This window comes from Cervus elaphus, unplaced genomic scaffold, assembly GCF_910594005.1.
Source record: "Cervus elaphus unplaced genomic scaffold, mCerEla1.1, whole genome shotgun sequence".
NCBI lineage: Eukaryota > Metazoa > Chordata > Mammalia > Artiodactyla > Cervidae > Cervus > Cervus elaphus.
Genome location: NW_025316779.1, coordinates 3,255,323 through 3,395,281, shown reverse-complemented (window position 1 = coordinate 3,395,281; position 139,959 = coordinate 3,255,323). Strand labels below are relative to the sequence as shown.

The following is a 139,959-nucleotide window of genomic DNA, read 5'->3' as shown; positions in this document are numbered from 1 at the left end:
AATGCGAGGAGCAAAAAAAAAAAAAAAAAGACCAGGAGCATGAAAAGGTGTGAAAAATGCGAGGAGAAAAAAAAAAAAAAGAATAGGAGCATGAAAAGGTGAGAAAAATGCGAGGAGCAAAAAAAAAAAAAAAAAAAAAAAAAAAGACCAGGAACATGAAAAGGTGTGAAAAATGCGAGGAGCAAAAAAAAAAAAAGAAAGACCAGGAGCATGAAAAGGTGTGAAAAATGCAAGGAGCATGAAAAGGTGTGAAAAATGCGAGGAGCATGAAAAGTTGTGAAAAATGCAAGGAGCATGAAAAGGTGTGAAAAATGTGAGGAGCATGAAAAGTTGTGAAAAATGCAAGGAGCATGAAAAGGTGTGAAAAATGCGAGGAGCAAAAAAAAAAAAAAAAGAAAAAAAGAAAGATCAGGAGCATGAAAAGGTGTGAAAAATGCGAGGAGCAAAAAAAAAAAAAAAAGAAAGAAAGAAAGACCAGGAGCATGAAAAGGTGTGAAAAATTCGAGGAGCAAAAAAAAAAAAAAAAAGACCAGGAGCATGAAAAGGTGTGAAAAATGCGAGGAGAAAAAAAAAAAAAAGACCAGGAGCATGAAAAGGTGTGAAAAATGCGAGGAAAAAAAAAAAAAAAAAGACCAGGAACATGAAAATGTGTGAAAAATGCGAGGAGCAAAAAAAAAAAAAAAAAAGACCAGGAGCATGAAAAGGTGTGAAAAATGCGAGGAGAAAAAAAAAAAAAAGACCAGGAGCATGAAAAGGTGTGAAAAATGCGAAAAAAAAAAAAAAAAAAAGACCAGGAACATGAAAATGTGTGAAAAATGCGAGGAGCAAAAAAAAAAAAAGAAAGACCAGGAGCATGAATAGGTGTGAAAAATGCAAGGAGCATGAAAAGGTGTGAAAAATGCGAGGAGCATGAAAAGTTGTGAAAAATGTGAGGAGCATGAAGAGGTGTGAAAAATGCGAGAAGCATGAAAAGGTGTAAAAAATTCGAGGAGCAAAAAAAAAAAAAATAAAGAAAGACCAGGAGCATGAAAAGGTGTGAAAAATGCGAGGAGCAAAAAAAAAAAAAAAAAAAAAGAAAGACCAGGAGCATGAAAAGGTGTGAAAAATGCGAGGAGCAAAAAAAAAAAAAAAAAAAAAAAAAGACCAGGAACATGAAAAGGTGTGAAAAATGCGAGGAGCAAAAAAAATAAAAAAAAGAAAGAAAGAAAGACCAGGAGCATGAAAAGGTGTGAAAAATGCGAGGAGCAAAAAAAAAAAAAAAAAAAGAAAGACCAGGAGCATGAAAAGGTGTGAAAAATGCGAGGAGCAAAAAAAAAGAAAAAGACCGGGAGCATGAAAGGGTGTGAAAAATGCGAAGAGCAAAAAAAAAAAAAAAAGACCGGGAGCATGAAAGGTGTGAAAAATGCGAGGAGCAAAAAAAAAAAAAAAAGACCAGGAGCATGAAAAGGTGTGAAAAATGCGGGGAGCAAAAAAAAAAAAAAAGAAAGACCAGGAGCATGAAAAGGTGTGAAAAATGCCAGGAGCAAAAAAAAAAAAAAAAGAAAGAAAGTAAGACCAGGAGCATGAAAAGGTGTGAAAAATGCGAGGAGCATGAAAAGGTGTGAAAAATGCGAGGAAAAAAAAAAAAAAAAAAGACCAGGAACATGAAAAGGTGTAAAAAATGCGAGGAGCAAAAAAAAAAAAAAGATAGACCAGGAGCATGAAAAGGTGTGAAAAATGCGAGGAGCAAAAAAAAAAAAAAAAAGACCAGGAACATGAAAAGGTGTGAAAAATGCGAGGAGCAAAAAAAAATAAAGAAAGACCAGGAGCATGAAAAGGTGTGAAAAATGCAAGGAGCATGAAAAGGTGTGAAAAATGCGAGGAGCATGAAATGTTGTGAAAAATGTGAGGAGCATGAAGAGGTGTGAAAAATGCGAGGAGCATGAAAAGTTGTGAAAAATTCGAGGAGCAAAAAAAAAAAAAAAAAAGACCAGGAGCATGAAAAGGTGTGAAATATGCGAGGAGCAAAAAAAAAAAAAAAAAAAGAAAGAAAGAAAGACCAGGAGCATGAAAAGGTGTGAAAAATGCGAGGAGCAAAAAAAAAAAAAAAAGAAAGAAAGAAAGACCAGGAGCATGAAAAGGTGTGAAAAATGCGAGGAGCATGAAAAGTTGTGAAAAATGCAAGGAGCATGAAAAGGTGTGAAAAATGCGAGGAGCAAAAAAAAAAAAAAAAGAAAAAAAGAAAGATCAGGAGCATGAAAAGGTGTGAAAAATGCGAGGAGCAAAAAAAAAAAAAAAAGAAAAAAAAAAAGACCAGGAGCATGAAAAGGTGTGAAAAATGCGAGGAGCAAAAAAAAAAAAAGAAAGACCAGGAGCATGAAAAGGTGTGAAAAATGCGAGGAGCAAAAAAAAAAAAAGAAAGACCAGGAGCATGAAAAGGTGTGAAAAATGCGAGGAAAAAAAAAAAAAAAAAAAAAGACCAGGAGCATGAAAAGGTGTGAAAAATGCGAGGAGCAAAAAAAAAAAAAAAAGAAAGAAAGAAAGACCAGGAGCATGAAAAGGTGTGAAAAATGCGAGGAGCAAAAAAAAAAAAAAAAAAAGAAAGACCAGGAGCATGAAAAGGTGTGAAAAATGCGACGAGCATGAAAAGTTGTGAAAAATGCGAGGAGCATGAAGAGGTGTGAAAAATGCGAGGAGCATGAAAAGGTGTGAAAAATTCGAGGAGCAAAAAAAAAAAAAAAAAGACCAGGAGCATGAAAAGGTGTGAAAAATGCGAGGAGCAAAAAAAAAAAAAAAAAGAAAGACCAGGAGCATGAAAAGTTGTGAAAAATGCGAGGAGCAAAAAAAAAAAAAAAAAGACCAGGAACATGAAAAGGTGTGAAAAATGCGAGGAGCAAAAAAAATAAAAAAAAGAAAGAAAGAAAGACCAGGAGCATGAAAAGGTGTGAAAAATGCGAGGAGCAAAAAAAAAAAAAAAAAGACCAGGAGCATGAAAAGGTGTGAAAAATGCGAGGAGAAAAAAAAAAAAAAGACTAGGAGCATGAAAAGGTGTGAAAAATGCGAGGAGCAAAAAAAAAAAAAAAAAAAAAAAAAAGACCAGGAACATGAAAAGGTGTGAAAAATGCGAGGAGCAAAAAAAAAAAAAGAAAGACCAGGAGCATGAAAAGGTGTGAAAAATGCAAGGAGCAAAAAAAAAAAAAAAAAAAAAAAAAAGACCAGGAACATGAAAAGGTGTGAAAAATGCGAGGAGCAAAAAAAAAAAAAGAAAGACCAGGAGCATGAAAAGGTGTGAAAAATGCAAGGAGCATGAAAAGGTGTGAAAAATGCGAGGAGCATGAAAAGTTGTGAAAAATGCAAGGAGCATGAAAAGGTGTGAAAAATGTGAGGAGCATGAAAAGTTGTGAAAAATGCAAGGAGCATGAAAAGGTGTGAAAAATGCGAGGAGCAAAAAAAAAAAAAAAAGAAAAAAAGAAAGATCAGGAGCATGAAAAGGTGTGAAAAATGCGAGGAGCAAAAAAAAAAAAAAAAGAAAGAAAGAAAGACCAGGAGCATGAAAAGGTGTGAAAAATTCGAGGAGCAAAAAAAAAAAAAAAAAGACCAGGAGCATGAAAAGGTGTGAAAAATGCGAGGAGAAAAAAAAAAAAAAGACCAGGAGCATGAAAAGGTGTGAAAAATGCGAGGAAAAAAAAAAAAAAAAAGACCAGGAACATGAAAATGTGTGAAAAATGCGAGGAGCAAAAAAAAAAAAAGAAAGACCAGGAGCATGAATAGGTGTGAAAAATGCAAGGAGCATGAAAAGGTGTGAAAAATGCGAGGAGCATGAAAAGTTGTGAAAAATGTGAGGAGCATGAAGAGGTGTGAAAAATGCGAGAAGCATGAAAAGGTGTAAAAAATTCGAGGAGCAAAAAAAAAAAAAAAAAAGAAAGACCAGGAGCATGAAAAGGTGTGAAAAATGCGAGGAGCAAAAAAAAAAAAAAAAAAAAAGAAAGACCAGGAGCATGAAAAGGTGTGAAAAATGCGAGGAGCAAAAAAAAAAAAAAAAAAAAAAAGACCAGGAACATGAAAAGGTGTGAAAAATGCGAGGAGCAAAAAAAATAAAAAAAAGAAAGAAAGAAAGACCAGGAGCATGAAAAGGTGTGAAAAATGCGAGGAGCAAAAAAAAAAAAAAAAAAAGAAAGACCAGGAGCATGAAAAGGTGTGAAAAATGCGAGGAGCAAAAAAAAAGAAAAAGACCGGGAGCATGAAAGGGTGTGAAAAATGCGAAGAGCAAAAAAGAAAAAAAAAGACCGGGAGCATGAAAAGGTGTGAAAAATGCGAGGAGCAAAAAAAAAAAAAAAGACCAGGAGCATGAAAAGGTGTGAAAAATGCGGGGAGCAAAAAAAAAAAAAAAGAAAGACCAGGAGCATGAAAAGGTGTGAAAAATGCCAGGAGCAAAAAAAAAAAAAAAAGAAAGAAAGAAAGACCAGGAGCATGAAAAGGTGTGAAAAATGCGAGGAGCATGAAAAGGTGTGAAAAATGCGAGGAAAAAAAAAAAAAAAAAAGACCAGGAACATGAAAAGGTGTAAAAAATGCGAGGAGCAAAAAAAAAAAAAAGATAGACCAGGAGCATGAAAAGGTGTGAAAAATGCGAGGAGCAAAAAAAAAAAAAAAAAAAAAAAAAAGACCAGGAACATGAAAAGGTGTGAAAAATGCGAGGAGCAAAAAAAAATAAAGAAAGACCAGGAGCATGAAAAGGTGTGAAAAATGCAAGGAGCATGAAAAGGTGTGAAAAATGCGAGGAGCATGAAATGTTGTGAAAAATGTGAGGAGCATGAAGAGGTGTGAAAAATGCGAGGAGCATGAAAAGTTGTGAAAAATTCGAGGAGCAAAAAAAAAAAAAAAAAAGACCAGGAGCATGAAAAGGTGTGAAATATGCGAGGAGCAAAAAAAAAAAAAAAAAGAAAGAAAGAAAGACCAGGAGCATGAAAAGGTGTGAAAAATGCGAGGAGAAAAAAAAAACAAAAAAAAAAAAACCAGGAACATGAAAAGGTTTGAAAAATGCGAGGAGCAAAAAAAAAAAAAGAAAGACCAGGAGCATGAAAAGGTGTGAAAAATGCGACGAGCATGAAAAGTTGTGAAAAATGCGAGGAGCATGAAACGGTGTGAAAAATCTGAGGAGCAAAAAAAAAAAAAAACCAGGAGCATGAAAAGGTGTGAAAAATGCGAGGAGCATGAAACGGTGTGAAAAATTTGAGGAGCAAAAAAAAAAAAAAACCAGGAGCATGAAAAGGTGTGAAAAATGCGAGGAGCATGAAAAGATGTGAAAAATGCGAGGAGCAAAAAAAAAGAAAAAGAAAGAAAGAAAGACCAGGAGCATGAAAAGCTGTGAAAAATGCGAGGAGCATGAAAAGGTGTGAAAAATGCGAGGAGCATGAAAAATTGTGAAAAATGCAAGGAGCATGAAAAGGTGTGAAAAATGCGAGGAGCAAAAAAAAAAAAAAAAGAAAGAAAGAAAGGCCAGGAGCATGAAAAGGTGTGAAAAATGCGAGGAGCAAAAAAAAAAAAAAAAAAAAGACCAGGAGCAAGAAAATGTGTGAAAAAAGCGAGGAGCAAAAAAAAAAAAAAAAAAAAAAAAGACAAGGAACATGAAAAGGTGTGAAAAATGCGAGGAGCAAAAAAAAAAAAAAAAAGAAGACCAGGAACATGAAAAGGTGTGAAAAATGCGAGGAGCAAAAAAAAAAAAAGAAAGACCAGGAGCATGAAAAGGTGTGAAAAATGCAAGGAGCATGAAAACGTGTGAAAAATGCGAGGAGCATGAAAAGTTGTGAAAAATGCAAGTAGCATGAAAAGGTGTGAAAAATGCGAGGAGCAAAAAAAAAAAAAAAAGAAAGAAAGAAAGACCAGGAGCATGAAAAGGTGTGAAAAATTCGAGGAGCAAAAAAAAAAAAAAAAAAGACCAGGAGCATGAAAATGTGTGAAAAATGCGAGGAGCAAAAAAAAAAGACCAGGAGCATGAAAATGTGTGAAAAATGCGAGGAGCAAAAAAAAAAAAAAAAAAAAAAGAAAGACCAGGAGCATGAAAAGGTGTGAAAAATGCGGGGAGCAAAAAAAAAAAAAAGAAAGACCAGGAGCATGAAAAGGTGTGAAAAATGCGAGGAGCAAAAAAAAAAAAAGAAAGACCAGGAGCATGAAAAGGTGTGAAAAATGCGACGAGCATGAAAAGTGGTGAAAAATGCGAGGAGCATGAAGAGGTGTGAAAAATGCGAGGAGCATGAAAAGGTGTGAAAAATTCGAGGAGCAAAAAAAAAAAAAAAAAACCAGGAGAATGAAAAGGTGTGAAAAATGCGAGGACAAAAAAAAAAAAAAAAAGACCAGGAACATGAAAAGGTGTGAAAAATGCGAGGAGCAAAAAAAAAAAAAGAAAGACCAGGAGCATGAAAAGGTGTGAAAAATGCGAGGAGCAAAAAAAAAAAAAAAAAAAGAAAGACCAGGAGCATGAAAAGATGTGAAAAATGCGACGAGGATGAAAAGTTGTGAAAAATGCGAGGAGCATGAAGATGTGTGAAAAATGCGAGGAGCATGAAAAGGTGTGAAAAATTCGAGGAGCAAAAAAAAAAAAAAGACCAGGAGCATGAAAAGGTGTGAAAAATGCAACGAGCATGAAAAGGTGTGAAAAATGCGAGGAGCTTCAAAAGGTTTGAAAAATGCAAGGAGCATGAAAAGGTGTGAAAAATGCGAGGAGCAAAAAAATAATACAAGGAGCATGAAAAGTTGTGAAAAATGCAAGGAGCATGAAAAGGTGTGAAAAATGCGAGGATCATGAGAAGGTGTGAAAAATGCGAGGAGCATGAAAAGGTGTGAAAAATGGGAGGAGCATGAAAAGGTGTGAAAAATGCGAGGAGCATGAAAAGGTGTGAAAAATGCGAGGAGCAAAAAAAAAAAAGACGAGTAGCATGAAAAGGTGTGTAAAATGCGAGGAGCATGAAAAGGTGCGAAAAATGCGAGGACCACGAAAAGGTGTGAAAAATGCGAGGAGCATGAAAAGGTGTGAAAAATGTGAGGAGCATGAAAAGGTGTGAAAAATGTGAGGAGCAAAAAAAAAAAAGACGACGAGCATGAAAAGATGTGAAAAATTCGAGGAGCATGAAAAGGTGTGAAAAATGCGAGGAGCAGAAAAAAAAAAGACGAGGAGCATGAAAAGGTGTGTAAAATGCAAGGAGCATGAAAAGGTGTGAAAAATGTGAGGAGAAAAAAAAAAAGAAAAAGACGAGGAGCATGAAAGGGTGTGAAAAATGCAAGGAGCATGAAAAGGTGTGAAAAATGCGAGGAGCAAAAAAACAAGAAAGACGAGGAGCATGAAAAGGTGTGAAAAATGCGAGGAGAAAAAAAAAAAAGAAAAAGACGAGGAGCATGAAAAGGTGTGAGAAATGCAAGGAGCATGAAAAGGTGTGAAAAATGCGAGGAGCAAAAAAACAAGAAAGACGAGGAGCATGAAAAGGTGTGAAAAATGCGAGGAGAAAAAAAAAAAGAAAAAGACGAGGAGCATGAAAAGGTGTGAAAAATGCAAGGAGCATGAAAAGGTGTGAAAAATGCGAGGAGCAAAAAAAAAAAAAAGAAAAATACGAGGAGCATGAAAAGTTGTGAAAAATGCGAGGAGCATGAAAAGGTGTAAAAAATGCGAGGAGCATGAAAAGGTATAAAAAATGCGAGGAGCAAAAAAAAAAAAAGAAAAATGCGAGGAGCATGAAAAGGTGTGAAAAATTCGAGGAACATGAAACGGTGTGAAAAATACGAGGAGCATGAAAACGTGTGAAAATTTCGAGGAGCATGAAAAGGTGTGAAAAATGCGAGGAGCATGAAAAGGTGTGAAAAATGTGAAGGCTCTTGGTCTCGGGTGGTGATTGCATTACTATCCTTTCAGGCACTCCCCAGGTCCGAGCCTCCCTCCCTGGGGTCCACTGTGAGCAGACACCACGACCATCTTCTTGGGGGTGGCGGTGGGGGATTCAAGGCCCAGAGAGGCCACCCCAGCTCCACCTCCACTGCACTCTGACATGTAAACATGGATGGGCTCCTGCAGGAAAAATCAGATGTGACCATGGAATTCTTTGAGTCTAGAGAGTGCTGTGGGCTGTGGAGATCATGGCAGCATGCTGGGCCCCTGGAACTTATTTCTGATTTTGCCAAGTGCTGGTGAGAAATGAAGAGACCAGCTCCTGCCCACTACTGCCGGGGGGCAAGTATATGTGGGGGACATACCCCAGCCTCTGCCCCTGAAACCTGAGTAGGCCAGATGGGTGCAAGGGTCCAGTGAAGCCGGACATTAACATGAATCAGCCATGGATTTACATGTATTCCGCATCCCGATCCCCCCTCCCACCTCCCTCTCTACCTGTCCCACTCCTTGTGTCCCCATGGACTGAAGCTCACCAAGCTCCTCTGCCCGTGGGATTCTCCAGGCAAGAATATTGGAGTGGGTTGAGATTGTTTTTATTTTTTCTTACTGATTTTTTAAGTTGCTAGTTCTCAGTTTGCTGTATGTTGGTTGCTTCTTATTGAAGCAACATCTTTTCTCTGTTGGTTACTTTTCTTATTGAATTGTTTTTGAAGCATAACACCACATAGTGACAGCATAGCTCAAATGTGTAGCTCCATGAATTCTCCAGAGTGCCTACGTCGGTGTCACCCACCCAGGTCAGAGCACTGCTGGGTCCTAAAGTCCCTTTGCACCCCTCCAAACACTGTCCACCATCTGACCAATTAAAGAGTGGACTCTGTTAATACCCTTTCTACCAGTGTATTGCCTTGCTTACCAGAGGGATGGGCCTCCTGGTTGTGGCATATTATTTTATTTGCTAATAATTTAAGGTTTTTTGCATCTGTCTTCATAGAGGAGAGTGGTCTATGGTCTGGTGATCTCCATTGTTTTTTTTGCTGTTTATTGAGTTATGGTATTCATGTTGGGCTGGCTCTGTAACTACCTTTCAAATATGACTTTGTATTGATAATTAATCCCAGAAGCTGTGTTAGGGATAAGAAAAAGCAGCAAAGAAATGCCCGTTTAACTCTGGGCATCGAGTGAAGGATCCATCCCATAAGCAGAAGCCTGCAGCCTAGGGCAGGTCAGGCTAGGAGCTCAGGGACTAGGGATGTCCGAGAACAGAGTGACAGATGCATCCTGCCCATTGGCTCATGCACTGACTCGTCCCCAGGCAGAGGCCCAGAGCTTGGCCCATGGGATGGAACCTGTGATTCTGACTTCATCACTACGTCTGTGGTCCACTGGTCCAGCTGGGTAGGGCTCTGGAGGGATGGTGACCTGGTTACTGGACCCTTTTTCATCCCACCTCCCAGCAGGGCCTAGGGGAGGGGCAGGTAATGCATAGCCCCTCCCTGGAGCAGAATAGCCTAGAGACTCAGAGAGGCAGGGGACTGGCCCTGTCCCCAGCCCTGCCATCACAGGAGGTGTCACAGAGGAGGCTCACCTGGGGACATAGAAGGGACAGTGCTGATGGTGCCTAGGGCCTGGGTACATGTGAGGCTCAGAGAATGGGGTGCCCCGGAATTGCAATGGGAGGGGCCAGGGTCATGGGTTGGCCAGTGGGTAGGGACTTTGTGTGGCATGATGGGGTGGCCTCCCCAGGGTCTTCATCCTGCCTGTGTGATGACAGTCCTTCTGTGCAGGAGCACTGGGCCTCAGAGGTGGTGGGAAGCACAAGGCCTCTGTCCAATGCTCTGTGGTGCAAGAGGAGGAGGATTCAGAGGCTGGTGCTAGTCTATGGCCCAGGCTTTCCCTCAAGGAGTCCCACCAAGCAGAAGGCATGGCCAGGCAGCCTCAGTTTGGCAGCTGGGTTGTCTCATGCTCTGAGGGGATATGCCCAGGTCATGGGAAACATGGGGTACTAGGTGCAGTGTTCTCCAGCTTCCATCCCCTTAGATGGCATATGCACGTGAAGAGCTAGAACAATCCATGATCAGGGAAAGCCAGCTTGGACAGATGCCAGAAAACACAGGAAAAACCCAGCCCAACTCCGGAGGAGGAGAGCACAGAGGTAACCCCGTGCTGGCACCGCGAATCAGAGGGGAAACTGAGTTAGAGGGCAAGGCTCCGGGGCTGCCCACTGGGCACAGATTGCAGTGCTGCAGGCTGAATTTCTGGTTGGCTACACACAAAGGAATAAACTGTTCATCATCTCATTACAGGGAGGCATTCAGCTCAGCCCAGAGCCAGGGGAGTTAGCAGAACTAGGACATGGAGGGTAAAATAACAACCTGTGCTGGCTTGTGTTCATTATTTTTATTACTTCCATCCTTTCACACAGCACTGTCACTTGGACTTCAGGTGGCCCTGGAGCAGGCAGGGCAGACCAGCTCCCATGACATGGCTGAGGCCTGGGAGGTACAGGGGGCTTCCCCCACCCAAAGGTCCCCACCCTGGGTGGCTGGAGAGCGTTTTCTGACACTGCTCTTGTTTTTTGTTTGTTTAATAGAGTGTAATTGATTTACAATGTTTTGTTAGTTTTGGGTATACAGCAAAGTTATATAAACAATCAGTTATATGTATCTTTGTTTTAGACTTTTTTTCCCACGTAGATCATTACAGAGTGTTGAGTGGACTTCCCTGTGTTATATAGGAGTTCCTTATTAGTTATCTATGTTATATATAGTTGATTGGGATTGGTCTTCCCTGGTGGCTCAGATGGTAAAGAAACCGCTTACAATGCAGGAGACCTGGATTCGATCCCTGGGTTGGGAAGGTCCCCTGAAGGAGGGAATGGCAACCCACTCCAATATTCTTGGGGAATTCTATGGACAGAGGAGCCTGGCGAGCTATAGTCCGTGGGGCAGCAAAGAATTGGACATGACTGAATGATTAACACAAAGATGCAGATTGGGATTAACTGCTCTTGTTTTTAATCCTCTCCACATCCCAAATCTGGCTGCTGAAGGAGAGCACCTTGGAGAGCAACATGGACCCTGAACCTCCAGAGGACTTGCCCTGGAGGCCTGAGACAAGAGGTGACAGGAGGTGAATCCTACGAGAAGGAGGGTGTGTGGCCTCAGCTACCCCATCTCTGCCCCAACAGCCCCAGAAAACCCACAAACCTGGCTGGAGGAGTGGGTGCACCCTCCCTGTGTGGTAGAGCACAGGTGCTGAAGCTTCTTGCCCCTTGCCAGCTTCCACGGAACCCCTGGGAATCCCCAAGGGCTGGCACTCTTCATCTTCCCAGGCTGGAAGATCTCAGGAGGCTCCAGAGGAAAAAGCAGAGTCCCCAAATAGGCCCACACCCAGCAGTGGAGGCCTGAACAGAGCTCAGATTTCAGTCATGAGCGTGACGGTCTCTCTAGCTCCTGTCACCCGGGCCGGCTTTCTTGGGCCTATATCCTCTCATGGACCTTCCCAGCTACCTCCTGAGTAGTCAGGAACAAGGTCGCCTTTGAGGTTCCCGGCTTCCCCAAGGTCCTGCCACTAAGTGTGCTGGACCCCAAGGTCTCCCTCCCGCCCCACCCCAGTCCTCTCCATGACACTTCCCAGCACCTACTCGGGGTGGGACAGGCCTTCAGCACTTGTCCTGCATTTTCATCCTCATGGTGAGCCTGAGGGTGAGGTAGAACTGTTGCCCTGTTTTATAGATAAGTATACTGAGACCCTTGAGAGGTTGAAAGGGGTGGAGCATCAGGAAGTGTGGCCTCTGAGATTCCAAAGCCTTTAGACATCCCATGACACTATCTCTTTAAAAAGCAGACCCAACTGTGCTACCTCTCCACCCCAGACCTCTCAGTCCCTGAGGAGCGACTCTACACACTCACATGCACATGCATACATGCATGCACACACACACACACACACACACACACACATACACACAGGCGCACGTGCCCGCACACACGTACCTGCAGGGAAGCCCACCTTCTGCCCACCTGCAGCCGACCACTCCCCAGGCTCTGGGGAGCTAATTACGTCACAGGGAATTGCAGTGTGAGTCTCACATCACCAGGGGTGTCCCCAGTGCAGGGTCTGAGACAGAACACATGTGGCAGAGCTGCAGGCCAGGCCCAGCTGCAGCAGATGTCCGCTGCAGCTGGAGGGCCACCAGGCGTTGGGCCATGTGTGGCTGGTCAGGGTCAGGGCCTCGCCTGAGGGTCAGCACAGGCCTTCCAGCCAGTGCTGGCCCAGCTGCCGCTCTGCTCACTGGGGAGCGCCCCTCCAGGGCACGGGGTATGGGAGGCAGTGTTTCCTCGTCTGTACAGAGGGAAGAAGATCAGCACCATGACCCAGTGAACGGAGCCCATGCAGGTCAGGGCATCACACCGTGTACCCGGCTTGGAGGCAGAAGGAGTACTGCCCTCAGTAAGCTGACAGCCTGCGGGGCAGAGGGGGGCACTCTTGTGCCTGAAGCAGCAACCATTCAGAGCATGGGCCAGAGAGGTGAGTCCCCTACTTCTGTTAGCAGAGAGAAGGCCAACAGGTCAATAAGGAACATGCTTGCCAACTCTGACCAGCAGGTCCGTGAAGGGGGCAGATGGGCCAAGGGGACAGGGTTTGCTGGGAGGTGATTCACGCAGGATGGCTGGGAGTGCTCAGGAAGGACCTCTCCTGAGAAACGACAGTTGAGCTTGAGAGAGACAAAAAGCCAGACAGGTGAGGAGACAGGGAGCCCAACAGAAATATAAATGCAGGGACCTGAGGCTGGAAGGATGGATAGGTGGCAGCGTGGTCCCAGGGAAGTAAGTGGCTGAAGAAGGAGAGGAGTCAAGAGGCCATGAAGGGCCCTGAGGGCCATCAGAAAGGATGTGGAATTTATTCTGCTGGCAACAGGAAGCTGCTGGGAGGTTTGCATGAAGGAGTTTCAGGGTCTGACTGTCATTTGGAAAGCTCACTCTGGCTAATGCTTGTGTGAAGGAGGGTGTTGGGGGACCCGAGGGGAGCAGGGAGGCCAGTGAGAGGCGTCTGCTCTGGTCTAGGACCCAGATGCTGCTGCTATCCCCTCCCCCCTTTCCCCTGCCCTCTTCCCTCTGTGTCCCCTCCCTTTCCCTTTCTTCCCCCTCCCAACCCACCCCTCCCCGCAACTCACCACCCCCTGTGAGGAGGCCCAGGCCTGACCCCTCAGATAGGCTCTCAGCATCCGGGACTCTGCTCACCCCTATATGCTGACAAGACTAATACTTGACCCACAGGGGCTTCCTGGCAGGTGGGATCATCCACACCTCCAGTAAGTAGAATCTGGGCTCCCCCACCCCCACTCCCACCTGCTCAGCCCCACCCACTGGGCCACTCTAGGCCTGGCGGCTCAGTCTCCTCTCAGGAGGAAGGCAGTTGTACTCTCCTAATCCACAGATGTGCAGCCCTTTCATGATGAATTAGGCCAAGGATCCCTAATTGTCGGTAGTTGATTTTGGTTAAAATGGAAACACCTCCTGTGGTTTGCAGGCGGGAGCTGAAGTGGAGGTTGTGGGGTTGTTTGCATAGACATGGAAGGTTGATGCTTGAAATGGGTCCATGGGCGTGATAGCAATTTATAACTATGAGCTGGGCTGAGGGTGATTTAATTAAGGCCAAACCAGCCCCGTGTCACTGGAAGACAGTGCCGAGCCTGTCCTTCTTCTCTTTTCTCCAGGACAGGTAAGAACACAGTGTTGGAGTGCACCAGTGTTCCATCTGCTTGCAAAGCCAGGTTCCAGGACCTCATACCTAGACTGCATTCCAGCCATGGTGAGGGAGACGGGGACCCCCAGGGTGCTGCCCTGGGGAAGGTCCAGCATGCACAGCAAGCACCCAAGGGCCCCCCACGGGGCTGCTCAGCAGGCCCTCATTGGCAGCTGTGCAGGGCTGGGACTCACACCCCAGTCAGTGTGACTGTGACACCTTTGTCTGGTGCTGGGGGAGAGGCAACACCCTAGTTCGGCCACCTCAGAAGTGCTTGGGTGATGGCTGATGGGGAAGGAGATTCCTCTGGCCACAGGTGCCCCTGGCACCTTGAGACAGATCCCACAGAATAACTAGGATTGTTAGCTCAGAATGAAGGCTGCCAGCAGTTAACTCAGCCCTTTGACTGCGGGGGAACCCCTAGCAGATGCTGATAACAAAGACACAAAGGAGAGCAAAGGGCACAGTACACAAGATCCAGAAACAGACTAATACAGGGCACAACTGATGGAGCTGGCCGGGAGTCCCCAGTGGGGTCATTGACCACAGTCCCACCGAGAAGGAAGCCATGGTCTTGCCTGGTCTCTTTCTGTCCTGCCCCTCAGAGCATGGGGCCAAGCAGAGATTGGAAGGATCCCTGCACCTGTGTGTGGCTGCCTACCACCCCTCCTTTCTCAGGGAAGAAGGGTGGGGGAGAGGCTGGCCGCCTTACCCGCTCCTGGGCGCTGGGGACCAGAGGCGGAGGGTATAAGCTGTGTGCAAACATCCCGCCTTCTCCCCAGGATATTTTCTTTAATAAAATACCATGGAAATGTCAGCTAGTCTAAACAAATAGCCAGGCTTTACAGAGGACGAACAGCCTGCATAAAGCACCCCCAGGGCCCGCTTTCCGGGGTGGCTTTGCAAAACTGTGTGCCAGGAAGGAAGCTCAGAAGCCTTCGTGGTGGGGCAAGCCTTTAGGGCCCAGACAGGTGAGGTTTACAGGGTTCCCGGGGAGGAAGGGGCAGCCGGACTGGGGCCTGGTGTGGGGGTGACTGTCCCAGGTGGTCCTGAGGACCTGGGCTCCCATCAGACCAGGGATCCCTCCTGAGGACCCTCAGGCAAGGCTGCACCCTGTGGGCAAGGAGGTGGAGGAAGGGACTGACGGCAGAAGACCCTCAGGTTCAGTTCCTCCTCTCCCCCTACAGGAAGCCCCATCTTCCTGGCCCATTACACAGATCTCTTAGATGTTAGGGGAGGCACCCATGGAGTCTGATCCTGAGGGGCCTCCCAGGATGAGGTGAGCCTCCCTGCATCCACTGGACTAGGGGACCAGGAGGCCCAGAATGGAGGAGAGAACTTACAACAGAGCAGTTAAGTGATGGAGCCACCAGATCCCCACTCCTCATCTGTGGAGCAGGGCAGTGATTTCCACTGCATGTGCCATGAAGAGGAGGCAGACACAGGGCAGGGCACTCAGTCAGTGGAGGTTTGTTCCCCCCTCATGATCCCTCCACAGTGGGCACCAAGATGGGTGCTTCTCAAGGCCGAGGACACCATCCTCAGGCCTCCAGGAAGGGATCCAATGTAGCAGGTGATATTTTCCAAAACTGGCCACAAAAGTGCTCTTGTTCCACATGCTCTCTCAGAAATCTGCCACTCCCCTGCCAACAGGGAGTCCATTTCCTCTCCCTTTGAACTTGAGTTGGGTGCTGAGCATAGGAGGCTGGGCACCCACATTACCTGATCCACCTCTGGTCAGACAAAACCCGGCAGAGCCCTTGCCTGTTGGCGAGGCCTGACTCAGAAGACCAGGCCCCCTGACCGTTCTGTCCCTCCTACCCTTGGCCCCAGGACAAGACTGAACTTGAATTCCTTGGCCTAGAATTCCTTGACAGTCAGGAATACAGCCCCACCTGTCATGAACCCTTAGAGCCATGCCACTCACCATCCAAGTTCTGCTTCATTTAGTCCACGAAAGAATACCATGTTATCAGCCCTGTTGTTTTTCACATGAGAAAATGGAGGCTCCAAGATCGACTGACTCCCTTGTCTAATATGTCCCAGTTTGACCTTGGGAGAGGCACACTGGGGAGTGATTCAAAAGTCCCCACTTAGGATCACTTCCCGGTGCCCCCATGCCAGCCACCGCCCCACACTGCTGGGGAGAAGCAGCCACTTTCGGCCCCTGGTGCCCCCATCAATCAATATTTTTAATTACTTACATGATTGACTAATAAAATTCTCCACCAACTAATTGATTTTGTGGTCAAGCAAGAGCCTCTGTTTTTATTAAAAAGCTACTTAGATGAATTTTTTCCCCCACTGAAATGGGAGGCTGTATTTCTTTTGGTCATTTTGGAAGAAGAAAAATGGGAGGGGACAGCGACAGGAGGAGACCCAGAGGCCAGGAAGACTCCAGGCCCAAACCAAGAGGCCTTGGGATCCATGAATCGGCAACTGGCTCACTTCTGTGTCCTGCCAAACACCCAGAGGCTCCGCAGTGGGTCAGGTGCTGGCCAGAAGACCCCTCAGGCGCCTACTTTACCCAACTCAACTTGGCCAGAGCCATTTCTATTGTTTTTATAAGTAAACTATAAACTTTCCTCTGAATCTTAATGGAAGCATTGGCTTTTCAGTTATAAAGGTAACTCACGCTTGGTGCACAGATCAGAAAAGACAGGCTAATCTAGCAAAACAACAAAGTGATGAGAAGGCTCTCACCCTGGAGACTCAGCTGAAAAGGAAGTTGATGGAGATGCTGTGAGAAGAACTGAAGCACTGATCCCCACATTTCCAGGGGTCCAAAGCCCCAAGGAACCATCACCATAGAAACCACCCAGAGCCCAGGGTCCAGAGAAAGCTGCTTATGGTTACTGCATTAGCAGACTTCTGGTTTTTGATTTTTTGTTTTACTGCATTGATTTTCGACTGGCTTGGAGTTGTCCTGTGATGTGTTTATAAATGACTCCAGTGTGGCCTGTCCTGTAGAGGAGCCACTGCCTGTGACCTGTCCCTGTGGTACAGGCCAAGGTCACCATTCCTGGGCAGCATGCCAGGTGGGGCCAGGGGCTCAGCATGGGCAGCTAGGGTGAGTGAGCATGGAATGTTTTGTGAAGGAGTGGCAGTGAGTGGGCTGAGGCTGGGAGAAGGGCACTCACTCACGACGCTGGGCAGCACTTTCTGCCCCAGTCCTCAGACTCCTCGCCTGGTGTGGGGCTGCTTCTGCAAAGGGCTCCCAGGCCTGGCCACTGTCAGTTCTCCACTAGGAGAGGCACTGCAGACTGGGCTGTAGCAGCAGCTCAGCTCAGGCCCTTGGGCCTGCCTCTGCTCATTGCATCCACAGTCACAGTCATCCTCCTGTTCCTGACCTTTGTTGTTTTTGTTCAGTCACTCAGTCATGTCCCACTCTTTGCAACCCCATAGACTGCAGCATGCCAGGCCTCTCTGTCCTTCACTTTCTCCTGAGTTTGCTCAGACTCATGTCCATTGAGTCAATGATGCCATACAACAAGAGGATGAGATGGTTAGATGGTCCCTGACCTTACTCTGACTGCATCTTCCCTTAACTGCTACATACCTAGCAACCAGAATGGTGGATGGCACAGAGTGGGTGCTCAGTTACCACGTAACAGGTGAATGCTGAATAAATCTATTTTAACCATGGATACTTGTGATGGCAGTCAGATGGCCCTGCTGAGCTGGCCTTGGAGCCAGGAGACAATGACCTCCATGCCTGCCCTCTGAGGAAGGTCATGGCAGACAAACAGCATGGCAGGCAGTGTTGCCCCTCTGCCCCTTGCCAACCCAGTGTGCAGAGGCCACTTTTCCGTCCTCATGGACAGAAGCAGCAGCACCACAGAGGGGACAAGAGACTCTACACAGGCTGTCTGAAATGGGAGTCTGGTTCTCTCCAGGGGAAGCTGCTCGGGATCACCTAGAAGTCCAGCCCCACTGAACCAAAACCCAGGTGAACTGTCCTCCCCTGGGTGTAAAGTCCCGAGACGCACTTGGTAGCCATGAGGTTATCACTAGCCCACCACTGTGCCTAAAGGATCTAGATTATGTCTGGAACCTAACTTACTTTTTTTTGGCTATGGACACTGAATTTGAAAAAATAAAAAGCAGTATTTGTGATACACAGTACAGCAAAGGATGCTGAAAGGAGGTATGTCTGTATTTAGGTCCTTTGCCCATTTTAAATCAAATTTCTTTCATTTTTTCTTTTTTTTTTTTGCTTTTGAGTTGTAAAAGTTTGTTGTATATTTTGGTTATTAACCCTGTAGCTGATACATAATTTACAAATATCCTAACTTACCTTTAAATTAAATAAGATACACTGGTTTTTCTTACACAAAAAAATAACATCTGCTCAAAGTAGAAAACAGATTTTTAAAAAGTCATAAAGGAGAAAAGCTCAGTTGTCCTCCTCCAGAGTGCTAATGACATATCAGAGATGCAGCAGCTCCAGAGGCAGCTGACCCCTCCTTCTTGAATCTCGGGATGTCTGAGGGATGCGCTCGCATCCAAGCTGTCATGCCCTCCACACTGCTGTCTGCCCTTGACGGGGTGAGTCACTCCCTCCTGGCAGCACTCCTCTCCCTGGCTGGGACCCGCAGAGCAGCAGCAGAATCCCGGCTCACACAGCTGGCTTGGAGTCTCACCTCACCTGCCACCCACCCTCCTTGGTTCCCTGGCTGGCCTCACCCTCTTGTCCTGATGTGTGGATTTTGGAATGTCCCAGGAGCCTCCATTCTTGGTAGCCTCCTCTCTTCCCCACTCCTTCCATGGTGAGCTCATTCAGGCAATGGCTTCATGCATCTGTGCACTGATGTCACCCACAAAGGTCACTCTGACGCTCTGGAAGGCACCTCCAGGGTAACTAGCAGCACTTGCACAGCTCTGCCTGGAACTCTCCCGCATAGCAGCAGGTGGCAACCTCGTCCTTCCAGTGCTCCATTCCAAAGCCTGGGAGCAGAGCCACCATGACTGTGCTGTTGTCCCCCATGGTCTATCAGCAAACCCGCCAGTCCCAGCCACAGTGGCCCTCAACTCAACCGTGGCAGATGCTCCTGACTGGTCTCCCCAAGCTGCATGGACACCCTGGGGCTCAGCAGCCCACCAAGCAGGTTGCCTTGGTCCCCACCAAAGCAGGGCCTGAGATAGGACTTGGGGTGGGAGTTGGTTGGGGAGGTGATGGCAGGAGGCAGGAGTAAGAGAGGAGAAAGTCCAATAGAAGGGTGGTCATCATGGGGACCGGGGGCTGCTGGGCCCCCCGAGAAGCTTTCAGAATCATCCACTAGGAGGATGTAAAGTTGGAACTCTGTCTATCCTCCCCTCCCCTGTAAGGACTACTATAACTTTATCTCCCAGACCCCCACTCTGCCTTGGGAAGGCCCCAAGTTACTACTTTTCCTTTTGTAATCAACAAGTTCATCTGCTGCTGATCCTCGTCTGTATCAGTTATCATTACAATTGTTGCCAAATGATAATTTTTCTAAGTTCTATCTATACTTCTTAGCTGACATTCTACTGTGAAGGCTAGCCTTTCCTTTTTTCTTTACTAGGCTTCTCAGGTGGCTCAGATGGTAAAGAATCTGCATGTCATTGCAGGAGATGCAGGTTCAATCTCTGGATTGGAAAGCTCCCCTGAAAAAGGAAATGGCAATCCACTTCAGTATTTTTGCCTGGAGAATCCCATGGACAGAGGAGCCTAGCAAGCTACATAGGGTTGCAAAGAGTGGAACATGACTGAGCAAGCATGCAATCTCATAGGATGCATGGAGTTTTTTAATTCTAGTGGTTATAATTCATTTTTGTAATTACTTATTTTGATGCTCAAAATATCCCAGTTGGGTCAATGGGAGCCTTCAAGTTGGCTCCTGTGTCCCTTTGACACACCCCATCATAGTTTGATTACTTTCTTACCTTCTGTCACAGCAAGCTATTCTAAGCCCATTTAAAAAATTATGTATTTATCTGGCCATGCTGGGTCTTAGTTGTGGCATATGGGATCTAGTTCCCTGATCAGGGCTCAAACCCTGGCCCCCTGCATTGAGAGCACAGAGTCTTAGCCACTGGACCACCAGGGAAGTCCATCTAAGCCCATTTTTAAGTTCCCTGCCCCAACCCTGGAATCAATCATTTCTCCAAGGAGCCTTGGTTCCTGGTTCCTTTTAGTGGGGGCTGTATTTAGAAACCAAGATCAGGGAACTGCATGTTGTGATGGGGTGTTTGCAACATTTTTAAGTATTGAAAGTATCTACGATTAGCAAGGCATGGATGAGGAGCACTCTTGTCCTCAGTCAGTGGAAGAGGGCCTGGGACAGGAGTGAGAAAGGGCACTTGGCCATGCCTGTCATACCTGTTTGATGGTGATAGGTGTGCACATGCACACAAGTGTGCCATTTATAGGAACCCCTTTAACCCAAACTAGCACACAAGTACACGAAAGCAACACATTGGAAACAATCAGTGTCCATGGACACAAAGTTAACTAAGGAAATTGTAGTACTTCCTTCCTAAAATGAACCAAATTTAAGTCCATGAATTATTTTTGGAGAAGCAGAAATTTACAAAATGCCATGTATAGTCTGATTTTTTTAAAATTTAAGATAAGAGATGTGCATCTTACAAAGGTGACTGTGTTTCTGTAGAGAAAACTAAAAGGACACACTCCAATCTCATAGGCAACATTATCCTTCTGAGTTATGGGGAAAGACCCTGGAGGTTGAAAACATAGGAGCAGAAAATCATACTTTGCATTTCACACACTTCTGAACTATGTTAAGGGTTTATAGCAGCCATGTATTTCCTTCACAATTGAAAAAAAAGCTGTAAGGACTTCCCTTCCCTGGTGGTACAGTGGATAAGGCAGGTAGATACCTGCCAATGCAGGAGTTCAATCCCTAGCCCAGGAAGATTCTGTATGCCTAGGAGCAACTAAGTCCATGCACCACAACTGTTGAACCAGTGTGCCTAGAGCCTGTGCTCAGCAACAAGAGAAGCCACCGAACTGAGAAGCCTTCACACCTCAACAAAGAGTAGCCTTGGTTTACTGAGACTAGAGAAAGCCCACACAGCAACAAAGCACATTAAAATAAGTAAATGAATAAAGAGAAAAATGCTCTAAGTGATAATAGGTGAAGAAGAGACAGCCAGCTCCCCATCCTATAAGACTCACCAGTATTACTGAATACTGCTGCTGCTGCTGCTGCTGCTGCTGCTAAGTCGCTTCAGTCATGTCCGACTCTGTGTGACCCCATAGACATCATCCCACCAGGCTTCTCTGTCCCTGGTATTCTCCAGGCAAGAACACTGGAATGGGTTGCCATTTCCTTCTCCAATGCTTGAAAGTGAAAAGTGAAAGTGAAGTCACTCAGTCCTGTCCAACTCTTAGCGACCCCATGGACTGCAGCCCACCAGGCTCCTCTGTCCATAGGATTTTCCAGGCAAGAGTACTGGACTGGGGTGCCATTGCCTTCACCATTACTGAATACTAAAGTAGCTTTAAAAATAAATGAAAAAGATGTTCATCAGAAGTGGGGTTAATCAACTTGGGAAATGGGAGAAGGAAGAGAAAAAATATTGACAGTGTTCACTCATACATGCCCTGGAGCAGAGGAGGGGTCTTGGCTGTCTGTGAAGTAGCCCCAAAGGCTGCCCCAGCCCGAGGCTGTCAAACATTTCAGATCGCAGTTCCTCCAGCTCTGATCCTGGCTCTCCACCCTCCTTTAGCAGGTAGCTGGCTTCCCCGGAGAAGTGCATGAAAGGAAGGAATGAGGCAGCCATGAAGCTCAGGACAAGAAGCCTCGATCAGGGCTATGCTGGTCTCCCCTGACTCTTAATTGTAGAGAGAGAGAGGGTGAGTATCACATGTGACTGTGAGGATGGATCCTGGAGCCAGACTTTCTGAATTCACATCTTGGCTCACTGCTTACTAACTTGAGCAAGTTCCCTCAACCTCTCTGTGCCTTAGTTTTGACACCTGTAAAACGTTCCCCACGGGATTGTTGGAAGATCAGATGAGCCAATATGCTAACTGCTTAGGATAGTTGTTGGCATGTAATGAATACTCAGAAATGTTATTTGTATTGTTATCATTCTTGGTGGTTACAGCGAACACACCCCTATCTCAAAATGTAGTGGGAATGCAGGTAGGGTTTCACTGTCACCTGTGATGCTGGCTGATACTTTGTCATAGTGGTGTGCATTAGCCAGCAGTGCTTTCAGCTGCAGAAATTCCAAACACAACAGCTTAGACAAATAAAGCTTGGTTTTACCTCAGATTACAAGAGGCCTGTGAGTTGACAGCTGCTGGCCTAGGTTCAACAGCTCAGCCATGTCAAGCCCTGTCTCCATAAGGACTTTGCCTCTTTTTCATGTGTTCTGCCTCAGTGTTACAACATGACTGCCACAACTCCTGGTGTCATATCCACCTGCAAGGCAGGAAAAAGGGAAATGGAGAGAAAATTAGAAATACCAGCCACCTATGGCTCTTTAATCAAGAAAACAAGTCTGCCCAGAACCCCCCAGCTGACTGCCAATTATATCTCATTTACTAGAACTGTATTATTTGACCACACTTAGTTCAAGACAGGCTGGGAATTTAATTAGCTTTCCAGCCGCAATTAGTGCAGATCATAAGGGAAAGGAAGGTAAGAATGACCTTGCCGAGTCTGCCACTATTTTCTTTATCCCATGAAAGGAATATCCGTGACCATGTTCAGTGAATCAGGAGTGGGTAGTGAAGTTCACCAAACGTTTTCTCAGCAGCAGAACCCTCTTCCGCTCTTGGGTTCCATCTAAATAGAGGCCCACCTGTTGTGAAACAAGAGGCAAATATTGAGCCATGGGGACCACCTGGGAGCCCACATTTTCTTGAGACAGCAAAGCTGAGAACCATGCAGACCAGGATCCGAGGCTTCCAAAGAACTCCTTTCCAACTTTCAAACCCAGACATCCTTCTGCCAGAAATGGCCATCACTACCAGCCTCAGGCCGGTGAGGAAGCCAGAAGCAATCGGGTTGCTGAACCAAGCCCTTGGCAGCAAAGGCATCTCTGCTCATTTCCTCCCGGACTTGTTAACCTGTTTTCCATCTTCCGGGCTCTCAGGAGCACTGGGCAGGCCAGCTGGAGAGTAGGCGACTCCCATGTGTGACTGCCCTAGTTTTCCTTCATGTCCTCTGAGCAGGCCAGGCTGATGCTATCTAGTTCCTGAGACCCTGCAGTGAACTCAGCCCTCAGATACTGCCTCTTGATAACAGTTTCACCTTTTCCATCTCTTTTAACAAATACCAACTCCTGGCCAAAGCCCAAACTCCTGGCTGAAGACCAACTGCTGGCTGACAGCTCCTTGCTCCTTCCCAGAAGCAAACCTGGTCTGAGACGGCCTGGAGGGTGGGGCAGGGAGAAGCAGGCCAGGTGCCCAGGACTCCCTGCCTGCCCCAGGCAGCTCAGTGCCTTCTCTGGGCCCTGGTTCCCCACAGCAAAAGGAGTATATTAGATGCTTCCTGGGGTTGCTGCTCTCTGCATGCCTTCTGCAGGCTCCCCTGGCTCACCCATCATGGCACCTGGACTCTGCCGCTGTGCCAGCCACAGATTCTGTGACCAGCCACGGGCCACCTTCAGCAAAAGGGTCCTTGCCATGGTCCCAGGCCTCAGCGGAAAGGCAGCTCGTTATTTCTGAGTCTGTGGAAAGTGCACTTTGAACACATTTGCATCAATGCAGGACACAATATCTCCCCCAGGAGGCCAGAAAAGAAGGAAAATTCAATTTGTCAAGACATCCAGCCCTCGCATCCTGCTCTTCCTACCTGCTTTCTTGGCCCCTGAGAGGCAGCAAATCCTCTTGGGCCCAGACAAAGAGGAAGGGAAGCAGATGCTGTTTCAGACGGCATTTTTCCTCAGTTCAGTGGTAGGTTTATACTTTCACAGATACGATTTTGCACCACCCTCCCACCCATCACACAGAGCAACACTTCGACTTTCCAGGGCACTCTCCCCACCCCCCACCACTGGTGCCACCTGAGTCCCTCTCCCAGAAGGACACAAGGTCCCTCCCTGCCCACCTCCTGCTCCTGCTCTACAGCCTGTGAGGTGGTGTTCCCAGGCACGCCATTTGTCTGATGGAGAAACAGGCTTGGGAAGTCCAGCCCCACAGCGGGTGTCTGACCGGGGCTGGTCTTGCAGCCTGGCACACTCGGCATCCCCTGGCTGCACCCTCAGCTCAGACCCATGCCCCCTGAGTCTCTGTCCTTCCCCTCACTGGCACCTTGGAGCTCACTCAAAACGTCTTGGGTTGGTCTCTCCTCCCCTCTGTGAAGCTTATCAGCCCTTTTCTTTTTTTTCCCCAGCTTCTCACAAACCACATGAGACAAGGCTATAGATACAACATGAGATTAAAGGCTGAACCTCATCCAGGTCAGGAAATTCCGAAGGCAGTTGCCCAGTTTATCTCCAGCCCTGCTGATACCCCCAGGGTAACTAGTCTGCTAGTGAGGTGGGGGGCCGGGGGCAGGCATGAACTGCAGGGGCACCCGGGTCCTTGGAACTTCCCGAGGACCAGATGCCCTGACTCCCCACCAGCTCCCAGGGCTGTTGCCCTCTCCCTGTCTTGGGCCTGGTTCCCACTCCCTCCCTTGATGTTGTGTCCTGAGTGTGTCCCTCTGCAGACACACTGTGTCTGTTCCCACCAGATCCAAATATGCTTACTTCCTCGTCCTTCAGACAGGCCTCTGTTGGACTCACTCTACACTGACCGTCCCAGTTGCTAAGTCAGTGCTCAGCCTCAACTCTCGGTAACCCAGCACTTTGGTCCCATGCTGTCCTTGGCTGGACTACAAACTCCCTGCCTCACTCCCACCCCTTGGTCCTCTCCTCACCTACCCCCACGCTCACTCCTGTCCTGTGGCCTTAAATACTGTACACACTGCCTGACCCAACTGCCTGCTCAGCCCTCCGCCTCAAGGTCGGACAGGCATCTTGGGCCTGTGAACCCCAACCGCCAGGTTTCCCCAAACCTGCCCCCTACACCCCACCCCTTAGATGTAGGAACTCTTCCCTCACACCCTACGTCTATTATTATGGTCACCTTTCATGTAAACTGGGGACCTGACACCTCTGGCCATCTCCCTGCTACCCTCCACCTTCCCTTAAACCTATCACCCACCTGGACCCTGTTGAAATGTGCATTTGCTCAAAGTCTTAAAATCCCCCTTTGCCCAAGTTCAGGGTCAAAAAAAAAAATGCTAGCGTGACATCCTTCCATCCATCTTTTTCCTGCCCCTGCCTCTTGCCCCTCTCACTCTATTCCAGCCACCCTTGTAACTGCCATCCAAAATCCAACTCTGCCCCTGGAATCCCAAGGCTCAGTCTCCCCCTTCTTCAAGTCTTCTCAAATAATTCCTTCCCTCCTATCCTATTTTAAACTGCATCACCTCCCTGGCACTCTCTATTCCCCTTTGTGTGAGTTAGCTATTGCTGAGTAACAAGTTAGCCCAAAACGTAGAAGCTTAAAGACAGTATTTGCATGTTTATCTTACAGTTTCTATGGGTCAGGAATATGGGTGTGGTCTTGTTATTCCTCTGGGTCTCTCATAACTTCAGGCAAGCTAGGTTGGGGTCCTTTCAGGGCTGGGTCTGCATAAGGCTGTCTTATGAGGCTGTGGGCAGTAATTGTCTCTTCCCAGGCTGCCCTCAGTCCCTGGCACATGGGCCCTCCTGTGCTGCTCAAAACATCAATGTGAGCAAGGGGAAAGGGAGGGCGTGCCAGTGAGACAGACTCACAGACGTTTGTTTGTTTTTTAATTAAGTAATTTGGCTGTGCCAAATCTTTAGTTGCAGCATGTGGGATCTAGTTCCAAAATCAGGGATTGAACCTGAGCCCCTTGCATTGGGAGTGCAGAGTCTTGGCCACTGGACTGCCAGGGAAGTCCCCTCACAGGCATTTGTAACCTAGTCTTGGTAGTGCCAGCCCATCACTCTGCCTTTCCTAGTCATTAAAAGAAAGTCCCAGGTCCAGTTCAAACTTGGAGGGAGGGAGCTGCACAAGAGTGTGAGAACTCAGAGGTGTGAAGACCTGAAGCCCTGTCTGAAACTGGCAGTCATACGGTTTCTGCTGGTTTGGCTTTCTCATATCCTTCCTTCCCATCTGACGTACTCTCCTGTTCATTATCTGTCTCCTTGAATGCCCTGCAAGCTCTTTGAAGGCCAAGCTTTTCTGGGTTGTTGAAGGCTGTGTCCACACTGTTGCAGCACATAGCCAGCATTGAATAGATCCTTATTGGGTTGGTGCTTCAGGAAGTTCCTGACAATACAGAATAATAACAGCCCTCCACTCTCAGTGACTGTCCTTAAATTTTCCCAAAGTCAGCCAGTGACAGGCACTGAAGGCTGATTTCTGTAAGGGTGAAAGAGGCTAGGGTGTGGGACCCCAGGGCTGGAGTGTGTTGACTACCATGGCCATGGCCAAGGAATGACAGTCCCTATGCCCTCCCTGAGACTCAGTCTCACCCTTGTGAAATGACACTCAGTCGCAGAGCCTGATCTCAGTTTCAAGAGCTCTTTAAAGGAGTGAGGTTAATTCATTCTTTGACATATGGATTTTCAAATATTTTAAAAATTCAAAAATCATAATTTGGTAAAAAATATTTTTGGGTGACAATTTAGGATTATCTACCAAAGCTTTAAATGCACACACTCCTTGATCCAGCAAGTGCAGAGCCTGTAATTGTTGATTTTTCACTATATTCACACATAAATGCAAAGATGGGTGTACAAAGATGTGCAATGAAACTTTGTTTATTGTAGCAAAAGAATAAGAATGATAAATGTCCTCAAGTGAGGGGCCAGATAATTAAACCTGAGCATGTCCACCTGTGGAATAGCACACAGCTATTGGGAAGGCCCAGGAACCCACATGTCCTGATGTGGATGCAACATCATCTCATTTACTGAGTTAATCAACAGCTATTTGAGCATCTACTATGTTCCAAGTATTATTCTAGGCACTAGGGACACAAAAGAGCAAACTCCCTGTTCTTGGAAGCTTACATTCATGTAAACCCATACATGCACGTGCAAAGCACACCAACAAATATAACCATGCAAACATAACAGGATTCTAAAGAAAGCCCAGTGGAGCAGGGAGAGCATGGGAGACTGCTTCTTAGAGCATGGCCACTGAGGAACATCTGAGCCAACATCTGGGCAAAGTGAAGGAGAGGTCAAGGGCAAGCATCTCCCAGATAGAAGGGACAGCCAGTGCAGAGTCCCCAGTACCAACAGGCTTGCTATATTTAAAGAAGAGCAGTCGTGGGGTGGGCGGGGCACTTCCCAAGTGGCTCAGTGGTAAAGACTCCGTCTGCCAATGCAGGAAACAAGGGATACAAGGGCTCTATCCCTAAGAGGCGACGAGCCCCTGGAGGAGGAAATGGCAACCAACTCAAGAATTCTGGCCTGAAGAATCCCCATGAACAAAGGAGCCTGGTGGGCTGCAGTCCATGGGGTCGCAAAGAGTTGGACACGACTGAGCAATTGAGCACACACCTACAACAGGCTGGAGAAGCCCAAGTGGAGTGAGAAGGAGGAGAAGAGGGAGGGGAGGAGGAGGCAGGGGGAGGCTGAGGTCAGGGAGGTGGGGTGAGCAGAGGTTGGTGGGTGAGCATCAGATGGGTGACAGCCACCCATCTGAGCTGGCTGTGGACTACTTACCCTTCAGGATGCAGGCTCAGGGGCAGGTGATCTGGTGCAGCTGCTGAGATTCCACCCTGGTGGGGTTGGGACCTCAGCTGCCTGCTCCATGCAACGGGCTGAGTTTTTCCCCAGCACCCCTCTGGGACTGTGGGAAGGGGATGAAACAATGGTGGGAGCCTGAGAAGGAGGCCACTGTGACAGCCTGGAGAGGACAGCAGCTTGGACCAACGCAGACGGATGAGATTCTGAGTATGTTCTGGAGACCCAGCAGAACATGCCGTTGGGTCAGATTCAAGGTATGAAAGAGAGAAGGGAATCACTTGTAACTCTTTGGTCTTTGTCCTGAGAAACTGAGTGAATATGAACCCTTTTACTAAGATGGGAATAAGTGAAGGACAAGCAAGATTTGGGGATGGGAAAAGTGGAAATTAAGAGTTTGTTTTTGGGAATTCCCTGGTAGTCTAGTGGTTAAGACACCATACTTTCAATGCTGAGGTCACTGGTTCAATCCCAGTTTGGGGAACTAAGATCCTGCAAACCACATGACACAGCCACAAAAAAAAAAAAAAAAAGTTTACTTTTGATGCATTAAACCTGAGATGCCCTCTGGGGGCCATGCAGAGAGTCCATGGAGGGCAGGCAGCTTAGTGAGTGGACTTTAGTGGGGAGGAGAGGCTGGGAATAGATGGGGGATGGAGGAGAGTGTTGGGGGTGGGGTGGACTGGGTTTCAAGCTGGGTCTGGATGCGGTCACTGAGGAGTCAGTGTGGGCTAAACTGACGGCCCAGGTTGGGGATCTTTTGTGAACACATCCATGTTTAGTAATGGAGACAAGGAAGGCACACAGATGAAGAAGAGGAGGAGGTGTATCCAGGAAGCCAAGTGAGGAGAGGCCTGGGGATGGGGGTGGAGGAGGGGGTGCGGGTGTGCAGGCAGGTGGAGGAGCAGTCCAGTGCTGCCAGGAGCTGAGTGTACGTGGACAGCAGAGGGTCACTTCTGGCCCATTGGGTGGAGGTCCTTCAGCTTTCAGGCTTAGACAAAGCCAGAGTCAGGGCAGGGCGGGGCCCACAGGGGTTGCAGGGGGCTGCAGGGACCACAGGGGCCAGAAAAGGAGGTGGTTACAAAGATAACACCTGTCAAGAGAGCCGAGGGAATTCCCTGGCAGTCCAGTGGTTCAAACTCCATGCTTCTACTGCAGGAGATACAGGTTCAATCTCTGGTTGGAGAACAAAGATCCTGCGAGCAATGAGGCCCCTCCTCCCCCCAGAAAAAGAGCCAAGGAATAAGGGATAGGCACAAGGTCTTGGAGTTTGGGTTTGAAGATGAGGAGCATTCCAGCATGTTCTGACAGGGAGTGATCCAGGAAGCCTGAGAAGTGGGTTCAAGCTGCAGCAAGACGATGCACAAGGCTCAGGAGCTGTGACTGAGTGGGTGGTGCAGACGGACTGGAAAAGGCTGAGTAGGTCCTTCTAAGAGATCTGGAGGCCCAGGGAGGTGGCTGTGAGGGCTGCGGAGGCACAGAAGACAGGGAGCGAGCAACCAGGGTGGCTGAGACCACTGTTGTGGAGAGAGGGTCCTGAACACAGACAGCTTCCCTCACCTCCTCCAGCCAGGCGAGGACTCGGGGGAGGCAGAAAACTGGGCCACGCAAGGTCGAGCTTTGCCGGGTGAATAGGAACATTTGGGGGGCAGTGTTGGGAAGAGGAAGAGAGATGTCCGTGGATTGTCCTTATCACACTCAGTTCCCAGAGCCCTCGCCCATACCCTGCTCTGTTTCACCCCCACCCTGGGGCAGGCACCACTTTGAACCCTTTCTGCACTGATGACAGGGGGTTTGCAGCTGAGGAAGGGCTCAGTAATTGGACAGAATCTCTGGGAGGGGCCATGGGGATTAGTGACAAGGAGAGAAATGCGGGGGTCAGACCAGGAGTGGAAGAGGCTCCAAGGAGCCCAGGACCCTCACTTTCTGAGGACTCAAGTGCTCCCTTTTCTTCCATTGACCTTGGAGATGGCTGCAGTCCCTTCTGAGTCTCAGATCCAATAGTTTGATCCAGAATTTGGAGGGAACTCCAACCAGGGGTAGGAACACACCCACCCCAGCCCTCTGGGGTCCTCATAGCAGCCCTGCCTAGCATCACAGCCACAGCCCACTCTGCCCCGTCTCAGAGACCCTGAGGTCCATGTCTTCCTTGACCTGTTCTGAGAATGAGCAGGAGGCCACAGGACCCTGTGTGTGCCCAGCACTGTGCTAGGCCTCATGGGGAAAGCAAGGGAAGGAGGAGAGGGTGTGCCCCTGGCATCCAGCACTCCTGAAGCTGAGCCCTTTGCTGCCTGTCGCTGCCAGGTGAGTGTCACCTGTGAACAGGTGCACAGGCCTCAGGTGGTGGTGCACACTCACCCATACCAGGCAGTGGAAGACCAGGGCATGGGCCTGGGTGCTGGGTGCAGACAGCTGTCTTTGCAGCCTGGCCAGCTCCTCCCTTGTGTTGGGGTCCAGGGGAGCCCAGCTCAGGGTTGTTTTGTCTCACACAGGTGTCACAAATGTAGAGTGCAAGCTTGAGCCTGCAACCTCCACTCTATGATTTGGCTGGGAGGAGCTGAGCACCCAGGGTCCCCCTCAGGTAGGTGGGAGGAAGCAGCCATGGTACAGGCCACCGGTCCCCCCCATGTGCCCTCGATCCAAGCATCTGCCCTGGCAGCATCATCTCATGCCGGCTGTTTTTCCTAATGGAATCACAGCTTGCCAGACAAAGCAACAACATTCATAAAATGCCCCAGGCATAACAAATCTTCCCTTTGAATGGGTCATTTGCTGAAGGAGATGCCACTGATGACTCATTCCATAGATCAGAGAGTCCTGGCATTACAGACAGCTGAAGCTGAGGAGTCTTGAGAGAGGATTATTGCTGGTCTTTGTGCCGATGGGCCTACGGAGCCAAAGGGGACACAGGTGTGGCCTGTTCAGTGTTAGCTCAGACTCACTTCAGGAGCAGTAGGGAGGCATTTTTGGACTCTGTCCCTAACTCCTGATGGTGGACCACATTGGGAACCTGCCCCCTTGACCCAGACTCCCCAGTGTGACCTCTGGACCAGGATGTCGCAGGCTGCAAATGACCACAGCAATATTTCTGTCCTGCCGGCTCTTCCAGAATCCTGCCACCACCACCCCCATCCAGAGATGGATTCTGTTTCCCCTCTCCTAGAAATTGGGCTGGACTTTGTGACTGCTATGATAAATAGAATGTGACGGAGGGATGCAGGGGGACTTTGGAGACAAGGATACAGAAGGTGATACGACTTTGACCGCCGTATTCTAAGGAAGCCCAGCTCCTACAGGGCTGTATGTCTGTGCCCTGGTGGACAGTTCCAGTGAAGGCAGAGGGTCTGGGCTAGCAACCAGCACCACACACAGTCATGTGAGGAAGTCCATGTGATTCTACATGACACAAGTCATGTGATTCCAGTCCTGCTGTGAGCCACCCTAAGCTAAGCGGAGTGCAGCAGAGACAAGATATGCCTGCTGAGGACTGCCCATGTTATAGACTCGTGAGCAAAAGAAATAACGGTGTTGTTTTAAGACAGTTTGGGGATGGCTTGTTATTGAGTAATAGACAGTGAGAATGCTGCCCTTGATGATCTCTTGGACTTCCCTGAATTTCTCTGACCCAGGGATGCAGCACCTGCTCTGTGGATGACCGACTGAGAATATGGGTGGACACAGAGTTCCTTGTCCTGGGGGAGCTCTAGTACATTTGGGTCAGTGAGAGCTACTCCAGAGGGTCTGCCATATGTGGGAGAGGAAGTGTCTCATTCCTGGAAGTGGTTTCTATTTATATTTTTTTAAGATTTTTTGATGTGGACCATTTAAAAAGTCTTTACTGAATTTGTTACAGCATTGAAAGTGGAAGTGTTAATCACTCAGTTGTGTCTGACTCTTTGCGACCCCATGGTGTAGCCTGCCAGGCTCCTCTGTCCATGGAATTCTCCAGGCAAGAATACTGGGGTGGGTTGCCGTTTCCTTCTACAGGGGATCTTCCCAACCCAGGGATCAAACCCAGGTCTCCTGCACTGCAGGCAAGTCCTTTACTGTCTGGAGCCACCAGGAAAGTTCATATTTACAACATTGCTTCTGTTTTATTTACTTATTTTGCTTCAAGGCATGTGGGAATCTTAACTCCCCGACCAGGGAGCAAACCCACACTCCTTACATTGGAAGGTGAATTTGTAACCACTGGACAACCAGGGAAGTCCCTGGGGGTTTCTGTTTAATGGGAAATGTCTTCTTGGTAGCAAAATGTTTGGTATTAGTTTTGATATTTGGTCATTTTCCCAAAGGTTGTGAGGTCTGTGAATCCCTCCTGTGATCTTAGAGCTGTGGCCTGCAGAGAAATTGCTTTTTTTAAGCCTCCACTGAAACCCAGTAGTGACAGAGCTGCTGTGAGAGCAAAAATGCACTAAGCAGTGTGAGTCAACAGGGTGTCAAACAATACACTGAAATTCCCTGGAATAAGTTTCACCAAATGGGGGTCTGTGATTTTGTTTAGAATTCATATTGTGTGATTACGCCTACAGCAGTAATGCCCACAAAGTCCTTTTCACTAGAACAACACTGACCTGTTTTTATGTGAAGGGACAAGCAAGCACTCAGTAGCCCATTGCTTCCATCTCTTTGGCTGGATGGAGGTGCCCTGTATGGGTCACCATGGGGTTCCTGATCAAGGTCACTGCCATCAGTGTGGACAGAAAACATCACTAAGACAGCGGGAAATGTGGGCTATAGTGTCCTCATCCATTTCACACTTCAGTGGCCCACACACATATCCAGCAATTCTCTGCCCTCTATCCCAGCAACCTGGGAACCCACATCCCAGGAGGGCCTCAGCTCCTGGAATGCACTGAGCAGACTTCCCCATCAGCATCCTCTCCTGAGTCTCTGACCGTTGATAAATACACCCCAGTTTGTGAATTCATAATGAAAACTAAAAGCATACAAATAATTGGAACTGGAGAAGGAAATGGCAACCCACTCCGGTATGATTGCCTGGAAAATCCCATGGACAGAACAGCCTGCAAGCTACTGTCCATGGGGTCACAAAGGGTCAGACACGACTAGTGACTAAACAACAGCAAAATCTGAAACACCAAAAGCACCCCCCCAAAAAAAGTAAAATTAATAGTGCTCTATGTTCATTACCAGGACCTTCTTTCCAGTCTGCATCAGTTTCCGGTGACTGCATGGCTTGTTATTATCTCACGGTTCTGGAGTCGGAAGTCTGAAATCATGGCTGGTTCCTTTGAGGGCTGTGATGGGAGGATCTTTCGACGGGCTCTCTCCTCAGCTTATGTCTCTTCACCTCACCTTCCCTCTGGGCCTGACTCTGTCCAAATTCCTTCTTTTTATAAGGACACCAGTGATATTGGATTGGGGCCCACCCCAGTGACCTCATTTTAACCTGATTACATCTGTAAAGACCCTGTTTCTGAATCAGATCACATTCTAAGCTAACAGAGTCAGGACTCTAATATATGGATCTGGGGGGACACCATTCAACTCCTGATACAATGAAAATCGTATTTGAGTTTATGTTTCTCCCTTTAGTAGGACTGAGGATGACTGCACAGTAGCCTAGACCAGCATCAGGGTGATTTGGCAGGCAGAGGGCAGAGGGCACTGCCCTCAGGCCAGGAGGCCAGCTTTACCCTGTGGCCTTGGCCAGTCTCAGTGGAACCTCAGTCTTTCTGTGATAAGGCTTAGACCGAGTGGTCCCTTTGGGCCTTTCTGTCCCTGAGATTGCTCAGGGTCACTTGTCCCTGGCTTTAGTTCACATGAGGCATGGAGGCCTGTGCTGGGCCCACTCAGTGTGGGTGTGAACAGAAGTGTGGCGGACACCGGGGCACTCAGCCAGGCTGCTCAGGGTGGATGTGCTAAGGAGACACCAGTAGGCCTCCCGGGGAAGGGCCAGGTTCTTGTGGGATCAAGAACAAGGAACCCTAGTTTCTCTTTCCCGCAGACTTTCCTCACTGCCAGCCCTACAGGAATTTCCCTTGAGGGCTGGATGGTCAGAGAAGAAGATGACACTCCTGAAGGGCAATGACTAGGCTTAATGCTAGAGCAGAGGGCTTGGCAGTGCATGATGAGAGGCTGGTGCCCCTTCCCCCAACAGCTGCTGCAACTCCAGAGTAGAGAGTGTGGCTGAGGGACCATGGGAGGCTTGGCAGGGAGGGGCTGAGGAGTAAGTAAACACTTTGTCTTCCTTGCTTTTGCCTCTTCTGGGGCCTCAACATCAAGGGCCAGATGACAGGATATTCCTCTGCCCCCCGCTCCACCCCCCAGGGGCAGCCTGGCTGGCCCTGACACCGGCTGGTCCAACCCACTGCCCAGCCCCCGCCAAGTGTGGCTGGTGCACACTGGGGCAAAACTGAGCAGGCATAGCCCTCACCATGGAGGAGTGGGGATGATGCACATCTCACCTAGCACAGCAGGGAAGCCAGCCCTGTAGCTGCAGTGAGGCCCATCTGTTTCCGGGCACGAGCCCCAGCCTGGAGCTCCCTCAGGGAAGCACCCCAGGAATGCCCAACAAGGGCTTAAATCCAACAGCAGATCCTAAGTCTGGGACAGTGGGAATAAATAGTTGCTTAGGCAAGTTTCACCCTAAACCAAGACTTGGGGACAGTAATTCTTGCAGAGCAAAGATGGCTGTGTGATTGCTTACTGTCAGGAGGTTTGCCCAGGCTTCCAGGGTTGGGGTGCGGGTCCCACTGCTCTGGTCTTGGCAGCACCTGGCTCAGCCTGCCCTGCCCTCCTCTCCCTAGGCCGCCTCCTGTAGGCCTGGAGGAGCTGGGCATAGGGGTGAGGACCAGTGGGACCATGGCCCAGGCTTCCAGAAACACATGGGCCACGGGTCTGGAGCTCACCAGTGAGGCAGAGGAAGGGGAAGAAAGGACAGACAGCTCAAGTGGGTTGTTGCTCCTAGCAGCCTGCAGGGCTGCCCTGTGCCCCCTCAGTTCCCCTCCCCAGCCCTGCAGGCAAGCATGGCCGGGTGGCCCCATTTCTCACCCCTATCGATTATGCTGGCAGAGCCCTGCAGCACAGGATGTAAATCATCATCCTTGGGGTATTTAACCCAGGGAGGGTTAGCTGGAGGTGGCATCCCTTATAAATCCTGCATCTGATGTTTTTATATTAATTCCTAGAGTAGCCAGATTACTTTTTATTCCACTGACTATTTATTCCACTGACTTCTTCATTGACTAGGAGACATTTCTGAACAGTGCGTATCTTGTGGAGCATCAGTCATTTAGTGGGGTGCTTCCTCTGGTTGCAAGTTTTTTCATTAATGTAAAAGGAATGAAAATTCCTTTGCTTCAAAGACTCGGTCTTTGGAAATAACAATGCACAGGCCAGCCAGAGTCACTGCTGCCAGCACCACCACTGCCATGTATATGCGCTGTCTGGAGGGGCCTGTGAGCCTCTGACTAAGGGGCAGAGTCCCCTGGCATCCTCTCTTTCCTCTTTTTCCCCAGTCCCCCTTGGCCATGCACAGGACCTGAATTAGCCTCTGTCAAGGGACCATGGCTTGGCAGAGACCAGGTCCCCGAGAGCCAAACACGTGGTCATCAGGATGATGGCAATAACCGTCTTGCTCTGAGGACCCAGTTGAAGACATGGGTGTTAGGGGAAGAAAGCTGTCTGCAAATACAGGTGTGTCCCTGCAGAGGAATGGAGCAGACATGTTCTGGGTGATGGTGACAGCCCACTTGCTTTGCAGATGAGAGAATCATGTTTGCTGGAGACTCTCTGAAGCTCCACCCCATGCAAGAGTTGGATGGCAGTAGAATCCAGCCAAAACAAAGAGATGACCACCCTTTACCTGCACAGTGAGTGTGCTGGATCACCCAGTGGACTCAGTCGGGTCTGAGTCTCCCATGAGGGACCCAGCTGAAAAAAACGGGTGTTAGGAGGAGACAGCTGTCTGCAAACACAGGTGGGTCCCTGAAGAGGAGCAGAGAAGGTGAGTTCTGGGTGGGCTCCCAGCAAAGCCAGGGCCATGGGCATCAGCCAGGGGCAGATGGAGGCTGCAGAAAGGGAGGAGACACAGAGGAGGGGAGGCTCACTGGGAACAGGGCGTGCGAGCAGCAGAGTGAAGCAGGCACCTTCCATTTTGAGATCCTCACCTGTGTCTCTCCCATTGCACCATGCTCTGGGCAGCTGATCCCCACCCAGTGGGCCGGGTACCAGCGGCATCAGCAGCCCCAGGGATCTAGTCCCGAGGACAATGTGTCACCCTACCCCCACACCCAGAGTTAGAACCTGGGGGGCAGGCTCACAGTGTGTTTGACCAGCCTTGCACTAGAATTTGGAAACCAACAGTGAAGTGAGGGCAAGAAGCCCAGAGAAGGAACAGCTGGGTTTGCACCTCAGCAATCTGCCTGGAAAATGGGGCACTGCTCCCACCCAGGCGGGTGTTGTGACCCTGAATGAGTTAGAAGCTCCAGTCCAGGGCTGCCCCCATGTAGGTTCTCCACAGCCATGAGCCATTCCCACTGTGCTCACTCAAGGCCGGCCTCCTCTTCTAGGAGAGATGATTCAGGCCTCAGAGCTTTGCCTCCCAGGGAAACCTCACTCAGCTTTTCTTCCAGGGGTCAGACATGCATAATTCAACCTTTAGGATTTTGAGATTGCTGATAAATTACAGATACAAATGGGTAACCAGGCAAAGCCCCTCTGCAGCCTGGGTATCCACCTGGGAAATAAAACAGAGGTCACTCCCTCCTGCCCCCCACCATAGGCAAGGTCGCAGGAGCCCCCAAAGACGAAGGCTGCTTGCATTTGTGGGCAGCTGCTTCCAAGACAACCGTGAAGAAAACAAAAAAAGGTTGTGAATGGTGTTAGAGAATCAGCTGTATCCAAGCGTCTGGATCCTGTAAGGAAACAATTATGAGGCAGGAGCGAAGCTTTAGAAGATCATAGGTGCTTCATCCAAACTCTTCTCTTCCATCCCTGAGGTGGACTCCTGATGAGGGTCTGGGCAAGTCCCAGGAGCGAAGGAGGTAAGCTCGGGGCCCCGGGGCGGGGGTAGGGAGGAGAGCAGGCACCCAGGTGCCTGCTCAGTCCCGGCCTCTCTGCATCAGTCTCCCTGTTCATTCATTGCCTGACACAGCCATGGATGAAATGACTAGGACAGGGAGTGATCTGGCCATTTAGATAAATACATCTTGTAGACCAGCCATCAGGTTCCTGTGGGTAGGAGGGGGTGGGGGTTGGGGAGGGGAAGGAGAGTTGCTGTGAGTGAGGAGGATGCTTCTAAGCTTCTGAATCAGCTTTCCACGAGACCCCAGGGATCTGGGGCAAAGAGAGGGTCTGAGACAGGCCTCTGAGGGCCATTGCTAGGGGGTGGGAGATGGAGGGGCGGAGTGGGAGGGCAGAATTATCCACAGACGTGGAAAAGCCGAGGTTCAGTTTCTCAGTTACAGCAGTTTCTCAGTTATAGGAGTGGTTGAAAATGTGGTTCCGGGTGTCCTCAGAAGTCACCTAAGGGAAACGAGGGGCCCTCCCTGAAATCAGTGTGGAGTCTTGGTGTATTGATTGATTAGAACCTTTCTCCTGCCCCCGGGAGATGTCCTGTGTGGAGAACAGCACAGACACAGTGGTCCCTTCTCTCCCATCCCCCACCACCTGAGTGCTCATCTCACAGCTGTACTAGGAGGTGGACTGCTGTGCCCACAAAGTTCACATGGGCTTCCTTTCAGTTCCATCCATGTGGTTTCCGTGAGCCAGGTCCTAGGCCTTCCTGTGTGCCCCCAGCCCACCCACACCCACGTGTGGTGGAAAGACAAGCCCAAGTTCTGCCTGGCTCAGCCAGGGGGCCTCCCTGTGTGGCTGAGTCACAGCACAGACAATCTGTGGTGAGTTCTTCCATGGTAGCCTCATTCAAGGACAGGTTACAATTCGCAGAGGTTGCAACTGCATCCACCCCTCACAATGCAGCCCCTGTCTTGGGGGGCAGGGCAAGGGCTGAGCAGCACACACAGGGTAGTAGAAGCAGCCCCACCAGTGGCTACTTGGTGTCCGGGCTGGAGCTGGGCAGAGAGCAGCCGCAGGGCTCCCTGGAGGTCCTGGGACAGAGCCCGGGATGGGCAGGTAGGGGCCTGTCTCTAAGCCAGAAGGGAGAAGCTTCCAGACATGATTGCATCTGACCTTCTCCTCATGTCTCCTTTCTCTGGCGTAGGGCCTGCAGTGAGCCCAGCTCCTTCGTATTCCTGGGCTTCAGCGTGGGGGAACTTTGTAAAGTTTCCAACCCACAGAAAATTGCCAACCTCTGTAGGCTTGAGGGGGACCCACGATCTCCACACAGAGCCCTTCTCATTCCTGTGGACCTCTGTGGAGAGAGGAATTGGGGGTGGGGAGTGGGAGAGCTGCTCTGAGTGAGGAGGGTGCTTCTATGCTTCTAAATCAGCTTCCTGAGAGACCCTCACCCCCAACCCTGCTGGCCTGGAGCACTGAGGTCTTCAGAACCTTCCAGAACCTTCCTCAGTTGAGCAATCCCAGCCCAGGGCCAATCCCCAGGGAACCTGGAGAAAGAGAAGCTCCCCTTGTTGAGGATCCCTGTATCCTTCTGTTTAAAGGGTCAGAGGGAGGAGAAGGATTCTGAGCTTTTAAGAGAAGGTCTCTCAACAAAACACTTCCTGATGCTCATCTGACACTAAAAACCTATTCAAGTCATAAACTTCTCCTGTGGAACACGTCTCAAGAATGTATTTATCTAAAGGGCATCTGTGTTTGGTCTCAAACTCAAATGCTCCAAATGTCAGGCCCTGAATGATTTATTTGGGGCCTCCTGTTCCCTCCCTGTGAATTGTCTTCCGGCTCCAGCCCTGCTCCTGTCACCCTTTCCACTGATGTTTACAGACTCAACAGGCTTCTGTTCACACCAAGGAGGCAGCCCAGAGGGAGTTGGGGGCAGAGGGGTGTGAGTGTGCACCGGTAAGGACTGATGCTGTCACAGCAGATGGCCCTGCCCTACCTCCTGCCTCCTGAATGCACCTTGTGCCTCTGCCCAGGCTGTCTTCTTAGCTTCCAGGGCCATTCCTCACAGCAGGTCATCCAACTAGCACCCTGAGTCCTCATCATGTCCCCATGGAGAGGGCCGGGAGATAAATCCAGCACAGTTAAACCAGGAAGCAGGACTTCCCTGGCTGTGCAGTGGTTAAGACTCCATGCTCCCGATGTAGGGGATATGGGTTTGATCCCTAGTTGGGGAACTAAGCTCGCACATGCTGCAGGGCATGGCCAAAACAACAACAAAAACAAAAACAAAACAGGAAGCACACTGCGTGTGTGTGTGTGTGTGTGCTCAGTTGCTTCAGTCGGGTACAACTCTTTGCGACCCCATGGACTGTAGCCTGCCAGTCTGCTCTGTCTGTGAGATTCTCCAGGCAAGGTTGCTGGGGTGGGTTGCCATATCCTCCTCCAAAGATCTTCCCAACCCAGGGATCAAACCCACGTCTCCTGCGACTGCTGCAACGCAGGCAGATTCTTTACCACTGAGCCACCAGGGAAACCCAGGAAGCATACTGGGTTCCCTTCAAATTGTTTAGATGGAGCATCTGAGTATTGGCTAGGGAGAGTGGTATCTTGGAGCCCAGACTTCTGAGTGACAATTAAGAGTTGAACAACAGAGGGGGCCAGAGGCAGGCAGGAAGACAGAAGGAACAGCCAGTGGAGGTCAGTGGCCACAGAACACGTAGGGAGTCTGAGACCATTGGAGGCAGGGTGGCTCGGGAGCAGAGGGAGGTAGGCCCTGGAGAGGGGCTAGATGCTGAGCTCCCAGCCCCAGCAAGCAAGCCCTTGGGTCTCAGGCTGCTGCACAGAGTCCCCTGACAGCCCTTCATCACAACATATTAACATGCATGAGCTCATCAGCCCCTTTCCAAAGAGGCCCCTGAGAACAGGGCCCTCCAACGCCCACTCTGCCTACAGGAGGCAGGGGTTTCAGTAGACGTGGTCAGGCTTGGTGCTGGGTCTGCAGGGGAACAGAAGATTCCCCAGGACGAGAGAGAGTGTGCCCAGGGGGAACCCCAGCAAGACTGCTGCTGTTGAGGGTGGGGGTGGGGGCTCTGGCACTTTCAATCCACCAGGAAACAGAGTGGAAGCTGCTGGATCAGACAGCCCACTGGGACTCAGCAGGCTCTGGTTTCTCTGCTCTCCCCACAGCGGGGGAGGTTTGGGCTAGGAGCCTGCCCAGCCCCCCAGGAGCCCCAGGGTAAAGCCGGGAAGGTGTTTCTTAGAGCATCAATGCCCAATAAGTACATAGCCATGTATGACTACTTAATTTTACATTATTGTAAATTCAGTTCCTGAGTCGCACCATCCATATCTCAAGTGCTCCACAGCCACACTTGGCTAGTGGCCCTCACATTGGATGGAACAGAGGAGGAAGTTACCACCATCACAGAACATTCTGTGGACAGCACTGGGGATGAAGGCCAGGCTGGCCAGCTTCTCAGCAAACAGGGGTGCTGAGGGGTGCCCACCTGGGCTGGGTGAGGTGTCTACAGCAGAGCTGGGAGCTACCTCCCAACCATGCACCTAGGTTCAGATAGCCACCTTTAGGGAGGTGTTAGAGAGGAAGCAATGGTGGCACCCTAGATCTACCCGAGACAGCACTCCCCACCTCCCCTGGCCACCTGGGGCTGCTGCCATCACTGAACAAGGTCTTTAGGAGCACTTCCTGGATTGGGGTGGGGAGAACGGGGGTCAGTCAGTGCCCTGCTGCTCGCGGGCTTGTCTGTAAGCACAGGTGGCTGGGGGAGCCACACAGGTTATGCCCTCCCACAGGCAGGTGGCCAGCCCCCCTCCCCCTCCTTTCCAGGGATGGCGGCACCCCCCCACACACACTGCCTCAGCACCCGCAGGCCTGAGATGGATGTAGAAGCAGCACACCGTGCCTGGAGCTGCACCCACCCCATCCTGGGCAAGGAGGCCTCAGAAGCCATTACAGGACATTAAGTCAATGGACTTCCTATTTGTCAGCACACCAAGAACACAGCAGACATTTTCCACTCCTAAAGATTGCCTGGGTCAGAGCATTCACTCTGCCAATCCTGCAGGCTGTAACCCTCTCAGAGACCAGAACTGCACCTTCTAGAGGGGTGAGGTGAGGCTGCCAAGGAGGTGCTTCATGGGGAGACAAAGACCCCTTATCCCTGCTGGGGCAACAGAGGAAACCCCAAGGCCCACCCTGTCACTTCCCCCACTCCCTGTGGGCAGCACCATCCCCAGAGCTCTGTCTTCTTTGCCCAAAGTCAACTCCCCGGGACATCCGCCCTGACAGACACCCTGCCCCATGCCCCTCCCCATCTGGGGTCACTTGTGAATGCTCTGTGTGTCTGTACCTTATGTGTTGGTGATTGTCCTTGAGAAGCACCCCAAAGGAAGGGTCTTGGCTTAGCTCACTGTAGTTTGAAAAGGGTGCTGGGAAAATAGTGCCCAGCAAGTATTTATTAAATAGATGAACTTTTCAAGAAGAGTAAATGGTAAATGTGCAGATCAGGTGAAATACAGACTCGGATGTGAATTTTTGAGCAAAAACAAGGCTCAACTTCATGCTTGTTGATCATTTTAGGTTACATGACCAGGGAGGGACATTCAAGGCCCCTCCTTGTAGACCCTGGCTAAGCAACCCTGCCACAAGGCAGACCTCCCTGGCTTTGTGATTCTGCCCACCTGAACATGACAGGTAGCATATGCTACCTGTCACCAGTTTTGTTTTGTTTTTCCACTGTGGGCCACAGAACAAATCGAGAGGCATCATCCATCTTACCTGAAGGTTTTGTCATTTCAGTCTGGAAACTGGAGAATTCATAAATAGGTTTTGTGATGGTAAAGGTAAGCTTAATTTTTCATTCACCTCTAGCTAATAACTGATGGAGAGGTTCGCCTTTGCTTCTAGAAGCAAAAGGGAAAAGAAAAGGCTTCCCAGTGACAGGATAATTTGTCAGAAAGTTATGAATGAGCACAAGCAGGACTGTATAGGAAGTGTGTATTGAATGACATGACATACTGGCTTCTAATTGCTGCTGCCTTTCTGATCAATAATACATGTTTTCAAAAAACCTTCTGTTTGCATTTACACAATGGGCTGTAACTACTGCAAAGGATCCATTAAGACCTATTTTAAAAAGTGCATTCGTAAAAACTTGTCTAAATCTGCATTACAAGGCAGATTATGAAACTGCCCTGGGAGATGTTTTTTCTAAAGAGCATTCAGGTCATACCTGTTGGACTGGCCAATTCGAGCTCCCTGTTACTGCTATGGCTTGCTTGTAAGCTAGGTCAGTCCTTCTCTTTGGTGTCCTTGAGGCAAGAGGCAGGCACTGCCAGGCCTGAGGCCCCATTAGGTTCCAGTGGTCTCCAGCCAGTGGTACCCTTGGGCTGGGGACTTGATGTGAGCAAAGCCCCCAAAGCCTGGGTGAGGTATGAGCAGAAATCAACCCACCACTCCCGAATGTGTAATTACATGCTCAGATAAGTGCTGCGGTGGCAAAGAGGACTCTGGGGTTCTAGGGCTCTCTCTCCTTCCACTGAGAAAGCTGTAGGTCCTGTGGGGAGGGCTGGAGACAGGCATTGGCTCCTGCAGGCTGGTATCATTGGCTGCCAGCCCCATGCAGGTGTGACTTGTTACCTGTGCAGGTGGGAAGCCAGAGCTGGGGCAGCAGACAGCCCGTTTTAGGGGTCACCTGTGTTCTGTGCTACCTGAGCTAGGTCCACCGACCACTCTTGCCTCAGCTCAGCTTCCACAGCTGACGGGAACCAGTGATAACAAGGACAGCTCCTGCCCATTGCCTCGGATTCACCTGTCCTCAGGCACCTAAAGGGAGAGAGCTCTGCTTTCCTGAGGCCCAGAGATGTTGCAAACATGCTGAGGTCACACAGACCAGAGAGAGATGGCTTCGATACAACTCAGAGCCTACCTGCAACCTTCACACCAGGTCACTGCCCCCAGCCTAACATCCAGACAGCACCTTGGACTTTAGAGGACCCCTGGAAGAAGAGCCAAAAAAAAAAAAAAAAGCTCATTTTCTAGACAACCAGAAACAGTGCTGATTCTGTCAAAGCTTCATTTGGGTTCAGCCTCACAGCACTGCCAGGTAGTTACTGTATTATTACTCCCATGTTCTAGTACATGATGAAGACCCCAAGGCCCCAGTGATGCAGCTAGCCTGGTTCTTGTGCTGTGGGGAGGAATGGAAAAGAGATTCTTCCAGAGAAGAGGGAGGGAAGCAGGCAAGGGAGGAAAAGGAAGAACAGAGGAAGGAAGGGAAAAGAGCAAGGTGGGGCCAGAAATTCAGAGGAGAAAAACAACTCCATTGGGGTGGCCCATGGAAGGGTGACTGGGGCAAAGAGTTGATGTCAGGCCTCCTGGTGGAGATGGGCCTTGTCTGGGACTCATGGGGGTCTCATAGATATGCAGGACCCAAGGCCAGAAAGCCCAACGCTTCACCTCTGCCCTCTCCTAGATGATTATCTGGTCAGGTCTCTGGGCATACACATGGGGGCGAGTGTACATCCGTGTCCTGCACATGACACAGGTATATGCTCATGCATACATGTGTACATACACAGACGGGGATAAAACTACACATAGGAGGCTCCCTGGACTTTTTTCTAAGAAGAAGGCAATACCCCCACCATAGTCTTAGATGTCCTCTCAAGACCCCCAAGGGTGGTGGTGGGGAAGGAGTGGAAGGGCCTGAGGGGATCAGGCAGGAGCACAGTGTCCAATGGGCCCTTGAGGTGGTCACCCAGAGCACGACTGGACATCCGGCCTGACCAGTGTCAGCCAAGGCTTGGCTGGGGCAGTTCCACAAGGGTGGGGCCAGTTGGAAAGAATGCACCAGGCCACCCCCTTCATTCTGCATCCTCCTGTCACAGAAGTCTGTGTGTAACAAAGAAGTCTCTCTTGGGATCTCCCTTCCTAACTCAGGTCCCTTCGCTGTGCACAGGCCTGAGCAGCTCAGCCTTGGTGGTTACTATTAGCACCAGAGGTAGCTCGCCCACACCCAGGGGAATCCCCCACAGCCAACTCCAGCCCCAGATGTCCAAGAGCCTGAAGCCCTGGGAGGGTGAGGCAGGCAACATAAGGTCTGGTGGCCGCAGGGTGGCTCTCCTGAGCTGATAGCACTGTGCCCTGGCCTTCTGCCAACAGGCTGGCTTGGACATCTCAGGGGGCAGAGCCCCCAGCCAGCCTGTCTCGGCAGCTCCTCCTCCTCATGGCGAGTGACTTCACTTTGACTTCATATCTGCAGTGATGTGCACAGCTCTTACTCAGCTCTGAGCTCAGCCAGGCAGGAGGGCGCAGCTCTGTGCACAGCAGGAAGAAAAGACCCTGAAATAGGGGCACCTCAGGCCTAGGGACCTGGGATCCTCCCACCCCAAGCTCCCATGTGCATCCCATTCCTCTGTGCCCTGGTGGGGGCCAGACCTCAAAAGGCAGCTGGGAGGTGGGAGGAGAACAGTGGACTTTTCCCACAGGAGCCTAGTACTCACCTCCCCCCTCACCCCAGGACCTCCCATGTTAGGGACCCAGAGTCTTCCCTCTTTAGTATCAGATGTGTTTATAGGCATCATTTCTTGGTGCAAAAATTAAATTCTTTTGGGCTCCAGTTCCTTCTTGTTACTTGCTCTGCTACCCTGTCAGCCCCACATCCTAAGAACTCTAATGTGTGGTGGGGGGGAAAGGGTATTACCCTCCAAGCATTCCGTTAACGCTGGCTCCAGGTCTCTTTGAAAGGTGTGCCCGGTCAGATCCCTGTTTTCATTGGCTGGACCAGTCCTAAAGAGGGGTTCACAAACTAACGCTAGGACACCCCCAGAGGGACTACAGAAGCCACTCACCAGGCGCACCCCTGGAGTGCACAGAAGGCGCCGGCTCAGGGTCCCTTGCGGGGGCTCTTCCCCTCCTCCCACCTTCGGCCGCCAGAGAGGCCGCGCACCCACCGCACCTCCCCCCTCCGCGAAATGGCGGAGGATGCGCCCGTGCCCGGAGCCTGGAGGCGGGGCACCTGCCTGGTCTGCAGGTCCCTTCCGGCTCACTCCCAGCCAGTCCGCCCAGAATCCGCATCCCCGCCTGGTTTCCCTGCCCTCTCTGGGCGGCAGGGAAGGTCGAAGCGCAGAGACAGCGAGAGGGCGCACAGGCTGAGGAAGAGTGACTGTGCGTGCGGAGGTGCACGGCTTGGGGCTGCGGCTGCCAGGCCGGTACCCGGACCCCGCACCTCGCCCCTACTCGTGCCCCGCCCGGCCTGCACCCCGCGTCCGGCTCTGGTCTACTAACCCTCGCCCTGGGGTAAGCGCACCAGGGATCGCCTGGGGAGGTACCCGGCGCCCCGCCTTTACTTCCGCACCCTGGCCCCGCCCCCCCGCCACTCCGCCCCCCCCCACCACGCCGCCCTCACTGCCCCGCCCCGCCCCTGCTCTCGCCTCGTGCGCAGCCCGCGCCCTCCCCTCCTCAGTCATGTGCTCCGAGCCCCGAGCACAGCTGCGGAGAGTGCCCTGGAGCCCGCGCCCCGACGCTCGGTGCCCGCAGTGTTCACTGCGTCCTCCGCTCCAGGACGGGCGGTGCTGAGCGCCGCACCCCGCTGCTGAGCCCCCCAGCCCAAGGAAGCGTCCCTCTCGCCGCAGCCGCAGCGTGCATCGGCGATGGCGAAGGCGACGGCCAGCGCCGTGGGGCTGAGGTTGCTGCTTCTGCTGCTGCCCCTGCTCGGGGAAGGTGAGTTCTGTCGAGGACTGGTGCCCGCAGCGGCCGGGGTGAAGTTGGAGCCGTGCGGTGGAGTGGACGCGTTTGAAAATGCCTTTCTGTTCACGGCGGGCAGCGGGCCAGGCAGTTACTGGCCACTTGGGCTCCACTGGGAGTGGGGTGGTGTGGCGGGCAGCGCGCCTCGGGCCCCAGGCTGGGTGGGTCTCGGCCGGAGCCGGACACGGGCCAGGCGCCTGTGCCCAGGGCCCGAGTCGCAGCCACGCTCGCCTGCCTGGTTGCGCCTCGGGCCACAGCAGCGTCTCGGGGCGAACCAAGCGGATCTTGTTGGCGTTTTGGTGCAGGTAGGGGAGGACGGGTAAGGTAGCCCTAAAAAGCCTGCCACTGGGGCAGGAGGAGTTGTGTTTCTGTAAACGATTGCTCCATTTTGGTTTCCTTGTCACACTCCACGTCGGTGCGTTTCTCCTCCAGCTCTGATATCCTCTCTCAGGTGAGAGCGGAGGGGATCTGATCTTTTTAAAACGGTTGCTTTTCCTTGTGAGTTTTTGCCACCCTACTTCTTAAAAATCCCCCAAGCCTGTGGTTTTTAGGGAGGCTGCCCTCGAGGGCCCGCTCAGGCTGGCCCAGCGCCACCGGCCCTGGCTCCAGTCCCACCCACTTCTTTAGAGTCCCCTGTTGCTGCCCCACAGGGGTACCTGAAGGTGCAGCCTTTGGCACCGTTTGACGGTTCGGGGCCAACATGCACCAAGCGCTTTTACCATCCTGGAGTGGAGTAGGGCTGTGTGTTGTCAGCATCAGTGCTGGGAGGATTCGAAGTGGCTTTGCAGAGGCTGGTCACTGCCCCCACCTCCAAAACTCTCAACAGATGAATGAACCCCAAGGCTGTGGAATCTGCTTCTTACCCCCTGCCCCCCGTGGCCACGAATTTTAGTTTCTCTCAAATTGTCCCTGATTTCTTTTTCTTAAATACTTATGTGTATGTACTAAATTTCCCTCTGAGAGTAGCCCCCACCACCCTTCCCCACCTTTCCCTTCAGCCTTTGGGAATACAAGAGGCAGTGAGTGGTTCCCTGCTTCTGGCCCTGGGTCCTGCACAGACGGTGGGTTCACAGGCCTGCCCAAGGTTTCATTTGTATGACTGGATCCTAAACTCAAGAGTCAGATACTTACACTAGGATGGGCCCCCAGCCCATCACAGGAAAGGCAGGGGAGAAATCCTTCCCATGCCCCGGGGAAGAATGGGGGAAGCATTGGGAGTCTGGGGTCAGGGTGCTGTGAGGCGGAAACAGACAGAAGAAGGATGAAGACTCCGCAGAAGTAAACACAGACAAGGCCTTCAGAAGATCTCTTGTAACTCTGCGTTGCAACTTTGTAGTAATGGGCGGGTGATCAGGTGAGAGGCCGAAGCCAGGGTGGACTTGGTGGCCTCAGAACCTAGAAGAGGACTTCCCATGCCTCTCCTGTGCTTAGCCAAGGTGTCCAGCTGAGGCTAGGAGGACTGGACTGGGAGCGGGGCTGCTAGCATGGACCTGTGACACTTGGTAGGAATGCAAGTGGCTTTTTCACAGCCTGGACTTAAGGAGTTGGGTGGTGGGAGAAAGGCCCTCCAATCCAGGGAAAGCAGGTCTCCTGCCCCACCCACTCTTCCAACAGGATGAGTAAGAAACTGATTGACGACACTGAGAGTGGAGAGGTGGCCCCGCGGTACTCAGGAGGAGACAGCTGGGCGTTTGGAGAGGCCTGCGGGCACACTACTCAGAGTGGCAGTTCTGGAGCTCTCTCAGTGTGGCGCTCCAGACTGCCGCAAGTGAGCCAGGGCCACTGCTCCGGGACTCACCCAGGCTGGGAGTAGCCCGGCCTCAGGGCGGCCCCTTGTGGATGCAGCCCTTCAGTGGCCGTGCCTCTTACCTGGGGTATGGGCTGGGTCTCTAGGGGATGAAAGCCCTCCCTGCTGGCCTAGACCTACCTCCCCCAGACCGGAAGCTCTCTTCTGTGCTGGATGACTGATGAGAGGCAGGGTAGGGAGGCAACCAGATGGAGCGGCAGTGGCCTGGACCCCAGTGTTGGGGAAGGAAAGCACTGCCTCAGGGCTGGCAGGGATGGGCTAGAGGGCTCAGGGGTGCTCAGACCAAGGTCATAGGACATCACCAGACCCCTAGTGTGTGCCCCTCTCCATGTGTACACACTCTCATTGTGTAAGAATTCACACGCCTTCAGAAAAAGGCGCCATCCCAGACACAGACTCCCAGAGTAGGGCAGTACTCCTCACCCACACTCTGGTATCTGTGTGAGGGCACACATGGGCACACACACACACTCTTGAATCCATGCTCACACACTCTCATGCTCACTCTTGGTGATCACCGAGACACCACTGCCCTTTCTCAAGGATATGTGATCATGAGGCCTGTGGACACACTCACACCCATGCTCGGCCCCTCACACTACACCCTTATCTGGGAAACCCAGCCCCCCTCCCTGCTACTCCCACACATTGCGACCCCTGCGTGTATACACAGGGACACCTGCTCCTCCCTATTCACACTCAGGGGGCACAGCCTGTCCACCTGGGGCATCCTGGACCCATCTAGAAGTTGTTCTCAGAAGAGTGTGTGGCGTTTTACTGCTCCAGTGCAGGTACAGATGTCCCCGTGGCATGGATGAAGAGACTGATTCCCAGCTTCCAGGGCTCTCCCTGAATGTCTCAGGCTGACTGCTCACCCAGCACCTTCTCCCTGCTCTTCCTCATGAGGCCTCGCACCTCCCATCTTCCTGGCCTGGCTTCTGGGTTCCTGTTTTGCTCAGTACCTCTGCCCACAAGGAGAGACCTGCCCCCTGTGCCTGCACGCCCCTGGGGCCTCTCACTCCCAGTACTGGCCATGACTTCCAGCCTGCTCTCCAGGCTGTGGGCCCTGCCCCTCTGCAGTTGGACCTGGGTGTGCCACTTTTGCTGGGACCAGCAGGTGCCAGCGCAGCCCCTCAGCCAGGAAGACTGCTCTGCCGACCTCTTTGTTTCTCTTTCTGCCCCTTCCCTCTCTGGCCAGGGACGAGTGGTGGTGTGCTTCATCAGGCTCACCTGGGTCCCCCTAAGCCCTTCTGGCCTCTGAGAGCTGCCTGCGCTCCACACTGACTGTCCTGGGCCCTAGCAGAGTCCAGCCTTCTGAGGGAGCAAGGGGCTGGGTCAGCTGGTAGGCTCCTAAGAGTAGGGTCTGCAAGCAGAGAGCAAATGGGGAAGTTTATTGAGACCATTGCAAAATTGCCTTTATTCTGCAGAATTGCATTAAGGATGGCTAAGTAAATCACTGTTTCCTTGGTGGTGTGAAGAAAATGGGATTCTTTTACCTAATGGGGTGCTAATGGCCTTTTAGCCAGGGGAGGAGAAAACAAATGAAAAATTATGGGATCTGTTAACCTGAAGTATGGGGTGCCAAGCGGAAGTGGGGGGGGGCAGGAAACTGCTGCCTTGCCTGAGGGCTTCTCCCCCTGTGACCCAAAAGAGGTGCCCTCTGCCTATTGGTCTTAACTGGATAAGGTGATGCCAGCAACAGCCACCCCAGGGGGCCCACAGCATGCTGATCCTGTGCTCAGCACCGCCTGTCTGCTACTCACTGTATCCTCCTGAAACCCTGAGGGATGTGGCCTTGTATTCCCATTTCATAGGTAAGAAAACTGAGGCTCCCACAGCCCGTGTACCTGAGCCCGTGAAGAGGACTTCATGACTCTGTGGCCCTGGTCCTCTGGTTTTCAGCAAGCCCCTCCTCTGGGCCAGCGGTGGTGGGGACCTGCAACAGGGCTCAGGAGGAGTCCGGGGATGGGTGTGGGGAAGGTGGCCCTGAGTCTGCTCACCCACTGGTCACCCTCTGGTGGGGTGCTCCAGGGGCCCGAGGGACAGCCTGGCCTGGGTCTGGGACGGAAGTGTGCTGCCATGCTCCCCAACACCTGAGTCAGGAGCCCGCAGGACTCTGGCTGATTCTCAGATGGGACTGCTACTGTAGCTGATGTCTGGGAGTCCTACAGGTCCAGGAACTGCCTCCAGGTGGGATCCTGTCATAACTGGCCCCAGGGGAGGGAGCGTGCTAGTGGTGTAGGCTGAGAGTGTGACCCTTGTACCCGCCTCTGCCTGGGGACCTAGAACCTGACAGAAGCCACTGTGCTGAGGAGTGGGGGAGGGCAGGGGCTGGGCTTCAGGGCACATGGGTATGACTGTGTCTCCTTACCTGGACTCCAGGACATTCTGGGAGAAGAAAGTGCCCACTGGGCTCCCCAGGAAAGAGGCAGAGCTGGAGAAGTGCCCCCCAACAGCGGTATTGCTTCCTTCTATCCTGAAGAAGTGGCTAGTCTCCACTCTGGAGACCCACCCCCTTCCTGTGGATGTGGGGGAGGACACTTCCTCCTGTGGGGGTTGTGTTCAGGCTCCAGTCCCTCATCTTCTCCTCTTCATTTCTTTCTCTTCTTCCTCCTGGTTTCTGCAATTGTTTTTCTGAGAGAGTGACTTAATAGTAACAATAACAGTACTGGTGAGCAGCCCACATACACGCTCCGAGGGACCACCTGCCACCCAGGCAGCTTCTCCAGGACTAGGGGTGCACCCGGGGAGAATGCAGAAGGTGACTTTGACCTCAGAGCTATCTCCATGTAGGAGAAATGGGCAGTAAAGGAAGCGCCAAGCTGTCATTTATCTCAAATGTGTGTGTGTGATATCAAATGGAAGTGCATGGCAGAAGGCAGGCTGTGGGGCCGGGTGGAAGCAGGGATGGTGGGCTGCCAGGCAGGAAAGGGGCCCTTCTGGGCTTGGGCCACAGGGTGTGAAGGCGGTGGAGGACATCCCCCTCCCTCCCTCCCTCCTGCCTTCTCACTTGCTTCCCCTGGGTCTTCAAGGGCAGAGTGCTATGCTTTATGGGTGGGCATGCTTCAGCTCCTGGAAGACTGGGGGGTTGGTGTGACTCAGAGAGATCACCCAGGGCCATGACCTGGGTAGTCTCAGAGGGGCTTGAAGGGGTATGAAGACTCAGGCCTCCAGAGCCCACATGGCTTTCCCTCCCTACCCCAGAGCAGCGGACTGGCAGCGCAGGTCCCCCTCCCTGACCCCCGTGTTCCCATGCTCAAGGGAGGCTGTGGCTCCCAAGACAGAGCTCCGCCATACCTGAGAGGACCTGAGGGTATTGTCCTCTTTGGGCTGAAGCCCTGGGAGCCCCTGTGGACGGGGCCCACTTCCTGCCTGGCTTCACCTCCCAATCCTCCCACCATCCGCCTTCCCAAGCTCTGGACCAGACGAGACCTGGGCTTCCATCAAGCTCTGGCCTCACAGCTGGGTAATTGTGGGAGCCCCTGGCACCTGTCCCTGAGGCTGGAGCCTGAAAACCAGTGGCCCTATCAGCTGTCCACTGCAAGACCCTGGGCAAGGTAGGGTGGGGCGAGAGAGAGCAGGGAGGTAGAACTGATACCCCCTAGAAAGCGTGGTTGTGGGTGTGATGACGCCAGCAGGAGCTTGGGGAAGGCAGATCAGGCACCACCTGGGCCCTCAAGGAGAGCAGGTGGCCAGCCCTGAGCAAACACCTCTGTTTGCTTTTGCCTGGTGAGCGGCTCCACAGAGTATAGCAGCCAAGGCACCACTGTAGAAAGGTCACCTGTGCACCTGGACAGGTGTGTGCCCACCTGTTGGTCCGGCCAATGCAGGCTCTCCATGACATCAAGGATACCTAGTGGGACTGGGGGCCTCTGTGGCAGGCAGGGATCAGTTCTGGGACCCACTCAGGGAAGACACCCCTGCCCCTGCAGACCCACGTCCTGGGGGCCCCAGCCCACTGCCCCCAGATTCAGGTACTGGGACTTTACTTTATCCCCATCTTAAGCCTTCACTCTTCTGACCTGGGAGCTACTGTCTGGGTTCCACAGGGCCCTGGGCTCCAGAGAAGTATCTAAGGGGCAGGGTGGCCGGGAGAGGGAGGCAGAGCTCCAAGCTGTGCCCTGATTACCAGCTCTGACTGCCCTGTGATTGAAGAAACAATTTGGCTTCTGAAACAGTCAGAACCTCTCTGGTGAGATAATGGACATCAGAACTGGTTCTAGTCCCCCATTCCTGCCTATGGGATTGCCAGAAAACTCCAGTGGTTCTTAGTCTTAGCAAAAGGGGGAAAGAAACCATGTAAGTTCCTAAGCTTTAATTAACAAAAAAAAAAAAAAAAAGGAAAAGAAAAACTATAAGTTCCTAAGCTTTAACTAACAGCCTGGAAAATGCTTGGGAAGATATATGTTCTGTGTGCCAGAACCTGAGAGTGAGACAGGTGTGGGGGTGGGGGGCGATCTGGGGTGCACAGCGTGGTGGTGGGAGTCCGAGTCGAGGGAAAGAGTTTATGGAGTTTCTTTCTCAAGTTTTTCTACCCCTGAAACAGTCAAAGACACAGATACGGTGAAACAGGGAAAGACCCAGAAGCTGGGGGGCTGGTTCAGAGTGTGCTTTCTCCTTCCCTCCTCCCCTATCCTGCCTTTCCAGCATTGCCCATGGTGCATCTGATGCTCTTTTTTTTTCTTTCTGGGAAGGAGAAAGGATGGAATCAGCACTCCATTCCGCCACCTCTTGGCCATGACATGGGTGCAAGGTGACCGTGTACTCTGTGCTGTGAGCACATGCTTTGCCACTGGGTTGAGCCTCCTCATCAGATTGGCACCTGCAGGGGATCTTTACAGGAGATCACACATGTGACTCCACAGAGCCTTGAGAAGTTTCCGCTGGGACCCTCTTGAATCTTCTTCTGCAGCCACCTATCCCCTGTACCTATGTGAGCAGGAAAGACTATGAACTTGGGGGTGACAGAAACCCCCAGTCTCAACGTCTCAACACTGTTCATTTGTCTCCTGCTCCCCGCCCCCTGCCCTTGGCAGCCACTCCACACCTGACTGTGTGCACAAGAGGGGCCCAGAGCTCTGAGGAGTCGGGTTTCTAGGGCCCTGGGCTCTTTGCCCATTTCCACAGGCTGGAATCCCATCACAGGGTCCTTTTCTCTGCAAGAGAAGCCAGTGTGCAGAGGAGAGCATGGTGGTTTGGTGGGATGCACACTGGGGCACCTGTGCAGGCTCCTGGGGTCCGCTCTGGACTTGTGCCCCTGCCTCTTCCAGGGTGGTCTCTCCTGCGGAGATGGGGGGAAGAACAGGGTGGTAAACAATTAAAATTCACTTCTTTTGAGGTATGAAATTCACATAACAAAATTAGAGTGAACAGTTGAGTGGGATTTAGTACATTCACAGCATTGCATATTCATCACCCCTGTGTAGTTCCAGAACATTATTGTTAACCCCCCAAAGAAAACCCCATACCCATTAGGCAGTGCGCCTAGTCCCCCCACACTAGCCCCTGGTAACTGCCACTCTGCACCTGTCTCTATGGGCTTGTCTATTTTGGATATTTAAAATAAATTGACCTTTCATTTGTATCAGGCTCCTTTTACTTGGTTGGAGGTATATCCGTGTTGTAGCATGTATTGGTATTTCATTCCTTTTTAAGGGTGAGTAATATTACATTGCATGTATTGGGTTGGCCAGGAAGTTTGTTTGGGTTTATGAACTTTAGGGCCAATGCAACATGTATCACATTTATTTATTCATTCATCTCTTGGTGGACATTTGGGTTGTTTACATCTTTTGACTTTTGTGAATAATGCTGCTGTGGATATTTTTGTGTGAGTATCTGTTTGAATCCCTGTTTTCAGTTCTCTTAGGTGTTTATTTTGGAGTAGAATTGCTGGGTCATGTGATAATTTCAACTTTTCTGAGGAACTGCCAAGCTCTTTTCTGAGGAACTGCCAAGCTATTTTCTGATAACAACTGAAACATTTTACAATTTTACCAGCTGTGTGTGAGAGTTCTAGTTTTACCACATCCTCACCAACACATGTTAGTTTCTGTTTATATTTTTAAATTGTATCAATTTTCTTGGATACAAGCAGTGTCCTCACCTATGGTTTTGATTTGCTTTTTCTTAATTATCAGTGATGCTGAGAGTCTTTTTACTTCCTTCTCGGCCATTTGTAACTTTTTGGGGGAAGCAACTATTTTGCCCCTGTTTCAATTGGGTGGACCTTCTTTTGTTGTTGAGTTTACTTTGCTTTATCAAATTTCCACCAGGTGTTCCCACCTGCTCAGGGTGGGAAGATCTTGACTAGGGGGTTATCAGGAAGCCTTTGTGGGCCCAAGGAGGTCTCATTCAGGAGTCAGGGAGGAGGCGGCTCCTTGCCAGGCTGTCCTGTGGATGCTTCTGGGACTTTGTATGCTTCCCTTTTTCTTCCTCTTCCCACACAGTATCTGGAAGATTTTTGCTCTTTATTCGGACTCCTGGTTATTTATTGCGGGTTGGCAAGTGCTTGGTTTGGAAATGAAGGGTAAGGCTGGAAAGGAGGAAGCAGGTTGGAGACATGGTCTTCCTGACCTTCCAGAGTCAGTCAGCATCCTCTCTCCCTGCCTTCTGGGACCTTCTTGGTTTTCCAGAAGGTCCTGGCTGGGGGAGCTCTGAGCTCTGTGGTAGAACTGAGTGTAAGGGAGAACTAGTGTGTAAAGACACCACACCAGTATGAGGCAGAAACACACATCCTCCCAGCAGCCTGGGTCACCCTTGTACCAGAACTCGTCTGCTGGTGGTCAGCCCCTGCGTGATCCCTTCACAGCCCGAGGCTGGGGCCGCAGCCTGTGACCCAGCAGACACTGACCAGGACCCCAGTGCATTCCCTCTCGCCTGTCCCTCTGCCCTCCTCTTTCCTGGGACCATCCTGCATCACTGCATCTGATTTGCCTCAGTGGCAGACCTGGGTCCAGTGTCCTCTCCTTGACTTTGTGATGAAGGTCAAAAGAGCACAGGGACCATACCCAGGTTAGACTGAACTCCTCCAAAGGGAAGAATTACCCTTGGCAATTTCCACGCCCCCACCCCCCGGCAAGACTCTCAAGGGAGGTGCCAAGAGACCCCGAGACTCCAAGGCTTCCTCCTTGGGAAGCTGCCCCTAGGACTCTGGACACTGGGCTGAATGAATTCAGTTAGTCTCACTCTAAGGGTCAGAATGTTAGTCTGCTTTTATTTTTTCATTTGTTTTGTTCGTTGAATAAATGCTACTGACGACAAGTTGTCTTTAATAAACCACAAGTTCTTTGCAAAAAAAAAAAAAAAAGAGAGGGAGAAAAGAGGAGAAGTGGCTCTGGCTCCCACCAGTAGGTGCTTGGTCCCAGCAGCCCTTCCAGGGAGGGTCCCTGTCCCTGTTCACAGCTGGGAACAGACGCAGAGAGGCTGAGCACTGAGTGGGCCATGCAGGAAGACAGAGAAGGAGCGTGGCCTGGGCCTGGCTCTGCACTTGTCTCTCTGCTTTCACGAGTCACACTGAAATCTCTCCTTTGTATCTAGACTCACTTCTGAAGGTGAAATGTGTGTGTGTACGTGCATGCATGTGCACGTGTGCACGCACACATGCTCAGTTGTATCCTACTCTTTGCAACCACATGGACTCTAGCCCTCCAGGCTCCTCTGTCCATGGGATTCTCCAGGCAAGAATACTGGCGTGGGTTGCCATTTCCTCCTCCAGGGGATCTTCCCAACCCAGGTATCGAATAGTAGGATCTAACAGCAGCAAAGAAAAGGACCCCTCAAGGCTCAGTCCTGTGTCCAGGGGGCATGGGCACATCAGGCCCCCAGCATCCCCAGGTACCTGCACACTCAGCAGCCTTGACCATGTCTGTCCCTGTTGGACAGTGCTGGCCGAGCAAACTCCCCCCTGTTCATGCCTTCCTGGGCCTTTGCTCTGTTTCACTGAGATATGAAAGAGCAAATTTCCACGAGGAGACTTTTAAGGGCACCTGCATTTTTGAGGAGACTGAAGAAGACTATGGAGGATTATTTAGGTTGCATTTTCCACCTGGTCAGCAAGCAGGTGGATGGGTGGCCTGGAGTCCCAGGTCATGGTGCCCTGGCTTTTCCACATGTGTGTGCACAGCCGTCACCGAGCAGAGGAGCCTGGTGGCCATGTATACCTAAGAGTAGAACCCTTAAGTCCTGGCTCACTCACTCTGTACAGCCTTGGGCAAGGTAGCCTCTCTCTGCCTTGGTTTCCTTGCTCTAAGACAGGAACCAGAAGTTGTCCTTACCTCTGGCAGTTGTCGTGTCCATTAGTAGGGTGATGCACGTGAAGCATTTGGAATAGAGCCTCTCGGGAAGAATGCATTGGCTTGCCAAAAAGTTCGTTTGGGTTTTTCTGTAATATCATGCATTAAAAACTCAAACGACCTTTTTGGCCAACCCAATAAAGAAGTCTCACTCTTGCTGAGTTAAATCCAACTCTTTGCAACGCCATAGACTGTAGCCCATCAGACTCCTCTGTCCATGGGATTCTCCAGGCAAGAATACTGGAGTAGGTTGCCATTTCCTCCTCCAGGGGATCTTCCCGAGCCAAGGATCGAACCTGTGTCTCCTGCATCGCAGGCAGATTCTTTACCTGATGAACCTTCGGGGAAGCCCTTGCTGGTTAATGGTAAACCTGGGCTGGGCGAGACCGGTGCTGGGGGGAGGGGCAGAAAGGGGCAGGACCATGGCTGTTCAAGGAGGTCCAATGAGGTGACACATTTGTTGAGATCTGAGTCATAGTGCCCTGCTGGGTGAGAGGGGGACAGTTGCTGGGCAGCAGCAGCAGAGTCAAAGCCTGGGATGTCCTGGCCAGTCGCCAGGGCTGACCTGACCAGGCCGGGGCTGATACACCTGCCGTTGGCTGGGGTTACAAAGCACAGGAACCCCAGAGCCAAGGGAGCCTGGTGACCTGCAGAACAGTCATCATCAGGCCACTTGGGTGGCCAGTCTTTTTCCAGTCAGGCTTTGCCCTGGGTAAAGAAATTAATTGTAACCTAATTCGCAGTTTCCTTTGCATAGAAGCTGGAAGGAACTGCTAGTGAGGCTGGTGAGTAACTCAGTGGCAGCTGGGAAATCACATTTGGGCATGAGTGTCCATCATCTGAGCGAAGCTGTTGCAGCTGGTCCGGGTGGTTGGGGATGTGGGTGGTGGCCACGGGTGCCTGCTAGGTGCAGCCTGGCCCTCAGGCCTCTGGGAACAGAAGGTTGGGGCCTGGGCACAAGGGAGGAATTTGGGCTGCTGGCTCCATGCAGCTGGGCTGCAGATCTCGTCTGCACACCTCACTACCCCAAACTTCAGCCACACCCTGACCCCTTCCTGCCCATCAGCAGAGGACTACGTAGATGGCATGGCAGAGGAGGGGGTTGTCAGGAGACCTAGGCCTGGTTGCAGTTCCATTCTGAGAGCAAGAAGTGAATTCTCTTCCTCAGAATTGGGAAACAGACGGGGAGACTGAGGTCTACAGTAAGAGCTCGGGTAAGGTGGGCAAGTCAGAGCTTTTCACGTGTGGAGGAATGTACCTGTACGTACAGGTCTGTGGTGCCTCTGAGGCAAGGCCTGGTCCTCGGGTTTCTCCTCCTCTCTCCAGGCCACCAGCCACCCTGTCCAGGCAGGGCCCACGCAGACAGGTGTGTGGGGAGACACAGTACCCCTGCATGTGATCGCCTGCCCTGCCCACCGTGGACCACACGATGAGGCTCAGTCTGAAGGGATGATGGAGGGAAGGTCTGCAGAGCTGGGCTATGTGTGAAGTCCCTGACCAGACAGGCAGGCAGGTGCCTGGGCTCTGCACTAGACAGAATCCTCAGGAGCATGGAGAGCCCCGGGCATCCAGGGTGTGCCAGGGTGGCTGCTCACTCCTCCTTGTGTGCCAGGCCTTTGTGCCAGCTGGCCTTTGTTGTGTGCCCAGTCCGGGCCAGGAAGGCCACTCAGCCTTGTGGCCACAGTGGCACACAGGCTGTCCACTGAGGGCTGCTGGCAGCATTTGGGAAGAGGGAATTTAAGACTGGAATTGAGGCTGCTCTCATGGTGATTAGTGTCCTCACTGGGCACCAAGTAAAGTAGCTAGCCCTGGCTTGTATTCACCACCCATGTATGCACTTAGCTGTTCAGCTTTGGGTACACCTGCACAGGCCAGAGTTTTCTTGATGATTTTGTAGAGAGGCTTCAGTTCCCAGCATGAGGACTGGGGCAAGCTGTCATATTCCCTGCAAGGAGGCACTGGCTTGTGACATCTAAGCTGAGCCCAGGACCCGTGAACAGAGGTGGCTGGCTCTCAAAGGGCCACCCAGGCCTTCCCTTCTCGCCTGCTCTGTGCCAGGCATCAGGCAAGGTTCTGGGAATGCAGCAGTGAACAGGACAGGCCCGGGCTGGCTTTGTGGGTCTTTCCAGTCCAGCTTTCTTCCCACATCTTATGTGGGTCAAACCTGGCAAAGCTGCTTCATTTGGAAGCCTCTGGATGCCTAGCAGAGTGATGATGGTGGCGATGGTTGGAGGGTGGAGTGATGGTGGGTGGTGATGGTGTAGGCATGGTCAGCAGTAGTGGTGAAGCTGGTGGGTGAAGGTGTGAGGTGATGGTTGTGGGGAGGGTGGTGATGGTGTCAGTAGTGGTTAGGGTGTGGGGATGATAATATAGTGGGGGGCTGGAGTTCAGGTGAAGTTAGTGATGGTGGTGGTGATGCTGTGTAGGTGAGGGGGGTGAAGGTGATGGTGCTTGTGGGGAGAGTGGTGATCATGGTAGTGGTAATGGTGTAGCTGGGGGTGGTGATTGTGGTTGGGTAATGGTGGTGATGGTGGTGATGGTTTTATGGCCACACACAGGAGGTACTGAGCATACCATCAGCCCCATTTATGGCCAAAGTGGGGCTGGCCTGCAGGGCCCTCTCTGCGCTCATAGGCACTGGTTCTCCTGACCTGTGCTTTTTTCCTAAAAAGCCAAAATTACATTACAATCCCTTGCAAAACCAGCCTCCATCTGGGACAAAAAATGGAGATCGTGGGGTGTGTGGAGCATCCTACAGGGTGACCCTGCCTGAGAGTGCACATGTGTGTGTGTGCATGTGTATGTCATTCTGCCTAATGTCTCCCAGTTGGCAGTGTTCCTCAGTTACCAGGCCATCATTTCCTGAGCCGTGGTCAGTGATTTTGTTCTTAGGTGTCCTCAGGGTTTCTTTGCTCAATGCCAACTCTGGCCTCACCCAGGCAGGTCGTGCACTAGAGAGTGCTGTGTGCCCCACGTGAGCCTCATGGGGTGGGGAGGGGCATCCGTGAGGCTCCATTGCACTCATCCTGCCACTGGCCACCCACCTGTGGCTCCCTGTGCCTGTCAGACCAAGCCAGGGGGTCTTGACCAAGGTGATATCACCCATCTCTCTGATACCCTGCCCCCTCTCCTATCCCAAAGTCTCACTGTTTTCCAAATGTGCCCAGCTGTTAACCTCCCGCCCACCTTCCCCCCGCCACTCTGTGCTTAAAACCATTTATGTATTAGTTTGTTCCTTCCTGGATTCCTTTGTTGTTTCACTCACTAGTTTGTTGTTTCAGACAGATTGTGACATGATCTGACTGACCCTGGCTGCTCTGGGGCAAGTGGCCTATGGGGTCAAGAGTGGTCTCAAGGAGGGACTTCCCTGGTGGTCCAGTGACTAAGACTCTGTGCTCCCAAAGCAGGGGGCCTGGCTTCAGTCCTGGTCCAGGAACTTAAATCTTGCATGCCACAACTAAGATCCAGTACAGCCAAAAAAAAAAAAAAAAGAGTGGGCTCAGGGAGGCTAGGTGGTCCTCTAAGCTGAACTGAGATGAGGGAGAGGATGGAGCGAGTTGGTACGGATGTCTCTGGTACTTGGGTGGAGGTCAGGGCTGGTGAACGTGGCATTCCTTGGCCCAGAGGCAGCCATTCGAGCTGTGGGACTGGCTGCCATTTGCTTAAGGATGCTCTGGAGAGAACACCTAGAAGATAAGCTGAGACGGAGGAAACCCACATGGGGGTGAGCAGGCTGGCTCATCAGAATGAAATAGGAAAGCACCAAACACAGGAGGTCCTGAAGCAACCAGAGAGAAGAGAGAGCCAAGAAGGGAATCATCAGAATTGAGTACAGACCTCTCAGAAGCAGGACAGCAGAATCACGCTTTTGAAGGACAGAATAACTGTCCTGTAGAAGTCTCAGGGCTTCCCAAGTGGGCTTCCCAGTTGGCACAGTTGATAAAGGGTCTGCTTGCCAATGCAGGAGATGCAGATTCAATCCCTGGGTCGGGAAAATCCCCTGGAGGAGAAAATGGCAACTCCCTCCAGATATTCTTGCCTGGAAAATTCCATGGACAGAGGAGCCTGGCAGGCTACAGTCCATGGGGTCACAAAAGAGTTGGACATGACTGAACACTCACACACACAGAATTCTCTGCCCAGCAGAAGTGCCTTTCAAGAATAAGGTAAAAGTGTTTTAAAAAGAGGGGCAAGGGAAACAAAGACCCAGATTCATGTTTCTGTGAGTGTATGAGGTGGAAGGGGCGTGTGGGAGGGGCAGCACTGTTGCTAAACGTCCAGTTAAGTTGGCCACAGGTTCATGAGTGTTTGTTGCAGAACACTATTTTGACATAAATGTTCTGCAAAATATACTGCTTGTACATGTCAAATATTCAACTAGAATAAAGAGAAAATGTGAACAGGATATGAGAGGAGGGGCATGGGGTGGACGAGGAGAGGATAATGGTGCCAAAAGTTGCTGTCTGGGCGGTGGGGCTAGGGGGACCCTCCACAGGGACAGCTGGCCCTCAGGGAGAGGGGCAGTCCCTGGGGAGGAGTCCATGAGGTCTGCTTCCTGTTCCTGCAGAAGTGATGGCATTAGGAAACCACCGTCTGTTAAGGAGATTGTGCTGGGCCATAATAAAGCTGTCATCTGCAGGATCTGGTGCTCGTCACAGGCAGGAGCAGGGCTGCCCGGTGAGTGGATTCTGCGGGAAGGTACTGCCTTGCACACACATGTGGGCACTATTGTCACCCCACTCAGTTCTTAGATCAGACCATCTTGCCATGTGTTTTTTTCTTGAGAGCCCCAAATTCTGGCTTTTACATTGCAGTCCTAGGACATTGGTTGTCTGGGGCCTTGTGTGGGATGACCACGGTGACTGCCACTCACTCTAGTCAAGGGTGCCCAGTTAGGAAGCACCTGCCTGGATCTGGGTTGGTATGGTCAGACTGGCAGCACATCCTCAGTCGAGGGTAGCAAGGAGGTCAAAGGAACCTCAGGGGAGTTGTGCATGGCCTCTCATGGCCAGGGCTGACCAGGGGGCACTGGTGAGGTGAGCCTGCAGTTAGGACTGGGTAGGCTCGGTATGTCTCACTAAATGAGCAAGAAGATGGGGGAGGTGGGGGTGGGTCTGCAACAGTGTGAGAGAATGTGCATGTGACATGCTAAGTGTAAGAGAGATGTGTGTATCAGTCTGGGTCCAATCCAGAGACACCCACACAGCGACTGGACCAGAGGAGGTTAACATAAGAGTTGATCGGCAGTGATGAGTGTAAGAGAGCTGTGGGCCACCCTGAGGCAGAGGGCAGGAGCTTGGGGAAGGGGCTCCCTCCCCAGAGTGGGGTCACAGCTCACTGCATATTGAGAAGTTGGCTGGGTTGCAGGGGCCAGGACTGGTCTGCAGCCTCGGGGGCCAGCGGGAGGTGACCCTCCAGTACACGGGGGAGCTGAGGCTGGTGCACAAAGGCTGGTGATGGGTGCATCTGGGGGCTATGGGAGGTGATCGCGGGGCAAGGGCGTGGGCTACATTGGCGCCAAGGGGCTGCGTGCATTTGGCATGGACTGAGGCAGAGCATGCAGGATGTCCCCACAATGTGCTGCAGAAGTGAGGGATGACAACCAGAAACCCTCGTCCACCTGCGTGGTTCTCCACCGCACAGGAGGGCACTCACAGCTTCTGTGTGGGTCTGAGAATGTGTACGAGTATGACCAGTGTTCATGTGTGAGTGTTCACACAGGGCTGAGCTTGTGGACAGTTGAATGAGTGAAAGTGAAGTAGAGACTTGGGCCTGCTTCTCTCTGCATACAAATGTGAGTAAATGACACATCCAGCCAGGTGTGGAGCATTGAAGACTGCCTTTCCAGGATACAAAAAGGCTGGTGACTGCGTGTGCCGAATGAGACCATCCATGCCTGGTGGCTCTGCTTGTAAAGATGCTGGAGGAGGCCCTCCTTGGAACAGGACAGCCCGCTGTCCCCACTGAGTGTTAGTTGCACATCTTCTCCTGCAGGGGTGGGGCAGGGTGGGAGCATATGGGGCCTTGGGCCCACATGCCTGTCTCTGTTTCCATCTGCTGCATACCTGTGCATACACATTCATGCATATACACACACATGCCATGAAGGGGGCCTGGGGTCTCTGCAAATGCGAGCAGCAGCCAGGACCTTTGGCAGGTATGTCATGAGCAGTGTGGGACCCATCCCCACTCCTGTGAGAGCAAAGCCCAGCTCCTCACCCTCTGGTGTGATGCCAGGGCAACTTGAGGGGCCAGAACCCCACGTGGTGCTGGCAATATCTGTCGAGGCAGAAACGTGGGACTAGGTGTTGGGGGAGGACCCTGTCACCCAGCAGCATTCGGGGTGGAAGGTGTGGGTGGGGCAGGTTTTACAAGTCCTGCTGTGTCGACCTGCCCCAAGTTCCAGGGGAGACTCTCATCAGAGGTTGGTCAAAAAGCCCTTCCTGGCAAAACGGTGCCAGCAGGGAGGGGTGGTCAGCTGGCAAGGCCTGGGGCTTCCTGGTGGGGCCAGCATCTGCCTTGCTCCTGAGTCCCATCGCCGCTTTGTTAGTCATCGTCCAAACCCCAAGATGCCCACCCTCCAGCTGTTTGACCATGGGAAGTCTTCTCACCTCCCAGCCTCCGTGTTCTTACCTATTTAATGGGGCAGTGAAGAGGTTTGCCCAGTGATTATAAATCGGAAGTGTGAACTTCATACCGCGTGTACCTGTGCAAAGGTGAGGCCTATACCAGCTCCTCCTCTCCCCAGCCTGCCCTTCTCTTGTTCACAGTCAGAGAAAGTGAGGCCCAGAGGAGGCTAGAACTTTACAGAGGCTGCACAGCCCCAGGAAACTGGACACCTCTGATGGCCCTTTCCGGGCTCTTCTCCTTCACCCTCTGGGGTTGGCCCCATCATCTGTAGGGCCCACCATAGAATGCAGATTGTTCTAGAATTATGAATTATTTTAGGACAATGACAGGAGAGCATTAAACCAAGTATGGGGAACTGTGGTCTCCCCAGGCTACACCCCCCTGAGGCCAGCCCTGCACCCACACCCTCGTTCCCTACCTTGGACCATGTGTTTTTCCATCTAAACGTGTCTGTGACAAGGAGGAGCATTAAGGCGGCCATGCCCTGAGTAGGGACCACCTGGGAAGCATTTTAAGTGCATTTAAGACTGTTTCTGCTCACAATCATCGCCCAACCCACAAATCACTTTTGGCAGCAACAGACCAGGCCCCACATGGATCCTGTAGGACCTGGCTCGGAGATGAGAGCAGGCAGTGCTCTCATCCTGCACGTGAAGTCTGTGTGGTGGTGACTGGACCAGCTCGGAGGTGGGGGCTCCCTGGAGCTCAAGGCACCTCCCAGCCCCTGGACCATTGAATGTACATGTGCTCAAGGGGGCCCCAGGGGAGGAGCCCTATTCTGGATCTGCTCCTCACTACCTGGTAGGTGGAGTGAGCATCTCGCCCCCGCTTAGAAGACCGATCTGCAAGCCCTACCCCCCATGGGTGGCTCCCAGGGCTGCCAGTTCTTGCACAGCTGACCGAGGCCACAGGGATTATATCTTGAGAGAATAAGAAGGCAAAAGTCGCGATATTCTGCTGATGTGGGTGCAGGCGTCCCACACCATCCTTGACAGTACTCCGGAGACCAGAATGCAGACCTCACTTCTCCACGGAGAGCTCTGGCACACCAAGGAGAGCTGGTGGCCAGGCAGGCTGGCAGACACAGGCTGCCCTTGGCTGTGTGCCATCTGGGGGACCCACCCACACCCACCCTGGGCTTTCCCCCTCCCCACCAACTGAGTCTCCTGCAGCTCTGGGGTTGGGGCCCTGAAGGCAGCATCTCAGATCGCTAGTGGTTGGCGCTCACCTTTCTGCCAGGATGAGAAGGAGGCTGGCAGCACAGAGCCCCCTTCCCATCCAGCATGGTGTCACAAGCCTGGACTGCCACCAGGTCACCACCCTGTCAAGCCACTGGGAAATCTCTCATTCTCTTTGTGGCCAGAAAGTCAACCTTCCCGAAAGATGGTGCACCCTCCGGGGCTGCTTTCTACTGCAGGCCAGTGTCCCTGACTTGCGGTCACTGCCCAGGACTTGGGGTGGGGGTGGAGGGTGGGCACAGTAACTGTGGGTTCTGGACCATGTGACATGGGGTTGAGCAGGCCGGTGAGGGCTATGCTGCTGGAAAGACAGCCCTCCAAATCCCAATCCCCTGGCTGGCTGCACATGTGCCCTCGAGCATACAAACAACTTTCTTTCTGTCCTGCCCAGGTGTCTGTTTGCAAAGCAGTGATCCCATCAGCAGCTCCATCTGGGGCTGCGAAGAAAATGCAGGGTCACCATGTGCCACGGGGCCTGGCCTCGTGCTGTGTGAGTCCACCTGGCCGTGCTCACCCCACTCTGCACCTTTGAGAGGCGGGGTGGGTGAATGCGGTGGGCCAGGTCCTCTGGAGAAGGTGGCAGTGGAGGGAAAAGCAAGCCACTCCTCTTGCTGTCCGCAGGGCTGTGAGCATCAGCTTCTGCGCTCCTTCCCCAGCCCCCCACAGCCCACCCCAGAGCTCCCCCTAGACTCTTTGACTTGCAACCTTCATGGAGTGTTGGAGGGAAAGGAAGCTGGGCTGCTGCTTATGAATCAGGCACTTGTTTTGGGGCAGCAGGGCTGTGTCTGGTGTTGACCCCCACTTTGAATCTGCCTTCCCAGACCCGGCCTTACTGGGGCAGGACAGGGGGCCACCGTGGGCTCGGAGCCCTTCTGATTTCTGTGAGGAGTGCAGACCCAGGTTTATTACTCTGCCAGGCAGTGCAGTGGGGCTTCAGTGCACTACAGGTGGGGAGCAGCTGCCCCTTCCCTCTCGTTGGCTGAGGAAACACCACAGGAACCCTCCTGCCTTTGTCACAAGAGCAGTATGAGCAGTGCTGTAGGGTCCTCTTTGGGACCCCGAACTGTGTACTTCTCAGGAAGCGTGAGCCAGTGGAGTGCATCCTAGCTGTGCAGGAGGATCTGTCAGCTGTGGCCTGTCACTCTGCCCAGCTTGCAAAAGGCCTGCTCCGAGCTAGTGCCATTGGCTGCCTTTTCACAGAAGCATCAAGGCCAGTCTTGAGGCCATTTGGGGCTGACACAGTTCTCTGAGCTGCCAGCCATCCCTGCTAGGGTTGGCTACTAAATCCCGAAGAAATGAACACTCTGAGTGTATCTGAGAGGCAGTCCATGTCCTCGTGGCCAGTTGGGAGGCTGTGGGACAGGAGGGTGGCATCCAGCCATGTGTGGGTGGCTCCTGTCGTGGTCTCTACCAGTGAGACCCCCGGCAAGGGAAGTCAGGTCTCAGTGCTCCCTCCCCAGAGTTCCCCAGAGTGACTTCTTCCTAGGGCTCCTGGAGCTGCCACCCCCTTGGATGGCAGGCAGCATGATGCTCTGGGTGGATCCCTTCCCCCAAGAGGTGGCAGGGCAGGAAGGCCACACGCAGAGCCTGACTTGGGCACAGGGCCAGCTCCTTGGAGTTCAGCTGCCCTTCCCAGTACCTCACCTGCAGAGACCCAGTGATTCTGGGTCCCACTCCAGGGACAGCACTCCTAGGGAGCAGTTTTCCGAAGGTCTAATAAGTCAGCTCCGTACCTGCAGCCCCCTCCTTCCATCTCTGTCTTTAGTGCCGGGTGTGCAGTAGCCTTTGACTACTGGCCAGAGCATCTCTCCCCTCCATCCTCTCTGCCTTACTTACCTTTGTCCTTAGCCCCATTTGTCTTTTCCCTCCTTCCCTCTCTCTCCCTCTGTTTCTCTTCCTGTTCCCTCCCTCTCCTGCTGGCTCCGTGGTCCAGCCTGTTTGGCAGGGCAGCACCCACACTGGGTGGGTGGGACCCAATCAATGCACACTTCAAGTTGGCATTCCCAGCCGGGTTGCCTTTGAAGTCATCCTTGGGAAGCCTGGCACAGTGCTGGCAACCTTCCAGTTTTCTTCTGTTTCACCACTTTGGGATCCAAAAGGTCTTCACCAGTTCTCCTCACCTGACTCTAGTTGGCTCTTGATTGTTTCCCACACACAAGTGTGTCTTCAAGGACCCAGGCAGCCCCAGGGTATCTTCCACTGGTGTGGAGTGGACCAACCACTCATCTTGGTGCCTGCAAGAGAAGCAGAATGTAGGTGGAAACAAATTGATTGAAAAGAGAAATCGCTCACACACAAGTACAATGTTTCTCATGTTTGCTTTGTGTGTTAGTATTTTTTATGCTTTGTAGAGAATATTGGCAGGTTTTCAGTTTTTTTTTAAAGCATCACCTGCCCATTTATCCATCTTTTTAAAATTTCTTACTATTTAAAAATAACTGTTTATGATGCAAAATGTTGAACATACACCAAGTCAAGAGAGTAGTAGGATGAGTGCCCCATTGGTTCACCCAGCGTGGCCATGGTCAGCATCCCTCTTCCTCATGGCATTTACAGCTCTACCCACAGCCTCTCAGTGATAAATTTAGGCCACAATTACATACGTTGAAATGCACAAATCTTGGCTGTATGTTGTTGACAAATGGATGTCCCTGTGTGACCCACACCCCATCAAGATATGAAACATGTATGTTTCCCAGAATATGCCCCCTGCTTTTCCAGTCTATTACCTCCCCTACCCCCAGCTGGTACCCAGTTTGATTTCTGTCACCTAAAATCAGTCTGGAATGGTGCCATGTGATTCTTTTGTGCTGCTTCTTCCACTTAGCAGGATGTCTATGAGATGTGTCCAGGCTGTCGTGTGTATCAATAGTTTGTGCCCCATCCTAACTGCATAGGGTTCCATGGTGTGATGGACTGAGGTTTGTTATCTGATAACCTGCTGGAACACATCTGGGTTCTTCCCAGTTCTTGGCTCTGTGAATAACCCCAGCATTTGTGAACAAGTCACTTGACGGACATATGTTTTCATTTTTCTCAGATAAATGGAGTGGAATTTTTCGGTACTATGGTAGGAGCATGTTTGACTTTAGATGAAGATTTTGTTACTTACAGGGGCTTCCCAGGTGGAACTAGTGGTAAAGAACCCACCTGCCAATGCAGGAGGTGTAAGTGATGCAGGTTCAATCCTTGAGTCGGTAAGATCTCTTAGAGGAGGGCATGGCAACCCACTCCAGTATTCTTGTCTGGAGGATTCCAAGGACAGAGGAGACTGGAGGGCTATAGTGCATAGGGTTACAAAGAGTTGGACACGACTGAAGTGACTTAGCATGCACGAATGTTGTTACTTATAAAGTGCTCTAGTTCATCTTTGGGGATCCCTGCCTGCTCTGCTTGTCTGGCAGCGTCTTGTACACTTCAAAACTCTGGCTCCAGGTGATTTGCTCAGAAGCTTGGGTGAAAGCCGAGTGGTTTACGTGCTTATCTATCTCAGGTAATCGAGGATGATATTGCAACTGTTTATGCTTCCTCACTTCCTCCTTTTTCTGTTTTAAAGCAGTGTATTTGCAGCTAGTGTTTAGCTATACAGATAACTGTGTGTTGATGTTCTTAGGAATACAGATGAGAAAGACCTAAGTTTTCTTTTTTGGCCCACAAGGAAGCTATTACTAAAATGTGAAGTTAGGCCGCTGGGAAAGGTGATCTGCCTGGGAGGGCTGCTGGGCTCTGCACCGTGGTCGTCCCTCAGTCCCTCCTTCCCTCACGTGTTTCCCTGCCTCCCACAGCCCCGCTGGGACTCTACTTCTCCAGGGACGCTTACTGGGAGAAGCTATACGTGGACCAGCCGGCCGGCACGCCCCTGCTCTATGTCCATGCCCTGCAGGACGTGCCAGAGGAGATGCCCAGCTTCCGCCTGGGCTAGCACCTCTACAGCGCCTACCACACGCGGCTGCACGAGAATGACTGGGTCCGCATCCAGGAGGACACGGGGCTTCTCTACCTTAACCAGAGCCTGGACCACAGCTCCTGGGAGAAGCTCAACATCCGCAGTAAGGGGGCGGCCCTGACCCCACCCCCACATGCCTCATTACCCACCCCGCCCTGCCCTCACCTGGTCCTTCCTTAGAGCCCATCACACAGCTCCTACGACTCCTGCTGTGTAAGAGTGGAGCAAGTGAGATGGGGCTGGCCTGTCCTCTTTGTCCAGCCCGTGAGGGAGCCAGGATGAGCTTGAGGACCACTGATGACCCTCAGGCCTCCTGAGGCTGTTGGGATTTTGGAGAACTTATGTGGAGGACTTGAGGGGCTCTCTCCATGCTGGCTCCAAATGTCTTCCAGTTGGATTAACAGAGATGTGGGGTTGTGAGAGAAGAGTTAAGAAAGGCTAGAGACATCCCAAGATCTTGAGTTAGTGGATGATCTGGAACTTGGTGGAGAAGCAGCTGTTTGCACAGAAAGCCCACCTTACCATCAGCAGCAGGCTGCTCTTGGCACCTGGTGAGGACTGGGGCCTGGTGCCGGGGAGGAAAGTGGAGCAGGAGGAAGGCCTGGACGGCTTCTCAGAGCAGGGGTCCAAGCTGGAGTGAAGGCCATGTGTGACCCTGGTACTGGGAGGAGGTTGTTTGTGGAGCAGAGTTCTGCCTTGTGGCACCAAATGGTGATCACAACCCCACCTCTTGCTCTATAGACATGGCCTCCTTGGGCCCTCACGCCAGCTCTGAGCTCCTGTGAGTGCTGAGAGGCAGACACTCTGCTGTGAACAGTACTGCCAGAGTGAAATTTGCCAAGGGTCTGAGTTTCATAGGAGGCCTGTTCTGTTCGTGATTGGAGAGCAGCCTCATGCACCTGCCAGCTCTAGTCAGGAGAGAAATCACAGTAATTAGAACAGAGAAAGTTTATACGGAGAATTATTAACCACAGCAGGGGACTGGAGCAACAGAGGACAGGCTAGTAAGAAGCAGAGAACTGATGAATATGGGAGGAGTAGATGTAGCGGGGGGACACTTACCTAGAGCTAAGATAGAAGGCCCAGGAAGAGCCCCCGCCCCAGCTGAGATCCAGATGGGTTGGACGGGGGTTGCTATGGTGCCTCCATGATGGAATTTGCCAGAAATCCCCTCTCTAGGTGCTGGGGAAGTCTGTGTCTCTGCAGGGGTGGCATGGAATTCCCTGGGGGTCCCGTGGTTAGGACTCTGAGCTTTCATTGTTGAGGTCTTGGGTTCAGTCCCTGGTCAGGGAACTAAGATCCCACAAGCAGCAACACTGGCAAAAATAGAATAGAATAAGTGTTTTATTTATTTTTAATTGAGGGATAATTACAGTATTGTGTTGGCTTCTGCCATACATCACCATAGGTATACATATGTCCCCTCCCTCTTGAACCTCTCTCCCCCCTCCCACCCAATTCCACCCCTGTAGTGTTTTTAAAAGTGAGAAAAGAAAGAAAGTGGTTGGGGTAGTGGGTGAGGGAGGGAAGGGAGGTCACCTGAGGTGCCAAGAGCCTGCCTTGGGGAAGCACTCCATCTTAGACCCAGGGTTCAGCGCACCTCTCTGAGGAAGGGTATTTGAACTGAGATTTGGAATAATCAGAGAGATGGACCTGTGAGGCACCCCCCAGGATGAGGGAGCAGAGCCATAGGGCCCTGAGGCTGCCAGATTCCAAGTCCAGGGCCGTAGGGGGCAAGCAGGAGGTAGGGGGCAGGGCGGGGTTCCCAGCAGAGCCCTGCTAGCCTTGGTGAGGACTAGGCTTTGCACCAGCCCGGAGCTCCTGCCCTCTCCCCATTCAGATCCCAGCTGGGCAGGTGTGGCTGACACCCTGGCGGGGCCTGACTTGTCTCTGCAGAGGGCGGCTTCCCGCTGCTTACCATCTACCTGCGGGTCTTCCTGTCACCCACATCCCTACGTGAGGGCGAGTGCCAGTGGCCAGGCTGTGCCCGAGTGTACTTCTCCATCATCAATGCCTCCTTCCCAGCTTGCGGCGCCCTCAAGCCCCGGGAGCTCTGCTTCCCTGAGTCAGGCCTGTCCTTCCGCATCCGGGAGAACAGGCCCCCTGGCACCTTCCACCAGTTCTGCCTGCTGCCCGTGCAGTTCCTCTGCCCCAACGTCAGTGTGGCCTACAGGCTCCTGGGAGGTGAGTGCCAGCCGCATGGAGCCTTCCTCGATGCCTGCCGAGTGCCAGGCATGGCCCTGCAGTTCCTCTACATGAGCCGTCCAAGTTGACTACACCACCCCATCATCCATTCATTCAGAGGTCCACGTGTATCTCATGTATGCTGGCCACAGGCCAGGCATGGTTCTAGGGACCAGGGATGAAACAGTGAACAAGTTCAGGCCCAAATCCTGCCTGTCTGGACCTTCAATGCCTGGGGCAGGTGGAGACCACACAGGCGCTAAGGACGTTGGGTGGCCTCTGAAGGGACCAGGTGGGAGGTAATGCTGAGAAGGCACGGACTGGTGGAGACCACTGTCCTAAATCAGGTGGCTGGAGCAAGGTAAAGGAGGGTGCCCAGCAAGCAGGGCGAGCTCATTCAAAAGTGCGGAGGGGGAGGTGCGGCTGGAGGGGAGGGCAGAGGCTGCTGAGGGCAGAAAAATGCAAGGGAGGGGGCAGGACTTCCTGATGAGGGGACTAGGGAGCCATAGAAGGTGTTTTCAGGAGTGGGGGGAGGGTGTCATTGACAGGATATAACTTACTTTAAAAGGTTAGTCGGGCTGATGTGTTCGAAATGATTTGGGGCGAGTGGTTTGGAGGAAGCAGGAAAACTATGAAGAGGCAGGAGACATCCTTGAGTGAGAGGATGAGGACTGGGGTTGAGGGTGAAAGCCTTTAGGCCACAAGAAGCAGGCAGATTCTGGGCATGTTTTTGCAGGAAGATCCAGCAAGATTTTCTGGGGAGTTGAATGTGGGGTGTTGAGAGATTCACAAGGGGACCAAGCATGGTTCCAGGATTCCGCCTGAGCCACTGTAAGGACAGTGGACCTTGTCACAAGATAGTCCTACCACACGATGGCCCTGGGGAAGCCACATGGATATGGGGTAGGGGAAGGGCACTGGATCCGAGTGGAGATGAGAGAAGGCAACTGAGCCGCTGTGTGTGAGGTGCCATTGGACAGTTTAAAGGGGACTTAAAGGGGACACTTTTATGCTGGATGGCTGGTAAGTGAAGCCTGGATTCCCCCCAGGTTGATGGCACCCACACATGGTCATAACGTTAAAGGAGCACTCAGTAGTGTAAGGAAAGTAGTCACTCACACTTCCACATCCCTTCATTTATCCTGCCACAGGGATGGATGTCTTTGTACAAAATTGTCCCCAAAGCATATGGTTTAGTGTGCTGCCTTTTTCGCTTAAAAAGAAAAGCCATTTTTGTAACCATAAGCAATACAGGGAAATGTGTAGTTCACATGTAATATGTGGCTCTGATGTGATTTTCCACCAAGTGGAGTTGACAGCCCTCCTGAGGTTGGCTATGGGGTGGTCACTGTTGACCTTCAAGCGTTCAGCTTTTCCCCCTTTCTGGGTCCTTTCTGGAGGATGAATTCGAGGACAGGCTTGGGTTGAAGAGTATATTGTTATTACTGGTCCTCCCCTCACCAGGTTGCAGTTAGTCATTGAACTTACAGCAGTGTCTGGCGATGAACACACACAGCATCTCATCTTCTGGGGCTTCCCTGGTGGCTCAGCTGATAGAAAATCTACCTGCAGTGTGGGAGACCTGGGTTCAATCCCTGGGTTGGGAAGACCCCCTTGGAAAAGGGAACGGCTACCCACTCCAATATTCTGGCCTACAGAATTCCATGAACTGTATAGTCCATGGGGTCGCAGAGTCAGACATGACTGAGCAACTCTCACTTCACTTCATCTTCTGGCGAGGAAGCTGAAGAACAGAGACAGAACCATCAGCCTCAGGCCACGCAGCCTGCAGGTGTATAGGGCAGGGATCCAAACCAGGCAGTCAGAAATATTTGTGTGTTAACATGAAATTACACCAGATGTCCCCAATGTTGGTTTTCAAGTGGTGGAATTGTGGCTTTTTTCTCACATTCTCTAAAATGAGCATGTCTTGCTTCCACAGTTAAGAAAATTCCTGACAGTTTTTCAGATACCAGCAAACGCTAGGAGCTGGATCTCTGGGCCTGCAGCGTGACTGGTGCCAGCCCTCGCCACAGAGGAGGCAGGCAGGGTGTGTGAAGGGGTGTGCCCTCCTAGGTGATTGGGTTGAGGACCTGAGGCAGACCTCCTGGTCCCTGCTCTTCCCTATCAGCACCAGTGCAGGCTGCAGGCACAGTGATGCTCAGAGCATAATCTCCACTGCAAACTGTGCTTGGAGGCTGTGCTCCACTGTGGAAGCTGAAGAGGGGCCACGGCCCAGGCCCAGCATGCACCCCAGCTCTGTCTCCTCTTGCACACTGCTCCCTGTGGGGCCCTGAGGAAGGCAGCTCACCCTCCCCTCAGCTCAGGGTCATCCTGGGGTTGCTGGTCTGTTTGGTGCTCAGGTGAGAGTCTGCCTTTCCGCTGCGATCTGGACAGCCTGGAGGTGAGCACGCGCTGGACCCTGGACCGTGAGCAGCGGGAGAAGTATGAGCTGGTGGCCGCGTGCACGGTTCGCATGGGCATGCGCGAGGAGGAGGTGATGGTGCCCTTCCCTGTGACCGTGTACGACGAGGACGACTCTGCGCCCACCTTCTTCGGGGGCGTCGACAGTGCCAGCGCGGTGGTGGAGTTCAAGCGGAAGGAGGTGCCTATGCGTTTGTCTGGTGCTTCTCTAGTGTCTGTCATCTCTTTGTTGTGCATCTGGGTCTCTCCATTCGTCATTTGTTCCTCGGTCTATTCAGCTGTCCATCTAGCCATCCAGACATGTGGCTGACCATCACTGTGGTTATTCGTCTTTCATTTGTCCATCAGTCTGTCTGTTGGGGTTTTGTTGGTTTCCAGGACAGCTGAGGAGGAGAGAGGACCAGCCCCGCTGGCCCCGAGCTGACCTCTGCCCTGGGAAGCGGGTGAGGGGAGGGGTTGGGGTGCCGGTGGGGTTGAGGGTAAGGGTGCCCAGCCTCTGACTCAACCATCAGGGCTCGCATCAGAGGGGCACAACTGTGGTACTGCAGAGGCGGGGCACACTGCCCCAAGGAGACGGAGAGGACATCTGCCAGGAGGGTGTTCCCTTCTTCGGGCTGTCAGCCCCTCAAGGGAGGGCCAGTGAGTTCAGGGAGGGTACCCCGGAGTGGAGGAAGACAGGCCAGTGGATCCGGCAGGGGTGTCCCTGCGCCGCCCCTCCCATCGGGGCCCCGCCTTCCTCTTGCCTGTGCAGGCGGAGCGTGACTGCCACCTGCTGGGCCCTGGGCTGTCCTGCAGCCGGCAGGCTGGCGGGAGCAAGGGGAGGGTCGGGGTCGGATATGCTGTGGTTGCCTGCTTCTCTGGACACCCAGGGAGCAGGTTTGGTGGATGGATGGGCAAGAGGAAAGCACATGGAGTAGGGAAATGTCCCATGAGCCTGGCGGGGCAGCTCCATGGTAACACTGTGGAGCTTGGCCAGGAGTGAGAGCAGAGATGACATGTGGCTTTACTCAGAACCCCCCTCATGACCCCATCTAGCCTGGGGTACAGAAGAAGCTGTAGGAGAGCATTCTGGTGGACACTGTGCTTAGGTCCCAGCTCTGTCATCTGTCACTGCATGACATTGAGCTAACTTCTCCACTGTGCGGGGCCCAGCTTCCTGGAAGGAGAGTGGGGGTGCCCACTCTGCACTGTGGGGACCTGAATGAGGTCTTCCACAGAGCACCAGGGCATCTGTTCTAACCCATAATCATGGGAAGTCTGGAGATGCCATTGCACCTGTTGCAGAGGTGAGGTGCAGTGGCCCAGGAAGGGTGACAAGCAGGCTGGCTGGGGGCCCCTTGCAGCTTGAACCCTGGTCAGGCTGTCCCTGGAGCCAGCTCTGACCGCACACACCTGATCCACCTGCAGGGCACATGCCCTCCTATGGGCTCTGGCTTTCGGGGCCCTGACTGGCCCCCATATTCTTTGCAGGGCACAGTGGTAGCCACGTTACGTGTCTTCGATGCAGACGTGGTGCCAGCCTCTGGGGAGCTCCTGAGACGGTACACGAACACGCTGCTCTCTGGGGATGCCAAGGCCCTCCGGACCTTCCGAGTGGAGCACATGCCCAATGAGACCTTGGCCCAGGCCAACGGCAGCTTTGTGCGGGCAACCGTGCATGACTACAGTAAGAGGGGACCAGTGTGGCCTGACAGGGCCCCCTGGGGAACTGGCGACCTGCTTTCCTTGGGCAGGGCAGCACCCTGCACAAGTAGACACCTGTCCTGGCCCTCTCAGCCCCAGGTGGCCACCCCTTCCAACCCTCTTCCCAGCCTTTGTCTCTGCTGGGCTCACCTTGGCCACCTTGGTGGGTGTTTACAGGCTGTCCTTTCTCGCTGAACTGCCCCAAGGCCAAGGCTGACCCTGGCAGGACCCCCACCACACTACCCTGTGCTGACCACGCCAGGGCTCACCGCAACCTCCTAGGTGCCCAAGTGCCCAGGGATCCTTAACCACCCCCCCCCCAGCAACTCTCCACTAACAGGAGTTGATGTCCAGTAGCAGCTCTGTGCCCTCAAATTGGAGGGTTCTGGGATGACTGTCCTGTCTGACTTCTGAAATGTGCCCACCCTCAGGGCTAAGCACCACGTGCCCCCAGGGCTCACCTGCAGGATTGGGTGTCCTCATCAGTTGCCAAACCTCCCCACCTCCCTCGCCTGCTCTCCTGCCTATGTTTTGTAGGATCACCTTTCAAATATGCCACTTGTGCTTGGATCCTTGTTTGGAGGCCTGCTTCTGGGGAACCCAGGATCACTGGTGCCTTTACCCCTTTCTGCCTGACCTAATCCTATTTCCTGTCTTCTTCCTCACCAAGCTCTGATGACCTCTATTCTGTGCAAGGGAAAATGTCATCCTTGCCCCTGCACACTCACTCTGTATGCCATGTGCACCCAGAGATCCTCGCCTCCTTTGTACTCCACTAAATGGGGATCTTAGCCTTGGCACACGGTGACTGCTCAGGAGTGTGGAAGCTCCTGGGTGCTTGAGGCCTGTGGAATCTGAGGGTCCATAGGAGGCTGGTACTGTTGCGAGAAGTTCTCAGGGGCCAGGACGGTCTTTCTGGGACCTTGCTGGTGGTGGTGGTGGGTCTTTACCTGTGTGTCCTTGCCCTGACATGCATCTTTCTTATACACATGCACACACACACACACCTCACTGAGGTTACCTCCCAGCTGAGGAGGGTCTTCTGGGCTCAGCTCAGCACAGTGACTCACATTTAAAATATTTCAACCTTAGTGCCTACAGCCAGGTCTGTTGTCTGTGTACCGTGTGGGTAGAAGTACCTGTTGTCACACGTATGCCCATGTGTCCAGGGAATGCTTTGCAGGGGAGATGTGCAGCATCGTGGGGCAGTGGTCTCCACCCTGGGCAGGGCCCCTACCTATCATCACATGCCTCCACCTGCAGGGCTGGTTCTCAACCAGAGCCTCCCCATCTCGGAGAGCTGGGCTGTGCAGCTGGCCGTGCTGGTCAACGACTCAGACTTCCAGGGCCTGGGGGAGGGTGTCGTCCTCCTCCACTTCAATGTGTCCGTGCTGCCCATCAGCCTGAGCCTGCCCAGTGCCTACTCCTTCTCCGTGAGCCGGCGGGCCCACCGCTTTGCCCAGGTGAGCTCCTGGCCTCTTGCCAGCCTGGGGAGGGGAATGGAGGAGCAGGGACTCCCAGGATGGGGTCACATGGGGGACACCACCTCCCTGAGCACACAGAGTGGCCCTGGGGAGCAACAGGCACAAAGCCAAGGAGGCTAAGGCCGTGGGAGAAAGGAGTGGGGCTGGTGGGCTTTGTGGGCCCCTCTTTGCCCTCTCCCTTCTCAGCATGTTTACATTTTTTACTAATGAAAGAGCAGTGCCAGTTAAATCTATGCTGACTTGGAAAGACATTCCTGGTGAATGAAGTGGGAAAAGTAGTTTGCAGAAGTATTGGTCTTAGGTGGCTCCATATGTTCAAAACCAAGTCTTCATTGCCAGAAATTTCCAAGTGTGCAAACATAGGCATTAGTGGAGACCTCTGCAAGGAAAGACAGGAAGTGCTTCTATTTCCTACTTTCCTGCAAGTCTGTTTGCTAGAGCTTATTTTGCATTTGTCATCAGAAAATAGTGATTAGAAGTAGAAAAAAAGGGAAGTGGTAAGAATTCATCAAAAGGATATAAGGGATAGATAAGAGTGATCTCTTTTCCTCATATCAGCCAGTGTTTAACGTTTTGGTGCAATTCTTTCTAGAATGTTTCTCTGAAGCACTTTTTAAAGTTTACTTGCAGTTATGGCAGGCATGACTTAACATACTGCATTCTCCTAATGGCATAGCTGTGGCCATGTGCCCTTTAGAATATCCCATTTAGGGTCATCTCCTAATTAGGACAGTGGCTTTGCCAGTTTCTGTGGTTGGTTCCCATGCCACCTCCGCTCCTGGCAGCCACTTAGGACCCAGCACAAGAAGAGCCACATCCTTGGACGTGGCCAGGCCACCCCACTTGCCACCCCCGCCAGGCCTTTCCTGGAAGCAGAGGGCAAGGCTGGTGAGAGGTGACGAAGCAGGGGGCCCTGAGGGGTGTCCAGGGGGGCTGAGGCAGGCATAGGCATTGCCAGGGGTGTGTCAGCAGAGCCAGGCAGTGGGGAGGGTGATGAGGGCTGAGTGGGAGTGGGGTCTGAGAGGGCGGGCCCTGCCAGCCTCTGCAACACCGCCCACCCCTGACGACTAAGTCTTTCCCTGTGCCTGGACTCACGAGGGTGCAGAGACCCGAGTCTTGGCCCAGCCTTACACACACTGCAGTCTCTCACCAGCCCCCCCTTAGTATTCATGATTATAAATTGAAGGTGGTGATCTCAGGCAATTTTGAGGATCACAGGAGAAAGTGGAAGTGAACCTGCTCTGTACAAGGAAGTGCTCGGAGCCTAGGAGGTGGTTTTGTTGTGGTATGAGGAGTGGGCTTGGTGGAGCCTGGCTCTGCCCTGGGCCTGAGCAAGGCTGAGCAAGGGCCTGGCCTGTGGCTGCAAGCAGGGGGCCCTGTGCCATCACTGCCGCCAGGCCCGCAGCCCTCGACCTTGACTGGTCAGAGCTTCTGATCTCAAGCCCCAGCAGCCCTAACTCCACCTTGGGTGGTGAGGGAGGGAAAAGGAGAGTTCAGGCCCCAGTGACCACTGTGGCCATGAGGCATCCCTGGAGAAGTATCCCTTCTCTCCCAGGGGTTCCGGCCCAAGTCTCGGAGGAGGCTCCAGGACCTGGGTGGGACAGCAACCCTGCTGTGTGAATTATGGCCCGGGTGCTGTGCTCTGGCTGACCAGGCAGGTGACCCAGGCAGGACACTGAGGATGGACCCTAGTGGTGCCCAGAGCACGACGGCCCCTGCCCAGAGGGGAGGGAGGTGTGTGGGAGGCATCCAGGCTGCCTCTGTGCCCAAATGAGGGAGCAAGTGAGGGGTGAGCCGGGCAAGCCAGCAAGCGCCTCCCTGGAGGGCCAGTCCCTAAACCAAAGCCCGGCACCCTGTGTTCTTTTCACCTCCGGCTCCCAGGAGCAGGGATGAAGGGTGGTGTCACGGTCTGCGCAGGGCCAGGCCAGGCCAGGCAGGCAGATGGGTCTGCAGATTCCAGGGGCATGGAGGATGGGGAGATTGGGGGCCACCATCTCTGGGCTGAGTGGGAAACTGTCCTGGGACTCAGCTGGCATGGAGCCCCTCCAGCCACTGTCCCAGGTGGTCTACTCACCTGGCTAAGGGTTCCGTGATCCCATGCCTAGATTGGGAAAGTCTGCGTGGAAAACTGCCAGGAGTTCAGCGGCATCCAAGTGCAGTACAGGCTGCAGCCCTCCAGCGCCAACTGCAGTGCCCTGGGGATGGTCACCTCAGCTGAGGACACCTCGGGGACCCTGTTCGTGAATGACACGGAGGCCTTGCAGCGGCCCGAGTGTTCCCAGCTCCAGTACACAGTGGTGGCCACCGAGAAACCAACCCACCAGCAAGCCCAGGCCCTGCTGCTCGTTACCGTGGAAGGGATGTGTGAGTGCCCGGCTGCGGGAAGGGTCAGGGTGGATGGGGCGTGGCAGAGCCTCGGGCTGTTCCTGCAGAAGGGTGCCGTCCTATACCCCGTCACTGACCAGTGGGCTTTCTTGAGCCTCCTTCTCTGTAAGATGAGAAAACAGCGCACAGCTGCACTGGAAGGATGATGGGGGAGGTATGACACAGTTTAGTCCAGTGTGACAGCATTGTGGGTGGCCGCTGCTGCCCATCGCCTCTGTCAGCAGGACCTACCTGTGCACTTGTTTTAGGGCTGCCAGGTACAATATAGGACCCAGGTTGAGTGTGAATTTCAGGTAAACAACAAGCAATTATTGTGGTGTAAGTACATCTCGTGCAGCCTTTGCAGTGAATTAGAAGACAAACTCCCCTATGTCCCTGTGATATTAGGGCCATATTTACACAAAGCAGGTATTCACTGTTCTCTGAAGTTCAAGTTTAATTGGGTGTCCTGCGTGTCCCTGGATGAGTCTGGCCACCTCCCATCCCCACTCCATACTCAGCCCCTTAGCTGCCCCTGCTGTGTGACTATGATGCCACCCCTCCCCCAGCAGCCCCCTCACTACCCTGCGCCCCCAGAGTTTAGTGACTGCCTCCTCTCTGGGCTCAACTCGGGACAGCTCCAGCCAGTGCTGCCTGCACCCATGGGTGCCCATGGCAGGCTGGCCCCCCATGACTGCTTTCTGCCACCCCTAGACATGCCTGAAGAGCCTGGCTGCCCCCTGTCCTGCGTGGTCAGCAAGAGGCAGCCCGAATGTGAGGAATGCGGTGGCCTGGGCTCTCTGACAGGCAGGTGCGAGTGGAGACAGGGAGATGGCAAAGGTAGGCCCTGGGCAGAGCCAGGCGGTGGGGAGTGTGATGGGGGCTGAGGGGGAGTAGGGTCTGTGCATGCAGGCCCTGCCAGCCTCTGTGACACCCCCCACCCCTGCCCATCTAGTCCTCCCCTGCGCTTGGTCCCTGCCGTGGCTCCTGATGCCAGGAGAGGGTGGTCACGAGCGCAGGGAACAGAGAACCTTCCAACTGTTTATCACCGATGGGATCACAGGTGCCTGAGACTGAGCTCGCTCTGGACTTGAGAAGGTCGGGGCCAAAGTTGAGATGTGTGTGTTTTCTTTTTACTTTATTCTAAAATTCTGAATTTCTGTATTGGTGCCTAAACCAGATGGTAATTAACATGTATATATCCATTTCTCTACCCATATACACATAAATACATGTGCAGTTGTGAATGTGAAATTGAAAGTGTTAGTCGCTCACTCGTGTCTGACTCTTTGGGACTCTGTGGACTGTAGCCCACCAGGCTCCTCTGTCCATGGAATTCTCTGACAAGAATACTGGAGTGGTAGCCATTTCCTTCTCCAGGGACTGTCCCAAGCCAGAGATCAAACTCAGGTCTCCAGCATTACAGGCAGACGCTTTACTATCTGAGCCACTATATTCACCCAATGCCTTCTCTTTTTTTTTAACTTTTTATGTTATATTGGAGCATAGTTGATGAACAATGTTGTGTCAGTTTCCAGTGTACAGCATAGTGATTCAGGTATACATATACGTGTATATATTCTTTTTCGAATCCTTTTTCCGTTGAGGTTTTTATAGCATATTGAGCAGAGTTCCATGTGCTATACAGTAGGTTCTGGTTGGTTATTTTAAATATAGTGTGTATACATGTGTATCCCAAACTCCCTGACTATCCCTTCTCCCCACTCTTCCCCCATTCACCCAATGCTTTTAAACACATAGTTCACAGACACTTTTCGAAGATCTCTTGGTAATATTACTGTGCATCCAAGAAGTGGAGGAATTAAGGTAGACTACACTGTTGACATGTCATTTATGGTTGGCTTTACTTCATGAAAACACAAACCTTAAAATAATTCAAAATATCCAAAGTGGTCTTCAGAGAGGCTCTACCCAGGAGTTCCCAGCCCAGGGGACATGGACCCAAATAGGAGGGACCTGAGCAGCCTTGGGTGTGGACAGTAACTGGCTGCCAGCTGGGCCCACCAATCTGAGGGTCCCACCCACAGTGCAGCCTAGAGAGGGTCCCAGCCTCATCTGGTCTCTTCTGGCCTCTCTGATGTGAGCCTGGCACAGCTCTGGGACTGCCTGGCTCCTCTGGCCCCCACCATCCTGGCTGCCCTGTACCTCAGGGATGCCCTGCTGGTAGGGCTCTGTGTGTGGTTCTTCTCTGCTCAGATCTCAGTTTGCTCTTCCTTGCAGGGGATGGGGTGGGGTACAGGGTTGACCTGGAAGGCCCTGGGGTATGACCCTCCTGGCTCTGCAGTCTGAACAGGGCAGCTGCTCCCTTGTGGTCATAACTGCCCACTCTGTGTTGTAGGGATAACCAGGAACTTCTCCACCTGCTCCCCCAGCATCAGGACCTGCCCCGATGGACACTGTGATGCCGTGGAGAGCAGAGACCCCAACATCTGCCCCCAGGACTGCCTCCGTAAGCAGCCCGATGAGCCTGCACCGTGACTCTGAGCGAGCAGGAGCCTGATTGGGTGGGGGGAGTAACAAGCTAAAGGGGCTTGGACTCTCACCTGCATTTCAGCCAGACCAGCCAAGCTTCTGGGTTTTGCGTACTGAGCCCTTTCCTAACATTTTTTTTTAATAAAGGCGCTCCTCCCCCCAAATTAGAGCTTGCTGGCTTGACCCACACCCTTCCAGTGTTGCTCTAGCCAACTCATGGGGCACGACTCCCTGTCCCCCGTTTTGCTGACTGCCAGCTGCCCCCTCTGCCCCTTTTCTGCTTCTGAAAAGTAACCAAGTGTGGACCTTGACCTGGGCCCAGGGCAGCCTGTGGGTTCCTCCTCTCACCTGCTGCAGCCAGGGAGCTGGTTTGGGGGCTCATCATGCTGCAACTGGGGCTTCCCAGATGGCGCTAGTGGTAAAGAAACCCACCTGCCAATGTAGGAGATGCGCAGGTTTGATCTCTGGATTGGGAAGATCCCCTGAAGAAGGGCCTGGTGACCCACTCCAGTATTTTTGCCTGGAGAATCTCATGGACAGAGGAGCTTGGTGGGCTACAGTCCACAGTGTTGCAAAGAGTCGACCTGACTGAAGCGACTTAGCACACATGCATGCATGCTGAGGCTCTTGCCTGGGGTGACCTAGACTTCTGATCTCACTGTGCTCCCTGGGCGTGAGAGTGCTGACATCAGGTGGGGAGGGGCCTCTCATGATCCTGTCTGGTGGTCCTGGCTGGCCAGGTCCCCCTGGAGGCTGAGAGTGGGCTGCTGAGTGGGTGGTGTCTGTCCTCAGGGGGCGGCAGCATCATTGGTGGGCACGAACCTGGGGAGCGCCGGGGGATTAAAGCTGGCTTCGGTATCTGCAACTGCTTCCCTGAGAAGAAGAAGTGCTTCTGCGAGCCGGAGGATAGCCAAGGTGCATTGGGGGTGGGGGGGTGGGGGGCACAGCTGGCCGGGATCCCCACACCTCCCTGAGCCTCCAGGGAGCAAGGGAGAAGATTGCAGGAAGGAAGAGAAACCTAGGAGATCTTCCTCCTTCCCTGGGGTCTTGGTTCCCCCATGTGTGCAGACAAGGAGCTGGCTCAAGGCTACTAAGACTGCCTTGTGGCCCGAAGTTCCTTTTTTTTTTTTGGCAAGGCTTATGGGATCTTAGGTGCCCAACCAGGGATTGAATCTTGGCCACAGCCGTGAAAGCTCCTTGTCCTAACTGCTGGACCACCAAAGAATTCCCTGGCCTCAAGTTCTATAATAAAGATTGGGCTGGAAAACTAGTTATTCCACCAAATAGCTCAGCATCTCCTCAGACTGTGCCTGTGTAGAGCCTTTCCTGGGCCTGTGGCATTGGCCAGCTGGGTCCCCCCTCCCAGCACCCTCCAGGTGCTTCTTCTAGAACAGGGGGGCCCCACTGAACACATGGGGAGCTTTTCTGGCATTTGGGTGGTCATTGCATGGCCCAGATCCTGGGCCACTTGTCTTTCCTCTCCACTATATATTGAACATGAAGAAAATACAGAAGATATTAGGAATGCAGGAGAAGAACTTCTCCCACCCCCCGGGCCCCTGGGCCTCTGGCTTCAGTGCAACGTTCCAGGGTGGGGGAGGTGCAGGGGTGCACAACCTCTGGTGTGTGACCTCAGGCAGGATGTTTATAAATGCTCATTCCTTCCAGAAAAGGGCAATAATAGTCTCTTGTAGCAAAAACATACAGAACAGTACCTGCCATGGGTCAGGAGGGTTGGCAGGCAGCTCACAGTCGGTCACAGCAGCCACTTCTGGCTGTCACAGGTGTGGCTCTGTTGGGTATTGGGGGTCCCCCTTGTGGGGTGTCTACTCTCACAGCCCCTACTCGCCCGCAGACACCCTGCGTGATGACCTCTGCTGCACAGTGATCACGGCAGCTGTGGTCTTCTCCATCGTATCTGTGCTGCTGTCTGTGCTGCTGTCCACCTTCTGCATCCACCGCTACCGCAAGAATGCCCACAAGCCGCCCATTGCCTCGGCTGAGATGACCTTCCGTCGACCCGCCCAAGCTTTCCCGGTCAGCTACTCCTCATCTGGTGCCTGCCGGCCCTCTCTGGACTCCATGGAGAACCAGGTCTCAGTGGACACCTTCAAGTTCCCGGTGAGGTTCTCCATGTGGCAGCAGGGCCAGGGAGGCAGCCCTTCCAGGTAGCCATGTGGGTAGCCTCTGGTCTAGGGCAGCTGGGGAAGGAGGGGGGGACAGAAGGGGCAGGGCCCTTGGGGTTGTTGCATCCTTGCCTGCCAGGAGGACCTCGTGAGCTTCCAGCTGTCTTCTAACCTCCACCGAGCTGTCTTTCAGGGAGGGCAGAAGGCAGGGGTGGGGCAGAGAGCGTGAATCAGTGTGGAAAAGGATGGGTGTGGATTTAAATGACTGAGATCTGGGCCATTAGGCTCCAAGGAGAGGGCAGGCCATGCTGTACCCACCTAAGATATCTCCTACGGAGGCCCCAAGTGCTGGAGGATGCAGCCTTGGGGGAGGCCCTGAGGAGGAGTGTGTGGGTTTTATTCTCAGAAGGTAGGACCACCCTAGGGCTGGAGGCTGATGTTCTGCCTTCATTTCCACGGGTCGCTCTGCTGGGGAGTCTGTTGGGTAGGAGCCCCATGATGAAACACTGTCCCCATCCAGGCGAGAGAGACTGGCAGGTGGGGGGCCTGGCCGCAGCCAGGAGGGGATTCTGTCTGTGGCTTGGAGAGTGGGGTTGCTGAGAGGCCTCTCAGGCACCATCAGGGGAGCCTGGCCCCAGGACTCTGTGACTGGCCTGCCAAGAGGGGAGAATCAGCCCAAGCCTCCTCCTCCATGACATGGTCTGGGCCTGCAGTTAGTGTGGGAGGCTCAGACACCACCTCCTGCCCGGCCAGGCTGCTCCTCCGCCTGTCTGCCCTCCAGTGTTTTTGCTGAGGAGACTGAAATACTATGGGGACTGGGGGCTGGAGACCTCCCACCTGCTGAGTGTTTGGAACCAGCAAAGTCAGGAAGGAGGCCTCTGTGGCCACCACATCTGGGAATGGCCCTCGTGGCCCAGGGACGAGCCATTTGATTCCCTTATATGCCCTGACGGTTTGTGCTGAGACACACAATGAGAGAGGTTCTTCTGTGGGGGGGGGGGGGGGGGGCCACGGACCACTTTCAGCCTCTAGCCCAGAGTGCAGAGAAGCCAGAGCTGGGCCGGAGGCCCAGGACCACACTGACCAGCTCTGAGGTCTTAGACACATTATTCGACCCTTTGGCCTTAGTTCTGTCTTACATAAAGTGGGGAGGACACTTTGGGGTTTTAGCACTTTTAAAGAGAAACAAATGAGAGATATCCCCTCTTAGCCCAGTCTTTATGTGCAGTCAGCTGTTATCCAGTGCAGTGTGGACACCAGGGTGGTGGTGACTCTGTTGTCACCTTTGAGCCTGACTATGGATTCTTGGTAGAGGAGGAAATGGCAACCCACTCCAGTATTCTTGACTGGAGAATCTCATGGACAGAGGAGCCTGGCTACAGTCCATGGGAGTCAGACACGACTGCCTCTTTTGCAACTTAAAGAACAAACAACATGGGTTATTGGGGAAGCTGAGACACCAGGACACCTGGGGAGCTGGCTGGAAGGCGCCCCTGGCCGTGGTGCTTAGAGGAGCCTGCCTCTGCTCCCAGACGTAAGAACACAGGGTTCTGGTCCCTGGGGGGGGGCAGTGGGTCACCAGTGTGTGTCTGTGGGTTAGGCGAGCCTGCCAGGCACATCATAAGCAGCCCCTGGAGCCATGCCCACACCCAGCCACAGCAAGACTTGGGGACCTGGGCATCCAGTGCTGACGGGAAGGCAGGTTCCAGACAGGCTTCAGCATCCCCAGAGTTCAGGTCTTCGAGCCAGTCTTGGGGTCTGGGAAGACCCCACCCCAGAGGGGTCTTCAGTGGGCATGGTGTGTTGGGAAGGCCGGTGTGTGCAAGTTCTGGCCAGTGGCTGGGCTGTGGGAGGAGCAGACTCTTCCACACATTGTCAGGGAGGGATGGGGGGGTACCTGAGGGGCACAGTGGTAACTTTCTAGAGGCTGCCACACCAGGAAGGTGTTCTTGACACCCCATCCTGTAGCTGGGAGTGCAGGGCTGGTAGGCAACTGGGGCCACAGCTGCCACTTGAGTTCTCTTGGAAGTCCTGGAGCCTGGGCCACTGTCAGTGCCTGGTGTCCAAAACAGAGGTGGTGCCATGAGGCTTGGGCCTGAGTCCCAGGGAAGAGGCTGTGGTCCCCCTGTGAGCACCTGTGGGTGCTGAGTAAACCCTGACTCTCTCACTGGAGATACCAGGCCCTGGGCCTGAGGTGGCCCAGGGCATCTATAGTAGATGGAGGCCAGTGAGGGTATGAGCATACGGAGTCCAGCCAGTCTGTGGCAACACCTGCCTTCCTGTGGGGGGACGCATCTTGTCATGGCACCTCAGGGCCTGACTGTGGGGTCTTGCCCTTGGACATGGTGACTGTCACCTGTCACTTCAGGTGACAGTCGGCCGTCTGCACATGGAGCTTGTCCGCCGGCTCTTGCCTTCTTCCTTTCTTCTTACCTTCGCCATCTCTCTTCCCTCTCTTTTTCCTTCAAACCCAATGTAGGAGGATCCCAAGTGGGAATTCCCACGGAAGAACTTGGTGCTTGGAAAAACTCTGGGAGAAGGTGAATTTGGAAAAGTGGTCAAGGCCACAGCCTTTCGGCTGAAAGGCAAAGCAGGGTACACGACTGTGGCTGTGAAGATGCTGAAAGGTACGTGCCCAGGCAGTACACAGGGGGCTCTGCCACTCACACCTGCGGGGGCCCCAGTGGGTGGATGAAGCCCTTATGACAGCCAGGACTCTGGCAATCAGCCTGCTGCCTCCTGAAGAACCAATACGCCTCCCCTGCTCTTCTTGAGTGGCTGCAGTCTAGGGACCTCCACCATGGATGATGTGGGCTGGTGTGGTCCCTGGAGAAGCAGGGTAAGACATTCCTCCCTTGAAAGCTTTCAGAGCCATGTTGCTTGTGTATCAATGTTGGGTAAAGATCCGAGTTTAAATTAAAAGCCCTTAAGTTCAAAACCGACAGCTCTCCCCACCTCAGTCTGCCCCATTAATTTCTTTCGCCAAGCGTCCACTGAGGTCCTGGTGAAGAGACCACCTGTAAGGACTGGCCCCTGTCCCCCAGGTCCCTGCCTTTCCCAGTCCCCATCCCCCCCAGCCCTTAGTGGGCCAGCACTGCCCCAGTCTTAGCACATGCTGGGTATCCTCACTGCTGCTTCTCAGCAGGGACTGGGTAGACAGTCCTCTGCCATGGCTGAGTTCTGCCTCAGCTTGACCAACTGAGGGCCCAGTGGCCATGTGATGGGCACATTTTAGGCTGATGCACTCTGATGTTCAGCAGTCGGGGAGCCATGCAGTGCCGGGTACTTTTGTGTACTTACCCAGGCCCTCAGACTGGGGTTGCCCCTTGTCTATGAGACCCCAGGCCCTAAGAGGGCACAGTGAGACTGGCCCTGGGTCACTCATGTGTGGTCCAAAGGGTTCCAATGCCCCATCTTGCAGCTGTCTTCTCATTTCCAGACAAGTCTACAGCCAGAGGCAGTGGCACAACTGGGCAGTGGGATGTGGGGCCATGACCCAGGAGGACAGTTGGCCAGGAGACCTCCACACCCAAGCTCCTGAGCACAACTATCTCTGCCCTTGGAAAACACACACTCAGCATGGCAAGACGACTTCTGTGAAGTCTCATGGCCTTCACCTTTCTCCAGGGCCTCACCCCCCTTTGCCAAGTGCTTGGTTGGCAGGTGTTTGGGGACACCAGGGAGTCCCTTTACCTCCCCAGAAGGGTTAATGAAGGGTTAACGCCACTGTCTTTGAGAGATGGTGATTGCAGGGAAATAATGCCATTTGCATGCATAGCCCAGCCCAGAAGGCTTTCCATGGAAAGACTCTGCTCACATGGAAGTGCGCTCCTCTGGTTCTTACTCCCTGTAGGCAATTGAGGCCGCTGTTGACCCTCCCATGGGCTGAGAGTAGCTCCAAGCAGTGAGGTCCTGGCAGGCCTCAGTCTGAACCTGAGTAGGATGTCTGGGAAGGAGACAAGTCTGTGTAGACCCCTCGTTTGCGCCTGTGACCCAGCATGGTGGTAGCAGGGACTTTGTGACCTGCTTTGTTTCTGTGCATTTCAGAGAATGCCTCCCCAAGCGAGCTGTGGGACCTGCTATCAGAGTTCAACCTCCTGAAGCAGGTCAACCACCCGCAAGTCATCAAGCTGTACGGGGCCTGCAGCCAGGATGGTAAGACCAGCCGGGGACTAGCAGCTGCTGGGCACAAGCCAGGGGCTCTGGGCTGCTCCATTCTGCATTCTCCCTCATCCCCATCCTTTTCTTCTCTGGCACCTGTCCTCTCTCTTCCTGGAAGCATGGTTTCTCTGGCTCTTGCCTGAAACTTGTGTGTCAGTGGACCATGAGGGCTGCCACAGGAGTGTTCCCTGGGGTCTCTGGCGACATCCTGGTTGTCAGCACCCTGCCCCAGGCTGAGCCCTTAAGACAGGGAAGTCCAGAGATGAGCAGTGTCTCCTGGGCACCTACTAGATATGCCATAACCTCCAGGTGATCTCAACCCCACCCCAGCCTGGGGTGGCAAAGGCAATGGCAGATCATTTTTCACATAAGAGCATTTTGCTCTATTAGTCTTCCAAAACTGCTTTGCCACCCTGGGGGCCTCCCACTTTGTGTGTGTGTGTGTGTGTGTGTGTGTGTGTGTGCGTGTGCATGTGCGCGTGGGTGCATGTGTATTTCGGGTGTGAGGGAGATGGGAGGCCGACAGGGAGAGAGCAGCAGGGGCACCAGTAGCACTCAGGGCCGGGCCTCGGGGAGGACTGTGGCCTGAGAGCAGGCAGGGCAGGGAGAGGGTGGCCAGGGGCAGTCCAGAACCTCTGCCTCCATCAGCTGTCCCCAGGCCATACTGTGGCAAGACCAGGGGTACAGAAAGTTCCTGACATCCGAGCAGCAGTGGTTATCTCCCAGGGCAGCTTCAAATGCAGTGACTGCTTGCCCTGGACACCCAGGAAAGAGGTTGTGGTCAACTGTCCAGGCAGCTGGCTTTGGAATCCAAAGCCCCTGCAAGATGGAGGAGCTTCCCAAGTGGCACTAGTGATAAAGAACCTGCCTGCCAATGCAGGAGATGTAAAAGACTTGGGTTCAATCCCTGAGTCAGGAAGATCCCTTGGAGGGGGACATGACAACCTACTCCACTCTTCTTGCCTGGAAAATCCCATGGACAGAGGAGCTTGGCAGGCTACAGTCTATAGGGTCACAAAGAGTCAGACATGACTGAAGTAACATAGTGCTGCAAGGTGGAGAGCAGAGTGATGGGAGAGTGAGCTGAGGCTTGAGTCCTCAGGCTGCTGGAAGCGATTGCCCCGTGCTGGCCCAACTTCTGCCTGCCCAGGGTCACCTAAGCAGCCAGCCCACGTACCTACTGCTCTGCCCCTAGGGCCACTGCTCCTCATCGTGGAGTATGCCAAGTACGGCTCCCTGCGGGGCTTCCTCCGAGAGAGCCGCAAGGCGGGACCTGGCTACGTGGGCAGCGGGGGCAGCCGCAACTCCAGTTACCTGGACAACCTGGAGGAGCAGGCCCTGACCATGGGCGACCTTGTCTCCTTTGCCTGGCAGATCTCACAAGGGATCCAGTACCTGGCTGAGATGAAGGTGCGTGCCGCCCCAGCCCCGCGCCCCCTCCGCCAGCGATTGGCCCGGGGTTCAGGGGTCCCTGCTGTTGTCTTTTCCACAGCTTGTCCATCGGGACTTGGCAGCCAGAAACATCCTGGTAGCCGAGGGCCACAGGATGAAAATCTCAGATTTTGGTCTGTCCCGAGATGTTTATGAAGAGGATTCCTACGTGAAGAGGAGCAAGGTACCAGGCTCTGGGGTGTGATGGCCTGAGGGCAGAGGGCATGGTCAGGGAGCCCACAGGGTGGGGACAGATTTTGATCTGAGGAAGATAAAGCGGGTTTTTAGAGTGCAAACTTCCAGTCCTCATCCCCGAACTCTTTCCTAGTCCTGGGTCCCCAGAGACCCAGAGCAGGACTCAGTCTTGAGCCTGTTCCTTCTCTTCCTCACAGCCACACGTGCTGTTTTGGAGCTCCCTGCTGGGAGTGGGGTTCCTGCAGCTTCTCTCACTTTTCATCACTATCACTTCTAAAGGTCACCCACCACTGCAGAAATAACAATCTTCTTGTCTGCAGTTGCTCCTCTCACTGCTGCAGAGTGAAGGTCACTGTTTTACTTTCTGTGTAACTTTAGTCCTTTGCTTGGGGAAAAGAAATGAATTAAACCCAAGCTTGCTAGTCATTCTTTACAGAAAGGATTGAACCACTTTACAGCAGGGTATGCTCCTGGTCCAAGGGCCTAGGAACGGCTGACTAAGTGAGTTTGGAAGGCAATCAGGAGGATCCTGGAGACAAAGTCCAGAGTTACAGTGTAGAGATTTGGGAAGCTTTTTCCAAGTCACTAAAACAGGTGGTTCGGGGACCTTCTTGGGAAACCTGGTTCCCTGGTATGGTCCCCTTCCCTGTGACATTGGTCTTGACTTTCTTGGTGCTGCTATCCTCCCAACCCCTTTCTAGTAGCCTCCCTGTGACAGACTAGACAGGGAAGATCACAGGCCCCCTCAAGACACACAGCTAAGCTGGCATTCAGAACAGATGCTGCTCAAAAAGAAAAACACAGAAAGCCACGACATACACTTCAGCTTTGCTCTGAGGGGCGAGTGAAGCCCAGGTGCTCCTGGGGCTGTGAGGATGACATTTGATTTCTTGTGGGGTTTCTGTTGTGACAGCACATCTTAGAAGTGCTGAAGGGGAAGTGGAGAGGGGTGCTCCCTACCCCGTGGAGGGGGCTGGATGGAACTTCCTGTTGATGCACTGGTCCTCGGGAAGGCCCTGTGTCACCCAGCAAGGAAGCACAAGGTGCCCAAGCTCGGCCCCTGAGAGCACAGCCTGCAGGTTGCATTGTTAGAAACACACACCCTCGAAGCAGTCACACTTCATGTAGGGTATGAATCCTAAATAGTACTTTAAAAAAAAAAAAGAAGTACAATAAATGCATTAAAATCCAAAGCAAATGCCTTTTTTTTAATTGATTGTGCCTTGATGCTGACCTGTTTGTTGTTGTTTAATCGATCAGTCGTGTCTGACTCTTTGCGACCCATGGACTGTAGCCCAGCAGGATCCTCTGTCTATGGAATTCCCCAGGCAAGAATACTGGAGTGGGTTGCCATTTCCTCCTCCAGGGTATCTTCCTGACCCATGGATCAAACCCGCATCTCCTGCACTGCAGGTGGATTCTTTACCACTGAGCCACCAGGAAAGCCCGCTGATCTATTTGTACCAAAAAGCTATTTCTTAAGTTGCATTAGAAAGGATTTGTTAGGTTGAACTCCAGCCTCTCCATGGTGGAGGACAGTCTTTTAGAGGATGCTAAAAGGGCCCTGGGATAAAATAAGGGAAAAATCAGACTCAAGACACTCACATTGATTTCTTCGCTCAGAGCTTCTTAGAAAGGCCTTTAGTGTGTTCATTTGTGTCAGAAATTCCCAAGATGGAAACACTGGATGTTGGCTTCCCAGACCCCTTCACCCTCAGAAATCAGGGGAGATCTTGATGGAAGTGCTTCCAGCCTACCCACTGGGCAGCACCCAGGGTGCAGTGCCCCTGATCTCCCGAGAAGTGACCACAGTGGGGCCTGGCTTGCACTTAGCATCAATTCCTTGGGATGTGGTGCATGACCAGCACACCTTGTATAGCTGTGGGCAGGCCGACTGACTCCCTCGGGGGTCTCAGCCAAGCCTAGGAAGGCGGGGCTAGGACTCCAGCCCCTGTGAGGCTGGGCTGCTGGCCTCTACCCAGGAACACACTGGAGTCATTACTCAGTGTTCCCTAAGAGCTGAAAGAGCCTGAGATGTGTCCCCCACACACACCAGTTCCTAGGATCTCAGAGCAACGTTAATGCCTTTCTTTCACTCCTTCCTTAGGGTCGGATCCCAGTCAAGTGGATGGCCATTGAGTCCCTCTTTGATCATATCTACACCACCCAGAGTGATGTGTGAGTCTGGGTGTTGCCTTCCTGGGGTGGAGGTTACATGTATGCACCTGTCTGGGCAGCTCTGCTGGGGAACAGAGTTGCCCTGAGTCCCTGTCAGCTCATTCCAGCCGTCCAGAGTGACCTCCCCAAACTGGGGGGCTGTGGATGGGGAAGCTTTGTGTACTCACACAGCAAATGGCAAAGGCCCAGGCAGTAGTTCTGAGTGCCACGGTGGAATGCATGAGGATGTGAGCCATAGCTGCAGCCCCCTTGCCTCCCCCACCTCCCCTGCCCTCTCTTTGGACATCTCAGTGACACACAGTCCCAGCTGAACAGTTCCCTCTCTGTGAGCCTGAGTGTGAGCGGGCTTCAAGCAGGTCCCTGGAGACTGGTCCCCACCCAGAGACAGGTTTAGGGTGGAGTGACCTTGAATGGGTTTCCGGTACCCAAACTGCTCCAAGACCAAAACTCAAGTCTTCCAAGTCCAACTGCATTCTCAATTGTTTTGAAAACCACAACAGACTTGTTTCCAAATGTTCTGCTGTAAACAGCCTTGCATGTTTTAAATAAAGTAGGCTGTGAAAAGGCAATTCTTAAACAGTTTTAACAGCTGTGTTCTGATTACCAAGTGGACTGTAAAACAACTGGAAATGCAGGGGAAAGCATAATGAGACTAAAAGTCAATGGGGCCCCACCATCCCAAAATAACTACGGCCAGCACTCACAGGCCTTGCCTAGAGTTGTCCGTGGCATGCAGGCATTCTTTATTACTGTAAACGGGCTTGTGTGATAATGCTGTTTTGTGATGATTTTGTCCCCACTTGACAGTAAATTTTCCCTCACAGTTGATATTTTCCCATTGCAGTGTTTTTTCCTTTTAACATCTTATGAAAATTTCCAGGCACACAGAAAAGGTGAAGGGGTTTTGCAGAGTGCCCTGGTGCCCTGTGGCCTCAGTTTGACCTGCTTTTCACTGTGCTCATTTGCATTCCCTGTGCCGTCTCTGATGCTACAGAGCTTCACCTCAGGGGTCAGCCACCTGCCCTTTTTGGATATGGGGGCTGAGCTTGGGCAGCAGCTTGCCAGGGGGTTGGGGCAGGGCAGGCAGACACCTGGTCCCGCCTCCATTCCACTTCCATCTGTCTGGTCAGCCTAGGCTGAAACTGTGGGCACTTGGACCACTCTCTGTACAGGGAACTCGGGTCCTGTTGCTGCCCAGGGGGAGGATATCTGGGGCGCTGAGGATGCCACAGACTCAGTGCAGTCGCTCATTGGCCCTCTGGTTCTGCAGGTGGTCCTTTGGTATCCTGCTGTGGGAGATTGTGACCCTGGGCGGCAACCCCTACCCTGGGATTCCTCCAGAGCGGCTCTTCAACCTTCTGAAGACAGACTATCGGATGGAGAGGCCAGACAACTGCAGCGAGGAGATGTGAGCATGCTTTCTCTGGTCCAGCCTCCGCAGCCACTGACACTCCAGGTTTTGGAGGGGTGGGGTCATGCACACTCATCCTTTCCCACTGCTGGGCAGCCCTGGGTGCCAGCCCTAGGCGAGCTGGGCAGCTGGAAGCAACGGGCTAAGACAAAGGCACAGATGACAGAGAACCACCCTTGGGCATGATGGCAGATGCTGGGGACCCAGATTCCACTGGGGGCTGGGTGGGCCTCCTGGGGGGACTTACAAGCTGAGGGGGAGCAGGACCCCAGGAGAGGTGGTGGAAGGATGAGGGAGCAGCTTCAGTCTAAGGCTAGAGACCTGTCCCAGGATGCTTGGGGAGGGGCAGGTAATTCAGAATGGCCCCAGGGGTACATACAGGGGAGCGCCCAAGTGGAGACACCAAGGCAGACAAAGAGCAGGCAGATGGCACCTGGACTTCAGCTCGAGGGCACCAGAATCTTCTCATCAAATGGTGGTTCCATCAGATGATCCTTGGAGAACAGGTTGAGAACACATGAGAAGGGGGTCGTCCATAGTTAGACACACACTGGTCCATTCATTCTACAAAGTCTGTCATGCACCTGCCATGTGCCTGGCTCAGGGCTGTGGGAGTGCAAGGGTGAGTAGGTGCTGCCTCCCTGGGCACCCTAGACTGGCAGGCACAGGCCCAGCACTCACCCACAAGGTGGCCCCTGCAGCCCTGCCAGAGCCCCAGGGGAGGGAGGGAGGGAGGTGCAAGACAGAGTGTGCTTGGCAGGTTTTTGTGTTCATACACAGTTCATCCTTCATAAGAGTTTTAAGGACTGGCATTTCTGCATTAGCTGCCATAACAAGCATGGCTGGACCACAGCGCCAGACACTGTGAGCCCCTGCTGACCCATCATACCCTGGCCCAACTCAGAGAAGGATGTCAGTGACACAGGAACAGCTTTGGGATTTTGGACCAGAGCCTCTGGGGCCCAGGTGCACTGTACTGGGTGTGGTGGTTGTGACTGGGCAATCCTTGCTGGATTGTCACCACCCACCTGTTTGTCTCACCAGGTACAGTCTAATGCTGCAGTGCTGGAAGCGGGAACCAGACAAGAGGCCAGTGTTTGCCGACATCAGCAAAGACCTAGATATCTAAGATGATGGTTAAGAGCAGAGTGAGTACCCGGAGCCAATCCCTGGTGCCACTTCCCTCACCCCAGTTCATGGAATTCCCAATACAAAGGCAGAGTGCGGCTGTGCAGAGTGAGATGGTCATGTCGTCTCCTGGTAGGGGGCAGGGCAGACTGGGGGCAGGGGGCGGGGCGGGCACGAACCTTTATCCTTAATCCAGGCCTCTTGGACTTCTTGAAATTAGGGAGAAACCAGGATTTTTACCTTGACACTTAGGAAGAGCCCTCCACAGACAGGGGTGGGAAGAAGATATGCCAAAGCCAAACAAAATTATTTTCAATAATGGAACTTGAGGAAGTAAAGTTGGAATGAATGTGTCCTAAATTCAGATTCTATGAAGGGTCTGGCTAGGGGTGGGAAGTGAAGGGAGCAGTGGAAACTGTGACAAATAGTAACCTACCAGCTGGCTCTGAAGGACCTGTTACCATAGACAATGTAACCTGTAGGAATAAGAGTGCCAGCATGCCAGGGCTTTTTAAGGGATGTTTATGTTTCCCAGTTTTTATAGCAATTTCCAAAAGCTCAGTGTGGGCCAAACAACATATCTGTGTGCCTCCAGTTTACAACTCTAGGTGATAGAGGAAATCAACACAGTTTTCACTAATATTGATTGGGCAATGGGCTGCCTCCTGTATTCTGCCTTAGATGCTGGGGATGCAAGTAAAGAAAATAGACACAGACCTTGCTTGCCCTCTGGTGGTTTCATCCTTAAATTGACACAGTTACTGAAAGTTGTCATTTCTCCAAACATGGAAGGCAAGATGCATGGACTGGGCCCCTTGGAATAAAACCCAACCTTGGTGTATCGTTTGGGCACATCCTATGATTTGCCCTAAACAGAGGTAATAGCTGATGCCTACAAACAGCTTTCCTAGAACAGTGCTGAGAACCAGCCAGAAACACACTGGAAGCATTCTTGACACCTTTAACCAGGGCAGTGGAAGTAGCCGGTCCTCACAAATCATCCTGCTTGGGAGCTGAAGCCTCTAGCAGCATCTTATGCAAAACCCACACCGATGACTCAGATTTCTTGGTCCTGACTTGATATTGGAGATGGCAGGAGTGCCTGGAGGGAAGCCAGAAAGTGTGGAGCAGATGGGGAATGTGTCTTGGCCTTCCCACATGAGTCACGGGACTGCAATCCCAGAGCCTCAGGTTTTATAAACAGGCCTGTTCTCCAGTGCTGGGCCTGGTGCCCCTAGCGCTGCAGAGAGAGGACCAGAACAATGAGGGAACACATTTCTGCCTCCAAGAGGTGATTTTCTGTGATGAGGACCAGAGGCTGGGGGAACTCATGCTGACAGACCTGGCCAGGGGCTCAGATCTGGCGAGAGGTTGATAGGTTCGGGGTGGGACTCGGCTGGGGCTTCTGCTATCAGGCAGGGCGGGGGTGGGGAGGGGTGGGCATGTCCAGCAATGACCTGCTCCAGGAGTGACCAGGTCTCTCTCCCTTCCAGGACTACTTGGACCTGGCCGTGTCCACCCCATCCGACTCACTGTTGTATGATGATGGCCTGTCAGAGGAGGAGACACCCCTGGGGGACTGTAATAATGTTCCCCTCCCTCGCACCCTCCCCTCCACATGGATTGAAAACAAACTCTATGGTAGAATTTCACATGCATTTACTAGATTCTAGCCACGTTGTTCCTGCTCTCTGCACTGTCCTTACTCTCTGTAATGCTTTTTAAGAGTGTTTCTGGTTTGAATGAAACCAAAGTCTGCTCTGAACCTTTTTGTTTGTAAATGTCTGACTTTGCATCCATTTACATTTAGGCATTTTTTTTAAAACTATGTTTTTTTTAAAGGATGTGAAAATATGTGTGATGATCACATTGCCCAGCAGCTTAAGATGATAGAGGAGAGGGCGGGGCAGAACTCTCAGGGGATTTTTTTTTTTTTGGCTCCTCGCATTTTTCACACCTTTTCATGCTCCTCGCATTTTTCACACCTTTTCATGCTCCTCGTCTTTTTTTTTTTTTTTTGCTCCTCGTATTTTTCTCCCCTTTTCCTGCTCCTGGGATTTTTCACACTTTTCTTGCTCCTCGTATTTTCACACTTTTGATGCTCCTGTTATTTTTCACACTTTTCTGCTCCTCGTATTTTTCTGTTTTTTTTTTTTTTTTTTTGCTCTTCGTATTTTTCTCCCCTTTTCCTGCTCCTGGGATTTTTCACACTTTTCTTGCTCCTCGTATTTCCACACTTTTGATCCTCCTCTTATTTTCCCCCCTTGTCTGCTCCTCGTATTTTTCTTTTTTTTTGCTCCTCGTATTCTTCTCCCCTTTTTCTTCTCCTCGTGTTTTTCCCGCTTTTCTTGCTCCTCGTATTTCCACACTTTTGATCCTCCTCTTATTTTCCCCCCTTGTCTGCTCCTCGTATTTTTCTTTTTCTTTTTTTTTTTTTGCTCCTCGTATTCTTCTCCCTTTTTTCTTCGCCTCGGGTTTTTCAAACCTTTCTTGTTCCTCGTATTTCCACACTTTTGATCCTCCTCTTATTTTCCCCCCTTGTCTGCTCCTCGTATTTTTCTTTTTCTTTTTTTTTTTTTGCTCCTCGTATTCTTCTCCCTTTTTTCTTCGCCTCGGGTTTTTCAAACCTTTCTTGTTCCTCGTATTTCCACACTTTTGATCCTCCTCTTATTTTTCCCCCCTTTCTGCTCCTCGTATTTTTCTTTTTTTTTTTTTTTTTCGCTCCTCGTATTGTTCTCCCCTTTTTCTTCTCCTCGTGTTTTTCCCACTTTTCCTGCTCCTCGTATTTCCACACTTTTGATCCACCTCTTATTTTCCCCCCTTTTCTGCTCCTCGTATTTTTCTTTTTTTTTTTGCTCCTCGTATTGTTCTCCCCTTTTTCTTCTCCTCGTGTTTTTCCCACTTTTCTTGCTCCTCGTATTTCCACACTTTTGATCCTCCTCTTATTTTCCCCCCTTGTCTGCTCCTCGTATTTTTCTTTTTCTTTTTGCTCCTCGTATTGTTCTCCCCTTTTTCTTCTCCTCGTGTTTTTCCCACTTTTCGTGCTCCTCGTATTTCCACACTTTTGATCCTCCTCTTATTTTCCCCCCTTGTCTGCTCCTCGAATTTTTCTTTTCTTTTTTTTTTTTGCTCCTCGTATTGTTCTCCCCTTTTTCTTCTCCTCGTGTTTTTCCCACTTTTCTTGCTCCTCATATTTCCACACTTTTGATCCTCCTCTTATTTTCCCCCCTTTTCTGCTCCTCGTATTTTCTTTTTTTTTTTTTTTTTGCTCCTCGTATTGTTCTCCCCTTTTGCGTCTCCTCGTGTTTTTCCCACTTTTCTTGCTCCTCGTATTTCCACACTTTTGATCCTCCTCTTATTTTTCCCCCTTGTCTGCTCCTTGACTTTTTCTTTTCTTTTTTTTTTTGCTCCTCGTATTGTTCTCCCCTTTTTCTTCTCCTCGTGTTTTTCCCACTTTTCTTGCTCCTCGTATCTCCACACTTTTGATCCTCCTCTTATTTTCCCCCATTGTCTGCTCCTCGTATTTTTCTTTTTTTTTTTGCTCCTCGTATTGTTCTCCCCTTTTTCTTCTCCTCGTGTTTTTCCCACTTTTCTTGATCCTCATATTTCCACACTTTTGATCCTCCTCTTATTTTCCCCCCTTTTCTGCTCCTCGTATTTTCTTTTTTTTTTCTTTTTTGCTCCTCGTATTGTTCTCCCCTTTTTCTTCTCCTCGTGTTTTTCCCACTTTTCTTGCTCCTCGTATTTCCACACTTTTGATCCTCCTCTTATTTTCCCCCCTTGTCTGCTCCTCGTATTTGTCTTTTATTTTTATTTTTTTGCTCCTCGTATTGTTCTCCACTTTTTCTTCTCCTCGTGTTTTTCACACTTTTCTTGCTCCTCGTATCTCCACACTTTTGATCCTCCTCTTACTTTCCCCCCTTGTCTGCTCCTCAAATTTTTCTTTTCTTTTTTTTTTTGCTCCTCGTATTGTTCTCCCCTTTTTCTTCTCCTCGTGTTTTTCCCACTTTTCTTGCTCCTCGTATTTCCACACTTTTGATCCTCCTCTTATTTTCCCCCCTTGTCTGCTCCTCGTATTTGTCTTTTATTTTTATTTTTTTGCTCCTCGTATTGTTCTCCACTTTTTCTTCTCCTCGTGTTTTTCCCACTTTTCTTGCTCCTCATATTTCCACACTTTTGATCCTCCTCTTATTTTCCCCCCTTTTCTGCTCCTCGTATTTTCTTTTTTTTTTTTTTTTGCTCCTCGTATTGTTCTCCCCTTTTGCGTCTCCTCGTGTTTTTCCCACTTTTCTTGCTCCTCGTATTTCCACACTTTTGATCCTCCTCTTATTTTTCCCCCTTGTCTGCTCCTTGACTTTTTCTTTTCTTTTTTTTTTTGCTCCTCGTATTGTTCTCCCCTTTTTCTTCTCCTCGTGTTTTTCCCACTTTTCTTGCTCCTCGTATCTCCACACTTTTGATCCTCCTCTTATTTTCCCCCATTGTCTGCTCCTCGTATTTTTCTTTTTTTTTTTGCTCCTCGTATTGTTCTCCCCTTTTTCTTCTCCTCGTGTTTTTCCCACTTTTCTTGCTCCTCATATTTCCACACTTTTGATCCTCCTCTTATTTTCCCCCCTTTTCTGCTCCTCGTATTTTTCTTTTTTTTTTTGCTCCTCGTATTGTTCTCCCCTTTTTCTTCTCCTCGTGTTTTTCCCACTTTTCTTGCTCCTCGTATCTCCACACTTTTGATCCTCCTCTTATTTTCCCCCATTGTCTGCTCCTCGTATTTTTCTTTTTTTTTTTGCTCCTCGTATTGTTCTCCCCTTTTTCTTCTCCTCGTGTTTTTCCCACTTTTCTTGATCCTCATATTTCCACACTTTTGATCCTCCTCTTATTTTCCCCCCTTTTCTGCTCCTCGTATTTTCTTTTTTTTTTCTTTTTTGCTCCTCGTATTGTTCTCCCCTTTTTCTTCTCCTCGTGTTTTTCCCACTTTTCTTGCTCCTCGTATTTCCACACTTTTGATCCTCCTCTTATTTTCCCCCCTTGTCTGCTCCTCGTATTTGTCTTTTATTTTTATTTTTTTGCTCCTCGTATTGTTCTCCACTTTTTCTTCTCCTCGTGTTTTTCACACTTTTCTTGCTCCTCGTATCTCCACACTTTTGATCCTCCTCTTACTTTCCCCCCTTGTCTGCTCCTCAAATTTTTCTTTTCTTTTTTTTTTTGCTCCTCGTATTGTTCTCCCCTTTTTCTTCTCCTCGTGTTTTTCCCACTTTTCTTGCTCCTCGTATTTCCACACTTTTGATCCTCCTCTTATTTTTCCCCCTTGTCTGCTCCTCGTATTTTTCTTTTTCTTTTTTTTTTTTTTTGCTCCTCGTATTGTTCTCCCCTTTTTCTTCGCCTCGGGTTTTTCACACCTTTCTTGTTCCTCGTATTTCCACACTTTTGATCCTCCTCTGATTTTCCCCCCTTGTCTGCTCCTCGTTTTTGTCTTTTGCTTTTTTTTTCTTGCTCCTCTTATTCTTCTCCCCTGTTTCTTTGCCTCGGGTTTTTCACACTGCTCTTGCTCCACGTAGTGGCATACTGTTGATCCTCCTCTGATTTTCACCCCTTGTGTTCTTCCCGTTTGTGTATTTTGCTTTTTTTTTCTTGCTCCTCGTATTCTTCTCCCCTGTTTCTTCGCCTCGGGTTTTTCACACTTCTCTTACTCCACGTAGTGCCACACTTTTGATCCTCCTCTGATTTTCGCCCCTTGTGTTCTCCTCGTTTTTGTATTTTGCTTTTTTTTTCTTGCTCCTCGTATTCTTCTCCCCTGTTTCTTCTCCTCAGGTTTTTCACACTTCTCTTACTCCACGTAGTGCCACACTGTTGATCCTCCTCTGATTTTCGCCCCTTGTGTTCTCCTCGTTTTTGTATTTTGCTTTTTTTTTCTTGCTCCTCGTATTCTTCTCCCCTGTTTCTTCGCCTCGGGTTTTTCACACTTCTCTTACTCCACGTAGTGGCATACTGTTGATCCTCCTCTGATTTTCGCCCCTTGTGTTCTCCTCGTTTTTGTATTTTGCTTTTTTTTTCTTGCTCCTCGTATTCTTCTCCCCTGTTTCTTCGCCTCGGGTTTTTCACACTTCTCTTACTCCACGTAGTGGCATACTGTTGATCCTCCTCTGATTTTCGCCCCTTGTGTTCTCCTCGTTTTTGTATTTTGCTTTTTTTTTCTTGCTCCTCGTATTCTTCTCCCCTGTTTCTTCGCCTCGGGTTTTTCACACTTCTCTTACTCCACGTAGTGGCATACTGTTGATCCTCCTCTGATTTTCGCCCCTTGTGTTCTCCTCGTTTTTGTATTTTGCTTTTTTTTTCTTGCTCCTCGTATTCTTCTCCCCTGTTTCTTCGCCTCGGGGTTTTCACACTTCTCTTACTCCACGTAGTGGCATACTGTTGATCCTCCTCTGATTTTCGCCCCTTGTGTTCTCCTCGTTTTTGTATTTTGCTTTTTTTTTCTTGCTCCTCGTATTCTTCTCCCCTGTTTCTTCGCCTCGGGTTTTTCACACTTCTCTTACTCCACGTAGTGGCATACTGTTGATCCTCCTCTGATTTTCGCCCCTTGTGTTCTCCTCGTTTTTGTATTTTGCTTTTTTTTTCTTGCTCCTCGTATTCTTCTCCCCTGTTTCTTCGCCTCGGGTTTTTCACACTTCTCTTACTCCACGTAGTGGCATACTGTTGATCCTCCTCTGATTTTCGCCCCTTGTGTTCTCCTCGTTTTTGTATTTTGCTTTTTTTTTCTTGCTCCTCGTATTCTTCTCCCCTGTTTCTTCGCCTCGGGTTTTTCACACTTCTCTTACTCCACGTAGTGGCATACTGCTGATCCTCCTCTGATTTTCGCCCCTTGTGTTCTCCTCGTTTTTGTATTTTGCTTTTTTTTTCTTGCTCCTCGTATTCTTCTCCCCTGTTTCTTCGCCTCGGGTTTTTCACACTTCTCTTACTCCACGTAGTGGCATACTGTTGATCCTCCTCTGATTTTCGCCCCTTGTGTTCCCCTCGTTTTTGTATTTTGCTTTTTTTTTCTTGCTCCTCGTATTCTTCTCCCCTGTTTCTTCGCCTCGGGTTTTTCACACTTCTCTTACTCCACGTAGTGGCATACTGTTGATCCTCCTCTGATTTTCGCCCCTTGTGTTCTCCTCGTTTTTGTATTTTGCTTTTTTTTTCTTGCTCCTCGTATTCTTCTCCCCTGTTTCTTCGCCTCGGGTTTTTCACACTTCTCTTACTCCACGTAGTGGCATACTGTTGATCCTCCTCTGATTTTCGCCCCTTGTGTTCTCCTCGTTTTTGTATTTTGCTTTTTTTTCTTGCTCCTCGTATTCTTCTCCCCTGTTTCTTCGCATCAGCATTTTCACACTTCTCTTACTCCACTTAAAGGCATACTGTTGATCCTCCTCTGATTTTCGCCCCTTGTGTTCTCCTCGTTTTTGTATTTTGCTTTTTTTTTCTTGCTCCTCGTATTCTTCTCCCCTGTTTCTTCGCCTCGGGTTTTTCACACTTCTCTTACTCCACGTAGTGGCATACTGTTGATCCTCCTCTGATTTTCGCCCCTTGTGTTCTCCTCGTTTTTGTATTTTGCTTTTTTTTTCTTGCTCCTCGTATTCTTCTCCCCTGTTTCTTCACCTCGGGTTTTTCACACTTCTCTTACTCCACGTAGTGGCATACTGTTGATCCTCCTCTGATTTTCGCCCCTTGTGTTCTCCTCGTTTTTGTATTTTGCTTTTTTTTTCTTGCTCCTCGTATTCTTCTCCCCTGTTTCTTCGCCTCGCGTTTTTCACACTTCTCTTACTCCACGTAGTGGCATACTGTTGATCCTCCTCTGATTTTCGCCCCTTGTGTTCTCCTCGTTTTTGTATTTTGCTTTTTTTTTCTTGCTCCTCGTATTCTTCTCCCCTGTTTCTTCACATCAGCATTTTCACACTTCTCTTACTCCACATAGTGACATACTGTTGATCCTCCTCTGATTTTCGCCCCTTGTGTTCTCCTCGTTTTTGTATTTTGCTTTTTTTTTCTTGCTCCTCGTATTCTTCTCCCCTGTTTCTTCGCCTCGGGTTTTTCACACTTCTCTTACTCCACGTAGTGGAATACTGTTGATCCTCCTCTGATTTTCGCCCCTTGTGTTCTCCTCGTTTTTGTATTTTGCTTTTTTTTTCTTGCTCCTCGTATTCTTCTCCCGTGTTTCTTCGCCTCGGCTTTTTCACACTTCTCTTACTCCACGTAGTGCCACACTTTTGATCCTCCTCTGATTTTCGCCCCTTGTGTTCTCCTCGTTTTTGTATTTTGCTTTTTTTTTCTTGCTCCTCGTATTCTTCTCCCCTGTTTCTTCGCCTCGGGTTTTTCACACTTCTCTTACTCCACGTAGTGGCATACTGTTGATCCTCCTCTGATTTTCGCCCCTTGTGTTCTCCTCGTTTTTGTATTTTGCTTTTTTTTTCTTGCTCCTCGTATTCTTCTCCCGTGTTTCTTCACCTCGGGTTTTTCACACTTCTCTTACTCCACGTAGTGCCACACTTTTGATCCTCCTCTGATTTTCGCCCCTTGTGTTCTCCTCGTTTTTGTATTTTGCTTTTTTTTTCTTGCTCCTCGTATTCTTCTCCCCTGTTTCTTCGCCTCGGGTTTTTCACACTTCTCTTACTCCACGTAGTGGCATACTGTTGATCCTCCTCTGATTTTCGCCCCTTGTGTTCTCCTCGTTTTTGTATTTTGCTTTTTTTTCTTGCTCCTCGTATTCTTCTCCCCTGTTTCTTCGCCTCGGGTTTTTCACACTTCTCTTACTCCACGTAGTGGCATACTGTTGATCCTCCTCTGATTTTCGCCCCTTGTGTTCTCCTCGTTTTTGTATTTTGCTTTTTTTTTCTTGCTCCTCGTATTCTTCTCCCGTGTTTCTTCACCTCGGGTTTTTCACACTTCTCTTACTCCACGTAGTGCCACACTTTTGATCCTCCTCTGATTTTCGCCCCTTGTGTTCTCCTCGTTTTTGTATTTTGCTTTTTTTTTCTTGCTCCTCGTATTCTTCTCCCCTGTTTCTTCGCCTCGGGTTTTTCACACTTCTCTTACTCCACGTAGTGGCATACTGTTGATCCTCCTCTGATTTTCGCCCCTTGTGTTCTCCTCGTTTTTGTATTTTGCTTTTTTTTCTTGCTCCTCGTATTCTTCTCCCCTGTTTCTTCGCCTCGGGTTTTTCACACTTCTCTTACTCCACGTAGTGGCATACTGTTGATCCTCCTCTGATTTTCGCCCCTTGTGTTCTCCTCGTTTTTGTATTTTGCTTTTTTTTTCTTGCTCCTCGTATTCTTCTCCCCTGTTTCTTCGCATCAGCATTTTCACACTTCTCTTACTCCAAGTAGTGGCATACTGTTGATCCTCCTCTGATTTTCGCCCCTTGTGTTCTCCTCGTTTTTGTATTTTGCTTTTTTTTTCTTGCTCCTCGTATTCTTCTCCCCTGTTTCTTCGCCTCGGGTTTTTCACACTTCTCTTACTCCACGTAGTGGCATACTGTTGATCCTCCTCTGATTTTCGCCCCTTGTGTTCTCCTCGTTTTTGTATTTTGCTTTTTTTTTCTTGCTCCTCGTATTCTTCTCCGCTGTTTCTTCGCCTCGGGTTTTTCACACTTCTCTTACTCCACGTAGTGGCATACTGTTGATCCTCCTCTGATTTTCGCCCCTTGTGTTCTCCTCGTTTTTGTATTTTGCTTTTTTTTTCTTGCTCCTCGTATTCTTCTCCCCTGTTTCTTCGCATCAGCATTTTCACACTTCTCTTACTCCACGTAGTGGCATACTGTTGATCCTCCTCTGATTTTCGCCCCTTGTGTTCTCCTCGTTTTTGTATTTTGCTTTTTTTTTCTTGCTCCTCGTATTCTTCTCCCCTGTTTCTTCGCCTCGGGTTTTTCACACTTCTATTACTCCACGTAGTGGCATACTGTTGATCCTCCTCTGATTTTCGCCCCTTGTGTTCTCCTCGTTTTTGTATTTTGCTTTTTTTTTCTTGCTCCTCGTATTCTTCTCCCCTGTTTCTTCGCCTCGGGTTTTTCACACTTCTCTTACTCCACGTAGTGGCATACTGTTGATCCTCCTCTGATTTTCGCCCCTTGTGTTCTCCTCGTTTTTGTATTTTGCTTTTTTTTTCTTGCTCCTCGTATTCTTCTCCCCTGTTTCTTCGCCTCGGGTTTTTCACACTTCTCTTACTCCACGTAGTGGCATACTGTTGATCCTCCTCTGATTTTCGCCCCTTGTGTTCTCCTCGTTTTTGTATTTTGCTTTTTTTTTCTTGCTCCTCGTATTCTTCTCCCCTGTTTCTTCGCCTCGGGTTTTTCACACTTCTCTTACTCCACGTAGTGGCATACTGTTGATCCTCCTCTGATTTTCGCCCCTTGTGTTCTCCTCGTTTTTGTATTTTGCTTCTTTTTTCTTGCTCCTCGTATTCTTCTCCCCTGTTTCTTCGCCTCGGGTTTTTCACACTTCTCTTACTCCACGTAGTGGCATACTGTTGATCCTCCTCTGATTTTCGCCCCTTGTGTTCTCCTCGTTTTTGTATTTTGCTTTTTTTTTCTTGCTCCTCGTATTCTTCTCCCCTGTTTCTTCGCCTCAGGTTTTTCACACTTCTCTTACTCCACGTAGTGGCATACTGTTGATCCTCCTCTGATTTTCGCCCCTTGTGTTCTCCTCGTTTTTGTATTTTGCTTTTTTTTTCTTGCTCCTCGTATTCTTCTCCCCTGTTTCTTCGCCTCGGGTTTTTCACACTTCTCTTACTCCACGTAGTGGCATACTGTTGATCCTCCTCTGATTTTCGCCCCTTGTGTTCTCCTCGTTTTTGTATTTTGCTTTTTTTTTCTTGCTCCTCGTATTCTTCTCCCCTGTTTCTTCGCATCAGCATTTTCACACTTCTCTTACTCCACGTAGTGGCATACTGTTGATCCTCCTCTGATTTTCGCCCCTTGTGTTCTCCTCGTTTTTGTATTTTGCTTTTTTTTTCTTGCTCCTCGTATTCTTCTCCCCTGTTTCTTCGCCTCGGGTTTTTCACACTTCTCTTACTCCACGTAGTGGCATACTGTTGATCCTCCTCTGATTTTCGCCCCTTGTGTTCTCCTCGTTTTTGTATTTTGCTTTTTTTTTCTTGCTCCTCGTATTCTTCTCCGCTGTTTCTTCGCCTCGGGTTTTTCACACTTCTCTTACTCCACGTAGTGCCACACTTTTGATCCTCCTCTGATTTTCGCCCCTTCTGTTCTCCTCGATTTTGTATTTTGCTTTTTTTTTCTTGCTCCTCGTATTCTTCTCCCCTGTTTCTTCGCCTCGGGTTTTTCACAATTCTCTTACTCCACGTAGTGGCATACTGTTGATCCTCCTCTGATTTTCGCCCCTTGTGTTCTCCTCGTTTTTGTATTTTGCTTTTTTTTTCTTGCTCCTCGTATTCTTCTCCCCTGTTTCTTCGCCTCGGGTTTTTCACACTTCTCTTACTCCACGTAGTGGCATACTGTTGATCCTCCTCTGATTTTCGCCCCTTGTGTTCTCCTCGTTTTTGTATTTTGCTTTTTTTTTCTTGCTCCTCGTTTTCGTCTCCCCTGTTTCTTCGCCTCGGGTTTTTCACACTTCTCTTACTCCACGTAGTGGCATACTGTTGATCCTCCTCTGATTTTCGCCCCTTGTGTTCTCCTCGTTTTTGTATTTTGCTTTTTTTTTCTTGCTCCTCGTATTCTTCTCCCCTCTTTCTTCGCCTCGGGTTTTTCACACTTCTCTTACTCCACGTAGTGCCACACTTTTGATCCTCCTCTGATTTTCGCCCCTTGTGTTCTCCTCGTTTTTGTATTTTGCTTTTTTTTTCTTGCTCCTCGTATTCTTCTCCCCTGTTTCTTCGCCTCGGGTTTTTCACACTTCTCTTACTCCACGAAGTGGCATACTGTTGATCCTCCTCTGATTTTCGCCCCTTGTGTTCTCGTTTTTGTATTTTGCTTTTTTTTTCTTGCTCCTCGTATTCTTCTCCCCTGTTTCTTCGCCTCGGGTTTTTCACACTTCTCTTACTCCACGTAGTGGCATACTGTTGATCCTCCTCTGATTTTCGCCCCTTGTGTTCTCCTCGTTTTTGTATTTTGCTTTTTTTTTCTTGCTCCTCGTATTCTTCTCCCCTGTTTCTTCGCCTCGGGTTTTTCACACTTCTCTTACTCCACGTAGTGGCATACTGTTGATCCTCCTCTGATTTTCGCCCCTTGTGTTCTCCTCGTTTTTGTATTTTGCTTTTTTTTTCTTGCTCCTCGTATTCTTCTCCCCTGTTTCTTCGCCTCGGGTTTTTCACACTTCGCTTACTCCACGTAGTGCCACACTTTTGATCCTCCTCTGATTTTCGCCCCTTGTGTTCTCCTCGTTTTTGTATTTTGCTTTTTTTTTCTTGCTCCTCGTATTCTTCTCCCCTGTTTCTTCGCATCAGCATTTTCACACTTCTCTTACTCCACGTAGTGGCATACTGTTGATCCTCCTCTGATTTTCGCCCCTTGTGTTCTCCTCGTTTTTGTATTTTGCTTTTTTTTTCTTGCTCCTCGTATTCTTCTCCCCTGTTTCTTCGCCTCGGGTTTTTCACACTTCTCTTACTCCACGTAGTGGCATACTGTTGATCCTCCTCTGATTTTCGCCCCTTGTGTTCTCCTCGTTTTTGTATTTTGCTTTTTTTTTCTTGCTCCTCGTATTCTTCTCCCCTGTTTCTTCGCATCAGCATTTTCACACTTCTCTTACTCCACGTAGTGGCATACTGTTGATCCTCCTCTGATTTTCGCCCCTTGTGTTCTCCTCGTTTTTGTATTTTGCTTTTTTTTTCTTGCTCCTCGTTTTCTTCTCCCCTGTTTCTTCGCCTCGGGTTTTTCACACTTCTCTTACTCCACGTAGTGGCATACTGTTGATCCTCCTCTGATTTTCGCCCCTTGTGTTCTCCTCGTTTTTGTATTTTGCTTTTTTTTTTTCTTGCTCCTCGTATTCTTCTCCCCTGTTTCTTCGCCTCGGGTTTTTCACACTTCTCTTACTCCACGTAGTGGCATACTGTTGATCCTCCTCTGATTTTCGCCCCTTGTGTTCTCCTCGTTTTTGTATTTTGCTTTTTTTTTCTTGCTCCTCGTATTCTTCTCCCCTGTTTCTTCGCCTCGGGTTTTTCACACTTCTCTTACTCCACGTAGTGCCACACTTTTGATCCTCCTCTGATTTTCGCCCCTTGTGTTCTCCTCGTTTTTGTATTTTGCTTTTTTTTTCTTGCTCCTCGTATTCTTCTCCCCTGTTTATTCGCCTCGGGTTTTTCACACTTCTCTTAGTCCACGAAGTGGCATACTGTTGATCCTCCTCTGATTTTCGCCCCTTGTGTTCTCCTCGTTTTTGTATTTTGCTTTTTTTTTCTTGCTGCTCGTATTCTTCTCCCCTGTTTCTTCGCCTCGGGTTTTTCACACTTCTCTTACTGCACGTAGTGGCATACTGTTGATCCTCCTCTGATTTTCGCCCCTTGTGTTCTCCTCGTTTTTGTATTTTGCTTTTTTTTTCTTGCTCCTCGTATTCTTCTCCCCTGTTTCTTCGCCTCGGGTTTTTCACACTTCTCTTACTCCACGTAGTGGCATACTGTTGATCCTCCTCTGATTTTCGCCCCTTGTGTTCTCCTCGTTTTTGTATTTTGCTTTTTTTTTCTTGCTCCTCGTATTCTTCTCCCCTGTTTCTTCGCCTCGGGTTTTTCACACTTCTCTTACTCCACGTAGTGGCATACTGTTGATCCTCCTCTGATTTTCGCCTCTTGTGTTCTCCTCGTTTTTGTATTTTGCTTTTTTTTTCTTGCTCCTCGTTTTCTTCTCCCCTGTTTCTTCGCCTCGGGTTTTTCACACTTCTCTTACTCCACGTAGTGGCATACTGTTGATCCTCCTCTGATTTTCGCCCCTTGTGTTCTCCTCGTTTTTGTATTTTGCTTTTTTTTTCTTGCTCCTCGTATTCTTCTCCCCTGTTTCTTCGCCTTGGGTTTTTCACACTTCTCTTACTCCACGTAGTGCCACACTTTTGATCCTCCTCTGATTTTCGCCCCTTGTGTTCTCCTCGTTTTTGTATTTTGCTTTTTTTTTCTTGCTCCTCGTTTTCTTCTCCCCTGTTTCTTCGCCTCGGGTTTTTCACACTTCTCTTACTCCACGTAGTGGCATACTGTTGATCCTCCTCTGATTTTCGCCCCTTGTGTTCTCCTCGTTTTTGTATTTTGCTTTTTTTTTCTTGCTCCTCGTATTCTTCTCCCCTGTTTCTTCGCCTCGGGTTTTTCACACTTCTCTTACTGCACGTAGTGGCATACGGTTGATCCTCCTCTGATTTTCGCCCCTTGTGTTCTCCTCGTTTTTGTATTTTGCTTTTTTTTTCTTGCTCCTCGTATTCTTCTCCCCTGTTTCTTTGCGTCGGATTTTTCACACTTCTCTTACTTCACGAAGTGGCATACTGTTGATCCTCCTCTGATTTTCGCCCCTTGTGTTCTCCTCGTTTGTGTATTTTGCTTTTTTTTTCTTGCTCCTCGTATTCTTCTCCCCTGTTTCTTCGCCTCGGGTTTTTCACACTTCTCTTACTCCACGTAGTGGCATACTGTTGATCCTCCTCTGATTTTCGCCCCTTGTGTTCTCCTCGTTTTTGTATTTTGCTTTTTTTTTCTTGCTCCTCGTATTCTTCTCCCCTGTTTGTTTGCGTCGGATTTTTCACACTTCTCTTACTTCACGAAGTGGCATACTGTTGATCCTCCTCTGATTTTCGCCCCTTGTGTTCTCCTCGTTTGTGTATTTTGCTTTTTTTTTCTTGCTCCTCGTATTCTTCTCCCCTGTTTCTTCGCCTCGGGTTTTTCACACTTCTCTTACTCCACGTAGTGGCATACTGTTGATCCTCCTCTGATTTTCGCCCCTTGTGTTCTCCTCGTTTTTGTATTTTGCTTTTTTTTTCTTGCTCCTCGTATTCTTCTCCCCTGTTTCTTCGCCTCGGGTTTTTCACACTTCTCTTAGTCCACGAAGTGGCATACTGTTGATCCTCCTCTGATTTTCGCCCCTTGTGTTCTCCTCGTTTTTGTATTTTGCTTTTTTTTTCTTGCTGCTCGTATTCTTCTCCCCTGTTTCTTCGCCTCGGGTTTTTCACACTTCTCTTACTCCACGAAGTGGCATACTGTTGATCCTCCTCTGATTTTCGCCCCTTGTGTTCTCCTCGTTTTTGTATTTTGCTTTTTTTTTCTTGCTCCTCGTATTCTTCTCCCCTGTTTCTTCGCCTCGGGTTTTTCACACTTCTCTTACTCCACGTAGTGGCATACTGTTGATCCTCCTCTGATTTTCGCCCCTTGTGTTCTCCTCGTTTTTGTATTTTGCTTTTTTTTTCTTGCTCCTCGTATTCTTCTCCCCTGTTTCTTCACTTCGCGTTTTTCACACTTCTCTTACTCCACGTAGTGGCATACTGTTGATCCTCCTCTGATTTTCGCCTCTTGTGTTCTCCTCGTTTTTGTATTTTGCTTTTTTTTTCTTGCTCCTCGTTTTCTTCTCCCCTGTTTCTTCGCCTCGGGTTTTTCACACTTCTCTTACTCCACGTAGTGGCATACTGTTGATCCTCCTCTGATTTTCGCCCCTTGTGTTCTCCTCGTTTTTGTATTTTGCTTTTTTTTTCTTGCTCCTCGTATTCTTCTCCCCTGTTTCTTCGCCTCGGGTTTTTCACACTTCTCTTACTCCACGTAGTGCCACACTTTTGATCCTCCTCTGATTTTCGCCCCTTGTGTTCTCCTCGTTTTTGTATTTTGCTTTTTTTTTCTTGCTCCTCGTATTCTTCTCCCCTGTTTCTTCGCCTCGGGTTTTTCACACTTCTCTTACTCCACGTAGTGGCATACTGTTGATCCTCCTCTGATTTTCGCCCCTTGTGTTCTCCTCGTTTTTGTATTTTGCTTTTTTTTTCTTGCTCCTCGTATTCTTCTCCCCTGTTTCTTCGCCTCGGGTTTTTCACACTTCTCTTACTCCACGTAGTGGCATACTGTTGATCCTCCTCTGATTTTCGCCCCTTGTGTTCTCCTCGTTTTTGTATTTTGCTTTTTTTTTCTTGCTCCTCGTTTTTGTCTCCCCTGTTTCTTCGCCTCGGGTTTTTCACACTTCTCTTACTCCACGTAGTGGCATACTGTTGATCCTCCTCTGATTTTCGCCCCTTGTGTTCTCCTCGTTTTTGTATTTTGCTTTTTTTTTCTTGCTCCTCGTATTCTTCTCCCCTGTTTCTTCGCCTCGGGTTTTTCACACTTCTCTTACTCCACGTAGTGCCACACTTTTGATCCTCCTCTGATTTTCGCCCCTTGTGTTCTCCTCGTTTTTGTATTTTGCTTTTTTTTTCTTGCTCCTCGTATTCTTCTCCCCTGTTTCTTCGCCTCGGGTTTTTCACACTTCTCTTACTCCACGAAGTGGCATACTGTTGATCCTCCTCTGATTTTCGCCCCTTGTGTTCTCGTTTTTGTATTTTGCTTTTTTTTTCTTGCTCCTCGTATTCTTCTCCCCTGTTTCTTCGCCTCGGGTTTTTCACACTTCTCTTACTCCACGTAGTGGCATACTGTTGATCCTCCTCTGATTTTCGCCCCTTGTGTTCTCCTCGTTTTTGTATTTTGCTTTTTTTTTCTTGCTCCTCGTATTCTTCTCCCCTGTTTCTTCGCCTCGGGTTTTTCACACTTCTCTTACTCCACGTAGTGGCATACTGTTGATCCTCCTCTGATTTTCGCCCCTTGTGTTCTCCTCGTTTTTGTATTTTGCTTTTTTTTTCTTGCTCCTCGTATTCTTCTCCCCTGTTTCTTCGCATCAGCATTTTCACACTTCTCTTACTCCACGTTGTGGCATACTGTTGATCCTCCTCTGATTTTCGCCCCTTGTGTTCTCCTCGTTTTTGTATTTTGCTTTTTTTTTCTTGCTCCTCGTATTCTTCTCCCCTGTTTCTTCGCCTCGGGTTTTTCACACTTCGCTTACTCCACGTAGTGCCACACTTTTGATCCTCCTCTGATTTTCGCCCCTTGTGTTCTCCTCGTTTTTGTATTTTGCTTTTTTTTTCTTGCTCCTCGTATTCTTCTCCCCTGTTTCTTCGCATCAGCATTTTCACACTTCTCTTACTCCACGTAGTGGCATACTGTTGATCCTCCTCTGATTTTCGCCCCTTGTGTTCTCCTCGTTTTTGTATTTTGCTTTTTTTTTCTTGCTCCTCGTATTCTTCTCCCCTGTTTCTTCGCCTCGGGTTTTTCACACTTCTCTTACTCCACGTAGTGGCATACTGTTGATCCTCCTCTGATTTTCGCCCCTTGTGTTCTCCTCGTTTTTGTATTTTGCTTTTTTTTTCTTGCTCCTCGTATTCTTCTCCCCTGTTTCTTCGCATCAGGATTTTCACACTTCTCTTACTCCACGTAGTGGCATACTGTTGATCCTCCTCTGATTTTCGCCCCTTGTGTTCTCCTCGTTTTTGTATTTTGCTTTTTTTTTCTTGCTCCTCGTTTTCTTCTCCCCTGTTTCTTCGCCTCGGGTTTTTCACACTTCTCTTAGTCCACGAAGTGGCATACTGTTGATCCTCCTCTGATTTTCGCCCCTTGTGTTCTCCTCGTTTTTGTATTTTGCTTTTTTTTTCTTGCTGCTCGTATTCTTCTCCCCTGTTTCTTCGCCTCGGGTTTTTCACACTTCTCTTACTCCACGTAGTGGCATACTGTTGATCCTCCTCTGATTTTCGCCCCTTGTTTTCTCCTCGTTTTTGTATTTTGCTTTTTTTTTCTTGCTCCTCGTATTCTTCTCCCCTGTTTCTTCGCCTCGGGTTTTTCACACTTCTCTTACTCCACGTAGTGGCATACTGTTGATCCTCCTCTGATTTTCGCCCCTTGTGTTCTCCTCGTTTTTGTATTTTGCTTTTTTTTTCTTGCTCCTCGTATTCTTCTCCCCTGTTTCTTCGCCTCGGGTTTTTCACACTTCTCTTACTCCACGTAGTGGCATACTGTTGATCCTCCTCTGATTTTCGCCTCTTGTGTTCTCCTCGTTTTTGTATTTTGCTTTTTTTTTCTTGCTCCTCGTTTTCTTCTCCCCTGTTTCTTCGCCTCGGGTTTTTCACACTTCTCTTACTCCACGTAGTGGCATACTGTTGATCCTCCTCTGATTTTCGCCCCTTGTGTTCTCCTCGTTTTTGTATTTTGCTTTTTTTTTCTTTCTCCTCGTATTCTTCTCCCCTGTTTCTTCGCCTTGGGTTTTTCACACTTCTCTTACTCCACGTAGTGCCACACTTTTGATCCTCCTCTGATTTTCGCCCCTTGTGTTCTCCTCGTTTTTGTATTTTGCTTTTTTTTTCTTGCTCCTCGTATTCTTCTCCCCTGTTTCTTCGCCTCGGGTTTTTCACACTTCTCTTACTCCACGTAGTGGCATACTGTTGATCCTCCTCTGATTTTCGCCCCTTGTGTTCTCCTCGTTTTTGTATTTTGCTTTTTTTTTCTTGCTCCTCGTATTCTTCTCCCCTGTTTCTTCGCCTCGGGTTTTTCACACTTCTCTTACTCCACGTAGTGGCATACTGTTGATCCTCCTCTGATTTTCGCCCCTTGTGTTCTCCTCGTTTTTGTATTTTGCTTTTTTTTTCTTGCTCCTCGTTTTCGTCTCCCCTGTTTCTTCGCCTCGGGTTTTTCACACTTCTCTTACTTCATGTAGTGGCATACTGTTGATCCTCCTCTGATTTTCGCCCCTTGTGTTCTCCTCGTTTTTGTATTTTGCTTTTTTTTTCTTGCTCCTCGTATTCTTCTCCCCTGTTTCTTCGCCTCGGGTTTTTCACACTTCTCTTACTCCACGTAGTGCCACACTTTTGATCCTCCTCTGATTTTCGCCCCTTGTGTTCTCCTCGTTTTTGTATTTTGCTTTTTTTTTCTTGCTCCTCGTATTCTTCTCCCCTGTTTCTTCGCCTCGGGTTTTTCACACTTCTCTTACTCCACGAAGTGGCATACTGTTGATCCTCCTCTGATTTTCGCCCCTTGTGTTCTCGTTTTTGTATTTTGCTTTTTTTTTCTTGCTCCTCGTATTCTTCTCCCCTGTTTCTTCGCCTCGGGTTTTTCACACTTCTCTTACTCCACGTAGTGGCATACTGTTGATCCTCCTCTGATTTTCGCCCCTTGTGTTCTCCTCGTTTTTGTATTTTGCTTTTTTTTTCTTGCTCCTCGTATTCTTCTCCCCTGTTTCTTCGCCTCGGGTTTTTCACACTTCTCTTACTCCACGTAGTGGCATACTGTTGATCCTCCTCTGATTTTCGCCCCTTGTGTTCTCCTCGTTTTTGTATTTTGCTTTTTTTTTCTTGCTCCTCGTATTCTTCTCCCCTTTTTCTTCGCATCAGCATTTTCACACTTCTCTTACTCCACGTTGTGGCATACTGTTGATCCTCCTCTGATTTTCGCCCCTTGTGTTCTCCTCGTTTTTGTATTTTGCTTTTTTTTTCTTGCTCCTCGTGTTCTTCTCCCCTGTTTCTTCGCCTCGGGTTTTTCACACTTCGCTTACTCCACGTAGTGCCACACTTTTGATCCTCCTCTGATTTTCGCCCCTTGTGTTCTCCTCGTTTTTGTATTTTGCTTTTTTTTTCTTGCTCCTCGTATTCTTCTCCCCTGTTTCTTCGCATCAGCATTTTCACACTTCTCTTACTCCACGTAGTGGCATACTGTTGATCCTCCTCTGATTTTCGCCCCTTGTGTTCTCCTCGTTTTTGTATTTTGCTTTTTTTTTCTTGCTCCTCGTATTCTTCTCCCCTGTTTCTTCGCCTCGGGTTTTTCACACTTCTCTTACTCCACGTAGTGGCATACTGTTGATCCTCCTCTGATTTTCGCCCCTTGTGTTCTCCTCGTTTTTGTATTTTGCTTTTTTTTTCTTGCTCCTCGTATTCTTCTCCCCTGTTTCTTCGCATCAGCATTTTCACACTTCTCTTACTCCACGTAGTGGCATACTGTTGATCCTCCTCCGATTTTCGCCCCTTGTGTTCTCCTCGTTTTTGTATTTTGCTTTTTTTTTTCTTGCTCCTCGTATTCTTCTCCCCTGTTTCTTCGCCTCGGGTTTTTCACACTTCTCTTACTCCACGTAGTGCCACACTTTTGATCCTCCTCTGATTTTCGCCCCTTGTGTTCTCCTCGTTTTTGTATTTTGCTTTTTTTTTCTTGCTCCTCGTATTCTTCTCCCCTGTTTCTTCGCCTCGGGTTTTTCACACTTCTCTTACTCCACGTAGTGGCATACTGTTGATCCTCCTCTGATTTTCGCCCCTTGTGTTCTCCTCGTTTTTGTATTTTGCTTTTTTTTTCTTGCTCCTCGTATTCTTCTCCCCTGTTTCTTCGCATCAGCATTTTCACACTTCTCTTACTCCACGTAGTGGCATACTGTTGATCCTCCTCTGATTTTCGCCCCTTGTGTTCTCCTCGTTTTTGTATTTTGCTTTTTTTTTCTTGCTCCTCGTTTTCTTCTCCCCTGTTTCTTCGCCTCGGGTTTTTCACACTTCTCTTACTCCACGTAGTGGCATACTGTTGATCCTCCTCTGATTTTCGCCCCTTGTGTTCTCCTCGTTTTTGTATTTTGCTTTTTTTTTTCTTGCTCCTCGTATTCTTCTCCCCTGTTTCTTCGCCTCGGGTTTTTCACACTTCTCTTACTCCACGTAGTGGCATACTGTTGATCCTCCTCTGATTTTCGCCCCTTGTGTTCTCCTCGTTTTTGTATTTTGCTTTTTTTTTCTTGCTCCTCGTATTCTTCTCCCCTGTTTCTTCGCCTCGGGTTTTTCACACTTCTCTTACTCCACGTAGTGCCACACTTTTGATCCTCCTCTGATTTTCGCCCCTTGTGTTCTCCTCGTTTTTGTATTTTGCTTTTTTTTTCTTGCTCCTCGTATTCTTCTCCCCTGTTTCTTCGCCTCGGGTTTTTCACACTTCTCTTACTCCACGTAGTGGCATACTGTTGATCCTCCTCTGATTTTCGCCCCTTGTGTTCTCCTCGTTTTTGTATTTTGCTTTTTTTTTCTTGCTCCTCGTATTCTTCTCCCCTGTTTCTTCGCCTCGGGTTTTTCACACTTCTCTTACTCCACGTAGTGGCATACTGTTGATCCTCCTCTGATTTTCGCCCCTTGTGTTCTCCTCGTTTTTGTATTTTGCTTTTTTTTTCTTGCTCCTCGTTTTCGTCTCCCCTGTTTCTTCGCCTCGGGTTTTTCACACTTCTCTTACTCCACGTAGTGGCATACTGTTGATCCTCCTCTGATTTTCGCCCCTTGTGTTCTCCTCGTTTTTGTATTTTGCTTTTTTTTTCTTGCTCCTCGTATTCTTCTCCCCTGTTTCTTCGCCTCGGGTTTTTCACACTTCTCTTACTCCACGTAGTGCCACACTTTTGATCCTCCTCTGATTTTCGCCCCTTGTGTTCTCCTCGTTTTTGTATTTTGCTTTTTTTTTCTTGCTCCTCGTATTCTTCTCCCCTGTTTCTTCGCCTCGGGTTTTTCACACTTCTCTTACTCCACGAAGTGGCATACTGTTGATCCTCCTCTGATTTTCGCCCCTTGTGTTCTCGTTTTTGTATTTTGCTTTTTTTTTCTTGCTCCTCGTATTCTTCTCCCCTGTTTCTTCGCCTCGGGTTTTTCACACTTCTCTTACTCCACGTAGTGGCATACTGTTGATCCTCCTCTGATTTTCGCCCCTTGTGTTCTCCTCGTTTTTGTATTTTGCTTTTTTTTTCTTGCTCCTCGTATTCTTCTCCCCTGTTTCTTCGCCTCGGGTTTTTCACACTTCTCTTACTCCACGTAGTGGCATACTGTTGATCCTCCTCTGATTTTCGCCCCTTGTGTTCTCCTCGTTTTTGTATTTTGCTTTTTTTTTCTTGCTCCTCGTATTCTTCTCCCCTGTTTCTTCGCATCAGCATTTTCACACTTCTCTTACTCCACGTTGTGGCATACTGTTGATCCTCCTCTGATTTTCGCCCCTTGTGTTCTCCTCGTTTTTGTATTTTGCTTTTTTTTTCTTGCTCCTCGTATTCTTCTCCCCTGTTTCTTCGCCTCGGGTTTTTCACACTTCGCTTACTCCACGTAGTGCCACACTTTTGATCCTCCTCTGATTTTCGCCCCTTGTGTTCTCCTCGTTTTTGTATTTTGCTTTTTTTTTCTTGCTCCTCGTATTCTTCTCCCCTGTTTCTTCGCATCAGCATTTTCACACTTCTCTTACTCCACGTAGTGGCATACTGTTGATCCTCCTCTGATTTTCGCCCCTTGTGTTCTCCTCGTTTTTGTATTTTGCTTTTTTTTTCTTGCTCCTCGTATTCTTCTCCCCTGTTTCTTCGCCTCGGGTTTTTCACACTTCTCTTACTCCACGTAGTGGCATACTGTTGATCCTCCTCTGATTTTCGCCCCTTGTGTTCTCCTCGTTTTTGTATTTTGCTTTTTTTTTCTTGCTCCTCGTATTCTTCTCCCCTGTTTCTTCGCATCAGCATTTTCACACTTCTCTTACTCCACGTAGTGGCATACTGTTGATCCTCCTCTGATTTTCGCCCCTTGTGTTCTCCTCGTTTTTGTATTTTGCTTTTTTTTTCTTGCTCCTCGTTTTCTTCTCCCCTGTTTCTTCGCCTCGGGTTTTTCACACTTCTCTTAGTCCACGAAGTGGCATACTGTTGATCCTCCTCTGATTTTCGCCCCTTGTGTTCTCCTCGTTTTTGTATTTTGCTTTTTTTTTCTTGCTGCTCGTATTCTTCTCCCCTGTTTCTTCGCCTCGGGTTTTTCACACTTCTCTTACTCCACGTAGTGGCATACTGTTGATCCTCCTCTGATTTTCGCCCCTTGTTTTCTCCTCGTTTTTGTATTTTGCTTTTTTTTTCTTGCTCCTCGTATTCTTCTCCCCTGTTTCTTCGCCTCGGGTTTTTCACACTTCTCTTACTCCACGTAGTGGCATACTGTTGATCCTCCTCTGATTTTCGCCCCTTGTGTTCTCCTCGTTTTTGTATTTTGCTTTTTTTTTCTTGCTCCTCGTATTCTTCTCCCCTGTTTCTTCGCCTCGGGTTTTTCACACTTCTCTTACTCCACGTAGTGGCATACTGTTGATCCTCCTCTGATTTTCGCCTCTTGTGTTCTCCTCGTTTTTGTATTTTGCTTTTTTTTTCTTGCTCCTCGTTTTCTTCTCCCCTGTTTCTTCGCCTCGGGTTTTTCACACTTCTCTTACTCCACGTAGTGGCATACTGTTGATCCTCCTCTGATTTTCGCCCCTTGTGTTCTCCTCGTTTTTGTATTTTGCTTTTTTTTTCTTGCTCCTCGTATTCTTCTCCCCTGTTTCTTCGCCTTGGGTTTTTCACACTTCTCTTACTCCACGTAGTGCCACGCCTTTGATCCTCCTCTGATTTTCGCCCCTTGTGTTCTCCTCGTTTTTGTATTTTGCTTTTTTTTTCTTGCTCCTCGTATTCTTCTCCCCTGTTTCTTCGCCTCGGGTTTTTCACACTTCTCTTACTCCACGTAGTGGCATACTGTTGATCCTCCTCTGATTTTCGCCCCTTGTGTTCTCCTCGTTTTTGTATTTTGCTTTTTTTTTCTTGCTCCTCGTATTCTTCTCCCCTGTTTCTTCGCCTCGGGTTTTTCACACTTCTCTTACTCCACGTAGTGGCATACTGTTGATCCTCCTCTGATTTTCGCCCCTTGTGTTCTCCTCGTTTTTGTATTTTGCTTTTTTTTTCTTGCTCCTCGTTTTCTTCTCCCCTGTTTCTTCGCCTCGGGTTTTTCACACTTCTCTTACTTCATGTAGTGGCATACTGTTGATCCTCCTCTGATTTTCGCCCCTTGTGTTCTCCTCGTTTTTGTATTTTGCTTTTTTTTTCTTGCTCCTCGTATTCTTCTCCCCTGTTTCTTCGCCTCGGGTTTTTCACACTTCTCTTACTCCACGTAGTGCCACACTGTTGATCCTCCTCTGATTTTCGCCCCTTGTGTTCTCCTCGTTTTTGTATTTTGCTTTTTTTTTCTTGCTCCTCGTATTCTTCTCCCCTGTTTCTTCGCCTCGGGTTTTTCACACTTCTCTTACTCCACGAAGTGGCATACTGTTGATCCTCCTCTGATTTTCGCCCCTTGTGTTCTCGTTTTTGTATTTTGCTTTTTTTTTCTTGCTCCTCGTATTCTTCTCCCCTGTTTCTTCGCCTCGGGTTTTTCACACTTCTCTTACTCCACGTAGTGGCATACTGTTGATCCTCCTCTGATTTTCGCCCCTTGTGTTCTCCTCGTTTTTGTATTTTGCTTTTTTTTTCTTGCTCCTCGTATTCTTCTCCCCTGTTTCTTCGCCTCGGGTTTTTCACACTTCTCTTACTCCACGTAGTGGCATACTGTTGATCCTCCTCTGATTTTCGCCCCTTGTGTTCTCCTCGTTTTTGTATTTTGCTTTTTTTTTCTTGCTCCTCGTATTCTTCTCCCCTGTTTCTTCGCATCAGCATTTTCACACTTCTCTTACTCCACGTTGTGGCATACTGTTGATCCTCCTCTGATTTTCGCCCCTTGTGTTCTCCTCGTTTTTGTATTTTGCTTTTTTTTTCTTGCTCCTCGTGTTCTTCTCCCCTGTTTCTTCGCCTCGGGTTTTTCACACTTCGCTTACTCCACGTAGTGCCACACTTTTGATCCTCCTCTGATTTTCGCCCCTTGTGTTCTCCTCGTTTTTGTATTTTGCTTTTTTTTTCTTGCTCCTCGTATTCTTCTCCCCTGTTTCTTCGCATCAGCATTTTCACACTTCTCTTACTCCACGTAGTGGCATACTGTTGATCCTCCTCTGATTTTCGCCCCTTGTGTTCTCCTCGTTTTTGTATTTTGCTTTTTTTTTCTTGCTCCTCGTATTCTTCTCCCCTGTTTCTTCGCCTCGGGTTTTTCACACTTCTCTTACTCCACGTAGTGGCATACTGTTGATCCTCCTCTGATTTTCGCCCCTTGTGTTCTCCTCGTTTTTGTATTTTGCTTTTTTTTTCTTGCTCCTCGTATTCTTCTCCCCTGTTTCTTCGCATCAGCATTTTCACACTTCTCTTACTCCACGTAGTGGCATACTGTTGATCCTCCTCCGATTTTCGCCCCTTGTGTTCTCCTCGTTTTTGTATTTTGCTTTTTTTTTCTTGCTCCTCGTATTCTTCTCCCCTGTTTCTTCGCCTCGGGTTTTTCACACTTCTCTTACTCCACGTAGTGCCACACTTTTGATCCTCCTCTGATTTTCGCCCCTTGTGTTCTCCTCGTTTTTGTATTTTGCTTTTTTTTTCTTGCTCCTCGTATTCTTCTCCCCTGTTTCTTCGCCTCGGGTTTTTCACACTTCTCTTACTCCACGTAGTGGCATACTGTTGATCCTCCTCTGATTTTCGCCCCTTGTGTTCTCCTCGTTTTTGTATTTTGCTTTTTTTTTCTTGCTCCTCGTATTCTTCTCCCCTGTTTCTTCGCATCAGCATTTTCACACTTCTCTTACTCCACGTAGTGGCATACTGTTGATCCTCCTCTGATTTTCGCCCCTTGTGTTCTCCTCGTTTTTGTATTTTGCTTTTTTTTTCTTGCTCCTCGTTTTCTTCTCCCCTGTTTCTTCGCCTCGGGTTTTTCACACTTCTCTTACTCCACGTAGTGGCATACTGTTGATCCTCCTCTGATTTTCGCCCCTTGTGTTCTCCTCGTTTTTGTATTTTGCTTTTTTTTTTCTTGCTCCTCGTATTCTTCTCCCCTGTTTCTTCGCCTCGGGTTTTTCACACTTCTCTTACTCCACGTAGTGGCATACTGTTGATCCTCCTCTGATTTTCGCCCCTTGTGTTCTCCTCGTTTTTGTATTTTGCTTTTTTTTTCTTGCTCCTCGTATTCTTCTCCCCAGTTTCTTCGCCTCGGGTTTTTCACACTTCTCTTACTCCACGTAGTGCCACACTTTTGATCCTCCTCTGATTTTCGCCCCTTGTGTTCTCCTCGTTTTTGTATTTTGCTTTTTTTTTCTTGCTCCTCGTATTCTTCTCCCCTGTTTCTTCGCCTCGGGTTTTTCACACTTCTCTTAGTCCACGAAGTGGCATACTGTTGATCCTCCTCTGATTTTCGCCCCTTGTGTTCTCCTCGTTTTTGTATTTTGCTTTTTTTTTCTTGCTGCTCGTATTCTTCTCCCCTGTTTCTTCGCCTCGGGTTTTTCACACTTCTCTTACTCCACGTAGTGGCATACTGTTGATCCTCCTCTGATTTTCGCCCCTTGTGTTCTCCTCGTTTTTGTATTTTGCTTTTTTTTTCTTGCTCCTCGTATTCTTCTCCCCTGTTTCTTTGCCTCGGGTTTTTCACACTTCTCTTACTCCACGTAGTGGCATACTGTTGATCCTCCTCTGATTTTCGCCCCTTGTGTTCTCCTCGTTTTTGTATTTTGCTTTTTTTTTCTTGCTCCTCGTATTCTTCTCCCCTGTTTCTTCGCTTCGGGTTTTTCACACTTCTCTTACTCCACGTAGTGGCATACTGTTGATCCTCCTCTGATTTTCGCCTCTTGTGTTCTCCTCGTTTTTGTATTTTGCTTTTTTTTTCTTGCTCCTCGTTTTCTTCTCCCCTGTTTCTTCGCCTCGGGTTTTTCACACTTCTCTTACTCCACGTAGTGGCATACTGTTGATCCTCCTCTGATTTTCGCCCCTTGTGTTCTCCTCGTTTTTGTATTTTGCTTGTTTTTTCTTGCTCCTCGTATTCTTCTCCCCTGTTTCTTCGCCTCCGGTTTTTCACACGTCTCTTACTCCACGTAGTGCCACACTTTTGATCCTCCTCTGATTTTCGCCCCTTGTGTTCTCCTCGTTTTTGTATTTTGCTTTTTTTTTCTTGCTCCTCGTATTCTTCTCCCCTGTTTCTTCGCCTCGGGTTTTTCACACTTCTCTTACTCCACGTAGTGGCATACTGTTGATCCTCCTCTGATTTTCGCCCCTTGTGTTCTCCTCGTTTTTGTATTTTGCTTTTTTTTTCTTGCTCCTCGTATTCTTCTCCCCTGTTTCTTCGCCTCGGGTTTTTCACACTTCTCTTACTCCACGTAGTGGCATACTGTTGATCCTCCTCTGATTTTCGCCCCTTGTGTTCTCCTCGTTTTTGTATTTTGCTTTTTTTTCTTGCTCCTTGTTTTCGTCTCCCCTGTTTCTTCGCCTCGGGTTTTTCACACGTCTCTTACTCCACGTAGTGGCATACTGTTGATCCTCCTCTGATTTTCGCCCCTTGTGTTCTCCTCGTTTGTGTATTTTGCTTTTTTTTTCTTGCTCCTCGTATTCTTCTCCCCTGTTTCTTCGCCTCGGGTTTCTCACACTTCTCTTACTCCACGAAGGGGCATACTGTTGATCCTCCTCTGATTTTCGCCCCTTGTGTTCTCCTCGTTTTTGTATTTTGCTTTTTTTTTCTTGCTCCTCGTATTCTTCTCCCCTGTTTCTTCGCATCAGCATTTTCACACTTCTCTTACTCCACGTAGTGGCATACTGTTGATCCTCCTCTGATTTTCGCCCCTTGTGTTCTCCTCGTTTTTGTATTTTGCTTTTTTTTTCTTGCTCCTCGTATTCTTCTCCCCTGTTTCTTCGCCTCGGGTTTTTCACACTTCTCTTACTCCACGTAGTGGCATACTGTTGATCCTCCTCTGATTTTCGCCCCTTGTGTTCTCCTCGTTTTTGTATTTTGCTTTTTTTTTCTTGCTCCTCGTATTCTTCTCCCCTGTTTCTTCGCATCAGCATTTTCACACTTCTCTTACTCCACGTAGTGGCATACTGTTGATCCTCCTCTGATTTTCGCCCCTTGTGTTCTCCTCGTTTTTGTATTTTGCTTTTTTTTTCTTGCTCCTCGTATTCTTCTCCCCTGTTTCTTCGCCTCGGGTTTTTCACACTTCTCTTACTCCACGTAGTGGCATACTGTTGATCCTCCTCTGATTTTCGCCCCTTGTGTTCTCCTCGTTTTTGTATTTTGCTTTTTTTTTCTTGCTCCTCGTATTCTTCTCCCCTGTTTCTTCGCCTCGGGTTTTTCACACTTCTCTTACTCCACCTAGTGGCATACTGTTGATCCTCCTCTGATTTTCGCCCCTTGTGTTCTCCTCGTTTTTGTATTTTGCTTTTTTTTTCTTGCTCCTCGTATTCTTCTCCCCTGTTTCTTCGCCTCGCGTTTTTCACACTTCTCTTACTCCACGTAGTGGCATACTGTTGATCCTCCTCTGATTTTCGCCCCTTGTGTTCTCCTCGTTTTTGTATTTTGCTTGTTTTTTCTTGCTCCTCGTATTCTTCTCCCCTGTTTCTTCGCCTCGGGTTTTTCACACTTCTCTTACTCCACGTAGTGCCACACTTTTGATCCTCCTCTGATTTTCGCCCCTTGTGTTCTCCTCGTTTTTGTATTTTGCTTTTTTTTTCTTGCTCCTCGTATTCTTCTCCCCTGTTTCTTCGCCTCGGGTTTTTCACACTTCTCTTACTCCACGTAGTGGCATACTGTTGATCCTCCTCTGATTTTCGCCCCTTGTGTTCTCCTCGTTTTTGTATTTTGCTTTTTTTTTCTTGCTCCTCGTATTCTTCTCCCCTGTTTCTTCGCCTCGGGTTTTTCACACTTCTCTTACTACACGTAGTGGCATACTGTTGATCCTCCTCTGATTTTCGCCCCTTGTGTTCTCCTCGTTTTTGTATTTTGCTTGTTTTTTCTTGCTCCTTGTTTTCGTCTCCCCTGTTTCTTCGCCTCGGGTTTTTCACACGTCTCTTACTCCACGAAGTGGCATACTGTTGATCCTCCTCTGATTTTCGCCCCTTGTGTTCTCCTCGTTTGTGTATTTTGCTTTTTTTTTCTTGCTCCTCGTATTCTTCTCCCCTGTTTCTTCGCCTCGGGTTTCTCACACTTCTCTTACTCCACGAAGGGGCATACTGTTGATCCTCCTCTGATTTTCGCCCCTTGTGTTCTCCTCGTTTTTGTATTTTGCTTTTTTTTTCTTGCTCCTCGTATTCTTCTCCCCTGTTTCTTCGCATCAGCATTTTCACCCTTCTCTTACTCCACGTAGTGGCATACTGTTGATCCTCCTCTGATTTTCGCCCCTTGTGTTCTCCTCGTTTTTGTATTTTGCTTTTTTTTTCTTGCTCCTCGTATTCTTCTCCCCTGTTTCTTCGCCTCGGGTTTTTCACCCTTCTCTTACTCCACGTAGTGGCATACTGTTGATCCTCCTCTGATTTTCGCCCCTTGTGTTCTCCTCGTTTTTGTATTTTGCTTTTTTTTTCTTGCTCCTCGTATTCTTCTCCCCTGTTTCTTCGCATCAGCATTTTCACACTTCTCTTACTCCACGTAGTGGCATACTGTTGATCCTTCTCTGATTTTCGCCCCTTGTGTTCTCCTCGTTTTTGTATTTTGCTTTTTTTTTCTTGCTCCACGTTTTCTTCTCCCCTGTTTCTTCGCCTCGGGTTTTTCACACTTCTCTTACTCCACGTAGTGGCATACTGTTGATCCTCCTCTGATTTTCGCCCCTTGTGTTCTCCTCGTTTTTGTATTTTGCTTTTTTTTTCTTGCTGCTCGTATTCTTCTCCCCTGTTTCTTCGCCTCGGGTTTTTCACACTTCTCTTACTCCACGTAGTGGCATATGGATGATCCTCCTCTGATTTTCGCCCCTTGTGTTCTCCTCGATTTTGTATTTTGCTTTTTTTTCTTGCTCCTCGTATTCTTCTCCTCTGTTTCTTCACCTCGGGTTTTTCACACTTCTCTTGCTCCTCGTAGTGGCATACTGTTGATCCTCCTCTGATTTTCGCCCCTTGTGTTCTCCTCGTTTTTGTATTTTGCTTTTTTTTTCTTGCTCCTCGTATTCTTCTCCCCTGTTTCTTCACATCAGCTTTTTCACACTTCTCTTACTCCTCGTAGTGGCATACTGTTGCTCCTCCTCTGATTTTCGCCCCTTGTGTTCTCCTCGTTTTTGTATTTTGCTTTTTTTTTCTTGCTCCTCTTATTCTTCTCCCCTGTTTCTTCGCCTCGGGTTTTTCACGCTTCTCTTACTCCACCTAGTGCCACACTTTTGATCCTCTTCTGATTTTCGCCCCTTGTGTTCTCCTCGTTTTTGTATTTTGCTTGTTTTTTCTTGCTCCTCGTATTCTTCTCCCCTGTTTCGTCGCCTCAGGTTTTTCACACTTCTCTTGCTCCTCGTAGTGGCATACTGTTGATCCTCCTCTGATTTTCGCCCCTTGTGTTCTCCTCCTTTTTGTATTTTGCTTTCTTTTTCTTGCTCCTCGTATTCTTCTCCCCTGTTTCTTCGCCTCAGGTTTTTCACACTTCTCTTACTTCACGTAATGCCACACTTTTGATCCTCCTCTGATTTTCGCCCCTTGTGTTCTCCTCGTTTTTGTATTTTGCTTTTTTTTCTTGCTCCGCGTATTCTTCTCCCCTGTTTCTTCGCCTCGTGTTTTTCACACTTCTCTTACTCCACGTAGTGCCACAATTTTGATCCTCCTCTGATTTTCGCCCCTTGTGTTCTCCTCGTTTTTGTATTTTGCTTTTTTTTTCTTGCTCCTCTTATTCTTCTCCCCTGCTTCTTCGCCTCGGGTTTTTCACACTTCTCTTACTCCACGTAGTGCCACACTTTGGATCCTCCTCTGATTTTCGCCCCTTGTGTTCTCCTCGTTTTTGTATTTTGCTTTTTTTTTCTTGCTTCTCGTATTCTTCTCCCCTGTTTCTTCGCCTCGGGTTTTTAACACTTCTCTTACTCCATGTAGTGCCACACTTTTGATCGTCCTCTGATTTTCGCCCCTTGTGTTCTCCTCGTTTTTGTATTTTGCTTTTTTTTTCTTGCTCCTCGTATTCTTCTCCCCTGTTTCTTTGGCTCGGGTTTTTCACACTTCTCTTACTCCACGTAGTGCCACAATTTTGATCCTCCTCTGATTTTCGCCCCTTGTGTTCTCCTCGTTTTTGTATTTTGCTTTTTTTTCTTGCTCCTCGTATTCTTCTCCCCTGTTTCTTGGCCTCGGGTTTTTCACACTTCTCTTACTCCACGTAGTGGCATACTGTTGATCCTCCTCTGATTTTCGCCCCTTGTGTTCTCCTCGTTTTTGTATTTTGCTTTTTTTTTCTTGCTCCTCGTATTCTTCTCCCCTGTTTCTTTGCCTCGGGTTTTTCACACTTCTCTTACTCCACGTAGTGGCATACTGTTGATCCTCCTCTGATTTTCGCCCCTTGTGTTCTCCTCGTTTTTGTATTTTGCTTTTTTTTTCTTGCTCCTCGTATTCTTCTCCCCTGTTTCTTCGCTTCGGGTTTTTCACACTTCTCTTACTCCACGTAGTGGCATACTGTTGATCCTCCTCTGATTTTCGCCTCTTGTGTTCTCCTCGTTTTTGTATTTTGCTTTTTTTTTCTTGCTCCTCGTTTTCTTCTCCCCTGTTTCTTCGCCTCGGGTTTTTCACACTTCTCTTACTCCACGTAGTGGCATACTGTTGATCCTCCTCTGATTTTCGCCCCTTGTGTTCTCCTCGTTTTTGTATTTTGCTTGTTTTTTCTTGCTCCTCGTATTCTTCTCCCCTGTTTCTTCGCCTCGGGTTTTTCACACTTCTCTTACTCCACGTAGTGCCACACTTTTGATCCTCCTCTGATTTTCGCCCCTTGTGTTCTCCTCGTTTTTGTATTTTGCTTTTTTTTTCTTGCTCCTCGTATTCTTCTCCCCTGTTTCTTCGCCTCGGGTTTTTCACACTTCTCTTACTCCACGTAGTGGCATACTGTTGATCCTCCTCTGATTTTCGCCCCTTGTGTTCTCCTCGTTTTTGTATTTTGCTTTTTTTTTCTTGCTCCTCGTATTCTTCTCCCCTGTTTCTTCGCCTCGGGTTTTTCACACTTCTCTTACTCCACGTAGTGGCATACTGTTGATCCTCCTCTGATTTTCGCCCCTTGTGTTCTCCTCGTTTTTGTATTTTGCTTTTTTTTCTTGCTCCTTGTTTTCGTCTCCCCTGTTTCTTCGCCTCGGGTTTTTCACACGTCTCTTACTCCACGAAGTGGCATACTGTTGATCCTCCTCTGATTTTCGCCCCTTGTGTTCTCCTCGTTTGTGTATTTTGCTTTTTTTTTCTTGCTCCTCGTATTCTTCTCCCCTGTTTCTTCGCCTCGGGTTTCTCACACTTCTCTTACTCCACGAAGGGGCATACTGTTGATCCTCCTCTGATTTTCGCCCCTTGTGTTCTCCTCGTTTTTGTATTTTGCTTTTTTTTTCTTGCTCCTCGTATTCTTCTCCCCTGTTTCTTCGCATCAGCATTTTCACACTTCTCTTACTCCACGTAGTGGCATACTGTTGATCCTCCTCTGATTTTCGCCCCTTGTGTTCTCCTCGTTTTTGTATTTTGCTTTTTTTTTCTTGCTCCTCGTATTCTTCTCCCCTGTTTCTTCGCCTCGGGTTTTTCACACTTCTCTTACTCCACGTAGTGGCATACTGTTGATCCTCCTCTGATTTTCGCCCCTTGTGTTCTCCTCGTTTTTGTATTTTGCTTTTTTTTTCTTGCTCCTCGTATTCTTCTCCCCTGTTTCTTCGCATCAGCATTTTCACACTTCTCTTACTCCACGTAGTGGCATACTGTTGATCCTCCTCTGATTTTCGCCCCTTGTGTTCTCCTCGTTTTTGTATTTTGCTTTTTTTTTCTTGCTCCTCGTATTCTTCTCCCCTGTTTCTTCGCCTCGGGTTTTTCACACTTCTCTTACTCCACGTAGTGGCATACTGTTGATCCTCCTCTGATTTTCGCCCCTTGTGTTCTCCTCGTTTTTGTATTTTGCTTTTTTTTTCTTGCTCCTCGTATTCTTCTCCCCTGTTTCTTCGCCTCGGGTTTTTCACACTTCTCTTCCTCCACCTAGTGGCATACTGTTGATCCTCCTCTGATTTTCGCCCCTTGTGTTCTCCTCGTTTTTGTATTTTGCTTTTTTTTTCTTGCTCCTCGTATTCTTCTCCCCTGTTTCTTCGCCTCGCGTTTTTCACACTTCTCTTACTCCACGTAGTGGCATACTGTTGATCCTCCTCTGATTTTCGCCCCTTGTGTTCTCCTCGTTTTTGTATTTTGCTTGTTTTTTCTTGCTCCTCGTATTCTTCTCCCCTGTTTCTTCGCCTCGGGTTTTTCACACTTCTCTTACTCCACGTAGTGCCACACTTTTGATCCTCCTCTGATTTTCGCCCCTTGTGTTCTCCTCGTTTTTGTATTTTGCTTTTTTTTTCTTGCTCCTCGTATTCTTCTCCCCTGTTTCTTCGCCTCGGGTTTTTCACACTTCTCTTACTCCACGTAGTGGCATACTGTTGATCCTCCTCTGATTTTCGCCCCTTGTGTTCTCCTCGTTTTTGTATTTTGCTTTTTTTTTCTTGCTCCTCGTATTCTTCTCCCCTGTTTCTTCGCCTCGGGTTTTTCACACTTCTCTTACTACACGTAGTGGCATACTGTTGATCCTCCTCTGATTTTCGCCCCTTGTGTTCTCCTCGTTTTTGTATTTTGCTTTTTTTTTCTTGCTCCTTGTTTTCGTCTCCCCTGTTTCTTCGCCTCGGGTTTTTCACACGTCTCTTACTCCACGAAGTGGCATACTGTTGATCCTCCTCTGATTTTCGCCCCTTGTGTTCTCCTCGTTTGTGTATTTTGCTTTTTTTTTCTTGCTCCTCGTATTCTTCTCCCCTGTTTCTTCGCCTCGGGTTTCTCACACTTCTCTTACTCCACGAAGGGGCATACTGTTGATCCTCCTCTGATTTTCGCCCCTTGTGTTCTCCTCGTTTTTGTATTTTGCTTTTTTTTTCTTGCTCCTCGTATTCTTCTCCCCTGTTTCTTCGCCTCGGGTTTTTCACACTTCTCTTACTCCACGTAGTGGCATACTGTTGATCCTCCTCTGATTTTCGCCCCTTGTGTTCTCCTCGTTTTTGTATTTTGCTTTTTTTTTCTTGCTCCTCGTATTCTTCTCCCCTGTTTCTTCGCATCAGCATTTTCACACTTCTCTTACTCCACGTAGTGGCATACTGTTGATCCTTCTCTGATTTTCGCCCCTTGTGTTCTCCTCGTTTTTGTATTTTGCTTTTTTTTTCTTGCTCCACGTTTTCTTCTCCCCTGTTTCTTCGCCTCGGGTTTTTCACACTTCTCTTACTCCACGTAGTGGCATACTGTTGATCCTCCTCTGATTTTCGCCCCTTGTGTTCTCCTCGTTTTTGTATTTTGCTTTTTTTTTTTTTGCTCCTCGTATTCTTCTCCCCTGTTTCTTCGCCTCGGGTTTTTCACACTTCTCTTACTCCACGTAGTGGCATACTGTTGATCCTCCTCTGATTTTCGCCCCTTGTGTTCTCCTCGTTTTTGTATTTTGCTTTTTTTTTCTTGCTCCTCGTATTCTTCTCCCCTGTTTCTTCGCGTCGGGTTTTTCACACTTCTCTTACTCCACGTAGTGCCACACTTTTGATCCTCCTCTGATTTTCGCCCCTTGTGTTCTCCTCGTTTTTGTATTTTGCTTTTTTTTTCTTGCTCCTCGTATTCTTCTCCCCTGTTTCTTCGCCTCGGGTTTTTCACACTTCTCTTAGTCCACGAAGTGGCATACTGTTGATCCTCCTCTGATTTTCGCCCCTTGTGTTCTCCTCGTTTTTGTATTTTGCTTTTTTTTTCTTGCTGCTCGTATTCTTCTCCCCTGTTTCTTCGCCTCGGGTTTTTCACACTTCTCTTACTCCACGTAGTGGCATATGGATGATCCTCCTCTGATTTTCGCCCCTTGTGTTCTCCTCGATTTTGTATTTTGCTTTTTTTTCTTGCTCCTCGTATTCTTCTCCTCTGTTTCTTCACCTCGGGTTTTTCACACTTCTCTTGCTCCTCGTAGTGGCATACTGTTGATCCTCCTCTGATTTTCGCCCCTTGTGTTCTCCTCGTTTTTGTATTTTGCTTTTTTTTTCTTGCTCCTCGTATTCTTCTCCCCTGTTTCTTCACATCAGCTTTTTCACACTTCTCTTACTCCTCGTAGTGGCATACTGTTGATCCTCCTCTGATTTTCGCCCCTTGTGTTCTCCTCGTTTTTGTATTTTGCTTTTTTTTTCTTGCTCCTCTTATTCTTCTCCCCTGTTTCTTCGCCTCGGGTTTTTCACGCTTCTCTTACTCCACCTAGTGCCACACTTTTGATCCTCTTCTGATTTTCGCCCCTTGTGTTCTCCTCGTTTTTGTATTTTACTTTTTTTTTCTTGCTCCTCGTATTCTTCTCCCCTGTTTCGTCGCCTCGGGTTTTTCACACTTCTCTTGCTCCTCGTAGTGGCATACTGTTGATCCTCCTCTGATTTTCGCCCCTTGTGTTCTCCTCCTTTTTGTATTTTGCTTTCTTTTTCTTGCTCCTCGTATTCTTCTCCCCTGTTTCTTCGCCTCAGGTTTTTCACACTTCTCTTACTCCACGTAATGCCACACTTTTGATCCTCCTCTGATTTTCGCCCCTTGTGTTCTCCTCGTTTTTGTATTTTGCTTTTTTTTCTTGCTCCGCGTATTCTTCTCCCCTGTTTCTTCGCCTCGTGTTTTTCACACTTCTCTTACTCCACGTAGTGCCACAATTTTGATCCTCCTCTGATTTTCGCCCCTTGTGTTCTCCTCGTTTTTGTATTTTGCTTTTTTTTTCTTGCTCCTCTTATTCTTCTCCCCTGCTTCTTCGCCTCGGGTTTTTCACACTTCTCTTACTCCACGTAGTGCCACACTTTGGATCCTCCTCTGATTTTCGCCCCTTGTGTTCTCCTCGTTTTTGTATTTTGCTTTTTTTTTCTTGCTTCTCGTATTCTTCTCCCCTGTTTCTTCGCCTCGGGTTTTTAACACTTCTCTTACTCCATGTAGTGCCACACTTTTGATCCTCCTCTGATTTTCGCCCCTTGTGTTCTCCTCGTTTTTGTATTTTGCTTTTTTTTTCTTGCTCCTCGTATTCTTCTCCCCTGTTTCTTTGGCTCGGGTTTTTCACACTTCTCTTACTCCACGTAGTGCCACAATTTTGATCCTCCTCTGATTTTCGCCCCTTGTGTTCTCCTCGTTTTTGTATTTTGCTTTTTTTTCTTGCTCCTCGTATTCTTCTCCCCTGTTTCTTGGCCTCGGGTTTTTCACACTTCTCTTGCTCCTCGTAGTGGCATACTGTTGATCCTCCTCTGATTTTCGCCCCTTGTGTTCTCCTCGTTTTTGTATTTTGCTTTTTTTTCTTGCTCCTTTTTTTCGTCTCCCCTGTTTCTTCGCCTCGGGTTTTTCACACGTCTCTTACTCCACGAAGTGGCATACTGTTGATCCTCCTCTGATTTTCGCCCCTTGTGTTCTCCTCGTTTGTGTATTTTGCTTTTTTTTTCTTGCTCCTCGTATTCTTCTCCCCTGTTTCTTCGCCTCGGGTTTCTCACACTTCTCTTACTCCACGAAGGGGCATACTGTTGATCCTCCTCTGATTTTCGCCCCTTGTGTTCTCCTCGTTTTTGTATTTTGCTTTTTTTTTCTTGCTCCTCGTATTCTTCTCCCCTGTTTCTTCGCATCAGCATTTTCACACTTCTCTTACTCCACGTAGTGGCATACTGTTGATCCTCCTCTGATTTTCGCCCCTTGTGTTCTCCTCGTTTTTGTATTTTGCTTTTTTTTTCTTGCTCCTCGTATTCTTCTCCCCTGTTTCTTCGCCTCGGGTTTTTCACACTTCTCTTACTACACGTAGTGGCATACTGTTGATCCTCCTCTGATTTTCGCCCCTTGTGTTCTCCTCGTTTTTGTATTTTGCTTTTTTTTTCTTGCTCCTTGTTTTCGTCTCCCCTGTTTTTTCGCCTCGGGTTTTTCACACGTCTCTTACTCCACGAAGTGGCATACTGTTGATCCTCCTCTGATTTTCGCCCCTTGTGTTCTCCTCGTTTGTGTATTTTGCTTTTTTTTTCTTGCTCCTCGTATTCTTCTCCCCTGTTTCTTCGCCTCGGGTTTCTCACACTTCTCTTACTCCACGAAGGGGCATACTGTTGATCCTCCTCTGATTTTCGCCCCTTGTGTTCTCCTCGTTTTTGTATTTTGCTTTTTTTTTCTTGCTCCTCGTATTCTTCTCCCCTGTTTCTTCGCATCAGCATTTTCACACTTCTCTTACTCCACGTAGTGGCATACTGTTGATCCTCCTCTGATTTTCGCCCCTTGTGTTCTCCTCGTTTTTGTATTTTGCTTTTTTTTTCTTGCTCCTCGTATTCTTCTCCCCTGTTTCTTCGCCTCGGGTTTTTCACACTTCTCTTACTCCACGTAGTGGCATACTGTTGATCCTCCTCTGATTTTCGCCCCTTGTGTTCTCCTCGTTTTTGTATTTTGCTTTTTTTTTCTTGCTCCTCGTATTCTTCTCCCCTGTTTCTTCGCATCAGCATTTTCACACTTCTCTTACTCCACGTAGTGGCATACTGTTGATCCTTCTCTGATTTTCGCCCCTTGTGTTCTCCTCGTTTTTGTATTTTGCTTTTTTTTTCTTGCTCCACGTTTTCTTCTCCCCTGTTTCTTCGCCTCGGGTTTTTCACACTTCTCTTACTCCACGTAGTGGCATACTGTTGATCCTCCTCTGATTTTCGCCCCTTGTGTTCTCCGCGTTTTTGTATTTTGCTTTTTTTTTTCTTGCTCCTCGTATTCTTCTCCCCTGTTTCTTCGCCTCGGGTTTTTCACACTTCTCTTACTCCACGTAGTGGCATACTGTTGATCCTCCTCTGATTTTCGCCCCTTGTGTTCTCCTCGTTTTTGTATTTTGCTTTTTTTTTCTTGCTCCTCGTATTCTTCTCCCCTGTTTCTTCGCCTCGGGTTTTTCACACTTCTCTTACTCCACGTAGTGCCACACTTTTGATCCTCCTCTGATTTTCGCCCCTTGTGTTCTCCTCGTTTTTGTATTTTGCTTTTTTTTTTCTTGCTCCTCGTATTCTTCTCCCCTGTTTCTTCGCCTCGGGTTTTTCACACTTCTCTTAGTCCACGAAGTGGCATACTGTTGATCCTCCTCTGATTTTCGCCCCTTGTGTTCTCCTCGTTTTTGTATTTTGCTTTTTTTTTCTTGCTGCTCGTATTCTTCTCCCCTGTTTCTTCGCCTCGGGTTTTTCACACTTCTCTTACTCCACGTAGTGGCATATGGATGATCCTCCTCTGATTTTCGCCCCTTGTGTTCTCCTCGATTTTGTATTTTGCTTTTTTTTCTTGCTCCTCGTATTCTTCTCCTCTGTTTCTTCACCTCGGGTTTTTCACACTTCTCTTGCTCCTCGTAGTGGCATACTGTTGATCCTCCTCTGATTTTCGCCCCTTGTGTTCTCCTCGTTTTTGTATTTTGCTTTTTTTTTCTTGCTCCTCGTATTCTTCTCCCCTGTTTCTTCACATCAGCTTTTTCACACTTCTCTTACTCCTCGTAGTGGCATACTGTTGATCCTCCTCTGATTTTCGCCCCTTGTGTTCTCCTCGTTTTTGTATTTTGCTTTTTTTTTCTTGCTCCTCTTATTCTTCTCCCCTGTTTCTTCGCCTCGGTTTTTTCACGCTTCTCTTACTCCACCTAGTGCCACACTTTTGATCCTCTTCTGATTTTCGCCCCTTGTGTTCTCCTCGTTTTTGTATTTTGCTTTTTTTTTCTTGCTCCTCGTATTCTTCTCCCCTGTTTCGTCGCCTCGGGTTTTTCACACTTCTCTTGCTCCTCGTAGTGGCATACTGTTGATCCTCCTCTGATTTTCGCCCCTTGTGTTCTCCTCCTTTTTGTATTTTGCTTTCTTTTTCTTGCTCCTCGTATTCTTCTCCCCTGTTTCTTCGCCTCAGGTTTTTCACACTTCTCTTACTCCACGTAGTGCCACAATTTTGATCCTCCTCTGATTTTCGCCCCTTGTGTTCTCCTCGTTTTTGTATTTTGCTTTTTTTTTCTTGCTCCTCTTATTCTTCTCCCCTGCTTCTTCGCCTCGGGTTTTTCACACTTCTCTTACTCCACGTAGTGCCACACTTTGGATCCTCCTCTGATTTTCGCCCCTTGTGTTCTCCTCGTTTTTGTATTTTGCTTTTTTTTTCTTGCTTCTCGTATTCTTCTCCCCTGTTTCTTCGCCTCGGGTTTTTAACACTTCTCTTACTCCATGTAGTGCCACACTTTTGATCCTCCTCTGATTTTCGCCCTTTGTGTTCTCCTCGTTTTTGTATTTTGCTTTTATTTTCTTGCTCCTCGTATTCTTCTCCCCTGTTTCTTTGGCTCGGGTTTTTCACACTTCTCTTACTCCACGTAGTGCCACAATTTTGATCCTCCTCTGATTTTCGCCCCTTGTGTTCTCCTCGTTTTTGTATTTTGCTTTTTTTTCTTGCTCCTCGTATTCTTCTCCCCTGTTTCTTGGCCTCGGGTTTTTCACACTTCTCTTGCTCCTCGTAGTGGCATACTGTTGATCCTCCTCTGATTTTCGCCCCTTGTGTTCTCCTCGTTTTTGTATTTTGCTTTTTTTTCTTGCTCCTTGTTTTCGTCTCCCCTGTTTCTTCGCCTCGGGTTTTTCACACGTCTCTTACTCCACGAAATGGCATACTGTTGATCCTCCTCTGATTTTCGCCCCTTGTGTTCTCCTCGTTTGTGTATTTTGCTTTTTTTTTCTTGCTCCTCGTATTCTTCTCCCCTGTTTCTTCGCCTCGGGTTTCTCACACTTCTCTTACTCCACGAAGGGGCATACTGTTGATCCTCCTCTGATTTTCGCCCCTTGTGTTCTCCTCGTTTTTGTATTTTGCTTTTTTTTTCTTGCTCCTCGTATTCTTCTCCCCTGTTTCTTCGCATCAGCATTTTCACACTTCTCTTACTCCACGTAGTGGCATACTGTTGATCCTCCTCTGATTTTCGCCCCTTGTGTTCTCCTCGTTTTTGTATTTTGCTTTTTTTTTCTTGCTCCTCGTATTCTTCTCCCCTGTTTCTTCGCCTCGGGTTTTTCACACTTCTCTTACTCCACGTAGTGGCATACTGTTGATCCTCCTCTGATTTTCGCCCCTTGTGTTCTCCTCGTTTTTGTATTTTGCTTTTTTTTTCTTGCTCCTCGTATTCTTCTCCCCTGTTTCTTCGCATCAGCATTTTCACACTTCTCTTACTCCACGTAGTGGCATACTGTTGATCCTCCTCTGATTTTCGCCCCTTGTGTTCTCCTCGTTTTTGTATTTTGCTTTTTTTTTCTTGCTCCTCGTTTTCTTCTCCCCTGTTTCTTCGCCTCGCGTTTTTCACACTTCTCTTACTCCACGTAGTGGCATACTGTTGATCCTCCTCTGATTTTCGCCCCTTGTGTTCTCCTCGTTTTTGTATTTTGCTTGTTTTTTCTTGCTCCTCGTATTCTTCTCCCCTGTTTCTTCGCCTCGGGTTTTTCACACTTCTCTTACTCCACGTAGTGCCACACTTTTGATCCTCCTCTGATTTTCGCCCCTTGTGTTCTCCTCGTTTTTGTATTTTGCTTTTTTTTTCTTGCTCCTCGTATTCTTCTCCCCTGTTTCTTCGCCTCGGGTTTTTCACACTTCTCTTACTCCACGTAGTGGCATACTGTTGATCCTCCTCTGATTTTCGCCCCTTGTGTTCTCCTCGTTTTTGTATTTTGCTTTTTTTTTCTTGCTCCTCGTATTCTTCTCCCCTGTTTCTTCGCCTCGGGTTTTTCACACTTCTCTTACTACACGTAGTGGCATACTGTTGATCCTCCTCTGATTTTCGCCCCTTGTGTTCTCCTCGTTTTGTATTTTGCTTTTTTTTTCTTGCTCCTTGTTTTCGTCTCCCCTGTTTCTTCGCCTCGGGTTTTTCACACGTCTCTTACTCCACGAAGTGGCATACTGTTGATCCTCCTCTGATTTTCGCCCCTTGTGTTCTCCTCGTTTGTGTATTTTGCTTTTTTTTTCTTGCTCCTCGTATTCTTCTCCCCTGTTTCTTCGCCTCGGGTTTCTCACACTTCTCTTACTCCACGAAGGGGCATACTGTTGATCCTCCTCTGATTTTCGCCCCTTGTGTTCTCCTCGTTTTTGTATTTTGCTTTTTTTTTCTTGCTCCTCGTATTCTTCTCCCCTGTTTCTTCGCATCAGCATTTTCACACTTCTCTTACTCCACGTAGTGGCATACTGTTGATCCTCCTCTGATTTTCGCCCCTTGTGTTCTCCTCGTTTTTGTATTTTGCTTTTTTTTTCTTGCTCCTCGTATTCTTCTCCCCTGTTTCTTCGCCTCGGGTTTTTCACACTTCTCTTACTCCACGTAGTGGCATACTGTTGATCCTCCTCTGATTTTCGCCCCTTGTGTTCTCCTCGTTTTTGTATTTTGCTTTTTTTTTCTTGCTCCTCGTATTCTTCTCCCCTGTTTCTTCGCATCAGCATTTTCACACTTCTCTTACTCCACGTAGTGGCATACTGTTGATCCTTCTCTGATTTTCGCCCCTTGTGTTCTCCTCGTTTTTGTATTTTGCTTTTTTTTTCTTGCTCCACGTTTTCTTCTCCCCTGTTTCTTCGCCTCGGGTTTTTCACACTTCTCTTACTCCACGTAGTGGCATACTGTTGATCCTCCTCTGATTTTCGCCCCTTGTGTTCTCCTCGTTTTTGTATTTTGCTTTTTTTTTTCTTGCTCCTCGTATTCTTCTCCCCTGTTTCTTCGCCTCGGGTTTTTCACACTTCTCTTACTCCACGTAGTGGCATACTGTTGATCCTCCTCTGATTTTCACCCCTTGTGTTCTCCTCGTTTTTGTATTTTGCTTTTTTTTTCTTGCTCCTCGTATTCTTCTCCCCTGTTTCTTCGCCTCGGGTTTTTCACACTTCTCTTACTCCACGTAGTGCCACACTTTTGATCCTCCTCTGATTTTCGCCCCTTGTGTTCTCCTCGTTTTTGTATTTTGCTTTTTTTTTCTTGCTCCTCGTATTCTTCTCCCCTGTTTCTTCGCCTCGGGTTTTTCACACTTCTCTTAGTCCACGAAGTGGCATACTGTTGATCCTCCTCTGATTTTCGCCCCTTGTGTTCTCCTCGTTTTTGTATTTTGCTTTTTTTTTCTTGCTGCTCGTATTCTTCTCCCCTGTTTCTTCGCCTCGGGTTTTTCACACTTCTCTTACTCCACGTAGTGGCATATGGATGATCCTCCTCTGATTTTCGCCCCTTGTGTTCTCCTCGATTTTGTATTTTGCTTTTTTTTCTTGCTCCTCGTATTCTTCTCCTCTGTTTCTTCACCTCGGGTTTTTCACACTTCTCTTGCTCCTCGTAGTGGCATACTGTTGATCCTCCTCTGATTTTCGCCCCTTGTGTTCTCCTCGTTTTTGTATTTTGCTTTTTTTTTCTTGCTCCTCGTATTCTTCTCCCCTGTTTCTTCACATCAGCTTTTTCACACTTCTCTTACTCCTCGTAGTGGCATACTGTTGATCCTCCTCTGATTTTCGCCCCTTGTGTTCTCCTCGTTTTTGTATTTTGCTTTTTTTTTCTTGCTCCTCTTATTCTTCTCCCCTGTTTCTTCGCCTCGGGTTTTTCACGCTTCTCTTACTCCACCTAGTGCCACACTTTTGATCCTCTTCTGATTTTCGCCCCTTGTGTTCTCCTCGTTTTTGTATTTTACTTTTTTTTTCTTGCTCCTCGTATTCTTCTCCCCTGTTTCGTCGCCTCGGGTTTTTCACACTTCTCTTGCTCCTCGTAGTGGCATACTGTTGATCCTCCTCTGATTTTCGCCCCTTGTGTTCTCCTCCTTTTTGTATTTTGCTTTCTTTTTCTACCTCCTCGTATTCTTCTCCCCTGTTTCTTCGCCTCAGGTTTTTCACACTTCTCTTACTCCACGTAATGCCACACTTTTGATCCTCCTCTGATTTTCGCCCCTTGTGTTCTCCTCGTTTTTGTATTTTGCTTTTTTTTCTTGCTCCGCGTATTCTTCTCCCCTGTTTCTTCGCCTCGTGTTTTTCACACTTCTCTTACTCCACGTAGTGCCACAATTTTGATCCTCCTCTGATTTTCGCTCCTTGTGTTCTCCTCGTTTTTGTATTTTGCTTTTTTTTTCTTGCTCCTCTTATTCTTCTCCCCTGCTTCTTCGCCTCGGGTTTTTCACACTTCTCTTACTCCACGTAGTGCCACACTTTGGATCCTCCTCTGATTTTCGCCCCTTGTGTTCTCCTCGTTTTTGTATTTTGCTTTTTTTTTCTTGCTTCTCGTATTCTTCTCCCCTGTTTCTTCGCCTCGGGTTTTTAACACTTCTCTTACTCCATGTAGTGCCACACTTTTGATCCTCCTCTGATTTTCGCCCCTTGTGTTCTCCTCGTTTTTGTATTTTGCTTTTTTTTTCTTGCTCCTCGTATTCTTCTCCCCTGTTTCTTTGGCTCGGGTTTTTCACACTTCTCTTACTCCACGTAGTGCCACAATTTTGATCCTCCTCTGATTTTCGCCCCTTGTGTTCTCCTCGTTTTTGTATTTTGCTTTTTTTTCTTGCTCCTCGTATTCTTCTCCCCTGTTTCTTGGCCTCGGGTTTTTCACACTTCTCTTGCTCCTCGTAGTGGCATACTGTTGATCCTCCTCTGATTGTCGCCACTTGTGTTCTCCTCGTTTTTGTATTTTGCTTTTTTTTTTCTTGCTCCTCGTATTCTTCTCCCCTGTTTCTTCACATCAGCTTTTTCACACTTCTCTTACTCCTCGTAGTGGCATACTGTTGATCCTACTCTGATTTTCGCCCCTTGTGTTCTCCTCGTTTTTGTATTTTGCTTTTTTTTTCTTGCTCCTCGTATTCTTCTCCCCTGTTTCTTCGCCTCGGGTTTTTCACACTTCTCTTACTCCACGTAGTGCCACACTTTTGATCCTCCTCTGATTTTCGCCCCTTGTGTTCTCCTCGTTTTTGTATTTTGCTTTTTTTTTCTTGCTCCTCGTATTCTTCTCCCCTGTTTCTTCGCCTCGAGTTTTTCACACTTCTCTTACTCCACGTATTGCCACACTTTTGATCCTCCTCTGATTTTCGCCCCTTGTGTTCTCCTCGTTTTTGTATTTTGCTTTTTTTTTCTTGCTCCTCTTATTCTTCTCCCCTGTTTCTTCACCTCGGGTTTTTCACGCTTCTCTTACTCCACCTAGTGCCACACTTTTGATCCTCCTCTGATTTTCGCCCCTTGTGTTCTCCTCGTTTTTGTATTTTACTTTTTTTTTCTTGCTCCTCGTATTCTTCTCCCCTGTTTCGTCGCCTCGGGTTTTTCACACTTCTCTTGCTCCTCGTAGTGGCATACTGTTGATCCTCCTCTGATTTTCGCCCCTTGTGTTCTCCTCCTTTTTGTATTTTGCTTTCTTTTTCTTGCTCCTCGTATTCTTCTCCCCTGTTTCTTCGCCTCAGGTTTTTCACACTTCTCTTACTCCACGTAATGCCACACTTTTGATCCTCCTCTGATTTTCGCCCCTTGTGTTCTCCTCGTTTTTGTATTTTGCTTTTTTTTCTTGCTCCTCGTATTCTTCTCCCCTGTTTCTTCGCCTCGTGTTTTTCACACTTCTCTTACTCCACGTAGTGCCACACTTTGGATCCTCCTCTGATTTTCGCCCCTTGTGTTCTCCTCGTTTTTGTATTTTGCTTTTTTTTTCTTGCTCCTCGTATTCTTCTCCCCTGTTTCTTCGCCTCGGGTTTTTCACACTTCTCTTACTCCACGTAGTGCCACACTTTTGATCCTCCTCTGATTTTCGCCCCTTGTGTTCTCCTCGTTTTTGTATTTTGCTTTTTTTTTCTTGCTCCTCGTATTCTTCTCCCCTGTTTCTTTGGCTCGGGTTTTTCACACTTCTCTTACTCCACGTAGTGCCACACTTTTGATCCTCCTCTGATTTTCGCCCCTTGTGTTCTCCTCGTTTTTGTATTTTGCTTTTTTTTCTTGCTCCTCGTATTCTTCTCCCCTGTTTCTTCGCCTCGGGTTTTTCACACTTCTCTTGCTCCTCGTAGTGGCATACTGTTGATCCTCCTCTGATTGTCGCCACTTGTGTTCTCCTCGTTTTTGTATTTTGCTTTTTTTTTTCTTGCTCCTCGTATTCTTCTCCCCTGTTTCTTCACATCAGCTTTTTCACACTTCTCTTACTCCTCGTAGTGGCATACTGTTGATCCTACTCTGATTTTCGCCCCTTGTGTTCTCCTCGTTTTTGTATTTTGCTTTTTTTTTCTTGCTCCTCCTATTCTTCTCCCCTGTTTCTTCGCCTCGGGTTTTTCACACTTCTCTTACTCCACGTAGTGCCACACTTTTGATCCTCCTCTGATTTTCGCCCTTTGTGTTCTCCTCGTTTTTGTATTTTGCTTTTTTTTTCTTGCTCCTCGTATTCTTCTCCCCTGTTTCTTCGCCTCGAGTTTTTCACACTTCTCTTACTCCACGTATTGCCACACTTTTGATCCTCCTCTGATTTTCGCCCCTTGTGTTCTCCTCGTTTTTGTATTTTGCTTTTTTTTTCTTGCTCCTCTTATTCTTCTCCCCTGTTTCTTCACCTCGGGTTTTTCACGCTTCTCTTACTCCACCTAGTGCCACACTTTTGATCCTCCTCTGATTTTCGCCCCTTGTGTTCTCCTTGTTTTTGTATTTTACTTTTTTTTTCTTGCTCCTCGTATTCTTCTCCCCTGTTTCGTCGCCTCGGGTTTTTCACACTTCTCTTGCTCCTCGTAGTGGCATACTGTTGATCCTCCTCTGATTTTCGCCCCTTGTGTTCTCCTCCTTTTTGTATTTTGCTTTCTTTTTCTACCTCCTCGTATTCTTCTCCCCTGTTTCTTCGCCTCGGGTTTTTCACACTTCTCTTACTCCACGTAATGCCACACTTTTGATCCTCCTCTGATTTTCGCCCCTTGTGTTCTCCTCGTTTTTGTATTTTGCTTTTTTTTCTTGCTCCTCGTATTCTTCTCCTCTGTTTCTTCACCTCGTGTTTTTCACACTTCTCTTGCTCCTCGTAGTGGCATACTGTTGATCCTCCTCTGATTTTCGCCCCTTGTGTTCTCCTCGTTTTTGTATTTTGCTTTTTTTTTCTTGCTCCTCGTATTCTTCTCCCCTGTTTCTTCACATCAGCTTTTTCACACTTCTCTTACTCCTCGTAGTGGCATACTGTTGATCCTCCTCTGATTTTCGCCCCTTGTGTTCTCCTCGTTCTTGTATTTTGCTTTTTTTTTCTTGCTCCTCGTATTCTTCTCCCCTGTTTCTTCGCCTCGGGTTTTTCACATCTCTTACTCCACGTAGTGCCACACTTTGGATCCTCCTCTGATTTTCGCCCCTTGTGTTCTCCTCGTTTTTGTATTTTGCTTTTTTTTTCTTGCTCCTCGTATTCTTCTCCCCTGTTTCTTCGCCTCGGGTTTTTCACACTTCTCTTACTCCACGTAGTGCCACACTTTTGATCCTCCTCTGATTTTCGCCCCTTGTGTTCTCCTCGTTTTTGTATTTTGCTTTTTTTTTCTTGCTCCTCGTATTCTTCTCCCCTGTTTCTTCGCCTCGGGTTTTTCACACTTCTCTTACTCCACGTAGTGCCACACTTTTGATCCTCCTCTGATTTTCGCCCCTTGTGTTCTCCTCGTTTTTGTATTTTGCTTTTTTTTCTTGCTCCTCGTATTCTTCTCCCCTGTTTCTTCGCCTCGGGTTTTTCACACTTCTCTTGCTCCTCGTAGTGGCATACTGTTGATCCTCCTCTGATTTTCGCCACTTGTGTTCTCCTCGTTTTTGTATTTTGCTTTTTTTTTTCTTGCTCCTCGTATTCTTCTCCCCTGTTTCTTCACATCAGCTTTTTCACACTTCTCTTACTCCTCGTAGTGGCATACTGTTGATCCTACTCTGATTTTCGCCCCTTGTGTTCTCCTCGTTTTTGTATTTTGCTTTTTTTTTCTTGCTCCTCGTATTCTTCTCCCCTGTTTCTTCGCCTCGGGTTTTTCACACTTCTCTTACTCCACGTAGTGCCACACTTTTGATCCTCCTCTGATTTTCGCCCCTTGTGTTCTCCTCGTTTTTGTATTTTGCTTTTTTTTTCTTGCTCCTCGTATTCTTCTCCCCTGTTTCTTCGCCTCGAGTTTTTCACACTTCTCTTACTCCACGTATTGCCACACTTTTGATCCTCCTCTGATTTTCGCCCCTTGTGTTCTCCTCGTTTTTGTATTTTGCTTTTTTTTTCTTGCTCCTCTTATTCTTCTCCCCTGTTTCTTCGCCTCGGGTTTTTCTCGCTTCTCTTACTCCACCTAGTGCCACACTTTTGATCCTCCTCTGATTTTCGCCCCTTGTGTTCTCCTCGTTTTTGTATTTTACTTTTTTTTTCTTGCTCCTCGTATTCTTCTCCCCTGTTTCGTCGCCTCGGGTTTTTCACACTTCTCTTGCTCCTCGTAGTGGCATACTGTTGATCCTCCTCTGATTTTCGCCCCTTGTGTTCTCCTCCTTTTTGTATTTTGCTTTCTTTTTCTTGCTCCTCGTATTCTTCTCCCCTGTTTCTTCGCCTCGGGTTTTTCACACTTCTCTTACTCCACGTAATGCCACACTTTTGATCCTCCTCTGATTTTCGCCCCTTGTGTTCTCCTCGTTTTTGTATTTTGCTTTTTTTTCTTGCTCCTCGTATTCTTCTCCCCTGTTTCTTCGCCTCGTGTTTTTCACACTTCTCTTACTCCACGTAGTGCCACAATTTTGATCCTCCTCTGATTTTCGCCCCTTGTGTTCTCCTCGTTTTTGTATTTTGCTTTTTTTTTCTTGCTCCTCGTATTCTTCTCCCCTGTTTCTTCGCCTCGTGTTTTTCACACTTCTCTTACTCCACGTAGTGCCACAATTTTGATCCTCCTCTGATTTTCGCCCCTTGTGTTCTCCTCGTTTTTGTATTTTGCTTTTTTTTTCTTGCTCCTCTTATTCTTCTCCCCTGCTTCTTCGCCTCGGGTTTTTCACACTTCTCTTACTCCACGTAGTGCCACACTTTGGATCCTCCTCTGATTTTCGC

At 49.4% G+C, this 139,959-nt stretch overlaps 1 protein-coding gene, 1 long non-coding RNA gene and 1 other non-coding gene across 3 annotated transcripts; 2 read left to right on the top strand and 1 right to left on the bottom strand.

Moving 5' to 3' along the window:
* Positions 1-21,215: 21,215 nt before the first annotated feature.
* LOC122691389 lies at positions 21,216-44,679 on the bottom strand. Its single transcript, XR_006340404.1, has 6 exons — positions 44,613-44,679; positions 44,029-44,114; positions 42,253-42,322; positions 22,254-22,405; positions 21,868-22,023; positions 21,216-21,333 (listed from the first exon to the last, which is right to left on the bottom strand). It is a non-coding gene; the product is annotated as an uncharacterized LOC122691389 (long non-coding RNA).
* Positions 27,731-27,803, top strand: TRNAE-UUC. Its single transcript has one exon. It is a non-coding gene; the product is annotated as a tRNA-Glu (tRNA).
* A 53-nt stretch (positions 44,680-44,732) lies between the features above and the next one.
* On the top strand, positions 44,733-94,013 carry LOC122691388 (proto-oncogene tyrosine-protein kinase receptor Ret-like). The gene is given in 20 exon segments (XM_043897964.1): positions 44,733-45,047; positions 66,826-67,089; positions 68,883-69,170; positions 71,534-71,775; positions 73,065-73,260; positions 74,541-74,740; positions 76,867-77,125; positions 77,840-77,965; positions 79,485-79,595; positions 80,411-80,533; positions 81,474-81,739; positions 84,224-84,371; positions 85,792-85,899; positions 87,101-87,315; positions 87,398-87,520; positions 89,639-89,709; positions 90,980-91,117; positions 92,165-92,246; positions 92,248-92,268; positions 93,742-94,013. Coding segments are annotated over 20 exon segments (3,231 nt in total). The 5' UTR covers positions 44,733-44,977; the 3' UTR covers positions 93,922-94,013.
* Positions 94,014-139,959: the final 45,946 nt, after the last annotated feature.